This window comes from Erigeron canadensis, chromosome 4 (genome assembly GCF_010389155.1).
Source record: "Erigeron canadensis isolate Cc75 chromosome 4, C_canadensis_v1, whole genome shotgun sequence".
Lineage (NCBI taxonomy): Eukaryota > Viridiplantae > Streptophyta > Magnoliopsida > Asterales > Asteraceae > Erigeron > Erigeron canadensis.
In genome coordinates, this window is record NC_057764.1 from 43177909 (window position 1) to 43322087 (window position 144179).

Genomic DNA, 144179 nt, shown 5'->3' on the forward strand with positions numbered 1-144179 from the left:
TATTTTGGCTATTGAACCTCTGAATCTATGATATTTTAAATTGATGTACAAACATATGGGTCCATGTACAATTGCACATTTGGTTCGTGAGCTCAAGGGGTCACACTAATTTCTTATAACCAAAACAAACATATGAGTATACAACATCAACCAAAACGATAATATAGCAACAATGCTATGCTATTCCGCTCAAAACTTTAAGATTATTGAAGCAAATCAACACTGACCTAATTCGAAAATGTGTGCATATCAATCATAAATTCATACATAATCTCTTTGTCGTAATTAAGCCAATTTTTTATGTTAGTTGTCCATGAAGCTCGTAATCAAGTGCCATTGCCCTTATTATATGTTTCCAAACAGAATTATATGCAGAAATATCTCCATAGATGGTATGCAAGAATGCAACAATGACAATAAATTTATAAATTATAACCAACTTACACCTTATTGCAAATTAGCAATTTAACTTGTTGGGCTTTTAGGTGTTTGGTAAATGGTAATGTCTTAAAAGGTCATGGGTTATTTTAATCAGATAAAATATGGGCCGGCCCATATAAATAAATGAAAAGTTGGGTTAAACCTGAGCATCAACCACCAACCTCAGAAAGTAAGTAAAACCCACGCTTATGTTTGACTTCCAGGCTTCAAGCTTGATAGTATATTATCTTTTAATAAAGTTTGATAAGTCATATATATTAACAATACGAGTACCATTTTCCTTTATCGTTTTATTTGCACGTTCTTATCTCAATAAGTGTTAAGTCAATATCCCGGTAGTTAAAAAGAATTCAATATCTCAAAAAATCACACATAATGGCAAGCCTGATATGTTAGTAAATACTACTCTGTAGTAAAATTCTTGAGGGTGAAAAGAAAAAAAATTCAAAAATAATCATGAAGATATTCAAGATAAACCAGATACACAGGAGTAGTTCTACTTACCAAATTAGGGGGGCTTAACTTGGGTCCGTGTAAACATGTTAAGTCTAGACGGTTCTCACTTTTTAAAGATGATTCTAATTTTTTATTGGCCCATTGTAAATTTTATACATCTGCTTATGTTGAACCACACTATGATTCATTGCTGGCCAAACTATATCGTTGTTTGTTACTCGTATTATACTTTAGAATGCCAAAATATTTATTATTGGCATATGACAAGTTAAAACTTAAAGTTAAATGGAAACAATAAATCTATACTATATTATATATTATAAAGTAGATTTTTTCTAGATTTTCAATATTAAACTTAAAATTTTCAATATTGATTTTAATTACTTTTCCAAAATGTCCCTCCTATCTATTATATATTTATCTAAAATAACTATAATACTATTTCTCTCTCTTCAAATCTCAACCAATCATCTTTTTTCTCTCTCCTCCATAAATCATTTATTCCTCCAATTCATTCAAAATTTTTTATCTCAAAAACCGTACATCGATAAATTATAAAAATTGTATGGGTGTTCTTAAAATTTCATGCTTTTTCATTAGAGATGTCATTCGATATACTTTCGACAAATTTTTAAATCCGAAGGCGGAACCCGTACGGGTAAGGCATTTGACTATCATACTCTATGACATATCAACTCCTATAACCTATCATACTCTATGACCTAGGTATCACCCCACCATCTCACCGCCGCAACGCGCGGGTACTTACTCTCGTGTATCTAAAATCAAATTCCATGGTTTCAAGACTACCAAATTACCACTTGTGAGACACAAAGTCTAGAGGCAAGGTCGTATCCAAAATTTTGATGAATTGTCGATGGCTTTGTGTGACACAATTAAGTGCTCAAACTCAACGAGTCAAAATTTAAAAGTTGTTCATCGATCATCAGTATATAAAATTCAGAAGATAGCTTTAGATAATTACTCTAACACAATAAGACATGTTGGGGGAAGCTTCGAACCTAATATTTTCTCATCTCTAAAGAGTCCTTCAAATAAGTCTAAATATTTTGTAGATTAAAATAGTTATCTAATTATACTGTTATTTACAATCTCCGATACCACTCCAAAGTTACCTGATGTTTATACTTTGTACAAAAAAGGTCATATACAAAACTCATTAGGTATTATCTTAGGATTTGAAAACAGATTATATATATATTTTTAGTTATATTATATATACATCTTCATTAAAAAAATGTACACATAACCTATTCACCCCATTAGTTGACAAACATATACCAAGTAATTTCATATTTAAAAATAAATCATATGATTTTAAAACTAATACAATTTTATCGCAAAAACCTATAGATAATCGTTACCTTGAGCATCAATCAGAACAAAGGGATTGTGAACTTTTAATGATCCACATTTAGCATCACGAAAGTAGTAGCCTAGGTAAAGGTAAGGTCCACTTAGGTAGATATAATGTTCTTTTCAACAATTTAAATAGAATCTAAAGACAACTTCTTTATTTAGGTAGAGGTAATTTGGAATTTTGGATGTCAAAATCCAAAACCCGCAACATGAAAGTAGTCGAGGGACTATTTTCGTAATATACAAAAAGAAGCGTGGAAATACATATAGAAGAGCGTATATGTATAAAATCCGGACACACGAAACACGGATTCACTCTACCCAAAGCGCACACACACACACACAGTCGATCGAGATCTGGAAAAATGGAACGGAGCTCCACCGGATTGTTCCGGACTACAATCTTAATCTCGCTCATCTTCTTCATCTCTTCATCTGAATCCTTTTATCTCCCCGGCGTCGCTCCTCGTGATTTCACCAGAGTGAGTACCTTCCACCAGATCTATCACTTTTACCCTTTACGTTACGTGAATCTGCATTTATCTATATTAGGATTTCACTTTATAATATCATTTTTATAATTTGTTTTTAGTTTGTTAAAATTGGAAGTTATATATTGCTAAATCTAGGATACAGGTTTAAAAAATTTGAGCTGATCTGTAATGTAGATATATATTTATATACTAGTAGATCTAATTAGTTGAATAATGATTTAAGTTTTTTTACTGTTATTTTTATATGTTGTGCTAGCTAGATGCCAGATTTGTGCTGTATTTATGCTTTTGATATGATGCATTTCTAGCATTTAAAAGTGTAAAGCAGATTAGTCAAGTAGCAATTCATGATTAAATATCGAAATTGTCAAATCTATCTGACCGGGGCATCCGCTAACTATTGAATACGTTATGCCCAGATCTTATTAGTGTATTTGCTTTTTAAGTATCTTCGTAAATAATTTTACTCGACTGTAATTAAGTTTGTATTGTGTGATTTATATATGGTATAATGTTGGTATATTATTTGTGTTTCTTAATCTGGCTACTTGTTTTATTTGTAAATGTTATAGTGTGATCTCTGGTAGTTTTGTCGAATAGGAATGTTGATTAATACGATCTAACTTCGTAATGTTAGTACATGATTATTGTTTTTTGTTTTATATTGTTAGTTGCTTTATCTGTATATATTATAGTATTTCTCGTAGTTTTGTTGAATAGGAATGTCAATATTTGGTTAATTGAATGTGAATGTTGTTATCAGGGTGATCCGCTTCAAGTTAAAGTCAACAAGCTTTCATCTACAAAAACGCAGCTTCCTTACGAGTACTATTACTTGAATTATTGTAAGCCAAAGCATGTTACTAATAGTGCTGAAAACTTGGGTGAGGTGCTTAGAGGCGACCGCATTGAGAATTCAGTATACACGGTGAGGACCTTCTGATGCATTTTTTGGTACAACGTTTAAGTGACGTATGCTGTTTTAGTTAATGTCACTTTCTAACCGTTGTGAGTTATTGCCATTTCAGTTTTCTATGCGAGAGGAACAACCATGCAAAGTTGGCTGCCGGGTAAAACTTGATGCCGGTTCAGCAAAGAAATTCAAAGAAATGATTGATGATGAGTACCGAGTCAACATGTATGTGCCACTTTCAGCCTGCTTAAACTATTTTCATTAATTAAGACCTCTGTATTATATTCGTAATCGGTTGCATTAATTTCAGTCCTAAGACTTTTTCGAATAACTCAAGTGTCCTATTAATTGAAACTTTTTGACGTCATGAATCTTTAGCTCAACAGATTCATTACAGAAAAGTTGCAAGTTCCTTGTCTTTATTATGTTGGCTTCTTATTTTGCAATGCAGGATTTTAGATAACCTCCCAGTTGCTGTTCTTAGACAAAGACGTGACGGTAGTCAATCAACCACTTATGAACATGGTTTCCGTGTCGGTTTTAAGGGAAACTATGCTGGGGTAAGTTTGATAGGAAAACCAAAAGCACATATCTTTTCTCTTTCTTTTTTTAGTGACTGGGACATGCATTTAACTTTTGTTTATTTCTTCAGAGCAAAGAGGAGAAGTACTTTATCAATAATCACCTTAGCTTTAGAGTTATGTATCACAAGGATCTTGAGACTGATGCTGCTCGTATTGTTGGGTTTGAAGTTACTCCCAATAGGTATTTGCTTCTCTTTACTACTTAATGCAGTATTGTAAAAATCTGATGGCATTATTTTGCTTGTCTCCATGATTTGATTTTCTTTATACTGGACTGAATCTATTCCTAATTCATGTTAACAGTATCAATCATGAGTATAAAGATTGGGATGAGAAGAACCCTCAGCTAACAACATGCAACCAAAATACCAAAAATATAGTTCAAGGAAGCACCGTACCTCAGGAAGTTGACACCGATAAGGAGGTGGTATTTACATATGATGTTACTTTCAAGGTACTTTCCTTTGAACCCATAAGCTTTGTCTTACACTATCCAGATGAAAATACAAATACTCATGACCATATTTCTCTATTATTTTTATATATCCAGGAGAGTGATATCAAGTGGGCGTCACGATGGGACACCTACCTTCTTATGAACGATGATCAAATCCATTGGTTTTCAATCATAAACTCCTTGATGATTGTCCTCTTCCTTTCAGGAATGGTAGCTATGATCATGATGAGAACACTCTACAGAGATATTGCAAATTATAATCAGCTTGACACACAAGATGAAGCTCAAGAAGAAACCGGATGGAAACTTGTCCATGGAGATGTTTTTAGGGCTCCAGAATATTCTGGATTGCTATCCGTTTATGTGGGTACTGGCGTCCAGCTTTTTGGAATGACACTTGTGACCATGATATTTGCATCTCTTGGATTTTTATCTCCATCCAACCGTGGTGGCCTTATGACTGCTATGGTTCTCTTATGGGTATTCATGGGCTTATTCGGTGGTTATGCTTCAGCCCGCATATACAAAATGTTCAAGGGTACAGAATGGAAGAAAAACACATTGAAAACATCCTTCATGTTTCCTGGTATTTTATTTGCTGTTTTCTTCGTTCTGAATGCATTAATTTGGGGCGAAAAGTCATCTGGAGCTGTACCATTCGGAACCATGATTGCCCTTGTTTGCTTATGGTTTGGCATATCGGTTCCATTAGTCTTTGTGGGTAGTTATCTAGGTTTCAAGAAACCCGCCCTTGAAGATCCAGTGAAAACAAACAAAATCCCGAGACAAGTTCCCGAGCAAGCTTGGTACATGACACCCGTGTTCTCAATTCTCATTGGAGGAATCCTTCCTTTTGGGGCTGTTTTCATTGAGCTATTTTTTATCTTGACCTCCATATGGTTGAACCAGTTTTACTACATATTTGGGTTTCTGTTCATCGTGTTTGTGATCTTGATCATCACATGTGCAGAGATAACAGTTGTTCTCTGCTACTTCCAGTTATGCAGTGAAGACTACCACTGGTGGTGGAGGGCTTATTTGACAGCTGGATCATCTGCATTGTATCTGTTCCTATACTCGATCTTCTACTATTTCACCAAGTTGGAAATCACAAAGCTGGTTTCGGGTATTCTCTACTTTGGGTACATGTTCATTGCTTCATATGCGTTCTTTGTGTTAACGGGTACAATTGGTTTCTATGCTTGTCTCTGGTTTGTTCGCAAAATTTATGGTTCAGTGAAGATAGACTGATAAGATGAACAAGAAGTTAAAAGCTCAACAGAGGATGTAATGGGGATGGAAACATAAATAGAAATGAATATGAGAGATAGAAGGAAGGCAGTGTAGAGTTGAGTTGAGTCCAGTTCAGTAATTGTTGGTTATACATGACTGAAGAATCATGCATCTGTTGGGAAATTTTCAAGCCCGTAAATGGACTTGTATGATTGGCTAGTTTGTAGAATGTTTTGTTTTTATTATGGATTTTTGTATCTTATATATGAACTGCATTCATCTGATAGCATTATTGTTGTGTTGTTGGTCAATCAATTTCAATCCTTTCCATAGTCTACTGTAAAAGCCTTTGTGCATGTGGTATTGAAATTATTATTCTTGTTCTTACAGATGACAGTCAAGATGCTTGGGTCTAACTTTAGTTTGTTTTGAGATTATGGATCTATTTGGGCATCTTGGGACGCTGATGATCTGATCCAGTGTTTTTCTTTGCTTTAATATCATTTTCTTATAAATTTTCTTTTGGCAGATCTGGTCAGGTCTATTACCTTGACATTATCATCGTATCTAATGCTATTACCTTAGATGGCAAGTGTATTCATTTCTGTAGATCGCTTTTTATCCTCACACAACCTAACATTTCCTAAAACAAAGGCGCTGTCTTTGGTTTAGTCGACATCTAGAATCGCAGGAGACTTAGAAAACATTTCCACGGACTACTCTGTATTTTTTATCCAGTTTGGTTTATGTGTCTCTAGTTGATTGTACTATGCCACATCTCAAGCATCGACTGTTGTAAGTGAAATCATATATTGCAATCCGGTGGATCTAGTTATCATGTCAACTTCACTAGATAGCACCCTCAACGCACTATCAAATGTAAATACAGCCTCTTTACAAGTATCTTCCTGAGACAGTGTTCATTGAATTATATTTTGGTGTATTGGTTGCATGTTAGTTGTGTCTGTAAAATCACAACTCAGTATGTTGATACGAGTTTTAGATGATTTAACAAGAGAAGCAAAATTATAACTCGAATAATAGTTCTGTGCCTTTTGCGAATCCCTCCTAGTCACTTGAGCAAGACTTTGTGAGTGCCTCTTATAATAACATGCTTCTACAAATTGAACCATAACCAAGGTGGCCTGGTCAAGTGTTCTAATATCCTCATAAGAGGTGTCAAGTTTGAATCTTCCTTGGGTAAATATCTTTAAGGTTATAGAGAAAACCTAGTCCGTTTTATACTTTACCAAATTTCAGATACATTTTGATATTTGATTCTAAATCATACTCCATATCCAGCATCAAGAAGCAATAAAAGATTCAAACTAATCATATGGTAAAAAACAGCATAAATTTGATAAACTTAATATATTACCATCTTGAAGTGTTTTTACAATGGCAAAGCAATAACAAATTGCTTCTGTAGTGTAAACAAAGATACAAAAGCCAGAAGCTTTTTACATTTCAATTCAAATAATCAAAATGAAACATAAGCTCATGGACTCAATTACGAGTCTCAACGTGCTTTCCTAGTAATAACATCCGGGTGGATGCAACCTATATATACATCCCTTTGCAAAGTCTTAATATACGACAATACTTTTTGAACCAAAACGGTGTGCTGCATATCTGTACAACTTCACCTTTGGTAAAAAGCCTATCATATGGTTTCCGTGATCTTCGTGAGAACTATTCCGGGTAACAAAATAATATATGAAACTTTATATAAATTATATAAAAACTCAAAATGCTTTCAAACCAAATTGCCTTGAAGTTCTCGGAACTTTCATTCCATCTTTTAAAATAATCATCAGCTGCAAATGGCTTCAACCGAAAGTTTCTTCATTACTTTCGGGCAAGGATCTCCTCCAAATATCTCAGGAGTTACAGGTACTGTGCATGATTGTTGTCCAATGCATAACTGTAACAAAAGCAAAATATTAGCATTTTCATCATGTGTGTGAGCGGGTCCCCATTTGTACCGTTTTGAAACAAATAAAGATGTGATTGAGACTTATCTTTTCCCAGAATAACAAGAATACAAGATCACAATATCAACTAACAATTGGTATCTATTTTTGTATTGCTAACGAGTCATATGGATAAAATATTTATAAAAGTGGCTAAATATTGGGGCAAAAACATTTTAGTGGGTCAAAATCAGAAGACCGGGTAAAGAATTGGAGCAAAAAAGGCTAGCGGGTCAACCCCATTAGGTGTACCGGGTAAAGAATTGGAGCAAAAAAAGCTATGAATAAGAAAGTGGGTACCTTGTTAAATGCATCATAGGAATTATGAGCATGGCAGCTACCCTCACTATAAGAACCACAACCTCCTAACGGGGTGCCAAAGCTAGCAAATTTGATCGAAGATATCTTTTGACCCGGGCTGCACGAAAGGTGTGCTTTTGGCCTTAACGGTTTAGTGACTTTACCAGACGCTTGCATCTGATAATTCATTAATGATGGTTGCCACTCGTATATATCAGCACACACACTGTAAACTGATCTCTTTACCAATGATATACCATATGGGATTCCTCCCAATTCTTCAAAAACAACCAGCAAGTTCCCTCTTGGTTTTAGCCAAGACCGAGGTACGTGATACCTGAAACAAATAATGTCAGGATAGGCTAGGGATTTATGATCAAAAGAGTTTGGACGTCCTTCTGTTGTTTGCAGATGTAAAGTTTATATTATCAGTTTTGTGGCAGGTGGTATAAAGTTAAAGGCAGCATTTGTTTACTCAAACGTAAAATCGGATATTTAAATTAAATTCCAAAACACAAATCCAAAGACCTGCAAAAGATTGTAATTGTCTTAGAAAATTTTAATACTGGACAAAAAAGGAGCCTTCTTACCATTTTTGTGAAGCTTCACCGCATTTACTTAAGCATTTATTCTCATCAAAATAGCCAGCATAACTACAAGTGCTACAAGATCCACGTGCCTTGTAAGCAGGCCAATAACGTCCAATACTTTGCCCATTTATCCATATTTGACCTTTCCCCATACTGCTCATGTCTAAAGCCAAAGGTTCGTTCCCCGATGGAGCATTGAAAATAGTCTGAAAACATGACGAACATATATCAATACAGTTTACAGTTATATTTTATCATGTGAAAACCATAACACTTTTAGTATGCCATATAGGAATTACAAAATTACCATTTTGGGAAATACTCGTTTACATCAGTTCATTAAAGAGTATTATGGATAATTAACAAAAAGTTAAACAGCGCAACTGTCATGGAACATAATATAGGAAAATGATTCCAAGAAAAGATGGAATATGTCAATGGTATGAGACGATACCTTGTACCATGTTAGTGGTTGCCTTTGAGACACCAAAGAACCTTGAATCCATTCGACAGATGAACTACCCGTGAGTGAGTGAAGACTTAGAATTTCACCTTTAAGCCCGACCTGGTCAAACAGACGGTTTAACATTCAAAGTTTTGTTTTTGTTTTACATGGTACAACCTGTAACAAGGATGATGAAGTAGTAATATTTAATGAAGTAGAAGACAAACCTTATAAGACCATTTTTGCCAAGTCAAGTCTCGCTTCCCGTCATTGAGGCCATAGAGTGTGACTGGACCAAGAACGCCGGCATTCCATGTCTCAAAATGTGGACCAATATTCTAGCAAATTATGTTGGAGAACCATTAGTGACGAGCACCACATAGTCCACATATATTTATGTTTATAGGTTGTATAATCATAATATATAACAAACTGGGGTACAGGAGATAGTGTTTGGGTGCATTTTTGTAGGTTGTGGTTGTAATAATCAGAAAATGAGTTGTATGAGTATACCGGGAGACCAACTGCAATGCTTAGTAGTGAAATCTTGTTCACACCTGCTCTTAGATTCACCGCTTTATTGAAAGTTAATTTTGGATTCTTTTGACTTCCATAAACAGTTCCTGAAACATTATCACAGGATGAGCCCTGCATGTTATTAATAAAGAAAACTTTGAAGAAACCATAATACCATATTGTATAATACAGTATTAAAGGTTCACTTTGATAATCAAATGTAGTTGTTGCATGGAATGAAAGACACGGGTTGTATTTACGTGGTTCACTTATTTGTCTGGAGCTCATCGAGTAAATATATCAAGAGTTTTCAAAACAGGAATTTGGATCGGAAAAAATATGTGAATATAGCGATATGCAAAGGATATTGTTTCAAATCTGAAACTTCATACCTGATAGTTCACCGTTAATGAAAACATGCAAAGCATGACCCGCAGATAATACGGTAAGTGTAGGCCACTTGCCACTTCTCAAGAACCCCTCATTGGATCCAACCTTGACACTGAACATGATGAGAAGCAAAAGTTAGCCCATATGCAAATTCTTAAGGGTAGAAAATACAGAGTCTAGGTAATGGGTCAACACTTTGGTACGCTTCATGGGTCAGGTTGGCCCAAAACACTTTTTGCCCACAAATGTAAGCTTTGCTAGGATTACAAAATATTTAGTGCGTCGAAAATGATTGCAACATTTATATTGTTCCTATAGAATTATTGGATGATTTTATGAGTTAAAATACAATTTGGGCAACTTCTAGGCCATATTGACCCATTTATAAGTAAACGGGACGAAATTGCCAACTTTGGCCCATATGCTAGTTCTATATGTGTTAATCTATCATATTTATCAACATGAAGAATAAAAAAGGTGCACTTACTCTGTCGAGTACCACAAATAGTCGGAAGAATCTCTAGTGACATTAAGTTGTTCCAACAACCCAACTGTTGTATACGCATTGTCGTTATATGATTCCGTTTCATCATTAAATGACTGCCAAGCAAATCCTCCACCTGCTGAAGTCATCTGCATCAGTGAGGTCTGTGCACCTACCTATTGATCACATTCACAATTACACTTCATCAATAACTTTGTAAACCCTCCTCCCGAATTCCAAAATATATATAAGGATTTGATTCCATCCTTAAATCATGATAAGAATGTTAATAACACGAGACAATAATAATTAACATTAATGACATTTCTCACCCTTGCAGTATTATAAGCTGTGTTCCTGCAGTCCGGGAGGATGCTTATAGACCAAGGAGGAAGATTGTAACGCTGATTTCTGAAGTTTACAGTTGCATAAGCAGCTCTGTTATTATTTGAAAGGAAAGCAGCACAGCCTCCAGCCTTGTAATTGTAAACATATGCCTATAAAGAAAACAAAGGTAAGACGTAGGGTCCAACTGCTGAAGTGTAAGTGATCATTAATTATCAATACAGTAAAAACTCAACCTTTTGATAGTTTCCAAGATTGACAATAGTGGGATCCCCGTTCACTAAAGCGGGCTCACATAGTTTTATAGCTCTATGAAGATCTTTCAGATGCCCCCACTTAGCTTCCCGTTTTAGTCCTGTATATAGAACACTCCGGTTATATCCATATATATCCAAATCTAGAAACAAAGATCACGTACATCACAATATATAAATTTCTGGTCATGAAAACAATATAATCTTAAATAGGGTGCCATCAAAGTTGACATGTTTAGTGAATGTTTAACTGATTGTCAAAGAATAATTCCCTTGCTATCATTTCCCTTATCAAAAGATTTCCTTTTCTTAGGAGAGAATGTACTTATAAAGGGAAGGAATGTGTTTTACATGAACTTTTTCTTCATAGAAATTGTGGTCAGTTAGAACTTAGATAGTGATAGTTTTATAGCAGTCCTTAGTCAATTTTATTTATATAACGAATAATGAACAAATAGCAATTTTAACTTATTTTTATATGATGTTACCCAAACGACAGAAAAAATAGTCTTGCAAGTGAAAATCAATGCCTTTCGTGGACTTGACATGCTGATAGTTGACAAATAGGTGATTCAACCTTAAAACATTCCAAGAAACAAATTGTTGTCCCTTTCATGGGACTCATTAGTAGATATTCAAATTTTAAAATCTTAATACTTTGCATCATCAACTTGATCTTAAAAGTGAGACCAACAAATATCAAAGTTGATATAATACATATGTATAATGAAGTGGCATACGTATCCCTTCATCCATGATGTGACATAAATTTGACCAAAATACGCTTTTAAGGTTGACCCAAGTTAGTAGCCCGCCCAATTTTTACATTCAAAGTTAGATAGTTTAGATATCATACCATATGCATGCTAATATGCTATATACTTTAGTATGTAACATACCATATTCATCAAGAGGAGCATCATAGTCATAGCTTGTAGCAATAAATGGGCCACCCGCAGTACGTCCAAAGTTAGTTCCTCCATGATACTGTCAAAATACAATAAAGCTTATAATCAATATTATCGTTTAACAGACAATTATTGAAAATTGGAAATATGATTACAACAAAACACTTTCATACCATATAGTAATTGACAAAGGATCCACCAGTCTGAATAAACTTAGCAATTGAATATGCCAAGTCTTCAGCTGGTCTATAAGGAACCGCACCTCCAAACTCAGTGAACCTACATATTTCAGATTTTGTTAGAATAATCAATCACAACTATAAAGAAAAAACGGTATCATTGACAATGTAATTACCATCCTGTCCAAGCTTCAGTCCACATTTTCGGCTTGAAATTTTTGTTGGGAGAGAAATAGTCACAGTAAAAACCATTGCAAGTATTAATCTGTTAAAACAAAAAGAACATCTATGTTACTAGAGTTATAACTTACGAAATCCAAAAGTCAAAAGTCCGGTGGTTATGATAGTAAAGACGGAAAACAAAATGTCCATGTGCAAAGCATAAAGAATCACACTAGGGACACATATAGCATGAACAACTGTCATGGGGTCATGAAATTTGACAAGAAATAAGTCAAAAAAACAAAAAAACATGCATAACTAGATGGTGCGCTTACAACGGGGTCAGGAGCATCATCTTGCTTGCACATGACCCATGGGACACCAGTGCCTAGACCCACAGCCATTTGAGCAGCCCATTTCGTATAGGCTCGAGCAGGTGCACCAAGTTCATATTCCATCGGTCCATATTCGTTTTCAATCTGTCACATAAAAAGTTTGCTTCATTTATAGTGAGCATTATTATTATTATTATTATTATTATTATTATTATATATAAATCTAGTAACAAGGGGTGAAATGAGTAGCTTTAACTACCTGAGATAAAATAATTGGACCACCTTGAGTCTCATATAATCCATTTGCTTTCATCATATTCACTATGTGCCTTGTGAACTTTTCCATAGCAGCCTATAGTCATATACTCATATGAATATCATTACATGCCAATCTCAACAAACCCATAAATACAAACATAAAAATGTTATAAAAAAAATATATAAATATTAAAGTTTTTTTATTTTATTTTATAAACATATTAAAGATTTAGAGGCAGACCTTAAAAGGACCATTATCTGTTCTGAAACTAATTCCTGGAACATATTTTAGCCAAACAGGAAACCCCCTGAAATTGAAATAACAGAAGATGTATAACTAATTTCTAACCATGTGTATATATCTGAAAATTTTATTTATATAAATGTAAGTATAAATATATACCCAAAGTTCCATTCAGCACAAGCATAAGGACCAATTCTGAGATGGGCATAGAGTCCAGCTTGCTTAATTAGCTTAATGAACTTCACTAAATCATACCTATCTTCAAAATAATACTGCCAAACAAAATAATATCTTAAAACTCTTGAAACTTAAAAAATACAACTTATAGATATATACACAGTTATATAGAGTAGTAAAAAGACACTTACTTGACCGGGTTGAGGTTCATGCCCATTCCAAAAAACATAAGTTTGAATAACATCCAACCCTCCTTCTTTTGCCTTCTGAATAAGATCTGGCCACATCTGACAACATAAAAAAAAAATATATACATATAATTTATGTGAAAAAAGTTCATTTAAAAAGGCAACAAAATAAAGAAAATAACCCAAAATAATGAGAAAGGTTATTAAAGGTAAAGAAAACAAGTGCATTACCTCAGGGGTGCTTCTTGGATAATGAATGGATCCAGAAATAAGAATTTTTCTTTGGCCATTAATGGAAATAGCTTTATGGTCATATGAAACAGACCCATTACATAAATAAACACAAAAACACAATATAACCACCAACATTAAATTAGACCTCAACATTTTAACAAACCCCAGATTCTTGAACACAGTATCTATCTGAAAGAAAAAACAGAGCAATATCCTCAGCTTTTTGTGTTTTTCTTTACACTTATAAGTTCACTTTATTTGTGTATCTTCAGTAAAAGAAAGATGCCCAAGAAGAACACAAGCATTCACTACAGGATTTGTGTGTTTGTTTGTATGTATGTATGTATAGAGTGTAGTTAAATAAATGAAAGATTCTAGTTCTAGTGAACTTTTGGTTTTAATATTTGTATTACTGTACAAGTTTTTTGAGGTAAAAACATAGAAAATAAACAGAGAAAAAAGGGTATTGGTTTGTGTGTGTGAATGTGTGAATGTTTGAAATTTTTTGAGTGCTTTGTAGCTGCATTTAAACAAGGAGGATTGGCTTTGTCTGCAATAGTAAAAGGGTCCTACTTTTTGGTCTCATTACATATAAAATCATTTAAAATAGTGTATACACAAGAAAGTTATTTTAGGCTTTCCTAAAGATGATTTATTATTTAAAATAGTGTATACACAAGAAAGTTATTTTAGGCTTTCCTAAAGATGATTTATTGGGAAAGGGAATATTAGGCTGACATTTAAATTGGATAAAAAACTTTTTATATATATTTTTTTAAACCATAAAATCATGGGAACCAATCATTTATTCAAAATATTAAAATATTGGTATGTAAAAGGTTTTGCACCTAATTAGTGTGCATAACAACTCCATATTCACTTTTCTATATATATATATATATATGTATGAAAATGATTAATGTGACTAAATGATATGTCTAAACATAGACCTAAAAGAGAGATCATGTCATGTGGCAAGTTCAATGGTAGAGATAATGAAAGAGACCTAATGCAAAATATGTGTTATGTAGTGTATGGAGTAGGTCTTTCTTTAGTCATATGAATTATGTTACATATATCATTTCCCAATATATATATATATATGTGTGTGTGTGTGTGTGTGAGAAATGTTAGGTAAAGCATGCAGTATCTATCTTAGGTAAAGCAGATGGGGGATTATGTAACACCCCAATATTTTAAGGTAATAGAAAATTAACCTTTTTTGTAGTTTTGACATTTAATTAGTTTCCTGGTATTTTGTTTTGAGTTAAGAGGCTAATTTAGTTGGAACTTTAGTGGCTAGCGGGTATTAAACCCACTAAAAATTTTGTATGGGACGTGGCTTTCAAGTGATGAGCCAGGAAAACACTTTTGTGACTCATATTTTCCCACTTCAAGTTCACTTCTTTCCCAATTATCCCATTTGTCTCAAAATTCTTCCATTGTCCATGCAATTGAATCTTCATTCATAAATTAAAGAATTTCAATCCTACAACTATATCAACAATCATCTCCTATTGTGTTAGTATTTAAATTTGGGGCTTTCTTGGAGGTGGTGGTGACCGATTCTTTAAGGAAGAAAAAGGGGAAGAATTTCAATTTGAAAACCCTAATTCTTTGTTTCCCATTCTTGAGGTGTAGATTTCATAACCCTAGTTTGATTTGTTATTAAAATTAGGGTTCTTAGCCTTAGAGTTGGGGTTTTTGCTATTGGGGTATTCAAGTAAAACTCTAACTCAATGTGTATGATATATGGATTATTGATTGAAAGAATTTGTAGTTAGTGAGAATCCCCTATGGTAAGAATCTCATGGTGTTTGGCTAGTGTTTATAAAATAAAGCTTTATTTTGAGAAATTGAAGATTTGTTGGAAAGTGTTTAGTAGCCAAACACCATAATCTTAGAGTTGTTGAATGTAAGTAGTTGAGTCATGGAACTCATAGATGATATGTGATTACTCTTGTATAGGTGTTGAAGATTAAATTGTTGATCTTGTAGCCTTGTTGTGTCAACTAGCCAAGTTTAAGGTGAGTGTATATGCATATAATCATGTTCTTGTTACTAGAGGTCATAGGTGGGTAAATTCCTATGACCCATTTGATAGTTGTTTTGTTAGAACAAGTAGGTGGGTAAATTCCTACTAGTCAAGTTGTTTGTAAGAGCTAGTAGGTGGGTAAATTCCTACTAGCCAAACTTTCCATGGCCATGTTGAAAATGAATGTATGTTGTTTGAAATGTATGAAAAGGCTAGCTTGCTAGGCTTATATGGTGCTTGATGCACATAGTTGAAATGACATGATTATGATTATATGTGTATGCATTCACTAAGCGTTGCTTATGTTTTAGTTGTTTAACTCTCTTATAGGAGTTGGTAGTAACAAAGGTAAAGAAGTGATCGAGTGAAATTAGAATTTGGAAGCTCTTGCCTTTTGGAAGGTTGGCATTTTGGATAATTTGGGTAGATGATCCCTTTGGTACCCATTGGCTTTTGATATATGTTCTTTGGTCAAATCATTTTGGTAGAACTTCTGAAAAGTTGTAGTTGCATTGGAAACTTTAGTAAGGGTAGAATTTGTAACTAATTTGACAATTACCCAAGTAGGGTTATCGACCCGCTTGTGGAATTTTGTAGTCAAAAGTCTTGTAAAAAGGAATGATTTCAATGTATGGGTGATTTATATGCTCTAAAGGTCATGTTTTGGTATTCGAAAATGTTGAAGTTGAAATGGTGTTTTGGTTTAACAAAATGAGTCAAGTGCATGGAAAACCTGATTTTGAACAAAAGTTTGCTGCAGGTAGCTCAACTGCGCCGCAGTGGGAGCCTGTCCTAGCTCACTGCGCCGCAGTGAGCTTTTTGGGTAATTGTTGCCGAGGAAAACCACTGCGCCGCAGTGGGTGTGTGGTGCTCCACTACGTCGCAGTGGGAGGTTTTTCACTCGCAGATCAGAGATTTTCCACTGAGTCGCAGTGGAAGGTGTCCTAACCCCACTGAGTCGCAGTGGGAGTTTTTTCACTTGCAGATCAGAGATTTTCCACTTAGTCGTAGTGGGAGGTGTCCTAACCCCACTGAGTCGCAGTGGGAGGTTTTTCGCTTGCCGATCAGAGATTTCCCACTGAGTCGCAGTGGGAGGTGTCATAACCCCACTGAGTCTCAGTGGGTGTAAAAAATAAAAAAATTAAAAAAAAAAAAAATTATTCGATTTTGTTTAAAAAGGTTTGGGTTCTTACAGATTATGTAAAATTCAGGGAGACGATGTGTCGATGTATGTTTATCAAATACAAAAGTTTAATTTGTAACTTCTTTTAAATTGACAATACCTAAACTTATGTAAAGTCTTTTGTACAGATCATTTTTCCATATATATATATGAAAACTAAAGGGATTAGTATATTTTAGAATGTAAACAACTTTTCACGAATAGTTATAATGTGTATCAAACTTTAATCATGTGTATTGTATGTAATAAACTTTCGAATCTTGTGCATTCTATGTATCCGAGTATATGTGGCAACCATATAAGCTGTCACTTGTCAAGTTTTGATTGGTTAAATACATACAATGCACAGGATTTGAAAGTTCATTACATACAATACACAAAATTAAAGTTTGACACAAAATATAATAATTCGTGTAAAATTGTTTACATTATGGGATACTAATCCCAGAAGTAAAACTCAAATTTAAATATTACTGGTTGGAAATCTTTAGATGATTTGATTATTAAAATATATAGCTCTTCCAAAAATTAAAATATATGTAGGTATCTACTAAAATTAAATTATTTTCGAAGCGGTGTTTGAAAGTATAAAAAAACCCAAATTTAAATATAATTGTTAGATTAAAAGTTTATAAAACAATAACGATAAGTACCAGTTAGATTGCATAAATCAACTTAGTTTACACTGTGACCCCGTTTCGTTAATCTAGTAGTACCAAAAATGATTTTAGTGATGGCAATTTTGAAAAACAATATATTCAAATTAAATACCATGAGTTCGATATTATATTGACTATTTTTCTTTAACGTTACTTAATTTCAACATGTTTTTTTATATATCGAACTTCAATTTCAAAATAAACTTATTTTGAAAAAACTCAATCGATATTAGTACCAGTATTTTTCCCCATTGCAACGAATATTCTAAGTTTTAATGTTCATCAAATCATTAACTAATAGTCAAATGCCCAATTAACTAATTTAAATATATAATAAATGTCAATTTAATTGATACTCTACTCGTCAAAAACAACTCATAACGTTAAAGTATCATACAAATCTATAAAATATATCCAACCACTAAAAGAAAGCACCATATAATGTGGGCATTAGAAAAAATAATTAGTTTTTCATTCTTACATGAAAAAATAGACCCTATATCAGTTTTCGAATTTGAATTTGGATTTGGAATTTTGGATTTAGATTAAACAATTAAATTCTTTGTTAATTCTTAAAGATCCTAAATTTACGTAAATTCCAACACATATGATGATTACTTTATACCAATGTTTTTGCACGTAATGCATTCTAAAGTTGGTAAAACCGTAAAAGATTATCTCATTCTATTGAACTTTTTTAATGTACGATGTAAACTATGTATATTTTCATCAATTTTGACAGAAAACATATTGACACTTGGGTGATAGCATAACTATACTCTCGCAATTATAAAGTTATAGATCAATGCGCAAGTTATACTAGTTAAAATGTGAATTAAAATTTTAATTTACCTCCTTGGGAGAATGACGTCTCCTTCATATTGTTTATGGAATCGTAGAAGCAAACCACATGTTCGAAATGTTGACTATAAACTGAAACAACTTGAAATATGATAATAGTTACGGACTTTTGCGATCTACACTCATAACTAAGATTTGGTGGCCAATTCGCTATGCCCAAAAATCAACGATTTGCTGTCCAACTTTAAGTTTTCCTTAAAAGGTATGTTTGAGTAGCCTCTAAATGACTTACTCATTTACTCTTGAATTTCATTTGAGCAATGAAATTGGATATTGAAATTTTTAAGAGACGAACATTCAATTGTAACTATCTATCTTTAAAAAAAAATAATAATAAAAAAAACACATGTCCCATTCTTATCACACATATCCTCTTTTTATCGCCGTTTTGATGAGGACACCAAACCCATAACTTGCCCAAAACACAGGCCGTGTCAATGGTGTCCTCGAGAACGTGCCCAGAACACAATAAGAACACCACTATTGGGAGCTCCGTTAAGTGTTGTCTATCTATAAAACCTTATAAAAGGAGAACACACCCCCAAAAATCTCAATTAAACAATTGAACTATCTAAAATACCTCTCTATATTATTCATTAATTTAAAAATCTGCACTTAATATACTTATAATACCCTTAATTAAATAATTGCAACATAAATCTCTCAATCCTTAAAAAAACTACACTAACTCATTTAACATCAATTATTTTTACATTCAACACCCCCATAACCCGTCACCACCACCACTTGTCGCCAGTTGCCACCGCCACCTCGCACCATTACCACCATCGTCGCCTATTGCGCTGGTATATAAACATCTCCTGGGGTCCTATATAGCTAATCCTATAACTATAATAGTCTACTACAACCTCCTTGGTTTTCAAGCTAGCTCTAAATTTCGGTTCCGAATTTCACCAAAGGAATCCGTATCCTACTATAATACATAGATAGTACGTAAACCTACTTGAATTTGTAATTCCGACAGAAAGGAACCCCTCGATCTCTTTCGTGTCAAGATTGATATGCATGTTGACACTAATGTCTCATCAACAATGATCGTAGTGGAGTAAGATGCATGACATTCCTTACAAGAGGATGAGCTCAACGAATAGTTTAGTGAATATAACAATGTTTGTCTACGAAGCCAAGGTGTTGCGGCTAGAAGAAGATGCGGTGGAAAACAAAATGGGATATTCTAAATTAAGAACTAAAAAGCTAACTAACACAATTAGTTTAAAAAGGAAAAGAAAATGTGAACTACAACCTTAATAGTTGTCATTAACATGCATACAAAATTATACTTTTTATATAAAACGGCACAACTCAAACTTTATGATAAAAAAAATACAACTATATATATATTCACGTTAACGACAAGATATAGGGTTGTCATTAGCAAGACTCATAAAACAAATAAAGAAATAAGCGTCACGTTAACTCGAAAAGATTATTTTTACATGTTCAAGTATATATTACTTCACATACATTGTTATAAAATATTTGTAAGTGTACTAATTGTAAATTGTGGTGTGTATGAATAATTTTGTAGGCATAATATCATTTTCTTTAATAATGAGTGATTATCCGTATGCTATCTTTATTCATATATTACCAAACTGAAATTAAGATAATAATATCCAAAAGATGAGGGGTTTTAACAAAACAATGTCGTGAAACATGATTAAACGATTTCACATGATGAAACGCGTCGGTTCTTATTAAACTTCATCACTAGCTATGTCGAGGCAGTCGAGATATGATTTTAAGTGTATATAGTGGGCCGGGTTGGTTCATAGCTTCCTATTTCCTTAACTCTAATCATGATTAGTTATTTAATTATTCAATCATATCCGGTCGGGGGGTTAGTAATAGTATATACAAGTATTTAATTTTGCGCGTGAGACACTCACTATATCATATGTTATGATGTTGCTTTTGTTTTGTGCATTTACCAAATGCCAATTAACATCCTCATGTCACGGCTTAGGTTTTTGTGTCCATTTTTTTTTTTCCTTCTTCTTATTTGTGGGTTATTCTTTGATCAAGGAATAATAAAAGCTTCGATTTTACGGTATTTAAGTTATTTACAAAAGGTTTTGTAAGTAGATGAGGACATGAGAGGTGATTATAGAAATAGAGAATTTTAACTTACTGTATCTTAATCTTATCTTAATTTTAATATATATTATAAGACAATTGAACTAATGATTAATTAACCAATTACATCGTTCGATTTCATCAAATTGACTTTTGATGATGTCATCATTTAGATAAACTACAAATTAAAAATTATATAATCATTATCCAAATATGTTATTATATTGATATTTATATTAATTTGTAGAAAAAGTCTCATTAATTTATATTTTTTGTTTTCCATCAATAATTTACACTTTTTAGCCCTGAATACTTCATTTATATTTATTTTTAGCCATCAACTTGAGAGAATTTTTTAAAATTTACAATCATTTAATTAAACAAAAAAAATTTAACATATGAAATATTTTCTACAAAAAATAATTTGAAAACCTAATGACTTATTAACAAATATTAGAAGAGTCCTAATCGTTATCAAATAATATAAAAACAATCCTAATTGTTATCATATTATCATAGATCAAGTGATTGAAAATAAACATATGCGTGTTATGAACGTGCATCATGATTAAATACGTATACTTGAGTGTCAAGTACAATATCACAAATATGTTTATATTTTAATTCTTAATTATTTTTCTTATTAATATCACATCATGAGTATATCTGTTTCAAAATATTCTATAATAAATAAATTATTATATATAGCATGTGCTTTGTGGAATGAGTACGACAAACAATTCCATCAATATGTCTAGGCTAATAATGACAGTGAGAAACCTATGATTATTGTACTACAATTTATAAAATATAACACTTAAAACTGTGTTTTTTTTTTAAATTGTAAGTTTTTATGACTTAAATGTATGAATATCTAATACTGTTAATATCACAAATCTCGTGTCCAGTGTTGGACACGGGTCTAAAATCTAGTGATATAATTATTTGTTAATATTTATGGTGAAAAAAATTTAAATAAGAGGAAATTAATATTTAAAAACCTTATAATGGATTATTGATACTTGATAATAATAGTAATCGTATATGTTGTCGGATAGAATATCACCCTAGATGATAAAATTTGAAAAAAAAATGCAAATTGTTTTCAATTAATTAAATATTTTTGTATTAATTTGGCATTTTCCGTTAACGTTTACACAAAATACTCTCATGAATTTGGAGTACTCCTTATCACTTATCACATTTGACAAGGATTTTTTGTGTCTCTATCTATTAAATTTAAATAATATTCGTCTAGAAGTAATTAACTGATTAAAAAATAAATTAGATAACAAATGTTGATAAAATAAGAATCCGGTCATGCTGATTGATCGATGTCACTTCAAAGTATGATCATAATAAACTTAAACATGGATTATGTTCATATGACAACATATTTTCTTGATATTCCGTTGACATATAACTATGGTTTCAACTTTTTTAATTTTTTAATTTTTTGAACAGCAGAGACTATGGTTCAAAATGATGTTCGTTTTTCATTGAAAATATTATATATTTTTATAATATTTGGATTTTATTTTTTTATTTTTTTTATAAAATTAGTTTCGATTCAGACGTGCTAGATGTAATTTAACTAGCGATTTGTTGGACCTCCAATCCCCTCCTCATGGAAAATACTATGAGATGAGAAACCCAATACTTGAACCCGAGACCTTAGGTAAAACTCACTTCCGGGGACAACATAGTGGATTTAGAAGATACCCCTAGCCGATCCACTTAATTTGAATGCTAGTCTTGAAATCTAAACAATAAAATTACTACTCCTATATTATCTTTATAGCGTTACCATTTTTACATTTGTATTACCGATAAAATCTATATATGACTTATGAAATATTGTTATCTATAATACATAAAATAAAGTTTATCTTTTCTAAGCCATAAAACATGTTAAATTAATCATCTATCTACCAATCTCTATCTCTATCTCTATATATAATAAAGGAGAATTATCTTCTAAAGTTATTTTTAGAAAAAGTATTATGTGGCATGTCTATATTTATTTTCAAAATGTTTTTATTTTATTTATGATGTAATATTTAGTATTGAACATTTTTAAAGATAAATAACTCATTAAATACTTATTTTAAATTTCTAATTTTGATTGGAAATGTCTTATTATTTTTTATTAATGCAATAAGTATTTATAAATAAATATTATACGAGCATGGTACCCGCACAATGCGGCGACAGTAGTGGGAAAGACGATCTACTTAATTAGAGATTTTGGTTAGTTACGTAAAGAAAAATAAAAACAAAAAAGTCCAAGGGTGCAATTAAGGTATTTCAAAGATAGAAAATATTTAATGTGGAAGTGGGATTTGCTTTATTAGGGAGTAGAGATTAGTCAGTTTAATATCTCCAAACCAGGTTATAATGTATTAAATAACAAAAGTTACATATATTTTTCTTTACATTTTATTTCAATTTAAAATATTATTTAAAATGTCCGGGTTAAACCCGAGTTGATTAACTAGTAAACTAAAATAGGAGTGTAGCATCATTTAGTCGACATGTGGCATAATTCTTTAGGCGACACGTGTATTTTTTAAAAATATTTATTAATAAATCTTTTATTTGGAATTAGAAATGAAATTGGATTTGAATCGGAATATATATATATATATATATATATATATAAGGCAACAAATTAAATTAGCTACACATCATTAAGGTTTTTCAATATATCATTTTTGGGTTTTTTAATAGACATTGTTTATGACCAAATTGCCACATTCAAAGAGGTGATATACACTCTTAATTACATCTACATATTCGGTAACAATTTTTCTATATGCATGGTAAGTTATATGTATTTGTTATATCTTTCTTTATTGTTTCATTCTTATTCTTTATCTTATTTGTTATCTATCAATATACTAAAACAACATTACAATATTTTTGATACGATATATGGCGTTTTCTTTTGACGATACGTGTCTTTTATTAAATTATAAGTCAAGTTCATCATATTAAGTTCTTTTGAATTTTTAATCATATTATTACTTATACTTATCAACTAACCATATATAACTTTATGTAAAAATATAAGATTTTAATATTAATTGATACTAAAAAAGATAAAAATTGAATTTGGTTAGCATAAGAACTAAAGGCACGTTTGGTTCATGTAATGTTTTGGGAAGGAATGAAATTAAAAGAATTGGAATTTGAAGGAATGTAATTTGACGGAATGTTTTTGGTTTTTTAAAAATTCAAGTGATGAAATGAATGAAATTCCTTCCTCCATCCCCAAGGAATGGAGATTCCATCAAATGATGGAATGTTTACATTCCTATGGAACGAGATACCCTCTTCTTTGTGCAACCAAACGCACTAAGGAATGGAATTCAATTTCAATTCCATCAAATTATGTGAACCAAACGCGACCTAAGGGGGTGTTTGGTATGATGAAATGGAAAGGGGAGAAAGATAATGGGAAAAACTTCTCTTGTTTGTTTGCAATGGAAAAAGGGAATGAGAAAGGAGAAAGGGGAATCGATTCCATTATCTCCATTCTCTACAAATTGTAGAGAATGGAAAACATTTTTTTTAAAAGATGTTATATGTAATAAATATATTATTATTTAAAATTTTATTTTTTTTATATATCTATTCTCTGTGGGTACTAAACAACGAAATTCATTCTCTTTCCAAATACTCATTCTCTTTCTCATTATTTTCATTCTCTATTACATTTTCATTCTCTATGATTCCTTCCTACCAAACACCCCTTGAGGTTTAAGATATTTTAAAAAGATTTTTAGACATATAGATTAAGAGGATTAACCATTACCTTTTTGTCTAGAGATAATTTTATCAATATCGTATCATTATATTTTAATATTTATTTAATAAATTTACAATACAATAAAGTAAAAATCTCCATCCATCTATATATTTTCACATACAATCTATCTATATATATCTAGCTTTTATGATATTTTAATTATAAACTCATTGTTACAATGTATATATATATTAATGATACCGTATATTACTTATATTTCACGATCCATACATCGGGTATTAAAACTAGTATTTTTAATATATTAATTATTTATTAATCTACAAATATGCCGAAACGTGATTACAATTTGTAAAACGATACGCAACATGTTTTAGTATCAAAACTTTAGATTATGTGATATTATTACTAATATCAAAAATGATATTATATATTGATAAATATATTTACGATATATGTTTTTAACTATTAGGTTATTATTGCATATTGGTGTTCCCTTGGTGACTAAAAGGTCTCAGGTTTGAATCCATATACAGTCAACTTTAAGATATAAGTAGTTATTTTATCAGGGTTTGACTTGGATATACTCATGGTTAAGTCTAAAAGGGCAGAGTTTACCCTTATTAATCGTCGTGCTTTCGGACAGATTAGTAGAAGATTTTTCCTCATTGGGTATTTGAAATAGGCATTTTGACTTCGAGATTATTCTCTAACACGGACCCGGTTAAGACAACGTATGATAGACTTCTCGCTGTATAATCACGACACGGAGTTTCAAACAAAATTTACCCTTCAACAAAATAAAATAAAATAAAAAAATAGTAAAACTATAATACGTACATAGATGATGACCAAACCTATTACATCGTTTGGTTAAAAGTCATTGATGAAGACAAAAAGTGTACGTACGTAGTAAATTTATGAAAATATCAAAGTTGAGTGGAGATTGTGGGTCTACTTTGATTTTATTAACCTTTTACAGCTGCCACCATGACTTCCGTACAACTGTTCCGTTTATTTTAATGGAATCCATCATGTTAAATGCTATGAATTTGAAGTTTTACTTCTCCGCGGCTTATCATTATTGATTACTGTACCAGAAGAGTGTTAGGGGGTGTTTGTACAAAATGGAAAGGGAGGAAAGGGAAAAGGAAAAATAAACACATCATATGTTTGGTTGTAATGAAGAATTAAAAATAGAATTGAGAAGTGGAAATTGATTTCATTTCATCCATTCTCTATAAATTGTAGATAATGGATGAGAATATAATTTTTTTTAATGATTTTATATGTATTAAATTTAATTATTATTTAAATTTTTTATTTTTTATATATTAATTATCTATTTGTACCAAACGACGGAATCTATTATCTTTTCAAATACTCATTCTCGTTCACACTATATTTCTTCTCTATTACATTTTCAATCTCTTTAATTCACTCCTACCAAACACCCCCTTAGGATGTTGGAATCATCACCACCCATTACTCACTCACCACTCACTTCCAACCAATCACATTATGCCACCTCAAATCCATCAATCACTCACCACTCACTACAATTTTAATTTTTATTTTTAAACTAAAATTTCCATTAAACATAAAACTATTAAATGACATTAAAAAAAAACATAAAAAAACATTACACAATTACTAAATAAAACATCAGATAATACTAAATAAAACATAATAAAACATTACATAATAAAATACGTAAACCTAACACTCGGAATAGTCCGAATCCACAGTACTATCACCGTCGTTGCGGTGAATGTAGCGGTAGGGCTCAGGAGACCCGACAGCGTCGCCAGGTTGAGGAGATACGTACTCCTTCCCCGGGTCATAGTAGTAAGCTACATCCTGACCACCACTGACACTGCATTGCCAGAACAACCTGTGGTCTAGCGTGGATGTCAAAGTCGTAGAGGCGGTGGTAAGCTGGAAAATAACTTGATCCAACCAATCCATCTTCTACCGAAGATACACGACATACTCACTTTCGTTGGGGATACGAACCCGATTGGGACCTTCAAGTCAGTCGATCTCAGCTTGGTAAGCGGACTTGTTGTCAGACACGCTCTGAATGACGTTGTTGACTACAGATCGGGGTCTGTCGTCGTTATTCATGTTTGTTTGCATCGTCATTTTAACATCCCACATAGTCATATTTTGATTGTTGTTTGCCATGTTTGAAGTTAAAAGTATGGATGAATGAATGGGTAAATGTGTAAAGATATGAATGTGTGAATATGAATGTGTATGTATGAATGAATGGGTAAAAGAGTGTTTAATTTGAAAAATGGGGATTATAAAAAAAAAGGAAAAAAAAGTAAATTTGAAACGGTCAAAAAGGGCTCCAACGATCACCTACGACTCAAGCTCCACGTGAGTGGAAGTTCCACCCGATTTTGACCACCCACGTGTGGACACCCATTGGCGGCGGTGTTCCATGTGTGGTTTCACCAACCACTCGCCCTTAATCCGGGTGATGCCAACGCCCATATATATTTTATTTCAATGAATCGAGTTTAAACGTCAACTAGCAACTTAGAGGAATTTTTTATTTGCTTTTTTTATTTAACGAGAAAAAAAAAATCATTGCAGGATATATAAGTACAAGATTATAAAAACAAATGGGCATAACCATTAATAAATGCCCTTATTATTACTCTGCTCAACATCTTATAAAAGCATTTTAAACTATGGTTGTTAATTGAACTTAATAATATTAATTAACTTGTTTAGCTTGTAAAAGTTAAGGGTGTTTGAACGAGCGAAATACTAATCTCACAACTTCAATTTAGTGATACTAATCAAGTAGCACCGAATATCGTCCGAGATGATGCGAATCAACTAAAATCGAAATTTCGTCTACTTTTTTGGGATTTATAAATTGCTATTGCAATTTACAATATTGGATATTAACTTAATAAAAAAAATCAAATTTCTTTTTAAGATGATCCCAACTCGCAACAAATTCAAAAGGTAGCTTACAAGTTACATCTATACACGTCAATTTAGCAACATCATTATCTCTTATCTCATCCATTATCCTTCTATTATTGTTTTTAACCAACATAACTTCGTTACAACATAAAAAGCAAAAAACTAATGAAAGCATAGATATAGATACGATATATATAGGTGGGTTTTCCCCCTATGTTTATAAAGTTCCACGAACTATATATGGTATAAAACTAGATTTTAAACCCGTATAAATATAGGAGAGTATATAAAAATTCCTGGGTGAACAAAACTTAAATAAGTTCTTGAGAAAGTCAAGCTATTAAAATAAAATTAAAATTTTATTAAATTTCATTGTGTTTACATTAACTTTCGTTTAAATTTAATCGATCAATTTTGCTATTATGATATATTAGCTATTATTTTATTTTATTAGGTATATATTAAATTAATATATTAAAATTATTGGTAAAAGAGTCTTAATTGGCGATAAACAAAAGTCATTTAAGGAACTTGAGAGCTGTGATTGATCGATAAGTTATTAAAACAACTGTCTTTTAATATATGAAAACAAGTAAAAGTCAAAATTGAAAGCAAAAAAATCATGTTGTGAAAATCAACTGTCGTGATTAGTCGATAAGTTATTAGAATAACTGTCTTTTATTAGTATATAAAAAACTTAAACAAGTTGATGACAAAGTCGAACAATTAGAAATTTCATTAAACTTTATTGTATTTATATTAAATCCATTTATATTTAATTGATCAATTTTGCATTTATAAGATAAAACGTACTATTATGATATATATGAGTTATTATTTTATTCTATTGAGTATACATAATAACTTTATTATATTAGAATTATTGGTTAAAAAGTCTAAATTGGGAAAACAAAAAAGTGTAATTTAAAGTCAAAATTAAAATCAAAAGTCATTTTAAGGAACTTGATAACACTGATTGGTCGTTAAGTTATTAGAACAACTTTCTTTTAATATATAAATAGATAATAAAAGTTAAAATTAAAAGCAAAAGTAAATTTGTGAAAATCGAGAGTTGTGATTAGTCGATAAGTTATTAACTATTGTAAATTTAGTATATAAATTTTTTTTAGAGAAAAATTGTGAAATGTTAATAGTCAATAAATGGTTAGGTACGAATAAACACATCAGAAAAAATAGATCATGCATAACATACAGTTAGTTAACATAAATAATAAACAGATATATTTGATTAACTCTAACAATTGTGGATTGAATTCAAGAACACTGATAAACTAAAACCAAGTATGGATATCTTTATATAGTATGTACACAAATAACCTCAAAAGCCAAAAGTCGTAACTTTGCTTTTTATAATTACGTTCGAATGGAGAAAAAAGAAAAACCAAAGTATTATTTTGGTTCCATTGTTTAGTCGACCTAGAATTCCAAAGCCAATCAATTTTGATTTCTATTACTAGTCTTAATACCCGTACAATGTACGGATTGACTATAATTATATAAATCCGTCACTTATTAATTATGATGATTTTGGTTTGTGAATTTTGAATATAGGATTGAAAACCTTTAATTGTATTTTGTTCGAAAGGCTAATATGCCTAATAATTTAACTCATACATAAAAACACATTAAAAATTGAATTGATGAATATACGTGATATTAGAGACTGTTTTTGTGTGTACATCTATTAGTAATAATGAGTTTTATGATATAAATTAGAAACATAGTTTGAATAGGATTCTTAATATAGATAGAATTATTATTTTTAAATATTATATTATACATATATTCGTATTAGATAAAGATTATTATCACTTATTTAAAAACTAACTAAATTTTATTTAATAAATTAAATGACACGTGTCGAGCAAGGATTACGCCACGTGTCGTATAAAGAAGTTTCTAATCTTGTTTTAGTATATTGGTAGATATTTAGTCGGCCAGGTGGTTTTAAAAAACATCAAGAGTTTGTATAAATTTTAGATTATTTTCTTAAAAGATACTCGTATTTAATTATTTAGAATAAGGGTTTAAATTGAAAATATTAAGATCTATAAAGATGACATCATCATTATTTAATTTGAATGAATTGAGAGTTATAATTGGTTAATAAGTTATTAGGTCAGTTGTCTTTTATTATATATAAAAATAAAAATAAAGATTGGATGATTAGTATATTTTAAAATTAATTTATATATGTCTTCAGCATGTATTATACGTTAGGGAATTGCTAGTAGGTGCCTGGGCGTTAGATGATTTGCATTAATTAACTTATAATTTATATATATATACACTTATACTATTTAATGAATTCAATTTAATCACTTGTACCAATTTTGCCCTTTCCCTACTATCTTACACATTAATACCGATTTCATCCATACGAGCATGGTACTCGCGCAATGCGGCGACGGTGGTGAGAAAGACGGTCTAGTGGTGTCGGTAATTGGTGGTGGTGACGGTGTCATAGTGGTGTAGGTTTATGTTATTGTGATAGTAGAAATTTTTAGAAGATAAGGGTTTAAAGTGTTAATTAGTAAAATAAAAGTTGAGAGTGTAAGTAGAGAATAAAAAAGGAAATGTCCAAGGGCAATTTTAGTATTTCAAAGACAGAAATTACTAAAAATAAAAAGGGGTGTTTTGCTTTATAAGGGAATAGTAATATGAATCTTTAATTTATAGAGGCTCTAAAATACAATATATTGAAAAATATATAAAATATATGTAATCTTTTATAACAATATTATACTACAAAATATAGATACTTTAAAATACAGTATACTTTTCATTTTTTAACTTATATGATGGAATATCCTTTTAATTATATTGATTTGTGGTTATCTTTTAGCAAGAAACATTGTCATTTGCATTTTATTCATTAAAATTAGTATCTTCATATTTTATTTTATTTTAGAACAACGATATCCGGACTGGATATCGTGGACCTATCCATTCCCCTCCCCCTGCCAAGCCCCTAAGTAAATCCAACGCAACGCCTAGAATATAGGCTAGTTACAACGTCCGAAATGAGATATAGATATACAACAAATATCTATCATTTAATTTTGATGATTCCATACACTAAATGCATTTTTTGTTATCCCTCCCAAATTCATAGTTTTGTTCGGCTATAAAAATTGTGACATGTATTACTGGAGTTTCAAACACACCATTTTTTATGATTATTTGTCGGTTTTATTTTTGCAAAATATGAGTCAAAAAGTTAGTTTTGATTTAAATGAAATTCTTATAGAAGAAAATCTAGTTTTGATGAAATAACATTGTTTTTGATAAAGAGGAACAAAACTTGATAGAGATTTATAAACCTTTTGTTGGACAATGTTTTCCTAGTAAGGATGAGGCTTTCGCGTTCTATTCGATTTTGTAAAGGCGTTGGTCATAACTCCACTACATGTTCACAAAGAGGAGAAGTTGAAGGTAACAATGATGTCACTTTAAAGCGGGCAGCCAAGAAAAAAAATTATATTATAACGTGGTGATTTTATCCTATTTTCTCTATAAAATTGTAAGCAATTTAGTTTAAAAGTTAACGTCAAATAAAACTATTGCGTGTTTTTTTCTAGTGTTTCTTGTGCTAAATAGAAGATACGAATCATCATTTTATACATGTGCTCACTTAATGATTTTTTTCTTTTACTACTTATATTAATTTAAAATTTATTTAATCTGAAGAATTATTTAAAAATTACATACAAACGGACGAAATTGAGGCATGGTTATATAGGTGGATATCTTATATATTTTTCAATATATTGCATTTCACAGTCTCTCTAAATAAATTACAGATTCACACATGATGAAATCGGCTTAAATGTGTAATGTAATAAGGAAGGGCAAAATTGGTACAATCGATTACATTGAATTCATTAAATAGTAAAAGTCTATATAAATAGAAATTATAAGTTAATTAATATGAATAATCTAATGCCCCAAGGGCACCTACCAGCAATTTCATTTTTGTAATGGATCGATTGCTCCACCCTCTATCCATGGAAGGTAAAATAATTAGAGAATTGAATTTGTATTATATTGTACCATTTAGACGGCCGTCCAGCTACATTACTTTATCAAAGTAGGGTCGGGTCGAGGAGTTAAAGTCCATATATCAATGCTGTGGTCCAGCTGACCCGGTTGGTAACAACATACTGAAATAGCAAACACCACTTCCGTCAAACCAATCAGATAGTTTTGGTTTTGCGTTTAACAAATTCCTTAAATAAAAAGTTAAAAGAAGCACCCTATCTTTTATGAGTGTTGCCAAGACAAAGTTTGTATAGAGAATTTCGTAAAAAGTCACGGAGTAGAAAGCATTTTACTTGTTTTTAAAATTGAATATATAACTATTTAACTTAATATGAAGTATGAATTAAGAGATCACACTCCATTTTAAAATAAAACGTGGATTCGTACTCGTACAAATATATGTATGTCTTAAGGGTGAAGAAATAGATGCATCATGAGAGTTGATTAAAGACACATACTAACTTTTAATGTGGCTACAACGAGTTAGGTCATTGTTGACATGCCAAAATTCTCTTCACAAATCACAATCTTTTTTCCCCCCCTATATATATATATATATGAATATAAATATGAATATGAATAATAAAAGTATTGAACAAATATTTTTTTTCTTTTATAAAGAGAATAATACTAAGTCAGTTAAAAAGACCACCACTAGGCTTTTCTTACTAACATCGATTTGATTGGGTTAAATCCTAAATATGAAATGGGCTAAAACCCCAACCAACCATTATCTTCTTATTAATAGTCAACTGAACATTGATACGTGACGTGACACTATATATATTAGATGAAACCATATCAACACCGATAATTAAGGTCTCGTACTAAAACCTCACTAGTTTACGTTATTCTCAGTAAAAGAGGGGTGGGATTGCTACATATTAACAAACAATGGATTAGGATCACACATCATCAACAATGTGTCCATTGGACACATCACACATATGAGTACATTTACGACTATGACTACGACTAGGACTACGATAGGGATCATTGTAGTGTATGTAGTTTGTTTACTAGAAAACTTGTTAATCCTCACATTGATTATCATTATAATAATATATCACAATAAAATACAGAAGTTGCAAGAGAGTTGAGACAAGATTTAGAAAAATACTACTCGTATCTAGTTTGATTTGTTGTAGATGAGTTTGCCACTCGTTTGTAGAGTTTGGATAGGTATGGGTGTCCACATCCTTATTGTGTGATTCGCCGGGCCCTCTAAATTGGCCTCTAATTATCCAAGACAATAGTGTCTTGTAGTCTCGTGGGCCATATATTATAAACAAATTTACCATGAGGTATTGGGCCTTATTGCTTTATGGATGTTTTTGCATAAATTACACAAAAATACCTCTTTTGGAACCCAAAGGAAATGACAACTTGACATCTTATATAAATAATAATCACCTGGTTTTATGTAAAGCACAGGTACATAAATTGTTTGTATGACGAGAACATTTTCTTGTCTATGTTACTACTGCATGACCAATGTCTAGGAAATCGAGGCCTGACATGCCACATAAAAGCAGAGGTCATAATTTTGAATTTTATTTCAATATACCTTTAGCCATATTGTCACACGATTTGTCTATCTCAAGTTATACGTGTGACCGAACCCACAGGAACCGCCTTTTTTCTGTTTAAATAGTTGGGAAGAAAAATGCTATTAAGTGACATGATAACCGAAGGTTCTATAAATATACATGCTTCATAATCAATCTTTACTTATGATATATAGGAATAGGAATGTTGAACGTTGTTAATTAAGTTGGTTAAGGAGAGGGACCAAACCCATGTTCTTTAGGGTGTGCATGTCAAACAAGTCATAATCAATAATGCCACAATCAAGCTCAACCTACAAACCCCACCACACAAGAAATTTGGATCCTAACCTCTCCTACAAATCTGACATGTGAACCATTTTCTCTCTATGCATCTAAAAGTTCATATATACTAAACCAACTTATATGTATATTACATAACAATTATAAACTTTTCAAGCCTATTTCTTTTTGATAAGCCACGCCTGAATTTTGGTTATTGAAGTGAGCTCGTATTGAATCGACCAGAGCATACCTATCATCATCTTCATGTCTTACTGAATTTAATTCAGATTGAGAAAGTTAGTTGATGAGAAATACACGCTTTGATTAGTTGTTAGTTGTACTGATATATTAAAGCTGGAATCTTGATATTATGAATGATTAGGACAAAGCGTTAACTCATTGTTTTCCCCTTTGAAGTTTTTTTTTCTTGCTTACGTTTTCTTATACCTAATGCAATAATGCAAAAGAGGGAAATAAGATATTTTACATAAAGATTAAAAAAAAAGGAAAAATTCGATTTATAATTAAAAGAGAAGTGATATTCATACCACAAAAATTGACACTTTTAACACACAGTATAACTTTTAAAACACACTGGACAAGTCTTTGATGCTTATGTGTGGTTAATAAAGCAAGTTCATATATAATGTGTCATGTTTTAATTAACTTTACAACTAAATATAGTTTTTCAGTTCATTGTAACCATTATCCAAATTGTTTTGTGTCACGAGTATACGCAACTGTTTCTTTGTGATGGAAGATATCAAATGACCTAATTAGAAGGTAACTTCTTTATCTGTGTATCTTTTTTTTTTCTTAATAAAATCGCACTTTGCAGCTCAATTTTCTTTCTTTGATATTGCCATTTAAATTTTTTGTGACCCTCAGGAATTCGACTATAGGTCCGCCACCATAAGCCATGTATTTACAGTAATTTACAGTAATTTACCCTTAAGAGTATATTTACAGTAATTTACAGTAATTTACCCTTATGAGTATATTTTAAGACAGTCTCTATATTGAAGGAGCTTTACAGTGATTATATGGAAGATGCACTTTTGTTAAACTACATGGATTAGTTGATGATACATGTTGTTGGACATTTTATTAGAAAACCAATCGCTTTCATGCACGAGGTTGGAATGTAGGATTATACAGTCAGCGTATATAACAATGTATTAGTTATCCGGATGATAACCAAATTTAATAACATAAAGTGAACATTTTGGATTTTGTTTCGTTAAATAAGGCTGCTTTCATAAATGCATACAATATCCAAAATTGATACTTCAAATGCGTTGTTTTGATTGATGTTTATGTAAGACCAATAACTAAATTTTCTTTGCAAGTACGTGCACGTCTTGCCTATTAGCAGCCTGCATACGTGATCAACGCTTTAAACTGTTCAAATAATATTTTTTTTTGCGACAAACTATGTGTCCGTCTAATCCCAAAGTGACCACCCACTATGGGTCTGGAGTCGTCACAGGTGAACCTCCGTGGCGCCACAAGAAGATATATTACTCTTGGATTTGAAATTGGGATCTTCATGTATTTTCACCCATACAGACAAAGTTTTTACCACTAAACCACCACCATTGTGGTTAGTTTTTAAATAAATAAAAGAATTAATGTATACAATATAATGGGCATAACGTAAAGTATGTTGAGTGGCATAATTGGCCAATAAAAAATTTGTGTTCAATCGTTGGGTATGATATTACCCTGGGTCATGCTTGCTGATGGTTTCGAACTGAAGTGTATGCTTATACTCTTAAAGAATTTTAGATTGCCACTTCAAATACTATGTCAAGCATATTTTTGTTCAAATATTCTTTAGATAGATAAAAGGTTTAGCGTATACAACTTGGTCCCAATGTCCTAGTAATTACAATCATAAAACAAAACTGAACCACAGAGCTCCAGTAGCACCCAAAGTTTCTTAGCAAGCCTTTTGGGTTACAAAGCTTGTGCAATGTCGACAGCAATTGATATACGACTTATATTGTTATATGGTATATAAATTGTTTGGAAGTACACAAAACACCGTGCATATCATTAAATGGGATGCTTACCCATGGCTTAGAATGTATAGGACAATAGGGTGAGGGTGAAGATGAGATGAGGTCCTACTTCATCCATATAAGAACCTTAAATTTAATGTGGTGTTACTAAAATCAATTGCCTTATCTTCCTATCTTTATTCCATGCCTTTCTCTTTTTGCAACTAAAAGTTTTCAACATATTTATAAATTATCTGATACTTGGTGTTGCAACGAAACAGATATAAGATATAAGAGGATGGCACCTTTTCATGTTTCGTATTCTACATGTACTTTTGTCATATTCGTTTTATCCTTATCTTGTTTTCTCTCCTTCCTTCCAACCATAAACCAAAAAACAAAACAACATAACGAACCACAAATACATATGGTATGTATCATGTCGTATTTTGTGCATTAATGGTTTTGAAATCACACTAAACGCCGACAGAGAGTAAGTTTGCAAAATCTACAGGGTGCTTAACCATGGGTAAATCCAATTTGTACGAAACTCTTAGCCATTTTGTGGCATTCTACTATTAATCACAACAAATGTGATATAGCATACCTGAATATGTGCTAAAAAAACCCTGATTCGACTAGCTACATTAGTCTAGAGATGCCATAACATGATCATATCAGATGGAAGACAAGTAATAAAAGACTAGCCTAGAAATCCTAATGTTACAAGACATTAGACACTGCCATAGTCGAGGACATCAATAGAAACATTATTCTATCCATTCCTCTCTATGAAGGAATTAACTGTACCTACCATGGTTGGTTAGTCCTGTATTAGTAGTATAAGAATTCTTAACTTTTGGCTTAATGTACAAAAGTCATTTTAATCAATGATGTGACTTGTTCAATTATCAACTTGTCTAAAGAGAGAATGAGATTCAGTGTTCAATTTTGCAAGTTGCAGCCATCAAAGTTAAGAATCACATAACAATTAATATCTTATCACTTAAAAGATAAGTACAAAATTTGTAACTGATCAAATATTCTAATTCAAGATGTGAACAACATATTTCCCATTTCCGTAGCTAACACAAGACTATCTCATAATTCTATTACCAAATCCCAGTATACGATATTTTAATCCTTAATTATCAACACCAAAAGCTTATCCAATCTATAACAGAGTCTCCACATCAGCAGATTGATTCTAGCTTTTCTGTCCTCATCACATCAACTATTTTGATTAGCTACATGACACATCCAAGCATCAGTCTAACACAGTTAAGTGGCAACCAATCAGAATAACTAGAGGTAGCAAAATGGATGGGTAGGCCGCGCTGGGTAAAAGGTCAAATGGGTTTTTTTAGCAAGGGTTAGGTAAGGAAGGTTAATCCACTAAGACTTTATAACTCATCTTCTTTTAAGAGGTTTTATTCATTATAAGTATATTTTGGGGAAACTTTTGACCAACTTGACATTCTTTTCTAGCTAACTTTTATTTATTTAACCCATTTTGAAATAAAACATAGCACAAGTTAACCATAAGAAGATGACATAACACGGATCGACTATAATGAAGTATCCTAGACACATGGACAGGTAACATACTGAATTATAGTTAACTGAACTTACCGCTTGCTTCTTCAAATATCATTTGTGTGGAAACACCTGTTGAGAAGCCTAACTTTAGCATGATCTCCTCCAGACGTTTCACATTTGTAAGATATAAATAACCAACCTACATAACGGGTGGATAACAATTAGGTAATAGGTATAAATCGACGATACCAAATCTCTAGCACAAGGTCCAATAAGGTAACTCTTTATTACACAAATACGAATCTGGGCAACTGGGGTGAGATGATACTATAAATCCATGTGCAATAACTAACATTAAGTCTATTCGTTCAAAATATAATAATTATTAAAAATAAAAACAGAATACACGTTAATGTGAGATGGGTGATAATTTAGTTCAAGTGTCTGCACATTGAACTGCTGTTGATATTATGACACCCAACTCATGGATAGAGCATATATAAGAACTGACCAGCGTTTCCAAAGATGATGCTCTGTTGTAAACAGCTACACCAGCACGTTTTTTAGTCCGTGTTTTGGAGGAGGATAGATTTTTTCCCCACCGAAGAACATCCCTGTATAACATACTCTATCAAATACAAAAAAGAAAATTTGAACCTTTTCAATATAGAATGAATAATGACTCCAGATTGGATATCTGAAGTAGTCCAGAAGGCAATAATTACTCAAATTTTTAAGCAAAAACGATAAAGTGTTGAGGATAATTTCTCGTAATAGCTACTGGAAACAATATAACTCTTGATCACTGGATCAGTCACTCTGTTATGCAATGTGTACAACTTCACTTGATAAATGTTGTTTTCTCAATTCCTTATATTAAACCTACAGCGACAAAACATAGTGCGTCTGCATCATAAACCTAAGCATGACAAGACTAACCTTTCTTCGTCAGATAAAACTTTTTCGTTCATTAGCTTCTGGAGCATCGCATCCTGATATGCACAAATCAAAATTTTCAATTAATTTCATAAGATGAAAGCAACTATGTAATTTAGAAACCAATCTGCAAAGAGACGTGATCAATGTCGCTCAGAAAAGGGCCACTATAAGCCTTTGAGAGTCTTAAAAGATATTAAAAGATGTAAATGATTTCATATCATACTTGGGCTTCACATCGTACTACAGCCATCACACGATCATTATATTCTTCAATATTCAGCGGTGGAAACAGGAAATGTCTGCGGGCGTATAGCTGTGTTCATATACAAAAATAAATAAATAATAAGAAACCTTTAATTGGTTTATAGAGATATATCAAAGTAAACAACTACAAAAAAAATATTTTCAGCAATTGCAACTGACTATCCAAACTCCGAAGTAGTCCAAATGAGTATACAATATCAACTTAAAATTAGGAAAATTCTAATTAGGAGTTTTTCTCTCATTTTATTCTTGCTTACTCTTTTCTTACTTCTCTTATTTTACATGCATATTCAATTTTTTCATAATTACCTATTAGTTTAATTCCTATAAATAACCTTTCCTGAAAGACAATGAGAGTCAAGCCGCATACGTAATGCCAAACAGCAATTTGAATATTTGAAAAGGACACACAAAGCTCTATGGGCGGTATAAGGTTCTATGAAATATAACATCTTTAACTTTTGGGTGTTTTAAAGAAAAAAATGTAACAAAGTAATTTTTAACTTGTCCCAAATGAGATGACGTACTAATTTTTGTGCCACATGAACATTAAAATATGGCTTTGATAAAGTTTATGATCCAATCAAGATACAGAATAATGAAGAACGATGTTAATAATTATATAACTTAAATTATACGCCAATTATTTCATCTAGAGCCACAATCCAATAAAAATCAATTAATTCTTTATCCACTACTGCAGAGATTGGATTATCTTCTTCCTAGTAAGTATTTAATGAAAATTAACATGATATATTCTTTCTTTTTTTGAAGGCTAATATATTGAGCATAATATATTCTTCTGTGATGCAGATGCAGCAGATATGAATTTTCCTTTCAATAGAGGCCATGCAGTGATTTGTGTGATAAGTGTTTGCTTTCAAACGACTTGATTATTTGATTGGTGTATATGAACTCTACTTGGTATGCTACAGTTCAGCAGGATTTCATATAAAATAATAATATACAAACTTACAAAGCAAGCATCCAGAGAAAGCGTTAAGACCTGATGATCGTATGATAAAAGTCATCAATAGAATTATCCTAAATAAAATCCGAAATAAACTTCCTCAGTTGAGTCGGTTCTACAAAAAAAAAGTCACCAAGAATACATTGTCTCCAATAGATAGGATTTATATTTACCGCAAAATGTAAGCTGATAAGTTAGTGGTTGCAAACATTGAATCAGGTTACAAATTTATTCTAGTTCTGAAACAAGGTTACCACCTTACCTAGAAGAATATAAACTAAGGGATTTTCTGGGTGCGTACTTTAATTAATCAGCTTTATGATAGATACAAAAAACAAGTATCAAAAGACAGGAGCGAAACAATTAACATACTCTGCAATGATGATAGCTGACTGGTCAACACCCCCCACCTCAAAAACAGAATTGGATGCACTTTTTCACTTAACAGCCCACTAAGGAGAAGTCTGCCCAATTGGGAACAGTGACCAACTGACCATACTTGCAAAGTTCTCTCATTCAGAACACAACTGAGCTACACACCTGAGGCTGGCTGTTGGCCTCAATGTTGCAGCCTGCAGGAACTGAACATGGGTCCCCACTAGAGATTCCCATGTCCCAACCATGAGGCTGCCACATTTGGGGTTCATAGATTGTTTCCTTATATAGTACTCTAAAAGATGATTATTACGACTTCAAGCTGTTGGTGTGTAACAAGGGTTAAAAGATCAATGAACAGACACCTCTTGGAGTCGTGGTATCACTTTCAAAATACAATAATTCAACCCTATATGTCTGGTTTAAATGACATTTGCTTTGGGATAATACTTCAGAGTAATGTTCTTGATTTTGGCAGAACTCCAACACCATGTTTTATTCATTTTTTCACAGTTAATTATCTAATCCTGATTATTCAATTTTGCATAAATCATTTTATAATCATACATCCAATTTCCCCTAACCTCGTGCAAGATAAACAAAGCACAAAAATTCATCATATTGTAACGCAAGCATGCTTTCATTTTGCCACATGAATATAACAAACCTCATATATGCAATCTCCAATGTACGCCAACGAAGCAGCATTGTACAATGAGCGAGGTTTCTCTACTTTTGGTGCACTTGGCATCCACGTATCTAATCCCATATACTTTTCTTCCATAGCCACTGCTGCAATTCACAATTTCAATAAGAACATTTCTTTGACAAAATGCCACACTGCTAAATGTCTCAAAAATACACACATCTATATAACTCACAACTAAAGCTCTAAACTTTCATCAAAATAAACACATTTAGCAGACACCCAGATATATAAAAGGAGCTAATTAACACCATAAAAAAAAAACCTATGTTTTTTTTCTATGCACACAAGGTGTTTGACGAAATGTCGCACTGAAAAACAAATGGTAAAAACTGATACCTTGACTTGGGGTTGGAGAATTGCGTCTAAGAAGGTTGGAAACAGATAACAAACTGCGGTCTGGTGAATTAGATTTAAGGGTTTGTTCAGTGACTAAAGTGGGCTTTTTGGGATAAGTTCGGTGTGGGTTGTATGAAGGAGTAAGTTGTGTATCCCATGAAGCTCTAACCTTAACTGAGAATGCATGGAGTGCTGTGGTTGTAGCTGCCATGGGTTTAGCCTGCTAGGATTTTCGGATTGGGGGTTTTGGTTTGTAGATTTTGTGTTGTGTTTTTATATCATGTCCCTTTTGTTTATATTTTTGTTGAGGTTGATCATTCTACTCGATTTAATTGTAATAATTAGACAAACAAATTAGGTTGATTAATCATTTTTCATATAATAACAATGAAGGAGTTGGATCAATTCGCTGCCATTGCTCTATTTTATTTAGATTAATTAATTAAAAGTTAAAAGAAATTGTTTTATTTTAGTATGAATAAAGTTGTTCAAATCTTCAACTTTTCATAAACCGACATGATATTAAGAACAAAAACCCATAAAAGATGACTTATAAATTATAGTGTTTTGAAAAATAGTAGAAAAAAAAATTAGAAATAAGAACCTTTTCTTATTTATTATTTTAATAATAAGAGTCAATGATAAGTTGTTATTAAATATATAACTATTTAACCGGAATATTCTTGTAACCGTTATAATTATGGTTCAAATGTGTGACATGTGGTAATCTTTTCATTACAATGCTAGACATTTGTTTTTACAAAAATAAATAAATGTACATATATATATTGTGATACATATTGTGATGTACAAAAATAAATAAATAAATTATGGTTATATCATTTAACCTGAACAAAAATAAAATTTATATGATACATATTGTGATGTACTTTAAACCTGCTCAAAAGATAACTTTTACGCTACTACAAAAGAATAAAATCAGGAAAGAGTTTTGAGAAAAAAGATGACTTCTTCTTTTTAATTTATAAATAATTTTAAGAATACCAAAATAATAATCAACGTTCATCATAAGATGAATCATTAGATAAGCAAATATAAAAAAAAATCTCATCTTAAGGAATATGAAAAGATCACTACCAAATGATGGTAAACTAATAATAGAAAAAATCTTAAAATAATAATAAGAAATATTTTATTCCTTTAACACACCATATTGAGCATAAAATAGTTTTGATATTGACTTTGATTTTTTGCTTATTAGTGATCGTTATGTTATTCAACTTTGTTTTATCATTATATTTAAACAAGATAATTAATTGCACATATTTATACAGTTATATCATAGTTGAGATTGATATTTTTTACCATTGTAAACAACTTTACTAATAAAGTTAAGGATTTTAACTTTTGAATAAAAATCAATTATCAAAATCAATAAATCATTTTTGAATCGTGAGCCTTGATTTTGATGTAAAAATTCAAAACTTTTTAACTTTACTACTAAAATTAGTTTTAACGAGCATGGTACCCGCACAATGCGACGGCAGTGGTGGGGAAGACGGTCTAGTGGTGTCGGTGATGGTACTATTCGTGGTGATGACGGTGTCAAGTGGTGTAGGTTGATGTAATTGTGATAGTGAAAATTTTTAGAAGATAAGGGCTTCAAATGTTAATTATTAAAATAAAGGTCTAGAGTGTAAATCAATTTATTAAGAATTAAACATAAAAAGTCAAGAATAATTCTGGTAATTCAAAAATAAAATTACCTAAAATAGAAATAAGGCTTTTTCTTAATAAAGGAATATAGATTTTAGAGTCTCTTTGAGGACTAGTGATCAGCACTAGATCATTTGTAAAACTACATTCAAAGTATTCAAACAAAAATGAAATAGGCCCGCGATCAGCAAAGCCTGGCCCAATTCGTATGAAGCTCTAAAACACTTTAACTCACCATCTTCATCTTGCTTTACTTGAGCAAAGGGCAAAAAAAAAAAAAAAGGCTCACTCAAAATCAACAGTGACTCACTCATACGAGATCAATCAAAAAGTCAGAAATGAGTAACGAAGCTCCCAAACTCTACATTCACAAACCTAAAAAATGTATTATTATTATTATTATTATTATTATTATTATTATTATTATTATTATTATTATTATTATTATTATTATTATTATTATTATTATTATTATTATATTATTTTTCTGCATATTTTATTTACGTTTGTTACTTAGATTTTGATTTTACTTATTTCATTAGTAATCAATAACCTATATGTGTGAAAACAGCGAAACTGAAGAAACATCATCAAATGCAACCATCGCCGGCGACGGCGGGTTCTTCGGCTGCCGCTGCACCGCCGCGGCCACCAATCGTTCCTCCGGCGCCACCAATCGTTCCTCCGGCGCCACCAATCGTTCCTCCGGCGCCACCGACCATTTCTCCAGCGCCACCGAAAGAGTCGTTTGCACGCCGTTACAAGTTCATGTGGCCTCTTCTCCTTGCCGTTAATTTCTCTATTGGAGGTATGAAAAATTTATGTTTATATATATATATGTGTGTGTGTGTGTGTGTGTATGTATGTATATGTATACATTTTGCTCAAATGACTAGAAATATAAGGGCGCGTTTAGTTGTAGAAAATGTTTTCTAGTTTTCCATTTTTAGTTTTCTAGAAAATAAAAGGGGTTTTTGTTTTCTTAGAAACAAATAAAAATTTTGAAAATGCGTTCTAATTAGAAAACTAGAAAACATGTTGAGTTGTGAGGGGAAGGGGGTGAAATGAATTGGAAAATGAAAATGGAAAATAGAAAACAAGAAAAAGGTGTTTTCAAGTTTTCTATGGAAAAATAGAAAACCTTGTTTTTTGTTTTCTTAGAAAACTATGATTAGAACGCGTTTTCTGTTTTCCATGTTTTCTTGGAAAACAAAAATGGAAAACAAAGGGTGTTTTCAATAACCAAACGCCCCCTAAATTCTTAGAATCATTATTAATACGAATCAAGGCCTAGACTTTAGATCAAATTGAATATTTTTGTCATACTTAAGTACAAAATGTTGAGTTGTAGCTCGAGTGATAAATTTGGTTTTTTGTTTCGGACTTGAAATGAACTGAATCAACACGGTTCGTGTTCGTTCATTTGTATTTAGCTGATAGAAAGAAACACTATATACTCTTAAAAGAACGTATTCCTTGTGAAGAAAAAAACGAACAGGAATGAAGTTTTATTAGTTAAGAGAATAAGCGTGTTCATGCTCATTCATTTGAAAACTATAGAAATACCATGAAGGATATATAGAAGTATGGGTTGTAATCATTTGAAAACTAGAAAAATGGTGAAAACTAGACTACAACTCTCCACCATCCATTTCTAAGATCTAGATCCACTTTCTCTCCCCTCCATTCCCTTTTTAATCTTGTTTTTCATTTCCTCCGCCACCATCCTCCGTCTGCGGTTATCTTTTTCCGATAAGCCGCCGCCACCGCCGTCTCTTTTTCCGGTAGATACGGTACGGGCGTTGCCCTTATCCAATCTAAAGGGGTTGTCACCGGACGCATATGAGAATGGTATGGATTTGAATATTTGATGAGTGACGATTCAAGAGATGGTGGTGGTTGGATACGCTATGGGCACCGCCCTTGCCGTTGCCGGCGCTTGCGCCATCACTAGAAGAGAAGAGAGAGATAGACAGATCGAGCAATGGTAGTGTTTGTGTGTTACTGGCAATGGTCGGAGATTATGGTGGTGGTGGTGGTCATCGGAGGAGGAGGAGGAGGGAGAGAGCGACTGGTGGTAAGAGATAATGTTAGTGGTGGTGGTGGTGGTCGGAGAGGAGCAGTAGCAGGAGAGAGATAGAGGAGAGAAGTTTTATCTGGGCCGTAGATCAACACTTTTGGGTGGTCAGGATCTATTTTTTCAGTTTTCACAAAAAAAAAAACAGTTTCCAAATGAACTATTTACATAAAAGTATGCATAACATGATACACAAAATGAACTTTAAGAAATGTATGAAAGAACAGATGGAAAGTATTGTTTATGTTTGTTTGTTTATTAAACGAATGACCATGAATCAACTTTCTGCTGACAGGTAATGAACAATCACCCCTGTTTTTTTTTTTTTTTAATTTATTTAATTTTGTTTGTTAAGAAAGAGTGTTGACAAAATAACAACATGCTTACACAGTTACACATTTGTATTGTAAGAGGCATTTCTGGTTACCACTGAGGTACTGAACGAAATGTAAAGAACATGTATGTCAAACCATATATGGACAACATGGTCTGTACTTGTTTATTTCAGTTTGTGTGCTTACCTCAAAAAGCAGTTTATTACTTTTTTTTTACTTAATAAACAGCTAGTGCAGTACAAGCGATGATTGTGAATTTATCATTAGCTGTTACAAGCATGCCATATCAAACCCATAATTAATGAACTTAAATCAACTTGGAAGATGATGACTTTGATAAGAAATCTAGGATCAGTCATCAGGTCATATGTATATACATAATGAGGTCTTTGGCGTTTTTCATTATGATTGGTCCTTATGATGGCAAATTGAATTTCTGAGCACCTAATTTAATTCAATTAGATAGCGTAGAGTATGACAGAGAGCATATTGCCAAGTTATAATGTACATACACGCAGGTACACATATTGGCTAATATATAACTTTTCTGTATCACGGTATAAGAAGCCCATTCCAGTAGGTAGCTCTTTTTGTTCAAATGAGCTAATAGATGCGTACGAAATTATGTTAAGAGCTAAATAATACGTTGTCTGTCATTCGTTTCCCTTGGACTTGTCACTTACTAAGACGGTATAATCTGAGCCAACCACAGGTTCACAATTTCCATTTTACTCTCATGTGCTAACAAGCAAACACAGACTTTCTATATCGTTAAAGCAGGGCCAGAAAATGCCGACTTTGGTTATATATATGGTCACTTTGCTCTGTAAATGCCATAGGAATCTCATAGAATATCAAGTTTTGTATATGGTTCTGTGAATTTATTTAGGTCGACTTTGCTTGAGTCAAAATGTATAGGGCTTTTTGTTTGGTTAAAGGTTAGCAGTCTATGAGGTGTGTTCATCAATGAAGAAAGCTTTGCTTTGACTATGTACAAAATCTTTTTTATGTTATCAATTAAATGCCTCAACTTGATTAAAAAAAAAAGGTATGGCCAAAAATTCAATACATATGCTCGAAATGGATTAATAGATGTTATTTTGTCTCTGATGGGTCAAATGTAAATTCTTGGCTAGATATAACACCGGGCAATGGATAAAAACTCAGTTCAAGGTGTATCCCAATGCCTATTACCTCATAAATTGTTACTAGTATATCTTAAGGAGCTAGATTGCTATCTCCTAATGGTGCACTACTGAAAGACCTTTAGTTGTGAATCAATTGTTGAGGAAGAGGCTCAGATGTAAAAAAGGATCTAACCGATTTTGAGGATTTCAGATGTTAAAACTTTTGAGTTTTCAATTTTTTGATAAAAAATAAAGTATATGTCTGCAAACTTCCTACCGAACTAGAGATACGAGGATCTTCAGAGTTTTTTAAGAACAACAACCAGGGCCTTGCTAATAAAACCATCAAATAAAAAAAATCTGGACAACAAACAGCCTACACAGCCCACATCAGGATACTGCTTGTATTGACCCGTTACCACTTACCAACCCACATATTTTTCCACCTCTAAAAGAAAGTGCAAATATTTGGTTTATTGCAGATTTATGATCACATTTTCATAGCTCCAGATATGTCTGGTTTAACTCTATACAGTACTGTAGTCCGTACTCTGTAGCGTCTGCGGTTTCTGAATGAACTTTCTTACTGGAAGTCTTTAAATAATTTAAGTTGGCATAATGATAATTGATGTGACGTGGTGCTTGTTTTGATCCATCCATAGTGCCTATTCTTTCTGAATGAACTTTCTTACTAGAATTATTGTTTGTGCCGGTAGAATTTGTAAGTCCCAAATTGTTAAACATATTAACTTTTAATTCGAATCGCTTCAATTAGCATTTCTGTTTCTGCGTTGATGCATACGCACTTCCTTTCTTGATTATTCTCTATATTGTAGCTTACCTTTTCATGAGAACAAAGAATAAGGAGAATATGGAAGAAGTGGCAGCTGTTGCTTCTACTCCCACTTCTGCCATTTCAGCTGCTTCAGTTGCTGTTGTGGGACCTGTGAAACAACGTGCACCGATACCATTAGATCAACAACTTGAGCTTTTTAAGTGGATATTGGAAGAGAAAAGGAAAATTAAGCCAAAGGACCCCGGGGAGAAAAAGAAAATCGATGAAGAAAAAGCCATTTTGAAACAATTCATCCGAGCGAAACCAGTCTCATCTTTGTAATCATGGGTAGGTTCTGGCTCGTTTATGGTTAGTTGTACATTTAGTTTACCTTTTGATTTATGATGGGATGTTGGTATACTTGCATTGCTAGATTACCGGTTGGTTTTACTTGCCATGGGTTTTACACTTGTAGGGCATGCGATCTATGACCCTTCACAAGTAAATAATGATAACGACAAACAGATAGGGTCAATTTTGAACATGTATGCTTTAAGTTTGTATCAACATCATGGTTACAAGCAAGTCGAGCTTTTGTTGAGTTATTTGAGCTTGATTGATCTTAATTTATTTGTTCAATCTAGACGGCCCTGTATGGATACATATATTCAATTGCAGAAATGGAATTACTACTACACTTTGAGTCTTTCAGAAACCAACAAAGATTCATCTTGAAAGAAGATTAACAAACTTTGTAATTAACCCATAAAGTTGCATCTTTTTCTTCGAAATTTTTTGGATAACCGTTTGTATTGAAACACATGATAAATTGCAATTTGGATCCTGAAATTTAATTCTTCCATTTCACTTGTCATTTCTTAGTTCTATCCCTTCTTTTATTGCCCAAATGCTGAGAAACCAAATCATATCTTATCAGATTGTTGTCCATAAGAAAGATTATTTGTTCAAGTCAAACTGTATCAACCTCTTAAACTGAGCTTGAGTTAAGCTTGCTCAGAATATTATTGTTTCCTATTACTATGTTTTTAGATATATAAGCTCTAGAATTGATCTTGAATATGTCTTGAGCCGAGGTTGAACTTGCATCTGTTCTTGATAGTTTAAGCTGGTCATGTTGTGTAGAAACGCGACTTGTATACGAGACATCGTGGAAAGAACCATTCATGTATTGCATATGTGTGCAAGTGTCAGATAATTTGTATCGATTGTGTTTTTGCCTTTAAAAACTATCGTGTTTGAAACAGACCCTTGATTTATGCAAGATGGCCATACATATGTAATTATAATTATTCAAAATACATAACAACCATCTTCCAGCTACAACAATATTAAACTAAACTCTTGATAAAGTATAAAGTTACTTCCATTAAGCAAATCGGTAGCAAAATGGGATCTGGGTATCTCATATAGAGTGGTTACAAATAATATCAATCTCCAGTTAAGAAAAACAATAATATATAGGGGTTCTAGCCAAAAGTTAGTCAAACCTAAAAAGTACTCGTATAATACATCAAAAAAGTTAACATGAACATCATTCATTGCCAAGGATACTGATAGTTTAACAAGTTAAAGGTGTCCTTTGATTTGTCATATAGATTTGTCACCCCATTTTCATATAATCACTATTGCGCCAATTTGTCAACCTTATTTAATGACCACCTTTATATTTAAATTCCTATTAAGATGGGCACTTTGATCATTTTTAACACAGAAAATATAATCAACTCCAGTTGAGGCTAATCCCACATCTTCTTCGACAAGCTACAAAATCGATGCTTGATTGTTTATGACATGTGAAAAGTGCGCTAAGTTTTGCGGCTTAATTATTATATATATATATAGGGGACAATCAAATAGGAACAGTTTTAAAATAAGAATGGTGAAAACAATTTAAAATCATCATTTTGATGCATTAAAAGTCCATAAAACTGACATAGTGCATAACTAATTATCATTATTTAAGTGTTTAACAACACATTGATTCATTAAAATCGAAAAAATCACGTTTTTTGTTGGATGCATCATTTTGATGAATATGCATCCAAGATGGATGCACAAAACAAAAAACATGATTATTTCGATTTTGACGAATAAATGTATTTTTAAACATTTAAATAATGATAATTAGTTATGCAATATGTTAGTTTTATGGACTTTTAATGCATTAAAATGATGTTTTTAAGGTGTTCTCACCGTTCTGAGTGTTACCCTATATATATGCCATGGGTCACTACTACAAAACTGAAATTTTGGAACGTTTATTTGGAACGGTATAAATGAAAAATCGTTCCAATGTAAAAAGAAAATTTATTTGGAACGATGTTTAAACAAACCGTTACAAAATTTTACTTTAGGAACGAGTTTTATGTAAACCGTTACAAATAGAGTTACTTTGGTACGCGAAACTCCCTACAACCGTTCCAAAAGGATTTACAACTTTCTAGAATTCTAGCAACTAATTGAAATTTACGTCGTTTATCTTTTATTTTTAAAAACTTGATATTCATTAATATATTTTAAACACATAATCCACATAATTCAAAATTTTGTAGAAAGTTGTTTTCAATGTAATGAAAATCTTACCGGTAAGAAGTAAGATGCTCTAAGAAAATTTTATCTATAACATGTGGAACTTAAGACTTGTTTTCAATGTAACGAAAACATATTTCATTATTTCCGTGTAGTATTTGTACATATATCTTTTAGAATATGTTCTTTAATTAGGACTAAGATTGTGGACTCTAAATCTCATGATTATAATAGACTAAAAGACGTTCCAGATATACTTGTTAGTATCTACTATCCAGCTTTTGAGCTTTTGTGTGGTCTATAAAACAATGTATATATTATTATTTATCATCAATAAACATTGTCTTTGATATATTTGTGACAAGAAAAAAAGCAGTAAAAGGTCCGCCGAATGGCTGAAATATGCGTTGATGATAAATGATTAAATTACGTGGGTGATGATGAATAAAATGTGTTGCCATTTAACTTTCTATAAATTATTCATTCTTTTAGTTATTTTATATGATTTGATGAAGGAAAAATTATAATGAGACGGTCACATGATAGATTATAAAACCCCACCACCCATCATGTCTACGCGGGGACTTCTTCAACCTCTAAAAAAAAATTTATTTTACTTTTATATAATTTTTTGCTTAACTATTTATATCACTTTAATTGTGTTTTTTCGTAAAAGTATAATCTCTATTATATTATAAAGCATTTGCTTCTGTTAAATTTTTCAACTTCCAACTTTTCAACTTTTTAATCACTCATTTTCTCTCATTAAATTTTAACCACTTATTTTTTCTCCTCCTCCATAAATCATTTTATTTCTCTAATTCATTCAAAATCTTTTATCTCAAAAACCGTATATTGATAAATTATAAAAATTATATAGGTGTTCTTAAAATCTCATGCTCTTTTATTAGAGAGGTCATTCGATATACTTTCAACGAATTTTTAAATCCGAAGGCGTAACCTGTACGGCTAAGGCATTTGACTATCACACTCTATGACCTATCACCTCCTATGACTTATCACACTCTATGACCTATCATCTCCACAATCTCACCGCCGCAACGCCTGAATACTTTTTCTCGTAATAACATCAAATAAATAATAACAGGTTCAAGTGTCACTTCATAGAAAGTAATGAGTTTGAACATTACGACACATATGCCCTAACTATCTCATTATATTATCTTTCGTCGAAAGTGTCTCAATTTAACACAACGGTTCAAGAAAATAAAAATAGGTGTACGGTGTTTTTAGATTTTATGTTTGTAGAAGGTCAGAATTAGTACTGGTGGAGGTATGTAGTGATATAGGGTTGTCATGACATCTCCACGATATCTATAAAACTCCATATGTACTACTTTTTATATATACTTATCTAGTTTAAAAGGAGCTAGTAATCCAAACTGACGTAATTCATTATTGTAGTTTAATTTTACGCTTTATTAATATAATGAAAAATCCTAGTTATTAGCTTGACTTGAGGATTAATGGGTACCAAATAGTACATGAGATCATGAGGTTTCCGTCTAATTACTTTTTTTGAAAAATTCTATTGGAACAAGCACATTATAAGTGTTATTTTGAAACTTAAAAGAAATTTGAAATTGATTTTAATTTAACATTAATACGTGTTGGAGTTGAGTCAACAAATATTGTGTGGGAAAAAACATAACAATCGAATGAGTCATATTAAAATGGGTAGTACACATGCTCTCGATCGATCATAGGCTCATATTGATTAGAGCATGCTCTCGATCGATCGATCATATATAGGCCCATATTTCGGCATGCTCGCATAGAAGGACCATACTATTTTAGTCTATTTATTTGAAAAAATGTAGTATTCTAAAGACATGAATTCAAGCGTTTGACTTCCTCTTTTTGTTTGTTCTGTTGATTTGCACTTAAAAATCCTAAAGCTTCAAGCAATAATGTTTTAGATACCGGTAAATATAAGCACGATATTTTTATGGTATTTTCACTATTCAATACCACTAGTACTCTGGTATTCATGGTATTTTCCGGTATTACCGTTCTGGTACTTCTGACATTTTATTTTATTTTTTAAAATTTTTTTGAATTTACTTTTATGATACTATAATGTTATTTTTTGTTATTTGTAAACTTTAAAACTTATATTTTGTCATGAAATATCTATTTGGCTTTATTTTTTAGTGGATTATAATTGTACTTTAACTATTTTTGTTAACTTGTAACAAGTTTGTAGGACTTTTATTATAAAAAATAAATTAAATTAAAATAGTCGTACTGGCAGGTATTTACGATAATACTGATAATACCGGAAAAAAAATTATGACTAAAATACCGGTTTTAAAAACAATTGCTTAAAGAGTCGTTTGTGGATGGAACATAGCTAGCCATAAGTCCATGACCCTAATTCATACATACGAGTTTTAGGCTCTCCCTAAGTTTTTCCTTTCCTTTTCTTCTCACTCGTACTAGTACGTAGTTGATTAAATGATTGATTGTTGCTTGTAGCAAGTATGCTAACATGGCTAGAGTACTGGATCGAATAAATTGCTACTTCATTGTATATATGCATATCGGGCCTAGCTACACGATTGGGTGTACATGTTGAGAGAGATATACAAGGGAAAACAACTTTTGCAATGTACAAAGATTGATGTGGGTTTTTAAGTCGATCTGGAGAAACAATGTACATCTGAATGTACGTTCATAACAAAAAACAAAATTAAGTTAGATATAATCACATGTAACTGAAATTATGACATCTTTATGAACATTATCGATCATAGGTGTACTGGCCTAGCGTGTAGGTCTTAGAAATTTTTTTTTCTTTCGAGTTCCTTTTATAGTTAAACTAATTAAATTCATAATCTATCATGGCGACGTGGGTTTCTTCAGACCCTTTCAATGTAATATATATATAAAACCTTTCCTTATTTTATGACAAACAAGTTTTTATTTAAAATGTTAATTAAACACGATCAAGTAGTGTAATAATTGAACTGTACATCATTAATTGACATTGCTGAAAAGTTTGTTTAGTAAGTCAATAATTCGTTCATTAGAAAACATTGAATCTGTAGAAATATATAGATCAATTTGTGAAGTCAATTTTCCGCATATAATATATTTGTTAGATTTTACTCGCATGTACGTAATACATATATAAGGGGAAAAGTAGTGCAAAGAGGTGATCGAGTGATCTAGAGCATGCTATATTCACTGCTTGCGTGTAGTGACAAAGTTAGAATTTTAGATATTTGGGTGGCCGAATAGTTTACAAGATTTTCTTTTTTTGAACATTGAATATATAGTTTACAAGATAGTACAGGTGCATAGAATAGACCAATAACTTTAAATGAGTTATAGGTGACCATATAAGATCCCAAATATATGTTTAGTTGAGTGACCAAAATATGACCAATAAATTCTAAATTACACTAATTTATAAAAATAACAATATAGATATAGAGTTCAGGCAGTCAGGCTTTGCTCGTGTGTACAATCGAGTCTACGTATGTAAATTAACTTAAGATTAAGCAGTGTGGTGGCCGGACGGTGAATTAATTAATTAATATTCGATCTGGTGTTTAATCTTAGGTATTTAGGATAGTTTAAAAATAAGTTTAACATACTATACGTTATAAAAAAAAACATACTAGTAGTATTAATTTATCATTATCATTAATGATTGATAAATAAAAATATCTAAGTTGAAATCAAGGTATTATGTGAGGAGTCAGCAATTGTGTAGTACGCGTGCACACGTACGTGCATAAATTTTCATGCCACTTCCAATAATATTTAAACACCAACCATACATACATAACCATATTACTCTATTATTCAACCGGCCGGCCAAAAGAAAGAAACAAAATTACACAAAACCATTTCATTAATTAATTCATATATTTATATTATGGACTTCATTTTCAACTCCTCCTTCCTCCTATCAACCACCACCACCACGACGACAGTCTTCCTAATTATTTCTGGCCTGATACTCATCTTTTTGACCTTCATTTTCATCAACAACTGCCTGTTGTTATGGAAATCGTCGACGTCAACGATGACGGTAGTGGCTAAAAATGTAATTCACGGAACTATGGGATGGCCTTTCATTGGCGAAACCCTAGATTTCATATCATGTGGTTACACTGACCGTCCTCAATCGTTCATGGAAAAACGTCGTCTTTTGTAAGTCGATCATGCTACTTACATTTGGTTAAAATTCTTGAAGATCGATGTTCATATCTATTTATGTTTCATGCTTAATTTAATTATATATGTGTTATGAACTCTATAAGATCTTATCTTGAATCTCTTCAAACAATTTGTAACATTAATTTCTTCATAATTCATTAAAGATAATTACTAATTTGATAAGTTCAAAATTAAGGTTTATATATATGATGATTTGGCAATTGGCCGGCATGACATGCAATACAAAAACTATTATTAATACGGGAAGTGATATATAAATGTACTAACATTATTAGCCATCTATAACAAATGTACATGTTTTACATCACAATTTACAACTGCGTAAAACATTATATATGGACAACAAATAATTGTTGTAGCTATATCATTTCCCTATTAATATAGGGTAATGACGTCTTAATTTTGATTCATGCACGTTATTATGAAATTTTTTTTTTTTTTTTTTATGTTAATTAGGTATGGGAAGGTGTTCAAGTCTCATTTGTTTGGTAGCCCAACAATAGTATCAACCGATGCAGAAGTGAGTAGAATCGTCTTACAAAGCGATGCCAACAGTTTCGTCCCATCGTATCCGAAATCGTTAACAGAGTTGATGGGAGAATCGTCGATTTTGCTAATAAACGGAAGCTTTCACCGGAGAATTCATGGGCTTATCGGTGCCTTTTTCAAGTCTCCATATCTTAAAGCTCAAGTTACTTGTAATATGAGAAAGTTGCTACTTGAATCCATGGCTACTTGGAAAGAAGACTCTCCTATTTACATTCAAGATGAAACTAAACATGTATGTTTTCAATTGATCCCTTTAATTTCATTATTTCTTAATTAAATTTTGATTTCGTTATTAAAGACCTAGCTAATTAAGATAACACAATTTTTTTCCCACAAAAATCTTGCTTTTGTTTTCTTTTTCATATAAACAAGAGTTTGAAAGAATATATATGTACTCCTATATATACATACAGTAGTTGATGAATTTTAAGGATCGAGGAATATTTTGCCCACCTTTTATATATATATATATATTTCTTTTGTATATATATATATGGTCAACTGTACTGTATTTCTCCAGGAATACTAAATTAATTTACTGTAATAGATTAATATATATATATATATTGCTTGACAATTAAATAAACGTATAGTATCATCTTTAATTTCTTATCAACATTTTATAGTAGCTAGTAGCATATGATCATGATTCATGATGGCAATATTAACATACGTTACTTTATGAATCATCATTTTTTATAATAAATATATCTTTAATTAGTTTACTAGATGGTGTATATTTTGTATTATTCACCCGCCATTTACGTCTTTATGCATACATACAATTATATAACCACCTAACAAAAGTTTTTGCCAAACTTCTTCCATTTCTGTTTTATTTTATACATTAACTTTTTGCTTAATTAACAAATCATCCTGAAACACGTTATTTGACCATGTTTAATTACGTACTGTCATGATTAATGATCTTAATTTTTTCAAATAGTAAATTATGATATTATCATTGATGCTACCTTTTATTCAAAATTTTCACACTAGCTTGTTTGGATTCTAATTTGTCAATAGATATTTATCCAAACTTGCTTAAGTGAAAGTAGATAGATGCATCTACAAACTATGTTGCTTCTTAATTAAAGTTTTTCTATTTTTAACAATTTTATTTTCATTAATAATCTAACAAGTACGTTGCTAGAAAATAATAAGTACAAGTTACAATTACATATATAATCAAAATCAAATCAAACTTTAAGCTAGTATAGTTAACACTTCAATGATTCAAAGTAATTAGTAAAAGAAAATCTGTATTGTTCTAGCTAGATTTAATTTAAGTTTTCCTCGCATACAAACAAACAGTTCCCCTAGCTAGTTTCTATGTATTGTAAACAAAAATTGATTGCTGTCAACTATTTTGGACATTTGTGAGAAGAAAAGACCAAATTGCAAAACCAAAAAGTAGTTTGTTTGGGAAAAGGTATTTAAGCTAGCTAGCTAGTAGCAAAAGAACAAGTTACAAAAGTAAATGTAACTTTTGATTTTTCTCAACACTTTACATAGTATAAAGCGATAACAACCCTATATAGCTTGTTATTGGTTACATAATTATTAAGTTGAATTATTTTGTCTGTAAATATCACCACCATATGGTCCATGTTATTAATCATATGCTCCCTAGCTCTTTTAGATGTCACTATATCCAATTACTACAGTTAACTTTTTATGATATAATATCATGTGTTAGTTCATATTTGAATAGTTATGCTCATTAATTACAAATGGCCGGAGTAACTTAATTAATTATATGGCTGATTTGATGTTCTTAATGACTTTTGATATATAAAATTTAGATTGCCTTTCAAGTACTTACCAAAGCTTTGATCGGTTTGGATCCGGGAGAGGCTGAGATGGAGTTTTTGATGATTCAGTTTCAAAAATTCATCGCGGGTCTTATGTCATTACCCATAAATCTACCAGGAACTCAACTTCATCGATCGTTACAAGCCAAGAAAGAAATGGTTAAACTAGTCCTAAAAGTTATAAGTGAAAGAAGGGTAAATAATGGTGATGACATTTCACATGATGAGGAAAATTCAAAGGATGTGGTTGATGTGTTGCTCAAGGATAAGAGTGAAAAGCTAACAGATGAGCTAATATCCGATAATATGATTGATTTGATGATTCCCGGAGAGGATTCTGTGCCGGTACTTATAACGTTAGCCATAAAATACTTATCGGATTGTCCCAAAGCTCTCAATCAACTTAAGGTATACATATATTTCCACATTTGCATCTTTAGTGTTATATCATGTCATGTTGTTGATAAATGTATATGATAAATGATACAAATTAATTAATTAAATTCATTGAGACAATGCTATGATCAATGATTAGAGCTTGTATTTGGTATCTAAGTAGTCCACTTTTAGGAGCTGTGATATGATGATTATTATTTATGGCCATATAGTTAGTTCTCTCTAATCATGATATACATCCCACTTTGATAACTTAATGATGATCATTAGGAGGAGAATTTGGAATTGAAAAGACGTAAAGAAGACCTCGGAGATCCATTGTGTTGGGATGATTACCTATCGTTGTTGCCATTTACACAAAGTGTAAGTTTTGCTCGATCGAGCTCCATAGCTAGCGTACTAATTAACAACTAATAATTAATGACAATTACTTGAATATTATTCAGGTGATTACAGAAACCCTAAGATTGGGTAACATAATAATGGGGGTGATTAGAAAGGCTATGAAGGATGTGGAGATCAAAGGGTACCACATACCAAAAGGATGGTGTGTGTTAACTCATTTTAGATCAGTCCACCTTGATGAAAATTACCACGAGTCGCCACACCAGTTCGACCCTTGGAGATGGCAGGTAATTAATTAGGCATTCCGTAATTAGTTTATTGATGATCAACGCCGTTAATAAGATATTATCACATGCATAAATCAAATTATTAGCGATAAGATCACACACCATTGACAAATTAAATTAAAGCCATTCTTTATATATAATATATCTTGTGTGGTATACTTGAACAGGATAGGGACATGAGCAATGGTAGTAGCGCTGGGTTCACACCTTTTGGGGGAGGGCTCAGGCTGTGTCCTGGCCTTGATCTGGCCAGGCTAGAAGCTTCCATATTCCTCCACCATTTTGTTACCAATTTCCGGTATATATATTATATTAGTTATCAAAATTTATATTTTTTCCCCCCAATAATATAATTAATAGATAGACCATAATGTAATATATATTGTTGGTGTCAAGTGACAATATATATTTTGCCTATATATGTGTATGTATTAACTACATAGTAACATATGCATGCATATATAAGAATTTATATTGAAATGTGTCATGTAGATATCATTGATATGAGGTGAGTATGAATTGGAAATATATGCAGGTGGGTAGCTGAGGAGGACACCATAATCAATTTCCCAACAGTTAGAATGAAAAACAGAATGCCAATCTGGGTCAAAAAAGAGATTTAAGAGGTGGGCCGGGTTATGTTTATGATTCAAGAATATACATTTATGGACCCCTTTTTGTCTAAAGCAAAAAGAAAAGATGGATGCTAGCTATGATGAACAACTTAACCACACGTGTGGGTACGTGGCCAAGATGATGCTGAAATTTTTGTCCCACATTCCACAAGTTGCACACATGCATAAGTTAAAAAGGACACAATTAATGGAAACAGGAACACCCTTTTATGTAAACTTGATGAGTGTTTACTAGTAATAATTTTGCATAGCTAGCTAGTTTTTCATTTCAAAGTTAATTAGGGATCAAAGCTAGCTATCTAGTAGTGCAAACTGTTCATTAATATCATATGTATATATATATGTATAAAGAAACGTAGTTAATTACTTTGGTATAAAGATTCATGTAGTCACATTGTGAGATGATTGACATCATTCGATATATGTGAGTGATATATGTCTATCTATATAACTAATAGAAGATACGATTGATCCTGTGTTACCCTTCTTTGCTCGTCACGTTTGATTTATCTAGTGTGTCAAATTTTATAAAACTTTGTATCTAGAAATATCTTAGGTTGTTATGACAAATGGAATAATAGATAAACAATCTAGCCATTTGGGCTAAAACATGTTTGATTTTTTTTCTTTCTTTATCTAATATTAGTATAAATGGTTGGTTTAAGAACACCAACGACCAACTTTTAGAGAAACCGCCAAGTCTATTTAGTTTAGCATAAAACAAAATATTTATTCAATATATGATTTTATTTTGGGTAATAAGTTCTATACAAAACCTTTTTTGTCATGCATACAAAATAATATATGCATTACAACAAATGTGTAATGTATATTTAGTAAAAAAAAATTGTGCAAGTATCTTGTATCTTTTATTTTATTTTGCTTGGTTATTCATGATTAGATAAGTATGTAGGTAAGCATACATAATCATCCGGTAGAACAATTTTAGGGCCCATTTAAAGGTGACTTATGTAATGGAATATTTCTTTTAATAACTGTTAAGATTAATGCATGATGAAGACTTTGATTTGGATTGATGGGGTTATGTGTCATGAACCTAAGATGTGCCCCTCCCCCTCCTTCCTTTCTAGTCGTTCCATCAACAAAACAAATGATGTTTTTCATGTGATAAAAGGAGAGTTTGTTACATGATAATAACGAGTAAAAAACAAGGTAAAAACGTTAATGGTTAAACATAAAAGTTTTAATAGAATGAACAAAATGAAAGTCTAACTAAAAATGTTACCACAAGTTATGATGTTTTTTTACCACCGGTATTTGTTAAGAACTATTGAATACATAAATGATTTGTTTATTAATTAATATAATATTAATACGTTTCGATTGGATTGAGTAGCATGATTGGATTAAGTAGTTAACATGTTTGTCTCTAAGAGTATAATTAATAACCAACTGGGTTGGATCAGTGGTTGAAGCTCATGCTTCTAGAAACAGAGGTCCTGGGTTCGATCCTCATGCCCAGCAAGGCTGGAGGTCCTTTTCTACCTATGGTAGAACCTGGAAGCAGCCTCTCTACCTTTGGTAGGGGTAAGACTGTCTACATATCAACCTCCCCCATACACCGTCGAAGACGGTATTGGGACCCAAAACCCGTGGAAGACGGCATTGGGGGTTACTTATTTTTTTTTCTCTAAGAGTATAATTAATTTTCAACCCATGCAAAGGCATGAGGTCTTTTTTTTATTATTTTTTTTTATCATTTCGATAGATGATATTGGGTGTGTTACATTTATCAATTGATATCAATATTTTAATGTTAATATATTAGACATTCAAAAAATAAGAAATAATGCAAATTATTTGTAAAAGAATATAGTTAATGAGGAATACGCGAGTTACTAAACTAGTTATTTGTAAAAGAATATAGTTGACGGGGAATATAAGCCCATACACTTTGTTAATGGGAAGTGGCAAAATAAAGTTTGGTTTTTCAGTCCATCTATACTCGTTTATAAAAATTATCACCCCCAATTTTAGAAAGTGTTACACAATAGTTACACACGAAAGTACGAAATTACTCTTTATAAACTCTCACTATGGAAATAGTTTTTATAAAATACCAAATTTTTCCTTAATGAATTAATTTATACTCTAAACTCTTATTTTAATAATCAACACTCCAAGTCCCTCTTATAAAATATTCCATTATCACCTTTACATCAAGTTATACCACTTAACACTGCCACCACCACCACCAATAGTACCGTCACGTCACCATTAGACCACCGTCTCCACCACCGCCGCTGCATTGCACGGGCATTATGCTCGTATTATTCAAAGAGATCCAACTCTTTAGCTCGGCATAAATGGGCAATTCGCGTGAACATTTTCTAATTTTTTCTTTAGCTACTTCCAAAATATTACCTAAAAAAATATACTCTAAGGATACCATTTTGTTTGATCCTTAAGCCATTCTTGGCAGTAGAAATACGTGACTTTCAAATTACATATTGAACTATATCATCAACACATTACTATTAGAGTTTACAATTTCTGACACGGATCTGTTAGCACGATACGACACGACCTGGTTTTTTCGTGTTTCGTGTCTTAATAGGTCCGAACCTGTTAAGACACGAATAGTTATCGTGTCTTAATAGGTCCGGACCCAGTGGCGAAGCTATAAATTTTTGAGTGGGGGGTTGGGATTTAAATTTTTTTTTCCTAACGCTATTTTTCAGGTAATATGTTTGGGACAGTGATTCGATTCGGGTCGGGTAAAAAATTAGATACTATTATTATAAAAAAAGTTTCAATCACGACAAAACTAATTATTTGTCCAAGACAAGTAAACATTAAAAAGGAGACAAACGGTTGGTATCTAGTTCGATTCACTGAAGAAATTAGAGTTCAGTCTTTCGACCTTTAAGAACCTTGAATTCAGTGGGCTAAGTTTTTAATTAAGCAATGAGTTTTAGTTTTGGCTAAGTAATTTTGTTAGCTTATGTAAAATGTAATGGATTAATTTTATTGCTTAGTATATATAAAAAAATTCACATTTAAGATGGGGGGTCGAAACCAAATATATCAAAATTTTTCTACACGAAAACAATATACCCCCTACATCGCAAAAAAAAAATCGATATGTAGCTATGCCCTTGTCCGGACCTGTTAAGACACGATATGACACAATAAGACACGATAAGACAAGTAGTATATATATATGGACATATTAAAGACATGTTAAAGACCTGTTAAAGACACGTTAAAGACCTGTTAAAGACACGTTAAGAACACATTAAGACACGATAAGATACATTATCAGGTCCCTTAACAGGTCCCTTATCGTGTAACTTTTAACAAGTCTTTTAACAGGTCCTTTATCGTGTAACCTGTTAAAAATCGTGTCATGTTCGTATTTGGAAAAATTGACACGATTAGCTATCGTGTCGTGTTTGCGTTTAACCCTATCGTATTCGTGTTTTATCGTATCGTGTCGGACACAATATGCCAGCTCTAATTACCATCCACAATATCTATATTCGGTCGACAGACGATTAATAACCCAAGGTATAAAACAATATGCTATTTAGACAAGATAACATTAACACACGATTCGAGCCTAATTGTTAAAAGAAGAAGTATAGCACTATAGTATGTAAGAGAATTATAAATGGAGTTAAAATTTATCTTGTTAAAATAGTAAACATAATTATTTATCCATTTAAAGAATTAATTAAACTGAATTGTGAATTTTTATTATTAGTAAAGTCTTTGACCTTGGGAGAATTTATCTGGGCTTGAGTCTCACTTTTTACATTTGTAAGGATGAATTAATAGGGTTTTTTTGAAAGTCTTAGTTTTCAGGCATAAGTGTAAATTAGAAATAAAATTAAATAAAATGGCGTTAAAAAAGATATTTTTATTGAAGGTCATTAACATTTTCATTTTTGTTATCGTGATCATCAGTTTAGATTTCATTCTTCAATCCATACCGCACTTTTGATATTGATAAACACCAAGCTTTTGTTTATCCTGTTTATGACACTAAGCTTCTCACTAATTATCAACTTTAGTCCTACAAGTCACTACACCACGATAAGTACAAGACATTACATGTTCCATAAGATTGATCTATTTAACATCAACCCCAATCTAATTTTGGTTAAGTTTGTTTCAAAATGATTAATGTTGAACAATTAAGTAAATGATTGATTTTGCTATTGTATAGTTACAAATCCAGCTTAATCTAATCAAAAATTAATTTATTAAATCATCTCAATATGTCTCAGCTAATAATGACAATGACGAATCTATAATTATTGTACTACAACTTGCAAAGTATAACAATTATAACGTATATCTTCAAAAATATTAACTTATATGACTTAAATGTATAAAGATCTAATATTGATAATATCATAAACCCGTGTCAGTGTTGGACACGGATATAAAATCTAGTATGAACATATACCAAAATTTCTTCTATACTAGTTTTGAAAATATCAATTTAAGTTGGTAGTTACAAATTATTTTAAAACCATGTAAAAAATATGTATGATTAATTAAAAAGGTCCGGATATAGCCCAAACATGTAAACCCAAACTTCTCACTAACATGATCCTCAGCAGCCCAATAACCAAACGACCTCATACAAAATTACAAATTTAATTCAACAAATAAATATATACAAAAACTCCCTTTTTTTTCATCCAACAAATTTGATTGAGCCAGATTATTATAATTATAATTATAATTGTAATATCTTATAATTATAACGACGTATAACAATTTTACAAAGTTAATTCAGTTTTTCTCCATATAATTAAGGTTTGTGCTACATTATTTATTGATTTATATATTCTGTATTTACAATTTAATTTCGTTTATTTAATGTTTCTGTTAATTCTAGGGTTTTATAATTATTATTGTTGTTAGTTTTTGCATAGTAAACTTATTTCGTGTTGGTTTTCGGAACGGTTGGGTATTCGGTTAGCTTATTATTATCTGTTTATTATTAGTGGCATAAGATATTAATGTAATTATCATTCTTATGATATAATAATGCATGTATAGTTCTAATTAATGGCATGTTTTTAGGGTAATATTAGATAGATGTCGAGGAACCGTTATCCCCGTGATGTACACGAAACAAGGCATGGTTATCCGCCGGTAGGGCCGCCACACGAAACACGGCATGGTTATCCGCCGGTAGGTCCACCTTCTCGTGGCCTGATAGCTCGTCCTATGCCACCTCATCCTGCTATATTAGAGGAAGAACTAGAAATGCAGCATCATGAAATCCGGAGGCTGTTGAGTGAAAATAGGAAGTTAGTTGAAGACCGAGTTGCTCTGCAACGAGAATTAGGTGCTGCAAGGGAAGAACTAAGACGGATGAATAATGCGGTAGGTGATATTCAAGTGGAAACTGAAAGGAGTTCGAGGCAGCTTATTGAAAAGGGTTTGAAACTAGAAGCTGATCTTCGTGCTAGCGAGCCTTTGAAAAAGGAGGCTGCGCAACTTCATTCAGAAGTCAAGAGATTAAGCTCCATAAGGCACGATCTTACTGGGAAGGTCCAAATGCTGAAAAAAGAACTTGCAAAATTGCAAATAGATAACGACCAACTTCCCGGTTTGAGAGTAGAGCACGAGAAAGTACTTCAGGAGCTTATGCATGCCAGGTGTTTATATCCTTGGTATCTTGAAATTTAAATGCCAAATTTATGAAATATTTACTAACGGAATTCTTTTAACTAACGTTATCTTGTATCTTGCAGAGATGCTATTGATTATGAGAAGAAAGGAGGTATAGAACTGATGGAACAAAGACAAGCAATGGAGAAGAACTTGGTTTCTATGGCCCGAGAAGTGGAGAAGCTCCGTGCAGAACTTACAAATACGGATGTTGGACCTTGGATTGCTGGTATGTATCGTTACGTTGTTGTAGTTTTTTTTTTTTTTTTTTTTTGTTGGTTAAAGCTACTTGCTTTGTTTGCTTACCTATGTCAGGCCACCTTAAACTGTAATTAATGCATGTATATTTTTCATACCCAATTGTTCTTTTCTCTTTATTTTGTATTTTTAGAAATAATTGCAACAAATCACTCCCTTTCTACTGGCTTAGAATGTAAGTCTTTGATTTGTTTGATGTTAAGGGCTTCCAGCTTTATTATGAGCAAACCCTGTCCTTATCTTTGTATGTAATAGGAAATCTCTATATAATCCTATATATCGGCAGTGTTTTCCTTAAATAAAGTGATTCCTTGGCACACCGTGGTTTGTGCTACGGCATGTACATGTATCTGCAATCACTATTGCCAGTGCCTATTGGGTTTGAGATGTTATATGTATCAGAATGCTCACCCTAAGGAACAGCAATATTGGAGGCTGTAAGCATTAAAGTACACATTGGGCGACTTTCAACCTGCTTGAACCATTTCCTATTTAGCATCTTTTTTATTTGATTCGCTAGGGATAAATCACAACTCAATCGACCCATTGCTTAAGTAAGAGGGTCAAAATTTCTAGTTCCCATCTTAATTGCTTCTTAGATGTTTCGAGAACATTGCTCACCTGTGTTAACACCGTTTCAGCCGGGTTTTTTCTTCTATCCAGTTATGAGTTTATGGTCAGGCTCCTATCTTGAATGAGACCAGAAAATGATTACAACCAACTGTGGAACTGTGTGCGCTATTTTTTAGCACATGTGCTGATATTTCCATAACTCTCTGAAGCTCATTGACTTCTAATCTGAAATCATTTTTTGTTTCCACTTGTTTTGTGTCTAAAATTACCAGCTATGAAGTCGCTAAAATTTGAAATTGATGTTATATGTAGTATTTGGGCTTTTTCTCACTAACCTTTGTTGCCTTGTAATCTAGGTGGTTCATATGGGATGCAATTTGGCAGTTCAGATGGTCGTTTTTCTTCTTATCGCGATGGATATGACACTCATCTGGTATTACTTGCTATTATCGCTTAAACTTATCCATTGCTTTGCTTGTAGTTTTTACTTGAATTTGTTAAATTGAAGTGTTTCCAGTTCTCCATTGTGCCCAACTTGCATTATGTACTGTTACTTGCAGGTAGTGAATTTCATTATTAGATAAGGTAGCTATACTATATATATATATATATATATATTGGTAACTATTTGATTGGGATTGTAAGATATGATTTAGTATGTTTTATTATTGTTTCGTTTTTTATTTTTTTCTAAATATAGGCAAGTATCCACACGCATTTACATATATTTACAATCTGCACATGAGCTAGAAAGCACAACCTTTTAGTATACCTGATTTGTTATCTGAAATTAGGGTTACATAGAGCATCATTTGGAGGTATGGCTGCCTTGAGACTAAAGTGCAGGCCAGTTTTGTATTTCGTTTGTATATTCATATCTATGGATAAAGTATCATTTGTGTCATGTGACATTGCTCCTCAGGGTGCTGCTGACACGGGTTCATTTTATGGTTCAAGTTCTGCATCAAGGTCTGGGCTTGAGAAATCTCGCATCACTCGCCGTTGACATGTGGACGGCCTGTGTTCCGATCCGCAGAAAAGCATATCTTGTTCTACGTTATGTCGGAAATCCAGATTGAGTGGTAGAAGTGTATGGTTCTCCTATGTTTGCATTTAAATAAGTAATCCCTAAAATTTGAACTGTTAACTCTTTAAGCTAATGCCTTCGCAAGATTGAGTTGCTTTTCTACAACTTATGGAGATGATGATCCTCTCGTATGCCATGATTATGATGTAGTGTTTAATTACAATGAGTTGGATTATTTTATGGCTTTTTTTTTTAATGTTTACCGCATATTGTATTGTTTCCTCTGCTGTTTATTAGGCCATTACTGCTCATGCTCTAACTTGAATGGACATGCTCACATAGTTTACTGGAGCAATGATAGTAGTATACTTTATCACTACATATCTTATCTAATATGTCTGTCCTCTTGGATGAGCTGGATCGTAGAGACTCAAAACATACATTGATGGAGTGAAGTTGGTCTATAGAAAACCTATTCCAGGTATATAGATATAAGGCCTGTATTGACCTTGGATAAACCTGGATATATATTAGTACAAAGTTCTTAATATTCTAAGCTCTAAAGGAAGTGTATGAAAGTTGGAGGATAGCATCGTAGGTTGTACATTCTAGACGGACTGAAATTAAGAAACTAGCGGTTCATCAAATGATTGTGAATTCATATAACTTTCTCTACAGAAGATATATCCCTATAGAAACTTTCGTTCTATATAATCTGTTTGAGGTACTGGTCTAGTGGGAAGATGGAACATAATTACAGAGAAGTATTTGGCCTGCATGGCTTAAGGACTTTGCTGGCTTGGAGATTTATAAGTTTTAGAAAATTAGGATTTGACAAGTTTAGTCTTATCTAGAAATAGCTAGTGCGCATGTTGATAGCGGATTTATAGTCTGGTAGGCATATCACTTCTAAAACTAGGTATAGATCTCCATTATATTAGTAGACTAGGTTCTTTTGTTGACATATGAGTGGGAGACTCATGAGAATTGCCGACAACACAACATGATCGACACAGATGCTCGCAAGTCCATTTCTCACTTGAGATATCAAAGTTTATAACTAACAGTCATCCTGTATTCCTGTTGTTTTTCACACAAGGTCATCTTTACTGGGATGCAAGCTCTCCTTTCTCTGTATTGTTGTGGATTACTATTTTCTGCTGCGGTGGATCACTATTGGGGTTTTCCCTTTTTATTGATGTATTATGAGTGTTGACGACTTTAGAGGGTGATTGAGACGTATCTAATAAATTCTATATTTGCTTTGTTGAGCTTTGTTGCTTTCTTTTGCGAATTGCTTTTGTTGCATACTACTTGTGCTGCAAACTTCTTGTGTTTGTGTTTTACCACACTATTCACCAGTTAGTAAGGAGAAACTATAATCAAGTTCATATGAATAGCTTTTCGAAGAGGAAAAGTTGAAGGGTTCATATTGTCAAGATTGTTACTGAAGAGTTTGACATATCCTATTGATCTCCCTGCAGCAGTTCAGACAACAATTGTACGGTCTCGCGCTTCTTATTTTTAATAATGTTGTAATATAGGTCGGTAGTCGGACATCCTCGCCACCATCTGATCCAAGACGTGCTGCTCATTTAGCATGGCTAGCTTGAAGGAAGGCTGAAATGCTGTTTGACATGGGGGTGAGTTCTTGTATGTACCTTATGATAGGGCAAGTAGTCTGTCTCAGATTTCTGGGTAATATTGGTCATTGATTATATGTAAATATATCTTGACTCTGAGCTATAGATCCATATAATGCCTAGGTCAAATTTATGCCTGAGTTTTTGCTCATTTAAAAACCCAGACTACTAAATATGAAATCTTTTTAGATGGTTAGTACCTTTTAGGGTAGATTTCTAGGTTTGGTCAGTTACATATATTTTCTTGTGTTGCATATTATTAATAAAATAGTGTTGTTTACTTCAATGATATTCACCACTCTACGTTATGTCCTTTGAGGTTTGATCTGCTTTTTTAAAAACCAAATACATTCTCGAAGCCATGGAAGCTGAAGCTAGCAAAGAGAGAAATGGTGTAGATGTCAGTTTGTAGTTAGATTATCAAAGAAATTACACCTTACAGTTGGTTATAGGTCTCCTGTTTGATGTCTTGCTAGCCGATGCTGCATCTGGACAAATTTATCAAAAGAGTAGTTACCATAAGATTAGGCATAATAGACCCACCCAATAGCCCAATAGGTCTTAGAAACTGAAAATCCTGTATGGATATGGATTCATGCACGTAGAGCGAACATGGAAATGGAGTAAATACATACGAAACACAAGAACGCAAGATATATGTGGTTCAGGTTAACACTGATCTTCTTCCACTGCCAGACTAGTGAGCCTCTTACTAAGTTCACTCAGGGTTCTACAATTACACAGGGTTTCTTTATTTGTGACAACTGGGCTGAAATATCTATACGGCAGAGCATAATTTGAAGTTTCCTTTGAGACCTCCAGTGACGTACGATCGCCTTCAGGCTCCCACAAGCATATTGGTTTATAGGTTGGATGGCAATCAGACTTCACAAGACACAACTCCTCAGCAAGCTCTGGTATGCATCAGTGACCAATGTTTATCTTGCTGAGACTCAACTGGTCATCATTTATGCTAGAAATTGCTTGTACGATATGAGAAGGAGGTTATTTTTTACTACACTTTCTAATACCTTCCAATGCCTTTGAGCAGTTTACATTAGGGTAGGCATAGTGGACCCAGTAATTTCCTGCCTATGACTGGGGTTCATAGTGAGAAGACTTACTGACTTAATCATTTTAGCGTGAAATGGCACATATACGAGACAACAAGGAAATGTAAGAAGATTACATGTAAGTCAACCTTCTGATACTGGTGGCACCAAATCTGCAACCATGGCCAGATGTGGTAGGTTTATGGCCATGGATTAGACTGAAATTGTTATCTTGTTCCCTCCTTTCCTGTGGATGAAGATAATATACCTTACATCTTGGTATCCATGTGATTTATAACAAGTTGTGGAGACCAATCGAAGAGTATATCTTGGCTGAGAAGCACAAGACCTCTGTAGGTTCTTGTATGTTATGTTTTTTATTGAAAGAAGGAAATATGTCAAATTTGACTAGGCATAGGTTTTATTTTGATTGTCATATTCGGCTAGACATGCGGATTGTTGCCTATGGCCATAGATAGTTTGTGGAGTTTAAGTCGCTTTGTGGTTCAGTATCGATGAAATCTACCTTTTTTACCCCGAATTGTACACTGGATCTCTTTTTGACTTTTTCATGTCATGTGTATGTGTACTTTGGTCAGACTTTGGAGAGTATTGAACCATTTAATTTGTTATGCTAACAATTTTCTTAAAACTTAACTTGTAATACCTTCTCTGTTAATATTGTGTTGCAGGTGAACATGGTTCTGGGTGCTGAAAATACATTTATATCGGTTTTGGGAGTGGTAGCATGATTTATGCATGAAGTACAAATAGGTAAGATTTTAAATCCTGGCTATCACGGTTACGAAAAGAACCTTTAGGAGAAGATTGAAAGAATTGAACGCATTTCAAGGGTCTTAGTATGGTTATATTTTATCAAAGATTAAAATTATCCTTGAAAACTGACACTCAAATATAATTTGGGGTCAAACTGAACAACTTCCAAGTTCTCTCATTTTTGAATTCCTTGAAAATTAAATATAAGGGGAAATGATAGAGAATAGTACAATGCGGAGTATCTAACTTTGTTTAGAAGCGTTTTTCCTTTATATTTGATTTTCAAATATAAATTGTGGTCAAACTGAACCAAATAGCAGTTTGTTTGAAGTAAAGTAATTGCTTGGTTTTGGATGCACTACGTTGTCATATTAATTCAAAGGTGTTGTTTTCCTGCAAGTATACTTTGAGAATCCACGATTGACTGTGCATAAATAGTTTTGCGAAAGTACTTCTAAATCAATGCTCCACTCTTTGTGATCAAGTGCTAAAACTCATAATGACTAATTCTAGTTCAAGAGGCTACATAGTGATAATTTTTCACTATCCTTAGAAAACAAGGGACTACTTAATATATATATATATATATATATATGTATATGCACAAAAGCATTGAATTTAGGGACCATTAAGAAATACCCTAGGACCATGTGGTAAAGCCGTAAAGGACAGACTGGTAGGACACTTTTATATTTTATCTCAAGCCTCAAGGATTGGCTATAAACAGAAGTGAGCATTGATGAATTGCATGTATACCTTCCCTGTGTGATGTTTTTGTTTTTTTTATGTGTCATTCTTTGGTTAGAGAGCTTCCTGAAAATTGTTAATAGCTTGTTCTAGTTTTGTACAGTAACATGTAATTAGCAAAGCAAATGAATTGTCTACTTGTATGATGATTCTATTCGTTTTCATATTTAAACAAAAAAAAGACTAATTGTCTGCTTGTACTTTGTATAGTAAATCATTTTATTCAAATTACTTAGCAAAGTTCTCGATAATAATTGTTAGAATGTTCTAATTGTCATGTAGATAAAATTGTAAGAGGCATACTAGATGGAACAGGATGCAAGTTGATCAGCTAGACGCTAATACGAAGTTTGTTTAATAGAAGTTGAGGTTATAATATGTGCAACAATCGTCATTGTTGTCCCTTTTCTCACCCAAAGATCTCTTTACTTGAGGTATGTCTTACTTTTTCGTCGCTGCTTTGTCAATCAATTATTATGATGATGATTAGGTTAAAATTAAATAAAGTAATTGCTGCTATGTACAGAATTTATTCAAGTGTGACTAGTATCGATTGGATTATCTTATACTCTATGTAGTAAATATTGGTGGTAGAACTTTAGATCGTTTCCCTTTTACTTGTGCTTTTGTGTCGGGAAAGAGGCCACCAGCATCCACATAGTCCTCAATGTTACCATCCTGTGTTACACTCACTGGGTAACTGACTAAATGGACGCCTTCCATGTCTTTGAGCTCATCACCTGAATAAATCTTCCACATCAGCTCCCCGAGTTGACGCATCATCACTACACATTCCAAACTTTCGGGATCTTGAAAAAGTTGTTCAGCTCGTCCAGTATGTTCATACCACAATGACATACGATATGCATGTATGTCTCTTCTATGCGTTTCTTTACTCTCTTCTCTTGGTTGGTAGCATCCGATTGCTATTTCAGTGTCTCGTTGCCCATCCATGGATCTCTGGTTTATGTTTGCAGATCCTATTAATACATATGTGTCGTCGACTGAGAAAAAGATAGCAAGACACCAGAAAAAGATTTAGTAACTTAATTATGAACATAGGATTCCTTTGAGATTTCAGTTGTTTATTTTGTTGAAATCTAGAAACACCTTAATATTGGAAAACCGTCATTATCAGGTGTTACCCTTTCCAACATAAGCAGCCTCTTTACACCATTGTGGTAGAGGTAAGGTTGTCTACATCTTAACCTCCACCACACACCGTCGAGGTATTGGGACCCAAAATCCGTGGAAGACGGCATTGGGTGCTTACTTACCCATTCCGACATAAGATATTTATGACACAAATTGGGGTAAAACATCTCATATAAAACACAAGTGACTAAGACAGAGGTGGCAAAGTGGCCCGTTTGGTAATGTATCTGGTCTGCATTCAATTGGGTAACATATAAGCGCAAGTCAATTGGTCAAATCAGCTCAGTTCAGGTTTGGCTGATCTAGCACTTGCACATATTCTGGTAAATTGTAAATAGTTAATGTATCAATTGATTACAAATACTATATATATATATATATATATATATTTGAACGGCTACAAATACTATATTAATAATCTATAAGATAATTTATTTCAAAAAAATGAATTAGGACATTGATTTGCATTTTGGACCCATTTCATTTCAAGCAAATTTCCACATTTGATCTGCTTGACCTATCTGTACGACCTGAATGGATACATTTCCATATAATTGGGTTTAATTTGCAACGTCTAAAGGTTTTCTATCATGCATATGAACATATGATTTATCTGTCTTTCATTCATGAAATACTTGTTTTGGATATGCATCTAAATAGTGTTACGAATGATAAAATCCATAAAGTTATGGAGTTAAAAAGGTTACCTATCATGAGTTTCGAATGTACATAAACCATGAATCGCCTATGTTTTTGAGCATTCCAGTATTGTGTTGCATGCTGAGGTGAATAGGGGGGGACATACTCTCCTTCCCTTTCTTCTTCCCTATTAGCAAGGCAGAAGAAGTTCAAGTAATCTTTTGGATGCCAGTTTTCACCACTATCTCGTATTGCATCTCCAATCAAACCATACATCATCTTCATTGTTTCCCGTGTCCAATGCAGTATATCCTGTACTGATTCACTTTCTGGAGCGCCTTCTGGCCACATAGGTATCAAAATATACACCGCAAATCGCTCTTTTGCTTTGATTTTATTTGCTACCTTAAGTGCAATCTCGATTGGTATCAAATTGCTGCATCCTGAGTGTTGATCTTTTTCCCATAAATGGCAACCCCCAATGAAGTATTGATTCTCGATGTATATAAATTTCTCAGCATGCCTAATTGCTTCTACATACGCTTCATGTATGCTTCGTTCTACAAAATTACTTTGCATGTGGTTCACTGACACATTGTCTATTGACCTAAACACTTGAACATTCCAATCTCGTTCCGTTGGAGTGCTTGTATTTTTAAGATCAGTTATACTGTTAACTGGAACTAGGAGAGAAGGATCAAATTGCTTTAGCCACCGCTGCTCAAAATTGTGCATTATATCCCGAGCGGCTTCTCCTGTTACACTCGCATGTGCATCATGCCATGGCTCTCTTGGCCCGCCTTTTGGGAGGCTTGCTCCAGGTATACTTGTTTGGTAGAAGTCTTGTGCTTGTGTTTCTGTGTTTAGTGTTCTAAAGAGCGAGTGTTCTTCTGTATCGTATCGTCCATCACATAAGTCTATGCCACCAATGAAACTTATTATTTCCCGTTTGCTTGAAGATGAGCATCCTCGGGTGTCTGCCGTGACAGTTTTCTGATGGTGGGTGAATATTGAAGGGAAGCTGTGGTTTAATCTCGGGCATAGTCGGCAAACCACTTTTGTGTGTTTGAAGTAGGCAAAGGTGTTCTCATCATTCGTTCCCATCACTCCTCTGTTTCTTATAATTGGCAATGAAGTCTCATCATCCCAGATCATGATCCTTACTGGTACCCCTTCTTCTGCTTTCCTTTTCAAAAGTTCACCTAGCTTTACTCCCTTTGCGTGTGGAATTTCTGTTTCAGAATCCCGAACCTGCATAGTAAATAGTTTGTCAGTTCATTACTACTGTTTCAATTTACTAAAAGTGGCGATTTGACCCATTTCTCATCAACGGGTGACTGCGTATTAGCTAATAAGGAGGTGGGTTGAAAGTCAGCCATAGTCTCTCTCTCTTTTTTTTTTTTTTTGTGTAATGTATATAGCTTCCCAAGTGGCCAAGTCTATTTATTCAAATATATGTATTATTCTATAATAATATCTGTGTTGTCATAGTTAACACACGAATAATCTATAGAAAAACTGAATTATCTGAGATAAGAGTTGTTTGCAGCTCAACCCAGGGTGACTTGGCCTATTTCATGCCATACGAAAAAGAATCCTTTTCAAATGGAATTTATTTTGGCCTGTTACAGTGTTACTTAATCCACCCACCTCACTTTTTTAAGGGAAAAAACTTAACCCACCCAGCCCACTTTTCGATAAGAAAAAACTTAACCCAGCCCGTACAATGTTTTCTTTTGCTTACCAGAATCATTTTTGGGTTGAAAGACCATCCTGCAATATAAATAAAATGTTTGGCACCTTCGATGGCTACAAAAATGTCTTCCCAAAGTTTTCTTGGTGAGGCACAAATATCAAATGGTGGCTGAAATGCTAGATGGTGATGGGAGTCTTGATACAATGTAACCCTGCAGTTATTCCTTTGTTGAAATGTGGCCTCTCTTAACCCGTTGAATTCATTGTTGTCGATTATCTTTCTCCAACTTGGTTCAATATCTGCAGGTTTGAACCATAACATGAATCTAATCTTAATTTCTGGATGTGGTTTTCCGTTTTCCATGCAGACTGGAAACAATCCGTCAATCAGGCTTGCCTTTTCTAACAGCTGTTGGGCGTGAATGTTGATTTTCCCAAGTACGGAGCATGTTGTCTTCATGGTGATTGTTATTGTTGAGTTGATTGAATGAGCACAAAGAACGCGTAAGGTTTGGTTCCAAACTCTGCTACTTTCTTGACTAGTTGATGCAACCTTTTTATCATCTATCTTGATGGTAACATATGCAGGTTTTCCAGTTGGATTTATGCACTGCAAAGGTTAAACAATCAGCAAGTTATCATACACTCATCCATGGACAAAAAGCTTGTTGGGTCAACCTAACCCAGCCCATATAGACAATTCTCATATGAACCAACACAAAATCATAACAAATTCACAAACTATCATTAATACGAGATTTAGTTAGCAAGATGATACATACATTAAGTAGAAATGGCGGGGAATAAGGCGTAGCATGGAAGATGGTAACTTCAAGTGTTCCATGAAGAATGTTTGTATTTCCGTCCATTGTTTGATATGAACTAATTGCTTACCATACAATCACACTATATAGAAATTTGTGTGTACATATGTTATCGTGGTGCTGCAAGAAACTTCGAAAGCAAAACATACATTTTTGAGTAGTGCTGCGGCTATAGGAAACTTGTAGCAGCATAGAGTTTAAATCTTAAAGGCAACCTTCAAGTCTAGTACGTTAGCTTTTTCTTCAAGTATTGATTCTTGTGTTTCATTCAAATTGACACCAACAGGAAGCCACGTCCACTTTTATAACGTGGCTAAGTTATTGTTGCTTCTTAACATATTAGATAGTTGATGCATATCAATTTGCATCTAATTTGGAGGCACAAGGTCTGAATAAATATAGTACTTATTGATAATTATTATTGTTTTGTGTTGAACACTTGAGCATGCTGTTTCTAGAAAAAATAATAAAAATTGTTAACAGTGGCTAATCAGAACATTTGTGACTTTGTGACTTTTTTGTATTCTAACTAGTTTAATACTCCCGAGCGTTGTCCCGGGAGACGTAACAATGCGTAAAATTTAAAACGTATATAGGATGGACGATCGATATACATTACAAAAGCGTATTCTAAAAGTAAAAAAAAATAACGTTTTTGTTGTAGCATAAGATATTAAGCGTGCGTGAGTTTTCTCCTCCAGATATCTAGATAATGAGGGTCTTATGAAGGGGATTTAGACTGGGATTTATTCGGCAGTGAGCTCTCTAGCGCGAATCCGATTAAAACAGTTTATGCTAGACATCCCGATAATCATATAAAATTCAAACCTTTAAAAAATAAATGTGAAAGTTTAAAAGAAAAGGAGTTGTGCCCACATCCAAAAACAAAAAGTTTGGTGGCCAAAGTTTAAGAAGCCAAAAAATATACTATTCTTAGAATTAAAATTCAAGGAGTAAAAATGTAAAAAAAAAAAAAAACAAAAGTTGGTGGCAAAAACATAAAAGGTTAAATTAGGTTGATGGCAAATGTTGATAAAACAAAAATATTGTGGTTAATATTAAAAATGCTAAAACTTTACTATAGTTAAGCTCTTAGTTAAATGTAATATATAATAATGGTAATTTTTACTGTTTTTTCGAATAAATGTTTAGAATAAAATCCAAAGGATTCAAAAATGAAATCAAGAAAGGCATAAATGCATAATTATATTGTATCGCATTAAACCCAAATTAGATGTAATTTCGTGAATGATAAAAAAAAAAAAAAAGATGTGATTTCGTGAATCGTGATTCGTGACTATTATGTTGTTCGGTTGTCCCTATCATCAATCTTCAATCATCAATTAATAATATAAGTTAGAACATTCCTCATTTCTTGTCCCTTAAGTCCTTGATTCTCATAACAAAGCCACATCGGATGTTTGCTAATATATCAAGACCATATGAGTCCCATCATGTAAAGTCAACTTATTTATCGGAAAGATTGAACTGAACATTGATTAAAAAGTTTGAATTTGCATATTGTTTCATTCGATGGTTCATTTATATTGTTTTTTTCTCCTTTTCATCGACCGATTAAAATATAAAGAAAATTGCTAGCAGGGAAAATAGACTAAAAAGTGTTAACAATATTTAAATTAAATATTTTAAATTAAATATTAATATAATTAGTAATTAAATTTTTTTGTGGGCATATCTTTTTATAGTTTATAATTATGATAACAAAAGTCAAAATTGAAAGCAAAGTCAATTTAAAGAATTTGATATCTGTAATTGAAACACGATATTTTAGTATATTAAAAGGTCTTTATGTTTAGCCGTTTTGGGAATAGATTATATTTTTCATTCCGTAATGTTTTCAGTGTGGATTGTTTTAAAGACGTTTTTAGGTTTCCAGATCTCCTCATATGTGATCAAAGAAATATCATCCCAGTCTACTTCTATTAGTTTCTTACATTCTTGCTACTAACAAAAAAGTTGTTATGTGTATTTGAAGTTTATTCTCATTCATCGTAGGATTATTTCAATATGTTTCTTTCTTTTTTGGTGTCATGTTTGAAGTTGAGGGTAAAGAGCTTGTTTGTTCTACGAGATCCGACGCATCCAGCAGAACGAAAGAGCCTTCCATTTTTTTCGTCGTCATCCCTCCGCATTGGCGGCGAGTGGAGTGCCACAATCGCAACATAAACAAAGATGAATTTGTGAATGAGAAATACAAGTTTTCTATCTTTAAAATTGCTCAAGTGGACCGATGATCGTCGGAATTGTCTCCCTGCAATGTTGTTGACTTGTTAACGTATTTTGATGTTTCTTAACAGGACATCCGAAAGAAATCGCTCATTCTGCAACAACCATAAAGTAGAAGAAGCAAATTCATTGTTCAATTTAATGGAAGCTAAACTCTAATATTGGAAGCAGATACCACCAAACCATTATATTTTTTATTTTTTATTTTTTTTTTTTAAGATTCATCAAATACCACTAGCTAAATAGGGGGAAAAAAAAAGAACAAAACACATCCATGGCACTTAATTACCATGATGATGACAAGTAAAATACTTGTTTTGGTTAGGCATCAGCACCATCATGAACAACTTGATGATTAGAAATTTAATTAAACAGATCTTTTTCATCTTCATCCATTTCATGATAATATTCTTCTTTGAATGCGTTCGTACTACAAATTAACAGAAAAATAAGAGTAAGTATGATCGGATATATATCTATATATAAAGAAAATTAGAACGACACATAATAAGATAGAAAGACAGAAAGAGTACTCACAATTCTCTTAATAGGAAATGTGCTATTATCCATTTCCGTCTACATTTAAATATATGATATCGTAAGAATAACACAATGGATGGTTTGTATGTAATAATGTAACTAAATTGAAGTAAAGAGTAGAGTAATAGTTTTAAAAAAAAACTCACCTTTGTTCATACGGAAGTTGTTTGAAATCATCGGCTGAAGTTTTTAATAATTCAGGATCCCAATTATACTTATCTCTTGCTATAAACAAACAATCATTCAAAGTTTTGTTAATAACGGGGAGGGATTGATTCATAGAGATGAAAAGTGTAAGAATGGGAGGGACGGCCTCTTTGCAAGCATTTTATAAAGGCTGGTTTATATGGATAATCATAATCAGTCAGTGCTGCTACAATGATATAATAGAAAATTTTAAAATTCTTAAACCCCTCATCTTCAATCAATCAATTAATTGGGATTCATTTATTAATTGAAGATGAAAACATAGAATAATAATAAATAATAATAATAAATCAATTGGGGTTGATTTATTAATTGATGGCACCTTTTCTAGAGATTTTGTTGTGGGGTTGAATGGTCATCATGAGAAATTCGTTTATCCTTTGCTGCTCCACCCGACATCTTTTTCTGCAATTTTTTACTCGTAATTTTTAATTTTTTCTCCAACCGAATCAGGGTTATTCTTCCCCCAAGTGAGAAGGTAGAGTTTGTGTGAACTCTTAGTTAATTAACAATTTGCATTGAAATCATCACGTGATTATTAAAGCATCTGAAGAACATTCTCTACTTTATGCAATTAATGGAATTTATGTATTGGGGCATAAACCAAGTTTGAATGACCTCTTTCTTAGTTGACAATTTCCATCGATTAAAATATCTGAACATTCTCTCCTTTCTGGGTCATATATACGAGTAGTAATTAATTCGTCATTTTTTGTACCATGTTACATAGTAGTATTGTCTTTCTTCATTGTTTCAATGACGATGATACTTTATCTAATAAAGATTTATCATATGACAGCACCCCAACTTCTCACATTAGGCTTAAGATCTTTTTCTGACTTGAACAAAAAAAATACTCAGAGTAAGCCTCGTGTCACACAGACCAACTTGAGCATACGAGTATACAAAGAAATCAAACCATTCCAAGCCATCAAACTCTACATTTTAATCTTGCAAACAAACTTTTCAGCAGGTTCAAAAACTCCCATACACACACAAAAGCGAGTTTTTGACAAAAAGAAACCAGCCGTTACAAAATACTCATATGTAATTAACTCACTCCTCTTATTTTAAATGATCAAAACGGCAAAAATGCCTGACAGAATTGGCGAGTTAAAGCGAGTCACTAAAGTTACTATAGTAATAGATTACCACTTTTGTAACTTGTAATTTATTTAACACAATGTAACTTGCTATGCCCCTACACCCAAACTTGAATAATGAGAAACACATAAGACCATCGAAATTATTTATTCAAATTCCTCGGGGTAACCATTGAGGAGATGTACCATGATTTCAAATTTTTAATAATTATAGTCTTTCAAATTGACATGGAAGATGCCGTAAATCTCATCGGTAGTCATCTTGGTGAGCATGCCATCAACTTCTTTCATCAGCACCTCCTTGAGGCTTTTTATGTCCAAATAGAAAGCAGCCTGAAATGAAATTAAAACACAAAATTAAATGAGAGAAAACAAATTTTCTTTTCTTTTTGATAAATGATAATAAGGTTTTAGGTAAAATAAAACAAGTATTAATGTAAAACAAATAAAACAATAGGTTTTTCTATAGTGATAATCACCGTGCATCATAAAAATCATCATACATCAATTGCTTTGTGAATCTTCGTGCATCAGTTTAACCATGATCTAAGGGTCAAGATCTTATCTTATTTGTTTTACTTTAATACTTGTTTTGCAATATCCAACCCCATGATAATAATAATAGAATTAAAAAGAAAAAGATATACTACAAAAGAAGCGTACAATCATAAGATTAATAGCATCGGTATTAATAATTAACTTTTTTTTGTGGGCACATATTTTTATTTTATATAAGTATAACAGTAAAAGTAAAAATTGAAAAGAAACAAAATTCAATTTAAAGAAATTGATATCTTTAATTGGTCGAGTCATTAGAAAAAATGTGTTTTAGATTATATTTTTCATATTTTAATTTTTTTCGTTGTGGATGTATGAGAAGATGTTGGTAGGTGTCCACTGTCCAGATCTCATATTTGATCAATGAAATATGTTAGCTATGTTTGTTCAAAGTTTATTCTCATTCATCGTACAGTGAAACCTTTATAAAGGGACTGAAAATTTTTATTAATTTAACGAGTTATTAATTTATCGAGTGTTGATTTCTACTAGTTTTTTAAGTTAGGTCCGGACAAATTAATAATTTTATCGTGGTATTAATTTATCGAGTATTAATATATAGAGGTTTGATTGTATTAAATTTCAATATGTTTTTTCATTTTGGTGTTGAACGTATTTTGTTGTATCTTATGAGGACATCCCAAGGAAACCATGAACCATCAATCACTCATTCTGCACGGCACAAATCCACGTATGCTAACTTTCCAAAATCTTTGAATAGTTGATCTTGATAATGGCTGTGAATTGGTTTAATTTTTTTAACCTGGCCCGTCTGAACCCCATGAAATCTACTAGACACATCAAGATATACAGCCCCGATTGATATATATATATATATATTAGCAACCCATAATGGGTTGTCGGGTTGATGCAGCAGTGAGAAACTAAAAGCATACACCTCTTTCAGTTTTGGCTGAGATGATGATGAATCAGTCAAGTTAGACTCCTGTTAGTGGTGTACTTTCTACAAATTACAAAAAGGCAACATGTTTCTGTTTCTCTCCATCTTTTTAAGGAAATGTGTTCATTTGGTGTTTCTGCTAATAATTACTCATGACATTGTCATCAAATGTCGTCACTTACATAGCAGCATGGCACCAATGACGGTTTTGCACTCTACGGGTAAGAAATGTATTATACGTGGAGTGTACACATTAGATGGACTCAATTTGCAAGATAGTATTCTTGAGGGAAAAAGATTCTCCAAAAAGCTCCTCAAACTGAAACTTTGTGAACCTGATGTAGTTGTGTCTAACAGGCATTTGCAAATTTGGTCATAACGTTACTGCCATTTCTTTGCTAAGCCTAACAGATCTAAAAAGCTGTAAACCTCATGTTGTATATGACTTTATCACATATACATCACACATAATGCAATGCATGAGGGGGTTATCACAGCCGAGGGAACTATAACGAATCTGAGTATTTGGATTAGGTCCTTGGGAAGAGGCCATTGACTCCAGAAGCGCAAACTTACACGTTATGAGTTGATGCCTATGGCAAAAAAGCTAAGGAGATGCAGAAACTGTTCTTAGCATCATGGTTGGCGTGACTCCTAACATGGAAACTTAAAATTACAATTCACTTATAGATGGTTACTGTTTGCAATGAAAATGACCAAAGCGGAAACAGCTTTTAATTCAATCTCACTGGGTAACATTGTTACTTGTAACAATGTTATAAATGGCTATTGCAATAATTCAAATACAGAAGAGGCCATGCATATGTTTCATAAAATGACCAAAAAACTGATACAGTAACTTACAGCACCCTGATAGAGGGATTGGCTGCCCGCCACATCTAACCATCACCTTGATGAAATGATGATTTAAAGATCTTTATAGAAGAAATGATAGAAAAAGGTTACTCAAGCAAACGTAGGCGTGTATAGATATAAGAGACATCACAAAACGATTTTACATTAAACATTGATCAAATACCACCAAATCATAATTTTTTTTGAAGATTCATCAAATACCACTAGCTAAATAGGAAAGAAAAGAGCTAAAAACATCCATGGCACTTAATTATCATAATGATATAAGTAAAATACCAGAAACAAGTTCTTTTGGTTAGGCATCACCCATCACATCAACTTGATGATTAGAACTTTAATTAAACAAATCTTTTTCATCTTCATCCATTTCATGATAATATTCTTCTTTGAATGCATTGTTACTACAATATAACAGAAAAATAAAAGTATGATCGGAAATATATATATATATATTATATATATATATATAAAGAAAATTATAATGAGACATATGTAAGTAACAAGAGTGATAGAAAGAAAGAAAGAATACTCACAATTCTCTTAATAGGAAATGTGCTATTATCCATTTCCGTCTACAATCAAATATATGAAATCGTAAGGATAACACAATATATGGTTTGTATGTAATGTAACTAAACTAGAGTAAAGGGGTAACCATAACAATTAGCAAAAGAGTAGAGTAATAGTAAAAAAAGAAGAAAAAAAACTAACCTTTGTTCATACGGAAGTCGTTTGAAATCATCCGCTGACACTTTTAATAATTCAGGATCCCACTTATACTTATCTCTTGCTACAAACAATCAATCAATCAATCAATTATTTAATAATTGGAAGGGATTCACTGAAGAAGAAGAAAAAGAAGAAGAGATCAAAAGTAAGTATAGACTTTTTTGCAACCATTCTATGAAGGTTGGTTTATATGGAAAATCAATATCAGTCGGTGCTGCAGCTGCTTGTTTATCTGCTACAAAGAGATAATAGAAAAAATTAATTACACTTAACCCCCCATCTTCAATCAATCAAGTGGGATTCATTTATTAATTGAAGAAGAAAACATAGAATAATACTCGTAATAAGATTCATAGGGTAGGTTTTTTTAGGCAGGCGATTTCAAACGCCTTCCATTAAGGTTGCCCGCCTAACTGTATGAAGCGTCTGTCAACACTTTCCCATATATATATAAACCCCTTTTCCACATAAAACATCACATATGTTATAGGGATATCACAATTAAAACTTTGTTCCAAAATTTACTTGGTATATATCACTATCATCAATATCATCATTCATCATACTATTCTTCATTTAACTTTGATGTAAGTTTTCTTCTATTTTTATATTATTAAGACACTTCTGCTATTTTGTATACCTTCTTAGCTCAATTTTTCTTCATTATCGTTTGTTAAAGACACCGAAATTTTATATACTCTTCTACGCTTTTTTTTATTCAGGCCCATGCTTTTTTTGCACCTCTCGCCTATGCCCCATTTGGGGTCATTGCGCTTTGAGTTCGCTTTCGCCTTTGACAACTATGAAGTAAACTAAGAATCTTTTTTTAGTTGTAGCATATGGACCCTCAATCTCAAACTCAAACTCAAACTCAAACTCAAACTCAAACTCAACCTAATTCTTCAGTTTAGTCGAATATAAGAACTAAGAACAACAACGGATAAAGCTTGGGAATTTTTGTCATAAAAGCTGTGTGTCTGGTGGTGGTATAACTATAATGAAAAGACATCTTGCCGGCATTAAAGCTGACATAGAACCTTGTAAAAAGGTGCCGGCACATGTCAGATTTACTATGGAAGGTATTTTAAAAGAACAAGAAGTGTCAAAAGACTCAAAAACAAAGATTAGTGAAGTTGAATCTGAAGTTGAAATGTTGGATGAAGATGAAGCCTGATAAAAGACAAGTGCAAATAAAGAAGCAATCACGAAAGGGAAAAGGGCAAGCTACATCTAATTTGCATCCTTTCTTTACAAAAGATATAAATGATCCTTCTCAACCATCAATTAATAAAGCTATGGAAACTAAGGAAAGATTGCATGATGTTGACTTGGCTATTGCAATGTGGTTCTATGATGCATGTATACTTATGAATGCATGTAACTCTCCATATTATCAAATTGCAATAGATAAAATATCTACCATTGGTCATGGCTACAAAGCCCCTAATTATCATGATTTGAGGGTCAACTTGTTGAAAGATGCAAAAACTCATGTTTCATTATTAGGAGATTCGCTTAGAAGTAATTGGATTGAAAGTGGGTGCACGATTATGAGTGATGGTTGGAGGGATATTAGGCAACGACATTTGATTAATTTTATGGTTTATTGTGAGAAAGGGATTTCATTTCTTAAATCTGTTGATGCATTTGATATAGAGTTTAGTTCTTTGAACTTGTGTGATAAGCACAAACACTTGATCACAGTAAAGAAACACGAATTGAACAACTAGAAACACAAAAGTCGGTTGTTTATTCAAATATTCCACAACCAAAGAAGTCGGCTGTGAAAAAGGATATCTGAAAGTTCGAGCCCTCAGTCGCTCCTAAGACAGAATAATAAAAACAAGAAAAGAAATAACAATAATCTTCCACACCCTAATGGGGACATAGCCCCTTATTTAAATAGACTAATGATAACCTAACTTGGCTGGCAAGAAGTTACCATATAATTAAAATAGCTTTTAATTATTTAACACTTAACCGCCCTGATCTTTCTTTCTGTTGTAAACGCGTCCCCATCTCCCAGCAGCCAGATTCGTATCAATACCCCCGTCGCGAAAACTCACCTTGTCCTGAAGGTGAAACTCCGGAAACTGGTTTGCAAACTCTTGATACTTTTCCCAAGTAGCCTCCTCCACTCGTAATCCTTTCCAAGCTATCAAAACCTCTGCATTTCCCTCCACTTTTCGGACAACTAACACCTCTTCTGGTAGCATGAGTACAACTTGCTCCATATCCTTAGGCAAGACTTCTTCCACTGATTGAGACCCAATAACTTTCAACTATCCTTAGGCAAGACTTCTTCCACTGATTGAGACCCAATAACTTTCTTCAACTGAGAAACATGAAAGACATTGTGGATTGATGTTTCTGGTGGCAATTTCAATCTATAAGCAACTTGCCCAATTCTTTCTATTACTTCAAAAGGACCATAAAATCGAGGAGCTAGTTTCTGATTTAACCTCGTTGCCACACTTGTTTGCCTATAAGAGCATAACTTTAAGAAAACCATATCACCAATATCAAACTCCACTTCCCTTCTGTTGCCATCTGCTTGAGATTTCATTAGTTGTTGTGCTCTATTAAAATGGACCCTCAACTCTTGTAAAACACGATCTCTTTGGAGCAAATACTGATCAATATCAAAAGTTAAAGCAACGCCTCGATCATAATACACTAAACTAGGGGGATCGCGCCCATACAATACCTTGAAGGGAGTCATACCAATAGTCGAATGGAAAGACGTGTTATACCAATACTCAGCTCAAGGTAACCATTTAACCCATTCCTTCGGCTTCTCAGATGCAAAACACCTTAAATACATCTCTAAGCTTCCATTGACTACCTCAGTTTGTCCATCCATTTGAGGATGGTAAGCCGTACTCCTTTTAAGATCAGTCCCCATACATTTAAACAACTCCTTCCAAAACTTACTAATAAATATAGGATCTCGATCAGAAATTATGGACCCTGGTATCCCATGCAACCTAACAATCTCTCGAATAAATACCTCAGCAACTAAAGCAGCGGTATAGGGATGTTTAAGAGCAACAAAATGCGCCGACTTACTCAGGCGATCAACCACCACCAAAATCACACTATACCCCAATGATTTAGGTAACCCATCAATGAAATCCATGGTTAAATCCTCCCATGCCCTTGTTGGCAACTCGAGAGGCTGTAAAAGACATGCCGATGATAACGTGGAATACTTATTTCGTTGACACACCGTGCATTCAGACACCATCCTTGCTATCCTTCCGCATTCCCATCCAAAAAAAAATCTCTTGACAGTCTTTGATAGGATTTTCACGCTCCCTCGTGTCCTCCTATTACACCACCATGAACCATACCAAAAACTTTAGAAGCCACATCCGACGCCCTTGGTAAGACGAGTCGTCCTTGATACAACAATTCATCATTCCGAATTGAATAACCTGCCATATCTTTATCCCAGTCCTTAATCCTTTCTTTTAATGCAATCAGCTCTCTGGGTGTTCTTTTATTGTTCTGACCACATATTCAGCTAATCTCAACCTAGTGATAGATAATTCAATCATCTCAAAACTTTCCCCACGCCGTGATAATGCGTCTGCCACCCCGTTCTCTTTACCCGGGCGATAAGCAAAATCGAAGTCATACCCTGATAGTATCGCAATTCACTTCTGATGCTCGCCCGGTACTGCCCGCTGCTCCAATAAATACTTTAAACTGCGTTGATCAGTTAATAATGTAAACCTACGCCCCAAGAGATATGGTCTCCACTTTTGTACAGCCATCACAATAGCCAATAACTCTCGTTGATAGACAGATTTTAATTGTGCTCGTTGGCCCAAAACCTGACTGAAATAAGCAATTGGACGTCCCTCCAACATCAACACCGCCCCCACCCCATGACCAGAATCATCTGTCTCCACGGTAAAACTCTTAGAAAAATCCGGCAAAGCTAAAACTGGTACCTGAGTCATAACTGTTTTTAACTCTGTAAATGCCCTGGTTGCCTCATCTGACCAGCAAAAACCATCCTTCTTAAGCAAATCAGTAAGTACACGTGCTATCTTTCCATACCCTTTGACAAATTTCCTATAATACCCTGAAAAATTTCCAACACCACCACATATCGCCCTAGCACCATTCCCCGAACCTTCATCGTATTCGGTGAAGTAATCCCAACCACTGAGTGGACCGATACCTCATGAACATGATCCTTATTGTCATCTTGATCTGAATCAGAGTTAGAAGAGTCATCACCCGGCTCAAGAATGACCCGTAAACATCTCAACTCTTTATCAGGACAAAGGTGCCCTGGACCAAACTTTCCGTCACATGGATAACACAACCCCTTCGCCTTTTTATCAGCAAACTCAACATCAGATAACTTCTTAAAAGGTATTTTTGATTCACCACCGACTTGTGTTTTTCCGGTGCCCGATACAGCAGTAACACCCAATAGCTTACTACTACCCCCAATGCGACTTGAAGTAAGCTTATACCCGCCCTGAGCCTAATCTTCTTCCACCATTATAGCTAGCTTAATGGCCTGGACCAAACCCCGTGGTTACAACAATCAAACAGCAGTACGAATTTCAGCTTTTAAACCTTTAATAAAAGTACCCATCATAACTGGTTCCGCCATGCCTTCCAGCTGAGCCGCCATACATTCAAAAAGACTGACATACTCGCATACCGTACCCTCCTGCTTAATTGCCAGAAATTGCTCATACAAATCCCCGGCCTGAGATGGCTGAAATCGATCCAACACACAAGCCTTAAGCACATCCCAATGACGAAAAGGTTCCCGCTTTTCCCGCCAACGAAACCATGACAATGCTTGATCTTCTAAGCACAATACTGCCGCCCTTAATCGCTCCCCAGGCTGAGTGAAGCCTTGCACATCAAAAAATCTTTCCATCTAACAATGAATTATCCACCCCACCCAAATTACCAGCCCCAGAAAACCGGTTTGTATCAAACCCCTCTAACCTAGAAAACCTGTTTGTATCATAACCAAAAGATCGAAAAGCGTCATACCCTTCAGATCTAGAAACCTCTGGTCGACGCCCATCACTGAACATACCCATTGTTGCATTCTTCCAAGCAGAATCAAGACCCACTGTTTGAGATTTTTCCAGTGAAAACGCAGGCAAAACAGTTAGGGAAGACGCCGGCATAGACAGTGCAGAGGGTGCACCCTTAGGTGACTCTGAGTGATGTCCAGCCGTTAACTTAGCAAACATGGCCATAATCTCAGCATGATGGGCTCCATAATTTAACCCCTGCTGATCCAGCTTAGCTTGCTACTGTGCACCCTGATTTTGTAAAGTCAACAGGACTGCTTCTATAGTATCCAATCTTGATTCCGTCGTTGTCTGGAACTGTTCATTGGCGGTCTGAACTTGCTTAAAAATTGAACGTAAGTTCTGCACTTCCCCTTCCAAATCGGGTGCCTCTGCTCATGTTCCTTTTTTTTTAAGCCCATCTCACAGGTTACAGGATGATGTGTCTCTGATACCAATTGATAAGCACAAACACTTGATCACAGTAAAGAAACACGAATTGAACAACTAAAAACACAAAAGTCGGTTGTTTATTCAAATGTTCCACAACCAAAGAAGTCGGCTGTGAAAAAGGATATCTGAAAGTTCGAGCCCTCAGTCGCTCCTAAGACAGAATAATAAAAATAAGAAAAGAAATAACAATAATCTTCCACACCCTAACGGGGACGTAGCCCCTTATTTAAATAGACTAATGATAACCTAACTTGGCTGGCAAGAAGTTACCATATAATTAAAATAGCTTTTAATTATTTAACACTTAACCACCCTGATCTTTCTTTCTGTTGTAAATGTGTCCCCATCTCCCAGCAGCCAGATTCGTATCATTGTGTTACTTGTTTGTTGAAATAGTTCAGATGGTTGGGTCAAATAATGTAGTCCAAATCATAACTTGATAATGCTGCTAACTACAAAAGGGCCGGTGAATTGTTATGTGAGAAATATCCTTCTATGACTTGGTCGCCATGTGCAGCCCATTGTGTCAATCTCATAATGAAAGATGTTTCAAAATTAGAAAATGTGAACAGTTTGATAACCCTTGCATCAAGGGTTACTAAATTTATCTATAATCATAAGTGGTCGTTGAATTGGTTAAGGCAAAGACTTGGCTGGACAGAAATAATTAGAGCAGGTAGTACTCGTTTTGGCACATCTTTTATTGCATTAAAGAGTTTATATGATCACAAAGAGGATTTGCAAGCAATGGTGATTTCTGGTGAGTTTAAAAAGATAGTTGAAAGTTGGAAATGCAGCCGAGTGTAAGTCCATTGTAATGAAAGAGGAATTATGGACCAACTGTTTCATCACAATGAAGGTCATGACCCCTTTGTTATTGCGTATGTGTGATACGGATGAAAAACCTTCTATGGGGTATGTTTATGATTGAATTTATCGAGCAAGGAAAGGGATTGAGGCACTGTTTAAGGGAAAGGAATCATTAAACAAACCATATACAGATATACTGGATCGTAGTTGGAAAAACATGTTGAGTACGAGTATTCATCGAGCTGCATATTGGTTAAATCCCGCTTTAAAATATGATCCAAAAAGTCGCTGCAATAAAGAGATTAGGGTGATTCGTGGTGTTCATGATATGGCTGAGAAGTTCTTTTCCCCCATTGAAGTGTTAGATATAGGCAAGTTTCGTGATGCTGAGGGTACTTTTGGTAGGACTATGGCGGTGGTTTCTCGTAATGCTACTCAACCTGGTAAGAATTTTTGTATTATATGTTATTATTGAATAATATATCATTATGTTATAACTTATAAGGGCTCTAATCGTTTCTTTTGTAGTTGAATGGTGGAGGTTATTTGGTGGAAAATATCCGTTGTTGCAAAAGCTTGCGGTTCGAGTATTAAGTCATACCGCGTCTTCCTAGGGTCGTGAACGTAATTGGAGTGTTTTTGAAAGGATCCACACGGAAAGGAGGAATAGGTTGGAGCATCAACGACTAAATGATCTTGTATTTATTCATTATAACTTGCGTTTGCAAAATAGGTAAGATATATATACATTTTAGTTAGCTGTAATTTGTGTAGCTTCTTGATAATTGCACAACATAGTACTGTATGCTATTGTTGATTAAGTGACTTACTTTTAGTATAGTAATTATTAGTAATCATTGCACTCATTGTTAATTTGGTATTTGTTAATTTTGCTCTGGTTGATGAGGATGGACATGAATATGATAGCGAGTTCCTTACATTAAGTGATCGCACACTTGATACATGCAACACGCCCATGTCTCAATGATTGTCTTATTTTCTTGTTGGATTTGTGCTTTCTTTTTTGTTGTTGGATTTGTACTTTCTTGTTTCGCTCTATGGATTTGTATTTCTATGGAACTTAAACGTTTGTGTGTTTGTATTTGGTGGTTTGCATTTGTTAATTTGTTTGCTAGTGAAGCAGGAGGTTTTTTAGCAGCCCAAAAGTAGCCTATATGTATGTATTTCATGTTAAGAACAACATGTTTGTTAGAGTAATTATGTTAAATTTCAAGGAAACTATATTATTTCCAGGTTCAAAATACCGGCCGGTATTTTAACAATACCGGGTAATACCGGTACACCGGCCTTCGAGGACAACTCCGGTATGATTAAAATTTCAGTAGTACTAACTACTACTCGCTGTTAACTCTGGTATGATTAATATATTTCTTGTAAATCCTATTGATTTCTAATGAAAGTGATGATCTGATAATAATAATAATAATAATAATAAGGCACCTTTTCTGGGGAAATTATCATCAGGCGTTGCTTCTGCTGCTGCTATTTGTTTATCTGCCATGTTTTCTGCTACAAATCAATCAATCAAGTTGTTAATAATAGAAGATTGGTCAATTTTTTTCTTCCTTCAATCAATTGGGGTTGATTTATTAATAAATAAAGAAGAGATAATAATAATAATAATAATAATAATAATAATAATAATAATAATAATAATAATAATAATAATAATAATAATAATGGTGATGCACCTGCCTTTTCTAGGGATTTTGTTCGGCTTTAAACCATCATCATGAGTCGCTTCTGCATTTCATTTATCCTGCATTTTTTCGGCTTCAAGCAAATCGTTATTAAAAAAAAAAACTAATCGAATTCTTTAACCTCCTTGGGATATTAATTGATTCAGCTAAAATATATGTATGTGTCTGATCGGTTTGAGTGTGTATGTACATATATGTATGTTTGTATATATTTTGATTGGATATGGTATAAAGATATAGAGATAGATCGCTGGAGTTGATATACAAATTTATGTGAAGAATGGATAGATTTGGTATATAATTGAAGATTAGATATATTAGGTTTTAATTTTACTTTTAATTTAGGTTTAGGGTGTGAAGAAAATGAGAAGACCTAGGATGTAGAAGATGGATCTTGAGATCTGAAGCATCATCTACTTTTATTTCACTTGTGTGAAAGGGGAGGAAAAGAGAGAAAGGATAATTGAATAAAAATAATCATTGATGGTCCTTTATTTAAGAAAAAGACTGAAATGCCCTACGCGTGAGAGACACGTGAGATGTTAACAGAACTGAGATGACGGTCAATAAGTCAAAGGACTAAACATGAACCTTATCCTCCTATAAAGGACTGTCAATGAAGTTTTCAATTAGTAAGGATGAAATGTGACTATTTGGGTAAACCACATGGACGATTTGTGTCGTTTACTCTAAAATTTATTTGAAAAAATAACTAAAACTGGGATTAATGCACCTTTGGTTGGTGTAGGAGAGAAAGCAAACGATGTCTATATTGGGTGGGTGCTTCGATTGTGTTTCTTCTATCTTTCTACTTAATCGCACGAAGTGTCCATGTGGTTTACACTTGACATCACTTTTAGTCCCTGTTGTCTCCGGCCCATCGCTGCACAAAAATGCTCCAGACATATATATTATTATTATATTATATCATCATATATATATGTGTGGACATATTGTGTATATAAGAGGACTAGCGTTGTACCCGCGCGATGCAGCGGGGAATAAGAAAAAAATGTCGGTGGTTTGATGGTGGTTTGTGGGGCGGCGGCGATGAAAAAGAAAAAAAAACAAGCCGGCGGCGGTGGATGGTGGTTTGATGGTGGTTTTTGGGGCGGTGGTGGATGGTGTTTATGGGGGGATAAGTACATAGAAGGTGGATTGCGGCGATGGATGGTGGTATTTGGGGCGGTGGTGGATGGTGTTTATGGGGGGAGAAAATCAGAGAAGGGGGGAGAGAAAGAAAATCGAAAATCGGACGAACGTATGTGTGTGTAATGAGCGTGATGGAGAAAAAATAGGGTAGTAAATTAGGAGGGCATAAAAGACATTTTAAAAGTAGAGGTGTTAAAAGGGGGGTGGGGTAGTTTGTTTATTAAGGGAGTATAGATAAGATTCATAATCAACTAGTGTTATACCTGACCGTTAAATTGGTCGGGTATAACAACCACACATACAATTGAATCTGGGTCTTTAATTTTAGTATGCCAACCGCATCGTTAAACAATACAATGTAGATCTTAGAACAAAAAACTTTAGTTGCGAAATAAAAAATTGCAAACTTTCTTGGAAGGTATAAATAAGAAGTTAAAAACTTTGACGGTGAAAGTAAAAAGACTAACACTGCATCACCGTGAATTTTTAAAGGTAAAAAGTTTTAAAATATTTAATGGTTAAAGTACGAAACATTAAAACGTTATCACCTTAAAAATAATGATATAAGTCAATATAAATAAAAATTATTATGTTAAATAAAACGAAAAATATAAAACCCAAAAAGTTAAGCTAACAACTACACAACACGTTAACTTAAACATTAAAATTAAAATAAAAAAAAAACTAAGCAAGCAGGCAAGCTGCTAAGCCAGCAGCCAGCCAACTTGGTTCACTGTTCACGCGAAATTACTTTATATAGGTTATAATTTATATCATATTTATATTATTATTATTATTATTATTATTATTATATATAAGTTGTATAATAATATTTCATTAAATTGGAAAATGCAAGAATTTAATAAGACCCATCCTTATAAGGAACCATGTCTAACCCACGTCTAACAATATTCATCAGTTTCTCTCTCCTCTAGACACACCAAGACACACCCCTACTTATAACCTCCACTTCTAACCCGTTCTAACACTATTCATCCATTATTATATAATTTCATTTTCATTTTTCACAAAACTAAACAAACACATTTTATTAAAATTAAAACACATTACATTACTTAAAAATAAAAGATACAATACTAAAAAAGACAGTACTGGAAAAAAAACATGAAAACCTAAAGAACAATACGATTACTCTTCGTCGTCTTTGATTGACATTTTTCCTATTCCACAGTGAGCCGTTTCATTAGCCCACCACTTGTCGTGCTCTGGGCATTTCACTTCCCACGTTGATTTGCCTTTTCCGCAGTTGTCGTGAAACGATTCCGCCCAAGTGCATTGGTCGGTCAACGTGTGACCGGCCTTAAACACATGATTGATCGCCCTCTTCACCCTTTTGCTCTCATCTTGCAGATAATAAGAATATGTCTCTTCGTGTTTCGAGATTGTGCGACCTGGTGCTTCTATTTCCTGAACTTGTTGGTCGCATAGGTGTCTCTTCTTCCGTAGATAAAGCAGTTCCCCAGAGAGTTCATTTTGGAGGAGGGTGTCCTCTTTGACATGTTCCAGGATTTGTGCTTTCATCTCATCTTCAGTGAAACGAGGTCGGTGAACGTTCTTATTTGATGATGATGATGAAGCCATTTGGTTAGTGATTTTTAGTAGATGAAACACAAATAGAATGGTGATGAGACTGGTTAAGGATCTGGGTAGCTATTTATATATTGAAAATGTAGGTAGCCGTTTCAGAGACTGTAAATGTAAATATTTTGAATTTTTGGCCGTTTCAGGGACTGTAAATGTAAATTTTTTAAGTGAACGTTGGAGGGACTGTAAATGTAAATATTTTGAATTTTGAACGTTGGAGGAGCGTCTTTGACTTTACAACTATAAATACAGTCTCCTTACCTGATATTTCATTTCAAAACTCACACTTTACTTCTTCTGCAATGGCTTCTTCATCAAGTGTCCCTAACCGAAGACCACCAATGACTGTCGATCAAGTGAATGACAGTATCATGGCTGATATCCTCGACCACCAAATGTGCAAAGACAATCTTGTTGAAATTGGTCTAAAACTTCAAGCGAAAAAGAAATGGTGTGCAGAACAAATCAAGTATATACAAACAAGGCATTGCACTGAGCTTAAGTGTCAATACTTTACTTATTTGCAGGGGAAGTTTGACAAGATTAAAGAAACTGTGGAAAAAATTACTTGTGCGGTCATCACTTTGGATGAGTTCATTAACCAAGCCAAAGCAATATGCCCAGAAGAAATAAGTTGTCTGTTTTAATGTTATGTTGTATGCTTTTCTTTATTTCTGTTTGTAATGTTTTTAAAAGTATGAATAAACTTATGTTCTTAATGTAGACTTATTTTATTAAAATACTTAAAAACATTACAATAGTAGTAGACAGAAAACACACAATTCAAACTGCTAAAACACACTTAATCAAACTACAAAGTCTACTTCAAAATCCAGAACAACTTAAAACACAACAAAGATAAGCTGCCTGAAGACATGCTCGTATCTGAATCCTCTCCCATGCTTCTCTCGATACATCCGATGCGCCGTTGCATAATGTTCCTCATCGTCTTCGTACCTCACTTGTGCAATCAACTGCATCCAAATTGCCTCAAACTCTTTGCATTCCCTCCCCATCTTGCTCCAGTGACCTTGCAGTTAAGCCTTGCTTCGTGGTCCTCCATTGGTCTCCTCGTTGAACATTTCAGTAACGTCAGCCCAAAAGGAAACGCCGGGATTATTCATTTCAATCCTGCCCGTAACAGGGTCAGGTCTCCTCGTTACCCAACATCTCGACAAACAAAGATCTTCTTCTTGAGTCCACACAATTCTACACATTCTGAATGGTTTATGAAAAATGGGATATGAAATGGTTTGAAGTTGAAAAGAAGTAGAAAGAAATAAGTTGTGATATGAAATGTTAGTGTGAAGTTCAGAATAAATAAGGGTTTTGAAAAAAAAAAAAATTTAAAAATTGTTTTTTTTTTCAAACTAGCCGTTTGAATTCAAAAATAAAGACTAAAAAATTGTTTTTTTTTTAATTCGGGCCCCACGTTTCCTCCTCTATCCGCGTCTAAATTCGAACGCAGTAGCACCAGACGCGGCTAAACGCCGCCGGTGCTACTAGCGTCTCTCTTATTCATCGCGTCCGACGCCCGGTAGACGGGCTATAAGGACCGGTCTAAAAGGTGATTTTGTCATTTGTAGTTGTTTAAATTTAAATTCCATTAACTGAATTCCATTGAATTCTGTCAACCAAACAAAAGATAGATTTTAAAACTTTCCTATTGCAATTCATTCAAATTCCAATTCCATTGACATATTCCAATTCCATCAAAAACATTCTGTGAACTAAACAGCCCGTAAGACTCAATATGCCCTTCTATGTTTTATCATATAATATATTACTAATGCCCTTCTATATTAATCTCTCTCTAAAAATTAATCTAAAAAAACCAATATCTTAAAAGAAAAAACCCAAATCTTCGAAGTAACAAACATATACATGGATCATGTAAAAAAAAAAATCCAAGAACCTTATCTGATGAAATTAGTTTACCACTAATATACTAGTCTTACACACAACCCCTAATCCTATATGCATATAAGACCATTTATAAGGCCTAGGTGATTGAATGGTGGAATGATATGATGTAGCAAGTGAAACAATGTTAAAGCCTTAAGTAAGCTAGGTGAAGTGTACCGGTAAAGAGGTGTCGGTTATTCATTTCACCGACTGAAATTTTGTTGATTTTTTTGTTTTTATGTGATTGAGTTATCATGGGTCAAACACATATACACTCTATTTCTAGTTTGTGGGCCACACAGGAGGAATCTTTTCAAACTTAACCCATATATACTTTGCATTTACTTCTGGGTAGTATGATATGATATACTGTATATTTTAAAATAAAAAGTATTGTGTTTCTGATTAAATAAAAGTGGGGACCAAATGATTGATGAATAAGTAGGGGGAAAAATAAAAGGTGAAAAAAATGAAAAGGTGATGCTAATATGAGAGGAAAAAATATAGATGAAATGGTGAACGGCTACGAATGATCTAACATTGACACTCATTCATATCTCTCTAAGAGCATCTCCAATGAGATAGTTTTTTTCTAAAAGCTTTTTATAAAAAGCTTTTCATCAAGTAATAACTCCAATGGTTAAAACTCAAAAAAAGTCTTTTAATTAGTTTTTAATTATGAAATAGTGAAGAGAGAGGATGTCACATTCTTGCAAAGACTTGAAATTTCTCAAGTCATTGATAAAAAACTTTTTACTCCAATGGTAAAAAGCCTTTACAAAAGCTTTTTCAAATAGTAAAAAGTTTTATAAAAAGCTTTAGATAAAGCTCCATTGGAGGTGCCAGGGATGAGCGAAAAGTCCCAAGTCCCGGTCCCATCCCGATCCCGGTACCGGGAAGTGGTCCCGAGTCCCAATCGGGATCGGTACCGGTACTCATTTTTATAAGTTCGCGGGATCGGTACTAATCGGGATCGGTACCGGGAAATACCGAGGAAATCTCGTTAGTCCCATCTAGTCCCGAAAAACAAAATATTGTGATGTTATATCTGTATCTTTTATGTAAATCAGTAGCTATATCCATCCATCAGTTCTATTTATATGTTTTATTGTTAACTTAATAACTTCTTGTACAAACGTTACAGTATATAGGAACAAATGTAATCTTATCTACATGAAATAAGCTGATTATATATAAATGCACACATGTATGTGTCTGTATGTAATCCTTAATTCTTATTCATGTATTTCGACCAACTTGTTATTCATTAATTAATTATCATCTAAGTTCTGTCCTAATCTCTCCATTTCATCCGATTCAACCTTTATGTTTAAATGACAAATGACCATATGCTAATAAATACACATATATATCACTTGATCAAAGAAGATATAGTATCTGTATTAGTATAGATCAGTATATCTAATTAATCAAGACAGTAATGCTAAATTAATCTTTTATATCTGCTGGTACTGATCAAATTTGACCAGTCTTATATTATACTCAAATATGCAAAACATCACTTATGATTCGCACGTTCAAGAAATCAGCTTAGCGAGATTTTAAAAAATTCGGTATTAGGTGGGATTTGGTACCCAAGTCCCGGTCCCGTACCGAGTCGGTACTAGTCCCGTACCGATTTATATGGGATCGGGATCGGTACTCATATTTGAGAAAATTCGGGATCGGTACCGTCGGTACCGGGACCGGTACGAGATGGTACCAGTCCCATGCCCATCCCTAGGAGGTGCCCTGATATCTCTGCCTCTCTCTCACACACACACACATGGAAACAAAAAACAAAATTTCCAAATCATTATTTAATGGTATTTACACTAAAATAGGTTAGGCATAACAAACACTAACACATATGCACACTTCTCTGATGTTGATGGGTGGAAAAAAAAGCATCAGATCGGAAAATATGGGGTGGGTTGGAAAGGATCGGTGGTGGTGAGCGGTTGCTATGTTAAAATACCCACCAACGATGAACCTTATCTATCTTTTTCTTCAAAGAGCGCTTGTCCTCTAGCTTTTTGTTGTCTCCCCCATAAACGATGGTAACGTTAAGTGTTACAGTGGTGGTCGCTACAGTGGTCTGTGGTGGTGGTTGACGCAAACGATAGTGCTTGCGGGAGGGAGGACAAAGTGGGGAGAGTTTGTGGTGGTCATCGATTTTATTGATTTTCGGTTCATATAAACCCGAGTCAAAATTTCAGTTATTGATAGATTTAGGTCTTGTTTTGATTTGGGGGAAAATTTTTGGAAAGAAAAAAAACTTTGGTTTTTATTGTACAAACTATCAAATCTGACTATTATTAGTGTGAGATTAATAGTAGATCCCATCAAAATGGGTGTAAATTAGTTTATGTGATTTTGATTTTGATAGTAGTGTGATGGTGATGATGATTTCAAATAGATATGTATGTAATTATATAAGGTTTTGCAGACAACGAAAGAAATACGTGAACTAATATACTCGTATATTTTTTTCTTTTGAAGATCTTGGTTTTCTGGGTTAATTTTTAGAGTAGCAGATTTGAAGAAATATAAATGAGAGATAAGCATGGATGAAGATAATGGTGCCGTAAGAAAAAAAAGAGTTTATGTGTAAAACTTATAGATAAAAAAGTATAATGGGCAACCGTGTACAAATGAAAAAATACGTTAGTCTTCTCGTGATTAATCCATAATAATAATAATAATGGTAATGGAGGGATTCCTTACCCCGGTACCACAACAACGACATTATCGGATGGCTCAGCGAACGGTGACAAATATGTAATTACTTCTCGAGATCAAAAATTGCTAACGGTGGCACTAGTGATGGTGATTTCTAAATTCTGATCGGAAAGTTGTATGTTTGTAGTGGTTACTCCACTAAATGCTTGAACAATTTGTTACTTAATGTTTGTTTCTTGCCTTTCTTCAGCCACACAGTGATTTTATTACCAAGGTTGAATAGGTAAATTGGTTTTAAGGTTTCACAAATCAACCAAAAAGGGTTGAATGCTTTGACTTAAATTGACATGTTTGTATTTTGTAGGACTACCTGTGTTAAGATTATCAAGTCTAATAGTAGAATAGAAAAGAAAAGACCTCGAGAGCAAATATAATTATTTTCACGAATACAAAAATGAGGGTAGACTCCATATAAATACCATGGAACATTATTAATTAGATGCCACAATAATAGGAGTTTTAGTTGATTTATATCTTGTTTTTTTCTTTTTTTTACATGGAGTTTTAGCAATAACTAACAATGAGATAAAGTTCACTTAAAAAAGATGATTTTAAATGGTGGCGATTAAAATAAAATGTAATCGAATGGTCCTGCTTTTGTTTTAACTTTGATTACCGGGAACAATTCCTACATTATATAAATCCCACTAAAAAAAAGTTAGTTACTGCCTATGTGGCATGTTTTAGAATGCAAGAAAGTTTAAAAATCCTTACATTATATCTCCATAGCAATTCTAAGGATTAGTTATCTTTAAACGAGCAATTATGAAATTATATTTAAACCGCCTCCCCTCTCATTCTTTCTAAGGCTGGACGGAGTGGGTAGGGGAGGGAACCGGTATCGGGTCGGTACCGGTTGGGTGGGCAGCGTTTTGGGAGGGCTGTGCCGGTTTTGCTGCCGATATTGTAACCGTTGCTATGCTTTTTTTTTTTTATATATACTGAGCTGCCATTTACGAGTATATATACATATTTATATATATAAGTTGCAAGTGTGGTTGGAAAAGAAGACACATGCACTATCTATATATAATATTAAGTAAATTTATATTTACAATTTATACCCTGAAATTTAAATTATTTATAATTTGGTTCAATGTTTTTTTTTTTCTTTTTTGTTTTCTATACATTATATTATTATTTTATTACACATTATTACTATTTATCATTATAATAATTATTATTATTAAATAAAATGTTTTAGTTTTAAAAATGAAATTAAATAAAAAAGGTAGAGAAGGGAGGGAAGGGGTGGCAAAGTGCTCCAGCGTAAGGGAGGGGAGGAGGAAGAAAAGCAGGGGAGGAATGGGGAAGCTCTCCCCCACCCTAATATAAATTACCCTTCTCTCACAGTTGCGCTTCCCCCTCTCATTCTCTCTAACATAATCATCTCTCCGAATTATTTTGTTCTTCGTCATCAAGGAAATCACTAAAACAATCACATTGATAAAATATAGATTTTTTGTTATCCTCTTTCATTCGTGTCATCTCCATCTGATTTCATATAGCATAAGGATATGGCCCAATAATTAAACTGCAATAGTATTTTCGGTGAGTTTCATTATAATTCTGTTGATTTGATAAACATATATTTTTGAATTTGCTTTACTTTTTTCAAAATATATGGATGTAATTTCGTTTGATGTTATTTTTGGTTGTTAAAATAAGGGTAGAAAAATTCACGCTGATGTGAAGAAATTTTTGCTATCCAAGTTTCCTACAATTTGGAGCAATGGGCTTCTTATACACGAAGAAAAAGAAGAGGTGAAGGAGATCATTCCACAGCTAATGCATTGGACATCTAAAAAAATTGATTCTCTATGCTCATTGACCAAGGTACATTATTACCTTGAGATTTTTTAGTTCATGTACATAAATCTCTACTTTTGTTTTTTTTATTGCCATGTTAAGTTATACTCTTAAAAATTAATTATGACTAATCATGTCTTAACTATCTACTAAATGTTAGATATTATCTTGAAAAATTCACCGAATATGCGTATTAGTAATTATTCAACGAAATAATTTGTAGTTTTTGTGTGCACACCAACTATCCAATAAAATGCCCAACTGAAAACCCATTATTTGTTATCTTATATATATATATATATATATTCTAAAGTTGTAAGATTGAAATCAATGCTAAGGATTAAGAATTAATTAGGGATTTTATGATTTTACTTCGAATTTATGTTTTACTGATTTGTTAGGGTCAATTGGAGTGTGATGCAGTTAATTGAATTGTTATTATGTGTATCAGTGTATATATGTATATATGTATGTATTAGATGTAAATTGGATGAATAAATCTATTGATTGACAGTTATAAAGATGGTAATAGTGGGAAGTGGAAGGTGAAGAGAAAATTGATGAAGCATATTACTATTACTAAATTACTCAATAATGATAATAACTTCCTGCCCTTTCTCACCATATTCCATCACCAAAACCTCTAATCAAATCCATACTAGCTCTTACTTTTCACCAGAAACACAATTCAATCTCTAATGATAAATATGTTCGTTTTATTGTTATAACTTAGTAACGTATAGATTTTTGTTGCTAATTTCTTTTTTGCTTACGTGTTTTATTATAGATTCTAGCCATATTTACCCTCTTTTTCTATATCTATTGTCATGATATCGGATTAAACTTTACAGGTTCTTTTATTCTTTTTGTAATGACCTTTTTTTATAGAAGGTATAATTTGTTTGTATGTTGTGTTCTTATTGTGAATACGTTATTGATAAAAAAAACACAGGTGTTTTATGAAATGCCTTGAAGAGTAGTTATTGAATTTTTAGTACTATATTTGAATATTTGATGCATGGGGCTATATTTCAAAAGTTGGATTTCTAGCAAGGTTTAGATGGACTCCAAACCGTCTTTGAATTGCACTTTTAACTAGAATGTGGTTTGAACAGGGCTTTGACTGAAGCTGGGTTGGGATTGGTCTTTATAGGTTGAGTTTTGTTTGTTTTGTCCATCCTACACAGGGGGGAGGGGTTGGGGTTGGAGTCGTGCTGGTTTTGGTCAACATGATTTAAGAAGTGTGATACATAAATGACCCTGTTTGGTATGAATCATTACACATGTCAACCATTTTGGTATGGCAACCAATTGATTGTGATGCCATATTTTCAAGTTTCTTATGTTTTTGTAATTGGAAGATGTAGAGACAAAGAGTTTTTTTCATAATTCTGTCAATTTTAGTTTAATAATAGTTCAGGCAATTTGTAACGATATGAAAGACATAGGTTTGTGTGATTGTGTCCAACTTATTGCTTCTTGCAGTGAGTATTTCATCGAGTTCAATTCTTCTCGGATCAAAGTTCTTCAAGCTTAGGAGGACCTGGTTTGTTCCATAAGGAAGACTACCTCAGAGGATTACGAGTCTCGCCACCTCCACCATTATGAAGGGCTCATGAAAGCTCTCATTTTGTCTAGGTACAAGTAAAACTTGATATTTGACCTTTTTTAAATTCCGTCATTGTAGAAAAATCACTTGAAAGTTCACCGTTGAGAGGATTACCACTTTGAAATATTTTATCTTCACATAGTTTTGCTCAGGCTATAGGAACCATAGGTGTTACTGCATTGTCAAAAAGAAGACATAAATATGGTGGAATCAATTTTGGATTCAGCAAAGGAGAAATATGCAAAAAAAGGACATGTCCACAAACCCGAGATTGTTAATGATCATGATTCTCATGTTCTTTCTCGGTATATCCATTAATAGAGTCTAAAAAATACATATGCTGATATAATATGTTGTTTTTAACTTATCTGGACTACATGGATATTGCTTCTACTTATGATTTCTACTATGTAGATGTGTAGCAAAGTCATTCAACCAAGTTCACCAGTAGTGGTTTTTTTGAAAGATTATTATTGTCTGCTGCAACATTTGTGGAAGATGAAAATTTCATGGGAAGCCCGTGCTGATTCCCGCATAGCTTGCATTCTTTTCTGTCTTCCAAGGGGTGGATCTGAACTTGGGCAAGGTACATATTCTAAATTTTGCCTACGACCATCACTTGATGAAAATGCCAAAAATTATGTAAAAAACTCGTGATGCTGGAAAATAGTGCATGCTGCCTTAGTTTACGAACTACTCTACTCATCCCGTATTATCTTTTGGGTATTTGACACTTAAGTTTAGGAAGAAGAACTTTTGGTAGTTCTTCATTATGCTTTTTTTTTATTAGTATCTACATATAATATATATGTCACTTAAAAAAAAGTTAGTTATTGCCTATGTGGCATTCTTTAGAATGCAAGAAAGCCCAAAAATTTTCACATGACAAGTAGATAGGAAGTCTACGGATTGGTTACTTTCTAATTGCTCAATTCTAATTCATAACTGCTTAAGGAAAGAACGTGTGTTTGTTGGCCGTTACCGAACCATGCACTTATGGAAGTTTATTTATCCCACATGTTTAAAATAAATGTGATTTACATCTACGCACAATTAATACTTTTTTGGAAGGATAAAAACAGGTTCTGAGCAGTCATAGTTTGTCTTTCGAGCTCCTGCAACTTCATTGGATTGTTACTGCTTTATTAATAATTTCTGTATTGGTTTTGTGACATGTGTAGGTAACTAGGTAGTCATTTGGTTAAATCGAACGGTCTGCAAAAATTCGTGTTCCAGCCTCAACAGTGAAAGGTTCGAAGAAATCTTTTATCATACACTAAATGGTGGCATGGGGATGTGTAAAGTTGTTGTCTTTTGTTTGTCAGCAACTAGCAGGTTAATGTCACACTATGGGGGTCTGTCAAATATTTTGCAACAAGGTAGAGCCGTAGAGATTATGGATGTCCGGACAAAAAATGGGTGGTTCAAATTTATGTGCACAGATGGCAAGAGTAGAAAGGGTCTTAAGTAGGAGAACGGGAAGTTTCAGTGCAATAGCAGTAAGATCGACCAGTTAACAAGGTTACGTATTTCCTTTTTTATATGAGCATATCAATATTAAAATGCTGCTGGAGGTCCAATATTGTAGGTTGAATTTATGTTATATTTGTTTCCAACATGGCTTTTCCATTGGTCGGTTTGCAAAAGAACAGTCTTCGTTTACTTCCATCGTCCATCCCCTTCTTAACATGATTATTTGGGTTTTGTCGTTTTCGTCTAATATTTTTATCGTTTCATTTGTTCATGTGCTGGAAAATGGCTATCTAAGTGTTGATCAACATGTAGATAATGAAGACCTGCATGAGAGCTTGGTAATTAACCTTATAATATACGTATCTTCGGTTATTAAGCCCTTTTGATATATGTTTTATATATAGGTCCGGCCAACAATATCTACAAACAGATTAGAGGTGTGCAACAATCAAGATCATAACCTACAGAGGGTGGGAGTACCACATTTAAGTTGAAGACGTTCAACGCAACATGATCAGGTTGTATGTAGTATGGACCCAAATGGACGTCATTCACACAGCCATTTGTAGAGAAATAACAACACTTTGTTATTCAGGCCGGAAGTCTAACCAGTTCTGGAATAAAATTTGTTCATGCTTGCCTAATAGAAGCAATCGATCAAACCTACCATCAACAGGTCCACACCTTCAATTCTGTCTCCCTGTACAAACATTCAAATTAAATTACATTGTCTGTTTTTTATAGAACGTTAACCTTTGTATTGTATTACATCGTAGGAGTTCCCCGAGCGCTTTCTAAAAGTATTGATTGGCCGTCCGTTCAACTCCCATTACTTAACTCTACAACTACACGTAGCAAACCAAAATGCAGAGGTCGATGTATTTTATGAGCCACGTCCTTGCAAAAGGAGTGGTAGTTACTTTTAAAGGCAAGACAAGGCAGCATCACTCTCCATACCTTTAACTATCGTGTCCAAGTTTTCAACACGGACGAGATTGCTCTGCATCTTGCTCTTACCGATCATTGCAGCCCCTATATACACTCCCACAACAATAGCCGAACCTTACTATGAGAAGCATCTCGAGTACCATACTCTGAACACGCATATGCTGGTATCTTACCCTTTCATTCACCATATAATGTATATCGTGGTATCTTTATTAATTTCAAGCACTCTATCAGTGACACATTATATATTTTGTTTACTAATTTTATTATACTTCGTTTACTTATGTTAAATATTTTATATTTTCTTTATTGGTTCATAGCTTACTCAATTACAACCATTCAGATCACTTTTTCTTTATAATCATTACTCACTAATGATGATAATAACATATGGAGAAAAAATTGTTCAGACACTACCTTCACTCATATCACTGATTTGCTAACACAGCCACAAATTTTTATGCAGGCTATACCAAGGAGGTTCGTTTGCAGCCACCAACATACCAAAAAGTCATCCTACACTTAGGCCATCTAGAGTTTCACGTGAAAGGGAGCGCCAAGTGATGCACTGGACCATCATCCTTACTTCCATGACTGCCAAATACTACCTCGGTACCACTATATTTCAGTGCCACGTTTTTTTCTGATGTTAGAAACCAAACTCCTGGTAGTAAGTAGTAACTACCTTACAGGGTCAGCTTTGCCTCTGAAGCTCCTTATTATTGATGATGATGACGACATACTGGCTTTGAAAGAATCCAATGTGCACTCAGGTTATAAGAAATCACTTTCTTTTTTTCCAATATAGGTTATTGATAAGAAATCAATGTCTCTTATTCTGTCGCGTGTCTCCTGTTTTCTTCTCCAAAATGATGTTTTCTCATAATTATAGATTTAGTTGTGAAATTATAAAGGAATAAAAAGCGAATTAGTTTTTGCAGAATGATGATTCCAAGGTACCTTTCTTTTCTTCTTATTATTTTTGATAATTATCAAAAACAAATTTGGTTGATTTGATATTAATAAATATAGTTTTTAAAATTTGCTTTTTTCTCAAAAATATATCATCAGCATTCAAATTGTGAGACAAGGGAACAAATTTTTACCCCAACTGCCTGATTCCGTCCGAAAATTTTTGTATACTACACTCGCAAGAATGGATGATTTTATGACATTAACTGGGCAACTTGGTAGATTTCTTAATTTTTTTTGATTTTGATTATTGCTTTGACATATATTTAGGCCTGATATTGTTATTGTATGTTGATCTCTCTTGGGTTATAAGAATTTTTCGTTTTTTCTTTTTAGATTTATCGATTACTGACAATAAAATGTGGCTCATGAACTGTGACTTAACCACCTTCGAAGTTTGAACAAATTCTGATTTTAGAAGGTTTATAACAGTAGAACAGTAGGAATGTGCATAGGCAGATACTTTGTCTTACTGTATTACTCTAACCTAACGGTGGCAAAACAGGTTTTGGTTTGTGATGATAGTTTTTATATCAAGCAAACAGGTTTGAATTGCACTTTTGTAGGTGGTAAGGTCGGCTGGTTGAGGGGGTGATAAATGTGTCAAACCATGTATGGATAACTTAGCTTGATTTTTGAGGATATGACATCGAATATCAATCTATGATGATGTCAATACATGTTAGGTATCAAGTCAAAGCGGGTCGAGGATTTCTATAGTATAACTTTATTGGTAGTAAATGTTTGAAAACCCATTTGAGCATGCTATAGTGACTTTTATACCGCTCCACCTGTTAGAAACATATAACAACTCGTATTGACCCTTTTAACATAAATGGGTGAAATTCATTTTGAATGGAGTACAGACAAGAGTAATGTTCCAAATGCAATTTTAGATAAAACTAAATTTAAGCAATTGTAGGATTTAACTTCTGTTATCTTGCTTTTGTAGGAGATGAATAAAGAAGAAGCTATAGAACTGAAGGTTGTCATAAAATCCGAAAGGGAAGCAAAATTTTGAGTCGAAAGTTTTGGCATTGTAAGATCATCTATTGTCTCTCTGAACACTCATCGTACACCAGACTATGCAAAAGACAGACATCAAACTGTTAAATGTTTTCATTTTTTAACCTCTTGTGGCACTCATTCGTTTTTTTATTGGTTCAAGCGAAAGGTGATAGGCTGGTTGAGGGGTGAGAAAGGTGTCAAACCATGTAACTTGGCACATGGTGAAACGGGTAAGGTTATGGATCCCTTTTGTCCACTGGTACATACTAAAATAGGTTTGATGTTATTTTCATTTGTCCACTTCTCGGAATCAAAATCTAACCCAAATCACCCGTACACAAGTTTGATGGAATCCGAAACCTTCCACAGAAAAAAAGAGTTTATTTACACATAAACTTTCATGTAGCTCATGGTGATCGTAAGGTTATGCTTTTAAATACTTATTTATTCTTTGACACCCACACACTCATACAGTCATACAGTCATACTTGATATTTTTATCATCTTTCTTCAGGTATACCAGATTTCTCCAAAGTATAAACTTTGAAACAGTGAGTCATTTTGATGATATACTCATTTAATATGAATAAATCCTCAAACTTTTCTTATTTTGGATATGCAGGTCATATTTTTGATGTGAAATCTTAGTCAGCTTGTGAAAGCTTGAGTTTGAGCCAATGTTTGTGATATCTTTTCATGGGCCTGTATCCACTTTTAATAACTGGTAGGAACTCATACCATAGTTGTAACGGGATTGTGTTTGATTCTCCGTGGAAATTCCTTACAAGTTACCTGCGAATATAGCACGAAGTTGGCCCATAGACATCATAGATAGTACAAAAATAGCTTGGACACAGAGTTTTGTTTGTAGATAAATCTTGCTGTTAAGTGCCATGCTATTTAGGACCAGAGTATACAAAAAGTTACCCTTAGTTATTTTAGTTTGTTATTGTGATCAATATACGAGGCTTAAACACCATATTTGACTGCCAAAATACCTACAAACCTCAAACTTCAAGTATGTATTGTTTTAGACTATCTTAACTTTCTTTTCTAGGTGATGAAGAATCTGCAGAAGTTGACCAAGTTACAAGACCTATGGTTAGGTCGCAATCATATAAAGTCCATCAACTATTGTGGATTAAAATGTATTAAGAAGCTCAGTTTGCAAAACAATCTGCTAACTTCTATGAAAGGCCTAGAGGTAGCTCTTTTGTTATTTTATAGTAAGGGGGTGGTTGGGATGAATGAAGTTTAATCAGACCTTTTGGAAAAGCTTATTACACAAAAGATTGACCTCAGGTACCCAACCATCTTCATCCATGTTTCTACTCTCACTAGGAGTGTACCGCCTTAGAAGAACTATACTTGAGCAAATGGTATAGCGAAAATGGAAGGCCTATGGAGTGGTGAACCTGGGGGTTTTGGATGTTTTCCTTAAAAGTGTTGTTTCTTTGTGTCTATTTTGTTACTTATTTATCATACACGAGTCACTAATTTATTTATCTTGAAAAACATAGGTTAGATTTTAGCTCATGATATGGTAACTTGGTTAATAGTAGGAGGTGAGAATAAAGTTGTTTGCCATCTGTGTTTAGATCATATTACATGGTCATCACTGTTTGTTTATGTTCCAGCACTGCTCCATAGTCTTACAGTGTGCACACGCATTCTCTGTCATGCACCATCACCCTCTATTACATCCCTGTTATGGAACTACCTTTGTCTATGTTGATTCAACATCAGATTCAGTATTATTTCATGTATTGTAACTTATTTTAGTTGATCATTGTTAATTTTCTATTGTAACAACTCACGTTCTGATATCAATCTTTTTCCAATAGGGTAATGCCAATTTGGTTAAATATATACCTGAGGTCAAACATGGATGAAGATGGTTGGGTACCTGTCTCTTAGATTGCCTTCGTCGAGTAAGTAAATTTTTTCGGTTTTTCAATGGAGCAAAAGGGAACTCATTACTTAATTTATGCTTGACTTTTTCTTTAGTTGTCCTTGCCTAATAGTTTTGAAGCAAGGGGTAGATCTTTTTCAGTTCATGCTTTGCATTCGTAAATTGGGATTGATATATATATATATATGGAAAATGATACATGATGTTAACATGATGTAACTTAGATGATGTTCTCTCACATAGTCACATCAATTTTTATACATGTCAAAAAGCCCCCATAAATTTTATGATTTGTGAGAGCAACATCATCTAACTTGATGTTAACATCATCTAAGTTATCTCCATTTATTTAACAGTGCGCAAATTAAGTAGCTTGGGTATGTAATGTATTGAATGCTATTCAATCTTATTAAAAACATTTACTTCAATCTTACTAAAAAAAGTTGTTTATGGTTGTAAGCGCATCACACGGTACAAGCACTAAGTGATCATTGTAAATTTTAGGTGGCTTTGATATCATGTGCAATGAAAGGGACAAGATAGAGAGACATATTCTGAGTAGAATGACACTTGAAAAATCTAAGTTTATCTTTAACTACATTTAAACCAATTATAAAACTTTAGCTAATATATATCCAAGTAATAAAATGTCACTCTAACTAAAATCATTGTGAGTAAAAGGCATATACCTATGAAATTAATTTATTAAAAGAATTAAACGAATACAAAATACTATGCACATTCCTAAAGGTACGGTAAACCTTCGCACTTCAATACCATTTAACTTCCACCATAACTATCAAATACCTAACAATTTTTTTGTTGAACATAAAACTACTACAAATTACGTACTCCGTAATTTAGACCACAGTCCCCTTTGAATCCCATAGCTATGACATCTTCATCAGCCAATGAAAAATATATAAGAAAAGAAGATTAAACCTATAGACATGTAAAAAGTAGAAACAATAGAAATTTGAAATATAAAGTGATATGTGCAAGAAGAAAACTTACTGTCAATTTACTCATGAATCTGTAATTCTATGCTATTGTAATTTATCTTTCCTATTTACGATATTGGCTTACACAATTATGTTCCTAATTGCTTATGTGTATAATTGCTTAAAGAATAAAATAAATTTAAAAAATTGCTTACGACTGCAAGCGCATCGCGTGGGTCTAAGCACTAGTATATATATATATACAATAATAATAATAATAAAAACAATAAGAGTATGAAATGTACCTTTACAAAACATTTTTAACGGGTCTCTTAAAGTCATAATCGACATTTCCAAGTTCTCGTCAAATGAGTCAAGACTTGAACCGTATGCTAAGTGCGAATGTTGACTTTTGAATGGGGCGAAAACCAATCTTCCCATCACAATCATGTTTTTATTGAAAAAAAGAAAACTTCGCTTCCATATCATTTGTTATCTTCATATACAGTTGCTTAGTCATACAATAACGTATCCTAATTAAATTCCCTCGGTGGGAAAACCGGATCTTTAACAAAGTAAAACCGAATCAAACGCTCATGTGACTCGACAAGACGGCGTACTAGAACTGACTTTCGGTGACGCGGTCGTTCTACCACTTGAGTGTTTTCACCTTGCGCAACTTGCATCATTAGATTAACGGTCATTTGTACCGTGTTATCAATAGCCTCGTCTAAATATCCACTGTTCATAAAAAGAAAAAAGACCTTGTCTAAATCGGTTGAACCATCCGAATCATCGCTAGGTGTTAGACCCTCCGATTCATGTGGATCCATAAGTCTAGTAGAATATGTGATAGTATGTGTTTTTATAAAATGAAAGAAGAAAGAAAGAAAGAAGATAGTCGAATGTTGTTTGTTGAAAATGTGTAGTATATATACAGGATACGTAAGATTAATAAAGTTAAAAATTTATTTTACTTTGGGTCAAACTATCCGTTGGGAACGGATATATTTTCGTATTCATCACCCAAGGCGCCCGTCTTGCCCATTCCACCAACCCCCCTTTCCGCCTAGCCGGGCCGGTGTTCACGGCGGCATGTGGCGACGTTGCCAAGCATGCCGCTCCATACCGCTTAGCCTAAGGCACTGCACCATGTCCATGCATCCCATATTACTGTATGCCCGCCCTTAAGGTAACCACATTTAGCATACATATGACATGTATAACAATCTATTGCAGACAAAAAATTATCAAATCATGACTGACAAAAAATAACTGATAAATCTACACTTCTACACTTCTGATAAGAGAGTAAGAGACTATATATACTTGCACCATTTGGGCTCACTTTTGCAAGCGGCATTTTCTTGAAAAGCTTCAAAGAAACATTTAAGCTACCTGTTGAAGCAAAACCACTGATAACAGCACTCCAACTTATTACATTAGGCTTAAGATCTTTTTCTGACTTGACAAAAAAAAAAAAAAAAACGCATAGAAAGCCGCGTGTCACACAGACCAACTTGAGCATACAAGTACACAATGAAATCAAACTATGTCAAGTCATCAAACTCTACATTGTAATCTTGGAAACAAGCTTTTCAGCAGGTTCAGAAACTCCATGTTTCCAATACACGCACAAAAGCGAGTTTTTAGCAAACAAAATAGCATCAAAACCAGCCGTTACCAAATACCCATATGTACCTCCCTCCTCATATCCTAACTGACCCAAAGGCCAAAAATGCATGACAAAATGGGCGAGTTCAAGTGAGGCACTATAAAGTTCATGAACCATTAACAAACATATTAAAGGTAGCATATTCAGCCGATGTATGGTTACAATGTCCATTTGGGTAATGTCAATCTAGAACGGATCATATATAAACTAAAAGTCAAAGATTACAACTTTTGTAACTTGTAATTTATTTAACACTCTGTTACTATCTGCCCGTACACCCAAACTTGAATAATGAGGAACACAAAGATTGAATAAAAACTGAAGTGACAAAGACTAGAACACAAAATGGAAGCAGCTAGTCACAAGACAAACAACATTTACCATAAGGACAACAAGAAGAAGCCGTAGCTACTAGATGATATTTATTCAAATTCTTCGGGGAAATTATTGAGGAGATGTACCATGATTTCAAATTTATAATAATTATAGTCTTTCAAATTGTTATGGAAGATGCCGTAAATCTCATCGGCAGTCATCTTGGTGAGCATGTCATCAACTTCTTTCATCAGCAGCTCCTTTAGGCTTTTTATGTCCAAATAGAAAGCAGCCTGAAAATAAAAACACAAAAATAAAGACCAATCATCATCCAAATAACATATACCCATTTGGTATTTGCAAAATAATAATTCCCTGCATATGTGAGAGAAAACAAATTTTCTTTTTGATAATAATAAATTTATTAGAATATAAAAGAAAAAGAAATACTACTACAAGAGAAAAGAAGCGTACAATCATAAGATTAATAGCATCGCTGTGGTAGCGTTGGAGAAATTGGGAATCGAAAGCATTCAAATCGGCAGGATTATTATTGTTGATCTTGGCACGTCCCTCACAAAATTCAGCAACCTTGTAAAGGATGTCGCTTTGGCCTTCGAATTTGAACTTTTCAAAAAATCGACACTCGTAATCGTTACGTATAAGCATACACTCCTTGGCAAAGGGTTTCGCGTCGACGCACACCCCGTCCGAACAACGAATCGTGATCTTAAACTCCTCCTCCTCCTTCATCATGCTCGTAGTATTTTTATTTATTTTTTTGCTTTTGTTTTTGTTTCTACTTTTTTTTTTACTAGGGGAAAAAAACAAACAAACTTATGATCAAACTAGTCCTTACTAAATCTATATTTAACACTTTTACCCCCCGCTCCCCTAACTATTTATTTACTTTTCTCTTAGAATAAACACAAAAAACACCAATCCGTTGTATCAGAATACATATAATTTATTGTACACAATGATATGTAAAATTAAAACGTGTTTTTGAAAAGTGATAATTTGGGAAGTCAAATTATTTTGGTTTGTTTTTTGAAACCTTACTTGGGAAGTCAAAAAACTGTTGCAATAATACTGTATTTGCTTAAATCTTAAACAATGTTCATAGATAGAAAAAAAAAAAAAAAAAAAAAAGAAACATTTTGCGTACCTTTTTAGATATCACTTGATCCACAAAATGTGGAGAGTAGAGCGGCGGCTCATTGTTTGACTTCAATTAAAAGTACAACATCATTACTCTATGTTTAGTTAAATGTCATTCCAAGGACTGTACTATATCACATTGACAATTATATATGTTTAACTAGATGGTAACGTTTTATAAATCATATCCTTAAATGGTTAAGTTCTCATTTGACTCATCCATAAGGAGGTATCAAGGATTTAGTTAAAATCTCGTGGGTTGATATCTTCTGTTTGTTCTAAAAAACGATTGTTATTTTTATAGGCAAGTTTTTGTTTAATTAATTATGTGTTAATTAACCCTTTACTACACTTACCAGCAAAATCCATTTGTTTATAGGCCGTCCTGCCAATGGGGTATAAAATAAGAAAACAAGCATATATATACACAAAGTGATAGATCCGCCTAAAAAAGTTAAATCACATGCCAAACCTCTCTTTTCCATCGTCCCTATTTCATACTCTAGAATGACAACTTACGGCACGATCCCAGCTTCATCGTCCGGTGTCGGTACAACAAATCTCGAGTACCTTTCCCGTGCAAAAGACCGGATCAAAACAGGTCTAAGGACACGCCGGCCATGGAAAGAAATGTTCAATATCACTTCACTAAACTTCCCTCACAGCATTATATCGGAAGCGTTCCCACGTATGAAAACAAACACGAGTTACTTCCTCATGAACTATGTGATCATTATGTTGTTGGTTTTGTTCTTAAGTTTATTATGGCACCCCATTTCGTTGATCATGTTTGTTGTGTTGATGTGTGCATGGTTATTTTTGTATTTTTTACACGAGAGCCCTTGGTGGTCTTTCAACGTGTGGTTGATGACCGTGTTGTGTTGATTGTTTTGTGTGTTGTGACTATTGGTTTGTTGATGTTGACTGGTGTTACGGCTAATGTTTTGGTTGCGGTCTTGGTTGGGTTTTTGGTTGTGTTGGTTCATGGTGTGGTAAGGAAGACGGATGATTTGTGTTTAGATGAGGATGGTGTTGAAGCCGGTGGTTATGTGATTGCGGGATCTTCGTCATAGAAGGTAGTTTCAAAGTTGTTTTGTTTGTTTTTGTTTCGGTTTGTGCCTATTTATGTTTGTTAATTTATGCTTTAACTCATGATTGTTTTCGGATCAGTGTGATCGACTAAATCCGGAGGTATCTCATTATATAGTTTTATTGTTACTACACACATCTAAGTTATTTGAGTCATACTAAGCCAACATATAGATGAAAAAGTCAAAGACTTGTCCATTTACCCGTTTATTTAAGTCAAATTAGGTAAGGTCTTGTGTTGGTTGGACTTAATTCTAAATTTCTAAGTTTCAATAATTTGCTTTACAGTGACGTTTTTGCTGAAGCCAGACCCTCGGATCTGCACGGTTAAAACATAATGATATCATTCTTCACAGCTCAACATAGCTTACGCTGGATGTGAGATTTTAGGATCTTGAATAGGCATCAACTTGAGGCAAGTTATGTGTAGACTTGAGTTGACTGCGGCCCCCAACATTCAACTAACTCTTGATCCATGTTATGTCATGGTTCACTAATAATGTAAAGAATCCTATATATTGTAACTCAATCCACATGGTACTACTAAATTCTCTAATAAACATCTATTTTGAGATTTGGTAATGCGTATCCTTAATGACACGGATGAATAGTGTTAAGACGCCTATATATCCGTCAAGTTAGGTGTCTGGGTTTCCCTTGATCACTCACTAGCCCAAATACATATGGTGTGAGATCTGTTATAACCCGTGTACGTTGTTGCTTCTCCAGAAATGTCGATTAACACAGCTGGATGTGTATAAAATAGCAATACGTTTGGCTCAATTAATCTGAAACTAATGGTGAGAATTGTTTTGTCGATTCATTCATTTCATTCAAAAGAATATACTCACTAAACATTTAACCAACACTTTGTGCATGTGCGGGGTGAATTACAATATCTAACTAATCATGGTTCTGTACAAGGACAAAAGCATAGAAGATGAACAAAAATATGTTACACGTTTATCGTGTTGGGCATTTGGGTTTGCATTACCTTCGATCTTCACATGAAGTTCTTCTTGCCTTTTCCCTTTGCCAATAAGAAGGGCGCACTGAGTCGAGAAAAAGTTTGCTACTGAACCCTCCTTCAAATGTCTCCTTCATTGGACTTTGTTATGGTCCATATAGATCCTACCACTCCGATTACCAACGTCTTGACTTGAGTCCATGATCATGTCTCCTTCTAGTACCCTTAGCACCTTATTCACAAACCAATTAGATAAATACTTGTCAGCTAGCTCTAGGATTTGTAAGGATCAATTCACATATGATGAACACAGAATTGCATGAAAAGGGACTAGGGACTTTGTTTTACGCTCTCTCAGGCCTAAAGTTTGTCCATTCCGCGTAAAAGTGACAGTCTTGCATCCACCCATGATATAATTGGGCTAGAAATCTCAAAAGCATGGATTAAAACTAGAATGGGCAAAATTATTGAAGTTTTCTTTGTATAACCTTATTGGCCTTCTTTAACATGGATGTTGCTTTTACTGGTCAATGCCTAAATAAAACAAGTAAAATGGGCCAACAGAATCTTGAAGCTTAAAAGTTTTAGCAGTTGCAACCTGCTTAAAAACTGCTTTTTGACAGGAGAAAATAGAGGATAAATACACTACTATTAAACCAGGGAGTACCTGTGACATGCGAGAACGTAAATGTGGATCTCGTTGAATGTAGAGAGAAGCAGCTTGCAACATACAATAAACCATTTCTTCTGAGTAAGAGCTCCCTAAACGCGGGCTCATCAATGGCATCCTCTTCCAACAACGGATGTGCCAAACACATGTTAAAGACACAAATATCAGGAATAAGATTCTTTTGTGACTGCTGAAACGTATTAGTTATGCCTCTAAATCAGCACTTGAACCAATGGAGTGACGGACAGTGACCTGGCACTATCCATCTGAGATGATCTATCTACATTTCAGCCTAATATTTTTTCTGCTAGGTTCATACATTCTATAGGTAGCAAAATAGGCATGTCGAGTAACTAATGGAAACGGATTGTGCCAAAACCAGTTACGGTTAAGTGTGGGCTTGGTTAAGTTGACCCACCACACACTGTTTTGTCCACTTCTTTGGCATAAATAATCAGAAATAATCATAATTCAGTATATACATAGTGACATAGTGTTACTCACCTGCAAATTATCTTGTGTAGCCTTGCAACTTAGATAATGACATCCGAACCCTGAAGGTATTATATATAAACACAGCTAAGATCAATCCTGTTGTATATATAGAGTTAAAACGTCACATATTCTTTAAAAACCTCATCTTTGAAAACCCTCATCTTGAAACATTAATTTTGGCTTTGTTCGGAAAAAAATATCACAGAATAAGCAGAAGAGGCAGACTGGGATAGTATAACCAAAAGACAAAAATAAAGTATAACCGATCTTCTACTTGAATATACTGATTATGGAGGATGTTACCTTCACAAAACAAGGGATCTTCTACACGATCTCTTAAGGTCCAACAAAAGACGATAACTGGCATTCCATTCAATTGTTTTCCCAGTAAAACCCAAGAGACACATATGCCCCAATCAAGTTCCAATTGAAATCAATTGTCCAATAAAAAAAGTTACACGCCGTGCAATCGGGAAAAAATGGAGGGTATACTGATAAAATATAGGCCTCTTACATTTCCTCCTTTATTGAATATAGAAATAGTATAGAGATTATAAGGATAGCTACATTAAAAAGTAACCAACCTTTTTTAGGTCAACCAAATAACATCAAGTCAAGTGTTGATGAAGAGAGGGGAGTTGGATACTGCTCCCTTATCAGTTAATAAGTTAATACCAATAACAATGATAATTTAAATAAAATATACTCGTATATAACAATAAGAGGTAACCTAAAAATAACAGTGTCATACACCCATTTGTTCATCTTTAGATTTAATCAAGTGATATGCAACATACATATTGAGCATCCGAAACAAGGAGACATCCGCAATCTAAACTACTGCAATAAAAAACACTCAGCAGATCATTCGTTCATGATGCCAAGCCTCAAGAGAAGGGGTCATTCTTGAGGGCTTTTCCCACGCTTCATGAGTGAAATCAGGCAGGTTCATGGTCTTGAGAATCTCTTCGGCAGACTTTCCACGGAGCATGTCAACAATACGATTACGCGTCAGGTTCAAAAGGCTTCCGATCCTCAGTTTGTAAGCAGCCTTGAAATAAAATAAAACAAAAGGAAGCAAAGTGAAAACAATGAACACATTCAATAGGATTGACTGAGTTACATATACAAATAATCACTTTTAAAATTATATGTAATAGAAGATTAGAAACATGCAAAATTAAACAAAAACATAATATTACAAAGTTCAAAATCAAGTCTTTAAAAAATAAAGATATTACTTAATTGGAAAGAATTTTAACCAAAAAATTTATATACAGTAAATAAAAATAATTGACCATCTAGGAACTGAGTTTGACCCACATTGACGTTGTTTGACCTGTTGACCGATTTTCTAGTGCAATCAGGAAGTTTTTGTACGGATAGGACTATATTTTCTGCCATTGGTGTAACTAGGAACTTCTCCTAATATATTTGTAAAACTAGGAAGTCCAGTGTTGTAGGCACCGAACTTGTCCACGTACATTGAAGTCCGGTGTTGTAGACACCGAAATTGCCCACGTGGACAAAAGCTACCTCAATTGGCATCAAACCGCACATGCTTTCTGAGTGCCACCTAGACCAAGTTCGGTGTCTACAACGCCGGACTTCAATGTACGTGGACAAGTTCGGTGTACTTCCTAGTTTAACAAATATATTGAGTCTTGTTCTTAGTTACACCAATTGAGGTAGTTTTTGTCCCATTCGTACAAATTTTTCTGGAATCAGGCCAACTCAAATCATAATCGGCCAAGAGTACCAGCTTAAGGCTTAATGGTATGGTATTTTTCTAATTTAGAAACACATGTCTTGGATTGGACTTTGCAATTAGTTTCGACTAAGTATATTTTTAATAATAGTTTAAGCTATGTTATTTGCGGAGGAACTAAATAATTACAAAGGATATATAGAGAAGGAGAGGGAGGGAGACGTACATCCATGAGTAGAACAAGAAGCACTAGTGGCTTTTTATGGACAAATTTGACAGAGAAATCCAACAACTTGTCTAAAAGGAGATGACGATCACCATGAGCATGGGCGTTGAAAATATTGAAGCGTGAAACACAAAAGTCTTTAACCATTGAAAGGATGTTGCTTCGGACATCGATGATTGTAAAAACTCGCCCTATATGTCCCTCCTCTATTTCGAACGGCCCCTCTCTTTCACTTATCTCTGTTTCCGCTAGCTTCCTTTGGATATACTCGGATTCAAAGCAACATGCGGGATCGAAACGGACAATCTTCTTATCGTACGAACTCATAAGCCTTATCATCGCCCCCTCGACGACCTTGCTCGAACAAGCTTTTTTACTCTTTCTTGGCATCGTCGAAAACCCAAGAAAAAAGAAAACACGATCTATTCATTCAATTACTTATTCGCCATTCTATCCCTTATTTATAATAGAGTGAGTTACCTTTTTCGTTTGATACGATCCAGCCCAATCAAGCAACCCACAAATAGCTTGGTACTCTCTTGACTTTCCTTAATTTCAATAGAATTAATATTATAGTAATAATACTAGATTTTAGACCCGTGTCCAATACTGGACACGGGACTTACGATATTATAAATATTAGATATTCATAAATTTAAATAATAAAAGCTTATAAATCTGAATATATCACAAGTTCGTCATTGTCATTATTAGATGAGATGTATTAATGGAACCTTTTGCCGTAGTCATTCCATAAGGCACATGCTACTATAATTCCTCTATTATAAAATTTTTTGAAACCAGTTGTATTGATATTATGAAAGATAATTAAGAATTAAAATATAAACATACTTATGATCCTGTACTTGACATTCAAGTATATGTCTTTGATTATGATGTGAGCCAATAATACTAATAAATTTATTTTTAATCACATGTCTTATGATAATTAGATAACATTTAGGATTGTTTTCATATTCTTTGATAACAATTAGGACTCTTGATTTGAGTGACAATTGTAACTTTAAACATTAATACGCAAAACTAAAATATAAAAAGGGAGAAAGTTTTGTATCTTTTATTCAAGTAACCCTCTGTTATATATCGTGCTTTGTTTTGTGATCGGCCCATGTTCTGTTTGACATAATTTTTGTAGACAATATTTTATATGTTGAAATTATTTTAATTGATCAAATGGTTGTAAAATTTAAAAAATTCTTTAAAGTTGATGGCTAAAAATAGTATATATCAAGTATTTAGAGCTAAAAAGTGTAAATTATTGATTGAAAATAAAAACGTGTAAATTAATGAAACTTTTTCTACAAAATAATATAAATGCTAATATAATAATATATTTAGATAATGATTATTAGGATTTTTAATTTAAGTTAATCTAAATGATGACATAAGCAAAAGTTAATTCGATGAAATTGAGCGATTTGATTGGTTAATAAGTCATTAGTTCAACTGTATTAATATTAGTAGTCGATGGTTTTAATATATAATAATTTGCTTATGTATTAATTTTTTTATATATATATAAAATAGTATCTATCTTATTCTAATATATAGATATAGGTGGTCGAGATTTTTAATATAATCCATGGTAATATATGGTAATATCTTATTCTAACATTTAATCTTATTATTTATATAATAAAAAGTGATATAGGTAGTCGAGATTTTTATTCCATGGTAAATACTTAATCTTTTTATTTATATAATAAAAAGTCAAAAAAAGTCAAAATTGAAAATTTGATAAAATCGAGAGATTTGATTGGTCAATAAGTTATTAGAGCAACTATGTTTTAGTATAATAAAAGATGGAAAAGAGTTAATTGCAAGATTGGTGTAACACCCCAAAAATCTTAAGGTAAAAGAAATTAACCCTTTTTTATAGTTTTGACATTAAATTAATTTCCTAGTATTTTATTTTTGGAAATGGAGTTAATTTAGTTGGAACTTTAACGGATAGCGGGTAAAATACCCACAAAAGTAGAAGTGGGTCGTGGCACCCATAGAGTGTGCCAACCACATACATTTTCCTTACTCACTTTTCCACTAACTTCTTCTTCTTCACTCCCTCATGCAAATCCAACTCTTTCTTTCAAAATCAAAAGCTTAATCCTCTCTAATTCAAAAAGGGAAATCATTATACTAATCATCACCATCAAGTAACCTTCAATTAAGAATTCAAAAGCTAGGGTTTGTGGTTTGGAGGTGGTGGCCGAAAATTGAGAGAAAAAGGGGAAGAAATTGTGGCTTGAAAACCTTAACCTATTTTCTTACATTGTTGAGGTATTGATTTCCCCTCAATTTAGTTTCTTTTTTCTTTTGAATTTAGGGTTCATGGAGGAACCCATTTGGGGGTTTTGCTAGAAAGTGAATTATGGTTAATTTTTCCCCAATTCCTTAGTTAACCTAGTTGTCATTGAGTTATATGTTGAGTTTGTTTATGAAATTAATAAGTGCATGTGATAATTTTTAAGTTATGAGAAAAGATGAATGTGTTTGCTAGTTATTGAAATAATGATGAAAATGGTAGAATGAGCTACCTAGGGTTATTGTAAGAATGAAAGTAACTCAATGACAAGTGGGTTGGGTTTTGGGTGTAGAAAGGCTAGTGTTTGAGTAAGACTAGGTTGAGCTAGTCAAGTTGTGAATGTAAGCTTATGCATTTTTATGATATGATCATAGGTTGAGCTTGTTGAGCATTTTCGTTTTAGCGTTGTTATCCTTGTTGCGGAGGAGGTGAGTATATTTGCATACCTTTACGTATACGTTGGGCCAATTACCATGAGATGTGAATGTTCCAAGCATGGTAATTGGTTCGGCGTTAAGCCCATGTGGGGCATTGTGAATATGAGGCCTAAGAACCTCCGGGGCCTAAGAATCCCGATAGTTGATATGATATGAGGCCTAAGAATCCAGATAGATGTGATTGATATGATTGTTAGCTTATATGGATCCATATATGTGTTGTTAGTGTGAAAGGTGAACATGTGAATGTGTCATGACGATGCCATAGGTTACATGTAATAGTCCTTGTACTTGCCCTCCTTCGTATTCGTAAATGTATGCAAGTATATTCACTAAGCCTTTGCTTTATATTTTTAGATGTTTATCCTTTTATAGGTAGTTCCAGAAGAAGGAACTAGTGTTGAATTAGAGCTTGAAGCATTGAAGTGAAGTTTTTGGCAAGACTTGAAGGTACTAGGTCATTCTTGGTTGAATGACACACTTTTGGTTAGAGACTTAGAAATCCCTCTCCTCAAGGCTCCTGGTACATTTTGATTTGTTGGTCATGCTTTAGTTAAAATTGTGTAAATGGTCAAGTGCAAGTACTTTTGGAAAGTTGTGTAATTGAGCTTTGGGCGAAAATTGTGTCAAAGTGGGTAAACGACCCATTTGGATAAGTAAATGACGTATGACCAAATGGATCTTTGAATTATGTTTGTAATGATGTTAAAAACTTGTTTGAATCCTCAAATGTTATGGTTTGAAGTTGTGTTTGAGTTTGAAAATTTTGCAAGTCAAGAAAAGTGTCAAAATTGAGTTTATTTCTGTCAGGTATAAAAATGCGGCGCATATTTTAGTTCATGCGGCGCATTTTTGAAAATCTTAAATCCGGGTACCGCCTATTCAAAAAATGCGGCGCATGTATAAAAACATGCGGCACATCTTTAAAAAAAAAAAAAATTCTTGTATTTTCGGGTTATCGAGTCGGGTCCTTTCAATTGGTCCATGTGGTTTGTACATTTTAGCAAAGAGGATCCCTTTCCGAGAATCGTTGCAACGGGGTCCCTTTTATTTTGCAAAATTGGTCCAATTTAGACGGATCCGTTAAAAGTGGCCGTCAAGTGTGCACGTGTGCCGCACATGCGGGTTTTTACGTACTTTCCACCCCACAGGGACCCCCGTTGCTAGAATGGAAAAACCACAAGGACCAAGCTTGCAACTTTTTAAAAAATCTATCACTAAAAAAATACCTTTTAACTTTTTCATAAAAAAATAAAATTTATTAAATAATTAACTTAAATATAATTTTTAACACTTTTTAACTTTTCATAATTATTTGTTGTTAATAAACTAAAAACATATTACCACTAAAAATTTAAAAAATTATTTAGTGATGGAATTTTAACAATTGTAAGTTTATAAAAAGTTAAAAAGTAATATTTAATGATGGATTTTTAAAAATTGTAAATTTATAAAACTTTTTAACAAGTTAAAATGTATTATTTAGTGATGGATTTTTAAAAATTGTCAAACTATAAAACTTTTTAAAAAGTTAAAATGTATTATTTAATGATGGATTTTTAAAAATTATAAGTTTATAAAACTCTTTAAAAAGTTAAAAGATATTATTTAGTAAATTTTAAAAATTAATGTATAAATGTTCAGCATCCTAATTGGTGAATCAACTGATAAATTAATGTTAGAATTAATGATACATTAATTGAAGAGGAATTGTATCTATAAATAGAATGGTAAACCATTGTCTTAGGGGCAATATTTAGAAAAACCCTATATATAAAAAAACAATGTCTTAAATTCTTCTATGGCGAAACAAAGAACGTTAGATGATATTTAACTTTTAATTACAACCTTTAGATTAAAATAATAATGTTATTTCCAATTTTAGTATTCAGAAAACATGACATTAGTCCCTCTATTTTAATAAAAACACTATTTAATGATAACTTATAACCGACTTTAATTTAATTATTTGATAAAATAAACATTCCTAATGGAGCTAATTCTCATTTTATTAGTTAAGGAAACAATGAAAAAAATAAATAAGCTGTTTCTTTTCTTCTCCTTACCATCAATCACAAAAAGAAAAAAGACAAACCAATTTTGGTAGAAATCTAAACTTTTAACTAAAACATTTTTTAGATAGATACTACTTTTTATATTTGTATAAAAGAAATTTCAGAAACATGGATCCATAAACCTTTTACGATTTTTCTTACGTACTGATATGATGTAGATTTTTCTAATTTAAGTCATTTTATTATTTCTATTACTTTTAAACTAATAATGGCCGCTTAGAATCAAATTTTAAATCATTATATCTTTTTATTAGCCTTAATACCTGTATAATGTACGGTATCTATATATATTGTATCATAAAGATATTTAAATATGCCTCATATATGTTTCGTGAGTTGAAATAAATTGTGGTTAGAGTTTTCGATTTACCTTAAATTTTTTACAATTACATCAAAATCGGAACTTGTAAGCATAATGGTGGACAGCAAATAGACTTGTGATTTCGGATCGTAAACTAAAATATTTTTTAATAACTTAATATAAGTAATATAAGTTATGAGTTGAAATATTTAAAAAAAATAGAGACAATTTTATTGCGAAAAAAATCAATCAAATAAGGTTATAATGTATTTTGTATTTATAAGTCAATAGTTAGAGTTTAATTCTAAATCTAATAAGGAAATTGAATCGATATACAATTAAAGATATAATTTAATTAATTAAATAAATTAAAAGGACATGTGTTAGTCAAAGATTACGACACGTGTCCTTTAAAAAACATCTCAATTCTGTTTTAGTTTATTGGTAGATGATATTAAATTAATAAATAGATTATATTAAAATTCGCATAAGTTAATGAACAGATATAACGGGACTTTAAATATAAAGATTATAATAATTTAATTGAATAAAATATGAGTACATGTTTAAATAATACATATCTAAAAACAAAATACACTATAGACTTTAATCCCATACATTATATGTAAAAAATTAAATTTTATTATAAAACATCACTAATACAAACATAATATTGTTTCATGAAAAAAATACATTTAATCTTTAATTTAGTTTGTTTTAACTATTATTTACTTTTGAAAATAACATGTTAAATTAATTATAATATCACATGCATTATACTTTTTTTAAACAATATACCTCTAATGATTATATAATTTTGTGATTATGTGCATTTATATTATGCTTATTCTGAGACATTTGGATTGACATCAAAAGTTTTAAATATAATATCACTTCTCACATTTGTGGGCGTGATGAATAAGGGTTCTTTTTAAGGGTGGTGGTTCATCTAAAATATACATGTAATTTAACAATAGGAGTATATTAATATATAGTTAAAGTAAAGTAAATGTATTTGAAATTCACATAAGTTATGCACATATATCATGAACTTTAGAATTAAGTATATAATAACTCCAATGAGTACATAAAAGCACACAATTGTATATCAAATTTCAACGAGCGTTATTTTTTATTAATTTACATCATCTTTATATAAAAATACTAGTATTAATACCCGTGTACGATGCACGGTTGACTCATAATTACTTATTTTATATTTTAAACATTCATAAATAATACCTGCATTAATTTTTTGTTCATAATAATAACACAACATAGAATATGTAGTAATAAACTTTTAAACATTAACTATTAGATTATTCAAGATATGTAATACAAACTTGTTGATCAAGAAAGATAATCTCAAGTGTTTGGGGCAATAATGGATTGCAAAAAGAAGGTGTCTCCCACGTTCGAATTATGTGTAAACAAATAGAAAGATCAATTGCTTCCGAAATGATATCTTCTACCAAAAGGTCGGTAATAAACACGGTTTATTCAGTAGTAGACATTATTTCTAACCAATGGTAACAAAAATTAATACGAAAAACATAGCACCCTATCTAAATCAATAACCCTAAATCTAATCATACGATTTAAGCTAAATTAAACAGAAGATAACAGAAAATTGCATAAATGTCTTTAACGAAAAAATATTAACTATTTTTAATTAAAACACAGGCACATTCTTCGTTATATTACATCAACGGTTAGTGCTCCATGTCAAATTAAATTTGCATCCAAAATTAGTCGGTCGAATTGATTTCTTTGTGGTCAGTCGAAATTAATTCCTTGGTGACTTAATTCTTGCTGTCATCTTTTGCGAAATCTCATAATATACCAATTAGATATATGGTCAAATACTAATTACGTATATCTATGAATTAATTGATATATTTTAAATTTATTTGATTTAAAAGACACTTGTCGTTATAAAACAGCGCCACATGTCGTTAAATAAGGGCCACAATCCTGTTTTAGTTTATTGGTAGATAAATGTTACTATTTAACCACCTTCAACATAATAGTTTTGCATAATAATATTATATATCATATTGTAACATCTTATTAAAAACTATTAATACATTATTATAAAAAATTAATATGTCAATAAAAAAAAATGTCATTTAGTGGCACACAAAAAATGTCACTAAATATCACATAAGTGTCACTAAAGTGCAGATGGGTAACGGGTGGCAGAAAAAAAAAGTGTCACTAAGAACGCTGCCACTAAAAGGTATTAGTGGCACTTTTCGGTCTATCACTAAAGTTTTTTGGGTTTTAATGACACTTCTTTGTTTGTCACTATAGGTTTATGAGTTTTAGTGGTACTTTTTATGTGTCACTACATCTGCTTATAAAAAAAAAATTAAATATATTTTCAATTATATATAAAATTATTTTATGCTTTTTATTATAATATCATTATAATAAATGTATTTTAAATATATTGTATTTATTTTCTAAAACAAAAGGAATAGATCAAATTAACAAAAAAACAACAAACAATATACATCATAAATTACGATCAATATATATACACTGCATACACAAATTTTAAGTGTCACTAATACATCAATTCTTTAATAACGCAATTTTTAAGTGTCAATAATACATTCATTCTTTAGTAACACAATTTTTAAATGCCAATAATACATCCATTATTTAGTAACACAGTTATTAAGTCCCACTAATACATACATTCTTTAGTAACATAATTTTTAAGTGTCACTAATTCATCCATTCTTTAGTAACACATTTTTTAAGTGCCACTATATATCCATTCTTTAGTAACACAATTATTAAGTGTCACTAATATATCAATTCTTTAGTAACACATGTACAAATGTCACTAAAAGTGTGTGTCACTAAAAGACATTTTTTTGTAGTGTGTTACCTCGTTGGAAAATAATCTAGTTTAAAAATAAATTAGATAAACATAAAAACTTCTTTTCTGAAAGAACTACAATTCCGTTCGCTTTTCTACGCAATTAGTTTTTAATAATTAACATTATTACATAATATATATAGTAAGTAAATAAATAACAATAATAATAGTTTGATAAGTATAAGGAAGCTTCGAATTAAAATATAGATTAAAAAAACACATGTCGTGAGATAGATAGATAGATTATACACTAAGTTGTTATTCTACTAGCTAGATTTATATTACCATTAATTTGTTATTTGTTAAATAAGTTAATTTCCATAAATAAGGAACTTAATTGTGTATATATATGCGTTTCGACAACTAACCCTTTTTTCATCCGCATATAAAGATACCGGTCGAATAGGTTTTCTCTCTAACCCTATTATTCGTCATTTGAGGGATTATTATTCGTACGTGGGGATATTAGTTTCGAGAATAGGAGACAATTGGCAGAAGGTTTTTCGGGAGAAACTTAAGCACAGATCAAAATTATAAAGTTTGTGATGTTTTGGCCTGTTGAAAGCAAGAATATTGCTAAAGTAAAAACAGCAGCAGCTGATTTTTCATCTTTAACTGTTGAACAAAAGTAAGCTCTTTTGGATACTATTAATATTATCATCATCATCATTTATTATTATTATTATTATTATTATTATTATTATTATTATTATTATTATTATTATTAAGCCTAATTGTTGTGGGGTTAATGATTGTAGACATGATTGGGTAACAGCGGCGCTTTGCATGAGTCACCCGTAAGTCTATTCATTACTATATTCATTTTTTCTTTCAATTATATCACTATATAAAATAGGGGAGGCGATATTGAATATAGGCATCTAACTTTAGGTGCATAAAAACCTTGAATTGAGATAATTTCAGTCCAACTAAAAACATTAAAAAAAAGTTCATTGATTTTGATAACTTACACATCACCATCACCATTTAGTATAATATACAAGACTTTTTTGTGAAAACACTAAGATTTTCTGGTGATGGGCCCACCGGATAAACTAAATTTATATGTGGTTTCACGTTAAACTTTTTTATTCATGTAATATCTGTTTTAATGGTCAACCACATATGAACCATATGAAGTTAATTTAACGAAGGAAAATATTTGTCGGGAATTAATACACTATCAATAAAAAACTTTAACATGTAACCCATGTATTAAAAGAGAAGATTACCCAAGTGATCTGGTGATTACCCTAATAATAATGTTCCTATATTATCTATTTTCTACCATTCTAATTAATTAAATTTCTTATATTGTTTTGTTGGATAATTTTTCGATTACATATAACGCACTGCAGGTATCACAAAAACAATGCATTTTATAGAGCTTTAGAATTACAAAGAGAAGAAGAAGAAGGTCGGCAGAGGCGGCCTCCATATCTAACCATTCAAGAAATGTGAGTATCTATGATCTATAAATCAATCTAAAATTAGCAGTAGTAGTCGTTATTGATTATGTTAACATTTTTACTTCGTATCTGATATTAATAAATAATTGGATAAATTGATTATTGTTTTTGAAGAATGATGCTGAGGGATATGGACTTTAAAGAGGCCAGCAAGGATATATTCATAAAAGCTAACTGCAAGCAAAGAAAACAGAAGAAAAAAACTGGGACGATTCCTTATAAACTTTCAATCTATTATCAAGTTAGTGACAGTGATATGCGGAAGAAACAATATATAAAATGGACCCGAAAGAAAGAAAAAATATGCTGGCGAACGTTGAAAGTTATCGACAAAAGATGAAGCAGGCGACAAGGGAATGTATGATGATGATGAAGAAAACAGAATCTTCTACTGGAGGAGGAGGTTAATTGTGATCTGAAACAAAATTTAATCAATCTGAAACAAAATTCAAGTAATCTTATAAACGAGAATGAGAAAAACACTTGCAGATGCTGAAAAATCAGAACTAATTAAGAAGAATGACAGCGAAGATGTTTAGTCTTTTCATTAGTTAAAAGTTAAAACCTACTGAAACATAATGTTTACATTACTTATGACTAATCATCATGTACTGTTATAACACTTGCATCAATTATGATAATTAATCCTCAACCGTACATATAACTTGCTTTCATCTCGATCCATATATTAAACTTTTAAATGGATATGGATATGGATTATAAGAAAATTAAATGGATATGGATTCGGATAATAAGATATCCAATCCATTGTTATCCCAGTTTTGATACTTGTGGTTGTCAGCTTTATAAATAAAGTTGGCGTAACACTATTTCCGTTCTCTTTTTCTTAATAATTAAAAACGTAATACATTTAGTTAAATTTATGTTTCTTTTGTTATTTAACAAATAAAAATAATTCTCAATTACTTATTTTTATTTTAATACATATACATATATTTGGCCACTTTATACACTCAATATTTATTTAATGAGTTAAAAAAAACGAGGCTTGTTGTTTTGCATAAAGACAGTATTGCATTTATTATATAAACTAACGCTTAAAAACTTATTACAAACTAGATTACACCCCGTGCATTGCACGTTTATATTTTATTTTTGTTTTGAAAAGTAAAATTTCATTCACACTCACCCCGGCAAATAACCGGCGGTGTATAACTGTACAATATTTACATCAAAGCTAAAACCTTTAAATTTACACCAATTCTCCCAAGATATAGCTTTGTGCTTCGATCTATTCTTAAACCAAAGATACCCTATCGATTTAATACTTTGAATTATGAAATTCGTGTTGAGTGATCCGTTGTCAAATTTGATTCCGTTCCTTGCTTTCCAAATACTCCAACATCCAATGATGATGATACCCCTAAGCGCTTCTTTCTCCTCCTTACTTTTCCCCGAGTGCTCGCTGATGTCCAGAAGGTCGTTCAGATCGAACACAAATAAAGGTGCAGTATTACACCACGTCTGGATTGAATGCCAAACTCTAGCAGCTACGATACATTCACAAAACAAGTGATTAACTGTTTCGGTGCCCTCATTACAGAGAACGCAATTCATCTCCATATTTCTCTCCAACAGGGCTTGCATCGTGGGGATTCGGTTTAAAACCACTCTCCACATAAACAAATTGCACTTACCTGGAACCCATTTCATACTAAATTATCGTTAATTGTATGCCTTAAGAATAGTTGTAGAAGTTAAGGTGAATGATTACAAATGCAAAAACCTAGTTAAACTCATTAAAAGGGTAAATATCCATGAACCCCTTAGTCATGTAGAATAACTTTTCCTATCAAGCTAGCGACCCTGAACGTAGATAAAACTTGAATTAAAACAATGTTTTTCCGGATGAAACGTTATGTAATAAAAACAAATAAAAGCCATATTAGTGGCCAAAAGGGAATACATTATAAATTACATGTTTTGTATACATTTATAAATAATTTTAAACATCTCACTCTTTTATATATTAAAGGTGTTTGAGAGGTTACACACTTTCTATGTGTTTACATACACTATAATATCTTTTTTCTAGATAATCAATCTCATTTAATGTAACATGTAATAACTTGAATCATACGGTAACAAAGACGATAACTATATAAAGAACAATAAAAAGACCACCAACAGCTATCATCTTGATTATTTACACTTAATAACATGTTTTGCTTGAAAAAATTGTGGAATGGAAGTGGCAGGATGTAACTGGAAATTGCGAGTGGGCTCTTTCGCCGGACTCCGTTAAAACACTATTCATCGAATTTGCTCACTCATTATTAAAAAATTTGATGATAATTATAATAATATTAAAATTTTTTTATAGACAACCCTTATTGATAAATAGTTTGACACTTTTAATTAGCATGAATAAATTATAAAAATTAGTCATGCAAGTGTGTATTGTGGAGAAAAGTGATGTGTCAATAAGATATGAAAGTCCATCCCTAAATTGTAAATTTTTATAAATTCACCCTTTTTAGTGTGAATATAGTTAGTGTGACAAACTTTTATAAATTGCTCACGCTAACTAAAAGTATGGATAATTACAATATTATTTGTACTGTTATATATATGTTTTGAGCTTTATATAGATATTTAAGGAAAATGATAAATCCTCCTAATCAAACACGGGTTCGAGCCCCATCTAATGCTTTTTATTTATTCTTAACAATAACAATAAAGAGTTGTTATAAATAAATATAATATCCATAGGTGTTTGCTTATGTGTCAACCTTTAGATACCAACAACGTATGAATGCCACGTAGGAAAAAGATGATGTGGCAAACAAAGAGGTAGCCACATATGCGATTTGAGATAGAGAATTATATAGAGATATATAATAATACGAGCATAGTGCCTGCGCGTTGCAGCGGCTAAAAGGTGACGACAATATAAAAGGAAGGCGGTGGTGGTGATCGAGGGAGGCGGTGGAGAAGGAGGGCGGCAGCGGAAGTGATAAAAGGTCGATGAGAGCGTGTAATGATTAGAGACAATGTGGGAAATGATGATATATAAAGGTTTTATGTATAAGTAGAGGTATTTTGAGAAGAAAAAAATGCTTAATTTTAAGAAATCTAATAATCTTTATAAGGGAGTATAGATATATATAATGTCTATATATATTAAATAAGAATAGGTAATTGATGGTTATTTTGTTTACTAAGTTAAAAAAGAAACATAAAATTTGGCGGGATATATTAAGTTTTAAGTTCTTCATTATTAAGTCGATTAAGTAAAAACGAAACGGAGCCTAAATTTAATATCCATTGATTTAGTTAACGTAAATTTGAAAAATGAAAATTGAAGATTTAGCTTGATTGTGGACTATGGATATAACAAATGAATAGATACGTGGTGTTATATCATGCTACGGAATTATAAGTAATGTGGGCCGTCAATATTTAAACAAACACTTTCCTAGATCGAATGGTTTTGCCAAATTTATATTTCATAGCAAATTCGGGTTTAACTCTCGCGTATAACAATTTTTACACCTTTTAACTTGAAAGCTTTTAATATTATATGGCGTATGAGGTGGCATGTGTCGAGTTCATAGCCAAAATAATATGAAGACGACACGTAGGACAAAAGCTGATGTGGCGAGTTTTGAGATATGCCACATAGGTGAAAGCTTTTAATATTATATGGCGTATGAGGTGGCATGTGTCGAGTTCATAGCCAAAATAATATGAAGACGACACGTAGGACAAAAGCTGATGTGGCGAATTTTAAGATATGCCACATAGGTGATTGAAAGATAGAGATATATAAACTTTGGGTTCAGTCAACCCATCTAACACACACATATATATAATTCATACTTTATTAGTTTGTACAGGAGACCAAAATTTTCCACTTTTCCAAGTATATTGGTTAATAAGACTACTTGCAAATTTTCTAGCATGTTTAGAACTTATGTGCAAAGTTATTATACATAGCCGTTGTGACAAACAAATTAAAGTCTACCATCTAACGACGTGAGGCCTAGCTAAGCTAAGTTTGAATCATGAAGTGTTGGTCTAATTCACTTTTGAGTTTCCTGTGTATTCATCTTGTCATGTCATAAAACATTTACGATAAAATTTAAGAGCTGGGTCTGTTTGTTTTTTTAACCATCAAGTGACTGAATTGATAAGTAATGTCTGTATGAATTAAGTCAATACAGTTGTATTTTGTTTATTAAGTCATAATAAAAACAAACACGTTTAATGACTTAATAGATTAAGTATTTTTGATTAAGTCGTGACTTAATTTATTAAGTCCTAAACAAACGCTACCCAAGATCAGTAGCACAAGAAGTACCTCCACATATGGGTTAAATAGTTGTCTAGTTTCAATATTTTTCATTTTTTTATTTTTGGTAATCCATTAACTTGGTAGAGTACTTAGTTTATATATGAAGACTCTGTTCTATTTATCTAGCTTAATCATCTAGCCATTTGGGTATCACATTGTATTATTGACGAATGAGTAAATAAGCTCATTATCAGCTTAAGGAATTTAGCAAATGGAACGTTTCTTAAATGGCTAAGCAATTTATTAGGCTAAGCACATCTTTATTAGCAAATGATAAGCAGGCTAAGTGATGTTCAATTTGAGGATGTCCAGAAATGTAAAGAAGATTATATGTGTATAAATAAATAGCAATACGTTTGGCTCAATTAATCTGAAACTAAAGGTTAGTGTTGCTTTGTTGCTTCATCCATTTCACTCGAAAGAATATACTCACTAAGCATTTAGCCAGCACTTTGTGCACGTGCGGGGGAATTACAACTAATTATGTCCTGTACAAGGACAAAAGCATACAAGATGAACAAAAAAGAATGTTACAGGTTCATCGTGTTGAGCATTTGGGTTTGCATTACCTTCGATCTTCACATGAAGTTCTTCTGGCCTTTTCCCTTTGCCAATAAGAAGGACGCACTGAGTCGAGAAAAAGTTTGCTACTGAACCCTCCTTCAAATGTCTCCTTCATTGGACTTTGTTGATGGTCCATATAAATCCTACCACTCCGATTCCCAACGTCTTGACTTGAGTCCATGATCATGTCTCCTTCTAGTATCCTTAGCACCTTATTCACAAACCAATCAGATAAATACCTGTCAACTCTAGAAATTGCAAGGAAACGTTCACATTTGATGAACACAGAATTGCACTAAACGGGACTGGGGACTTTGTTTTACGCTCTCTCGGGCCTAAAGTTTGACCCCGGGATATAATTGGGCTAAGAATCTCAAAAGCATAAATGTATAATTAAAATGGGAAAAATTACTGAAATTTTCTTCGTATAACCTTATTGGCCTTCTTTGACATGGATTTTGCCTTTACTGGTCAATGCCTAAAAAAAACTGGTAAAATGGGCAAACAGAATCTTGAAGCTTAAAAGTTTTCGGAGTTGCAACTGCTTAAAACTGGTTTATAACAGGGGAATAACAAAAGATATATACACGAGTATTTAACCATGGAGTACCTGTGACATGCGAGGACGTAATTGTGGATCTCGTTTAATGCAGAGAGAAGCAGCTTGCAACATACAATAAACCTCTTCTTCTGAGTAAGAGTTCCCTAAACAAGGGTCTATTAGCTCATCAATGGCATCCTCTTCCAACAATGGACGTGCCTAACACATATTAAAGAAACAAATGTCAGGAATAAGATCCTTTTGTGACTGCTAAAACGTATTAGTTATGCCTTTAAATCAGCACTTGAACCAATGGACCTCACCCTATTCATCTGAGATCATGTAGCTACAGTTCAGTCTAATATTTAAGACTTTTAGGTAGCAAAATTGGCAGGTTTAGTAACTAATGGAAATGGATCTGTGCCAAAACCGGTGACTTTTAATTGTGGGTTGGGATAGGTTAACCCAACAAACACTTCTTTGTCCACTTCTTAAATTGTGTTCGTTAATAATTGACGTGTTAAACGAGATAATAGAAGCTTTTTACAAGTTATAACATGTTCCTATTTTAAACATCAGGTCATCCCGTATGGCCATACATCAGTAATGGGTTGAATCTGCCACCTTTAATATGTTTGTTAACGAAGTTTCTGGCTAGAACTCACCCATTCTGTGAGACATTGTTGGCCTTTGGGGCGGCTAAGATCCACTGCCTTTCGTCCTGTAACAAGCTCCACTAGTACAACTCCGAAGGAATATACATCAGCTTTCTCGGTGATCTGGCCACTTTGTGCATACTCAGGAGCCAGGTATCTAAAATCAAAACACAGCTTACTGTTCAGAATATCATGAAGATAATGCAACTAAAAGAACAAGAATGGCGTCAAAGACTAACCCAAATGTGCCAATTACTCTTGTTTCTTCTCCAGTATCACCATCAGGCTGCCACCTTGCTAGGCCAAAATCCCCTACCTTGCAAAAAATAAAAAGGTCGTATCTCATCTGTTAGGTTCTTTTTAAAGCTTTTCAGTGTGCCAAGGTTTTAATACCAAGTCAAACTGTTAGAAGCCCATATTTCAAGTTTTGAAAGGTGAGCAAACCAAGTTCCACACCTAGAAGTCATGAATACTGAACGCACAATGGGTGGATCAGGTAGTTCAGTAACAAGTCAAGATGGGTTTTGGTCAAAACAGGGAATATCTGTGGGAAACTAAATGAATTGGCACAGGCTGACCCAAAAACGCTTTCGTCCCAATGTATATTTTATAAATAATTAGTGTCAAATATATAGATCAAACTTATATTATATCATAATAATAGGAAAAAATACAACTATTTAAAAGGTTTACATGAGCTGAATATACACTTTTACCATTTGGTTTTAGATCCATCATAAGGAAAATTCATCTAGTGGTTCTCAACGTAACCCAACAACCAAGAGGTTGTGGATTTGAGACCCATAGTAGACAAATGTCTGAATACGTGGTGGTTTAGTGAAATAACTGCTCGTTGAACAATAAAAAGAGTCAACCAACTCATAAGAAAACAGGTCGTAAGTGCCACCTCTTTAAATTTATAAGGTTGGAAATGGTTTTCTTCAAAAACCAAGTTGTTCTGCCTTACGCAATCTTGTTGGGATTACAATTAACTTGAAGAGGCAGTATATAATTGTGAATCAAGATTACAGTTTCCCTCAAACGGATTACGGATGAACATTAGAATGCACCTATTAGAAATGTACCAGAGGTTCGAAATCATGGGTGATGAGGATGTTGTTTGGACGCATGTCACGATGTACAATGCAGCCTACTCTGCATTCTTCGTGAAGATATCGTAACCCTCGCGCAGCTCCAACGGCAATTTTTTGTCGTGCTGCCCATTCTAAAGGATTTTGATGACGTCCTGCATTTATTAAGAATTTCTGACAATTATTAAGGTTATCGAAAACGAAGTAATAATGCAGCCTTTGTCTTAAATTTTCTACTATATTATCTACCTTTAGTCTATCCTTAAAATAGGAAGGGTGGCTCATAATTCCATGCTACTCTAAATCTTATGGTTCGAGACTTTGACAAGTTGAACTGTAAATTTTCATTTAAGGGACACGGGACGTCAATGAAAACTATTCAATAATTCACGCAAGAATCCTAACACCAGAAATATCAAGCTTTAAAGAACAAAACTAGAGGGAAGTATAAACAGGGTGAAAAGTTGAAATAAATATGATTGAGTTGGCTTTTCGGTTCAATGGACTCCTACTAGAGCATATATAACTGAAGTTTGTGTTTAAGAATTTACCATAAAGATGTGAATCCAGAGATCCGTTGCATATATATTCATAGACAAGCAGCCTCCTTCCGTCCTCGATACAAAATCCAATCAACATAACAACGTTCCGATGCTGAGCACAGCTCAAAACTTCAACTTCTGAGCAGAATTCTTGATCCCCTTGAGAACTTGCTAGTTTGTGTTGTTTGACAGCAACTGCCTGCCCATCTGGAAGTACCCCTCTGTGTACTGACCCAAATCCTCCTTCAGCTAAGAAATTTGCTTGTGAAAATCCTCCGGTTGCATGCTCCAGCTCCGCATAAGTGAACCACTTAGGTGGTTTTCCAAATATGGGTGCCTTGTGTTGACATATTGAGCACAAGGGAGGTGGGCCAGAAGGTGTATTTCGAGATAAAGATATAGCTTCCCTAACGTTTCCATTAAACTCTACATCACTTCTATGGCTTCCATGCTCGCTATCTCGATCAAGCTTAGAGAACCTCCTGAACATGTCTTGGGACGTCGAAGTTTGAGCTAATGAACTATATCTTTGTGAACTCTCTTCCCTGTTTTGAGATGATTGACAGCTTGATGTGATTAGGTCCACCATCCATGGTTGAAACCTTAAGCTAGATGACGATGATGATAGATGCTCACTTTCAGAGTCTGAACTTGACTCTAGGTGATCTTGGTTCTGCTTTCCGGCTAACAATTTCTCCTTATTTAAGGAATTACTTCTTACCGGGATAATGAATGGTGATGTTCCCGGGTCAGAACTTGAAACTGATGAGGTTCCAGCTTCGGTTGCAGTAAAGACCTCAGGGCTACTTGTTGGAGTAACAACAGGTCCTCGAATTGAATCAAGAGACGAGCTTTTGTTTTTGGCTTGTTTTTCAGAAGATGGATTTGTTGAAGGCAATGGACAATCAGCTTCATCTTTCTTTTTAGGTGATCCAACTAAATTCAGACGAAGAACTTTTGGCTGCGATTTCTTCATTATCACAATGTTGCATTGTAAGTCTTCCATACATCTTTTCTGTTCATGTTTCAGCTTTCTGAAAGATTCGTATACCATCAAAAAGTAAGCGAAAGAAAAACTCTAAAAAATCATAGGAATTTAAGTTAAGCATACTTGTCTAACACAACCCAGCTAGCATGAATTTTCTTGGCCTCTGCAGCTACTGCTCCACATGGTGATCCCGGAACAATTTTTATTTTAACGTTTATCTACAACATTATTAGCACAAGAAGGATTTACATTCTTTATCAAAACGATAATTAAACATCAGGCAGTGAGTACTTTCTTGTGAGACGAGCAAACCTTATTTGGATCATAAACGTCATGAAGCTGAAGTATCATTTGAGAACAGGAATCCGTAATATCGATTTTTTGGTCTGAACTTGTTCCAACGTAAGACTTCCGGTGGCCACTAGCGCAGTCTCCGCTAAATCTTGGAAAACCCCATAGTTTTCTACCTACATTGGAATTTGGAGTGTATTACAAGGATGCTAAATACCATCTAATAACATGATTAACGTAACGATATAAACTAACCCATCAACACTTGTATCCATACCAGGATTCTACATCATAGAGCTTAATGTATTTAGGCGAACAAGTGAACTATGGTTATAAAATCATACCGAGAAAGCGACAATGTATCACAAAAATGTAGCATACCATTAGTTTGTGCAGGCAAGACCACAAGCAATGTAATGCAGTGCCCTGGTTGAACCACATGAGTCAAAGCCCAAACCAAAGCAGTCTTTGGAATTTCTTTAGATGCCTTAACAGCAACGACAACCTTCTCGGCCGCATCCAACCCCTTTCCCGGTTTACCCATATTGTCTTCTTTACTCATTGAACCCATTATATATAAATACTTTCAAAGATTCCTTTTCATCACTCCAACTCTTATCATTTCTTCAAAGGACAGGATCAGTAGGACATACAATTCACAAGGTGTAAAAAAAAGATCCCAAATTGTATTATTGTGTGCTTCTGTTACTTAGCCCCCACCACAAGCCCCCTTCTGATTCCTGGTAGTAATAAATATATAAATATTATATATATGATATTTAGATATGTGAATGTGATTATTAATACTTACAAAATCAGGTAAAAAATAATATCATACATATATAGATATATACAAATATAGATATCTTTTTTACACATAGTATATTTGAGTAAACCTTGCAAAGGAATCAAACATGAGTCACAGTTAACATTTACCAAATTTGCTAAAATTATATTCCTGAGAAATGCAAACTTGTAACCAAATAAATCCAAAAGTCTAGGATCTATGGAAATTTTGATCTGACAACAAATTTCAATGTACTGATTATTACCACATGATATATTATGACATACACACATATACATACATAATCCGTGCATTTCTTCAAAAGTTTGACTATAAAGATCTACTATATGTATATATCTATATATTCCAAAACTGTTATGTATTAAATTTAAAATATATATATTGAAGGACACTAATAATCAAATCAAATGACGTGACAACATATATATATATATATATATAAGAGTTGAAAGTTGAATTCAATTGATTTTGATACTGAGTTGGTACATAAAAACAAAATAAAACAGCAAAATATGAACAGATATGTATGTATGTAACAACAATTAACGTAACAAACGTACAACACATGCAATAATGGAATTCACTGTCACGCACATAATAGTGATGTAGATAAATATTTCCATTTATATCGATTTACTTATTTGACAAAAGTAGCGGAATATCACTTTTTTGCTCAATTCGAAATACATACGAGTATAATATAATAAAATATAGTCTTTTTATGCATAAAATAAAATAGGAATATATAATGAACATATGATTGATTATATTACCTTTTGTAATGTAATGCAATGGATTTAGCAATCTGGAAAATGGAAGATATTATAATAATAATATGAAACTATGTTGTGAAAGTGTGATGAGGAGGTATGAGTGACTGTGTGTGTGTGTTGCTTCTGTGTTTTTTATTTAAGTTTCATTCACGGTTTTGTTGAGGGAAATTGGGAGGACGAAAATGCCCTTGGGGTTTGGATAAATTTACGGAGATAGTTTTTCTGGATTTCAGGTAAGACCTGCGGATATCAAGAAACATTAAAAAGATTTTTGATTAGTTTAATATTATGCACACCTCATTCTCGCTTACGACAAGTTCTTATCGAGAAATCTGAGCACTGATTATTTTTCTTTAAACCCCCTGAAGTGTTGAATTGTGGTTGTTTGGGATGTTCACTATACAATGAACAACTCTATAAAAATCGCCATGATAAAAAGGAATAACGGTGAACATATAAACATTTTATAAAATTACTAATCACCCTGGTGTTAAGTTGTCTTGATATTATTACAAGATGTCTTAGGATTAATAAGATAATCTCAAATCATTAAAAGAGGTTTTAAGTTTAAACATTTCAAAAGTGACCAGAAAAGTTATTTGATACTAGTCGAATGTTTTGATTGTAACATATAGTCGGGTCAAAAGACTTGCTATCCTCAACTAACCTAAACAGAGAATACATTCGTTATTTACTTGTGTGAATGCTTTAGAATTCGTTTTTGAGTTGTCTATTTGTCTATTAAACACAACTATACATCTTTTTCATATATATAGAGAGACGAGAGTCAACTAATATTTTTTATAAATCTTCTTGCAATCATATATAAAACAAATTTTAGTTAGTTGATTCTTTTTAAACATGACTACTAACTCATTACAAGTAGATTAATACATGCTACAGGTAAAATATTATGATGCATATAAAAGATTGAGAAACACATTCTATATCAAATATTGAATAAATTCTTAATTACAAAGTGTTTTTACAAAATAAATATGATTTTGAAACTTATATTGTATATCATTAGCCCTTCTTAATTAACATGACAAAAGAATATTTCATAGCTAACATATATAACTAGTAGCCTAAGATCTCGACTAAAACACATTTGCATTTTTGTATTTCTGATATTCATTTGTCAAATTTTGTGTATTTTATAGGAATTTTTATTTATCACGATTTTAAAGAAAACTATGAAATAAAATTTGAAATGATAACAAATAAGGGGGTAAAAGTGAAATAATTGAACTTTTAAATGAGATGACAACGGGCAGCATGAACAATGGAAGGAAAAGGTTAAACTTCAGCCTTTGTGCCATTTTCTTTATTTTATCAATCCGAGATAGAGAAATAATATGCATTGATATACAAAATACTATATATAATTTAGAAATTCAAACATGTTAATTTTAATCCCAATAACAACAAAAGAAGGCATTAAATATCATGCAACAACTATTTAAACTTAAAACATATGTTAAAGTATATTTTATGGATTATTACATGTGAATGTAATTAATTATGACAAAATGTCTATGTTAAGTAAAGATCTTATAAAATATCTATGTAATGTAATATACTTTCAAATCATGGTTATTGGATGTACTCGGATATATATGGCAACCATATAAGCTGTCACGTGTAAGTTTTTGATTGGTCAGATACATCCAATAAACGGAATTTGAAAGTTCATTACATGACATAGACATTTTATAAGATCTTTACATAACATAAACATTTTATCATAGTTAGTTACGGTAAAAATCCCTATATTATCCATATATTTTATCCCTTCGATATATTCTCTTAGGATAAGTATCTTTGAATGTAATAAACTTTGAACGAATGTGTATAGTAGGAAATAACTAAAGTTGTGTGTATTGTATGTAAACAACTCGAAAATAATGTTTATTGTATGTAAGAATATGTATTCAACCAATTAAAATCAGACAAGTGGCACCTCTGTATGGTTGCCACGTATGTTTTTTTACATACAATAAACATTTTTTAAAGTTGTTTACATACAATACACACAATTTTAGTTATTTCCTACTATAGATATTCGTCTAAAATTTGTTACATTCCAGGATACGTATCCCTATTCTCTTGTCATTGTCATTATATTATATGAGACCCACTCAAATGTGGCCAAAATCTATCATTTGAAATAAAACTTTTTTTTTTATAACTAATTTTATGCTAAGAAGTTCGACTACTTATCAATTTTCAAAGCAACAATTTGATTACTTTTTACAAAGAAAAAAAACACTTATATATTTTATTGAAATTGAGTTGTTTAACTTCTACTTCTTGTAACGAATGATACTATCTTAGTATAAAGATCCCCTTTTGGTTCTTTAATGTGAGTGTCTTAATGCGGCAGTTTTTTGATAACCAGTAACTCAAACCGGGTCACAATCAATTTTTTTAACTATAATATATGAGAAATGTCTAATTATGTTAACAGTTGCGGCTATAATTGTATTACGGTATAAAATATAGTTTTCCTTCTTTTTATTTTAAAGCAGCATGGTTGAATCAGTGGTAAACATCTTTGCCTCTGAAGACAGAAGTCATGGGTTCGATTATCATCCTATGCAAAGGTTGGAGGGCATTTTCTACGATTTAGGTAGAAACTGGAAGCAGCCTCTCTATTTAGGTAGAGGTAAGGTCTGCCTATATCTTAACCTCCCCCATAAACCGTCGAAGTATTGAGACTCAAAACCCGCAGAAGGCGACACTGAACAGTTAGTTAGTTACTTTTCTTCTTTTAATTTTGGGATATCCTGAATGTTTTTAACGTGTTTGGTGGATTGTTGTAGTAAGTAGTAACAAACAAATGAATTATAACTTTAGCATAACAATTTATGTATAACGTTAATGTATCAACTTTTTCACATTATTCTATTTTTAAAATTTTGAGTTAATAAAAGAATACATAAATGTGAAGAATAGTCTAATATATTTAGAACATTAGATATTTAGATGTATTAAATTTTGAAATTTTTGAAGATATATAGTATATTCAAATCAAATTCTTATCTTTACGTTCTGTATAAGTTTGAAATCAATCACGGTAAAGGAACAAACACGATGGCACTTTGCGTTCTTTCACAAAATGATGCGACTTCTTCACAAAATGATGCATCATTGCATCTATATATTAACAATATGGACCCACATGAGTTGCTCCATGACGTATATTGTCCTTTTTCTTTCCTTTTTGTCCATTTTCGTATGAAATTTCAAATCAGGTATACCTTATTTTCTTTGTTTAATAGTTGACCCAATGAGGCATATACACTTAAAATTGACGTGGTACAGTGGCGGATCTAGGAATTATATTTATAGATGGCAACATTTTTTCATAGCGGTCAAATGACAAATATACACAGACATGATATCTAATGAGAAAAAAAAGCGATAAGCTGCCACATTAAAATAGATACAACAAATATAACAGAAAATAGCTTAGTATTTTGTTATTAATGGAAAACATATCAAGTAGAATTAAAACCACAATTCAATAATTCAAAATTTATAAACTATGACTAATATAGTTCATCTTTAACGAATTAATAACGCACCTATGACAACAAAAGTTATATACTCGGAAGCGAATTTAGTTGTTGCTCATAAAAGTAAACATGGAATAGAATAAATTAAAAATTATTCTTATGATGGTAGTTGAAAAAAAAAAACAAAGTTCATCAAGACTTAATGATATAAAAAGAAGCTTACCAAGACTTCAAAGGAGCAGCTTGTAGTTTTATTTAGTTTTATTGCATCCCACATCGATGCATAAGAGAAGCTCACCATGATTAAAATATTATAAGAATTTAAAGCATTAAATTGTTAACCTTTCACCCAAAAGTTTAAAAGAAGTCGAGGGCCATAAGAATTTAAGCGGGGGCATAATAATAATTTGGGCTTAAAAGGTGAAACAAACCATTAGAGAATCAGTCATATATGGTTAGTTCATGAGAAGTTATTGGGGGCATTACCCCCCATAGATTACAAGGTACATCCGCTCCTGACGTGGTATTACTTTATCTTTCATAACAAATTTTCTATTCTGAGAAACAGCTCGCTTTTATCTGTTTAAATTAATCGTAAAGGATAACTTTTGACTTGTCTAGCCAATTTATTTTTATGACAGCTTAAAACCTTACTAGCAACCCGAAGACATTTACTATTAAGATTTGAACCTGACGTCTGATCATTAATTTGTCAATGTGTGTATTTTTTCTTTCTAACTTTTCGCCTAATTTTTGCACCGATATTTAACCTCCCAAACATATTAGTCTAATAGGTAATATGTGTATAAAATAATAGTTCATTAATTTATATAAATGTACATTTTAATAGCATATTATAAAAAGATCCACCTCGTTACTCGGCCTCCACACTTGTAAGTATTTATTCATGGCCATGCCAATGACACACATTCAATTATTTTCTATTGGACCCACTCACCGTTACCTATCTCCGTCAATCAACCTAACGGAAGGTAACATTTATGACACTTCAAACGTGAAATCTCCATTAAAACGTGACGTTCACCTGTCACACCGTATAAACTATAAGAGACACGGTAAATAGTAATAGTAATAAATATATAAACGGCGGTTGTTGGCGGTGGTCTGACCGTTGTCAGTTGGTAGTGGTTACTGCGTGCGGCTTCAGTCCACTTTTGACGGATCATGTCCCATACATCTTTCGAACCTCCTAAACATTTTTTAATTTTCTAAATTATTTAACAAAGAGTTTGTTAATCAGGAAAGACTATTATAAGTTAATCATATATATTTTCTAGTAATCCAAATCATGCTCAAATTAATATTCCTAGCTTATTAATTAATTTACATGATGTTTGACTTGATTTTTACTCTTAATAAAAATATATTGACTTTACCTGTTAAGTTGAATATCATTTGATAAATTTATTATATATTCACGCAATGTAACGGGAAGTCGGGAACCATGCTTTACTTTGTAGTCAAAAATAAATAACAATAGTCGTGGATTGGAAATTGAAGTTCCAATTGAAAATGGAGAGTCTTCTACCTCACCGATGTAAATTTTATGGTTATCATATGATAGTCCTCAATTTGAAACTCGTACCTTCACTTAGGCTTAGAGCCGAATAACCCAACCTTGATAGAACTTAGCTATGCTATCGAGACGACATCTGTTTTAGTTGCAGTTAATTTAATTAACATGTGATAATATCGTGCATGCACAATATTTTCCTTTTTTAAGGAAATTATTATGTATTCTAACATGTCTATAACTCTATATATACATCCAAAATAGCCAAATGTTTAATTGGACCCACGTAGCCGCCTTTACGGAATTGCGGATCAGTTGCTTATCCCTTGATTTACTAATTAACTAATCGTTATGATTTTAATTAAGGGACCATAAGTCCATAACCACGCACGTCTCAATATATATTTTGTCTTGTATGTATGCTACCTGTCTCTTTTTTAGTGCCAAAGCCTAAAGACAAAGGTATATATTCGTTATTAAGATAAGATATAGAAAAGGTTTTGTTAACGTGTAATTAATAAATTTATTGCTTTCCAAAATAACTATGCCAATCTTTGATATATAGCCACTACAAATAATATTATAACTTATTTACAATAAAATATAATTAATCTGGAGAAAAACAATATGACAAATTACATATGTAAGTCAGTATCTAAATTATGACGTTTTAAAACTTTAGACCTTTTAATGTGAATAAATTTAGACACACTTTTTGCTCAATATAGTTTACACATCTAAAGCATAACAAATTTTTATAATTTGTTCATGCTATCAGATTAAACGTATGAACAATTATAGTATTTATACTTAATACTCCTTTATAATAATTATCACCCCCTTTATTTTTGAAAAATGTTAGAAAATGGTGATACAAAGTACTAAATTACCCTTAATAAACACCCACTATGGAAAAGAGTTATTCGAGATTAACAAATTTGCCCTTAATTAATTAATTTACACTTTATAACCTTATCTTTTTAATTTATTATCTAAGTCCTTATCTTTTGAAATATTTTCACTATTACCATTACATCAACTTACACAGTTACATTACTCGATACCAATTGTCAACGTCATCACCACCTGTCACCGACCCCACTAAACCGTTGTGCTGTCACTGTCACCGCATTGTGCGGGTACCATGCTAGTTTATGTAATGAGTATTAACAACCAATCAAGTGAAAAAGTATTCTGGTTAGAAGTTAAAGTTTTGCTTTAAGAAAAAAAAAAGTAAATAGATGAGAATTAAGATTTTCACTCTTGAGTCATATAAAGGTAACTTAACGAAAGTATATATTTTCGTGATTTAGTTTCAAGAAGCTGATCTTATATAATCACAAATAGGAGACAATAGGTTTGGTTTGTAACTTGTAAGATCACTTTGTATTTTGGTTTTTGTAAACCTTATTATTCAAAAGAAATACCCTTTTTTTAAAAGTAATTTCTATTCACAAACACCCGTACCCACAAATTGTTGCCGGCAACAAGTAATTAGATGACTGTATTATTTACAATTCCAAAATGGTTTCAATTTTCCTAACTAGTCAGTACAACATCTTGATCGATTCTTAAACTAAAAGAAGCTAGTTGTCTTTATCACTTGAAATGCCTTGTCGCCATTCATTTCCTCATAATTGAATCTTTTATTATTTCTTGCATGCCATAAGCACCAACAAGTCACAAAAACAATGCCTTTGAAGATCGTCTTTATAATTTCTCCACGACCCAAATGTTTTTCAATCAATAGAAATACTTAGTTTTAAGAATCAGACTTTATGAGAGTGGATTATTAGGGGTTTTTTTCGAGAATCCTGAGTTTCATACCAGACATGCGTGGTTCAAGCACGACAGACTGTCCAATTGGATATAATTGTGGTGTTTCGAGTGCTAACTGCTAACTACTAATTCGCTGTTAAAAAAAAATTATTTTATATAATAATAATCACATAAATTATACAAGAATAATTGAATATAATAATAATAATAATAATAATAATAATAAACCCGGAAACAACGGGCCATGACAGGTGGTCCGAGATGTCTTAATACATGATACGCATGGAATTTAATGAAATTAAATTACACACTCACCAAAACGTTCATCAACATTGTCCTAATTCCTATGTGCCAACTCCCTTTCCCTGTTTTCACTTTTATGGCCCTCAAATATAAAAAAATGAAGTAATATCCATTTTTTATTATTATTTTTAAAGGATAAAAAAATGCATTATTATTGACTGAATGACTGCTCTCAAGTAATATATGTATCATTTTTTCTTTTGTTTTGAAAGATTTATGATGATCGTTCATTATTAGTTTATATAATTAGCTGTAAAAATTATACATTGTGGTACATTAATCAAAAATCTAATTACGAATATTACCTACCATAAAAAAGGGTAAAGGAGAATACTCTGTTTCCGAGATCATATTGGATCTCCATTATCTCATCTCGTAAAAATTATCGTGTTGGTAAATTACTTTTACTTAATAGTCAGATGATTTGGGCATCCTCAAGTTAGGATTAAACTCGCATCTCTCAACTTCACACGTGAATCCAAACTGCATTGGTAAGATGTACTACTCCATTTATTGATGAATTTATACGGTAATCTTTTGCCTTTAATGGCTAAATTAGATCACTAGTAGATTACTAGAGTATTATCGTTTGTTATCAGTAGTATAGAGCAAGGGTTATTTAAGAACTCACAAATAAAAAAAACTCAAGAACAAATGTGAGCCACATATTTCTTCTACCTTTCTCTCTCTTTAATAAAATAAAAAAATTCATCCAAATTATTCAAAATGTTTTATCTTACAAACCGTAAATCGTTAGATGAAATAAAAACTATGAGTAGTCTTAAAATTTCGTCCTCTTTCATTAGAGATGCAATTCAATATACCTTTGACGACTTTTTAATTTTCGTTTTTTTGTCCCTTCTATTTGTGTACTTACACGTGTAAGATCTTTGTTTTCACATTTAAATTAGTAAATAACGATATGCACACAACAATGAAGGTTAAAGGCGGAGTCTGTCAATCAATGGTGGAGCCATGGTGGCCAAGGGCGAAGCCCGTCAGTCCATGGCAGAGCCATAGCGGCTATGGGAGGAGTCCGTTAGGTAAATTACCCATCACCGATCTCTCACTATGACCTATCACCTTATATGACCTATCACATGCACTATGACTTATCACCCTCAATGACCTATCACCCCCACCAGCTACCCTTTATGAATATCCTTAAAAGCGAAGCACGTTTTGAATCACATTTTTCATTCAACTTACACATGTGCAGGTTATGTGTAAGTATCAAAAATAAAATGAAAATTAAAAAGTCGTCAAAAGTATATCGAACAACATCCCTAATGAAAGAGGACGAAATTTTAAGACTACATATACTTTTTATTTCATCTAACGATTTACAGTTTATGAGATAAAATATTTTAAATAATTTGGATGAATTTTTTTATTTAATTGAATAGAGAAAGGTATAAAAAATATGTGACTCACATTTGTTTATGAATTCCTTTTTATTTGTGAGTTATCACCCCAGTAATATAAGCGTATCATAAAATAAAAAGAATCTCATTGCTAGCCCAACATAAAATATCTTATTTCTATTGTATCTTGAGACTTGAAACCATAATCAATCTATCTAATATCTAACTCAAAATAGTTTAGTTTAAACTTTCAGGTTTTCGTAATTTGTGTACATGGAACACAAACTAGGACACAATCAGCTAAAATTTCTTTTAACTAGATATAAAAAGTGCATATTTATTATTTATATAAAATTGATTAATTTCGTATGTGAAAAATACACAATTATTATTCATCTATCTTAATATAACTAAAAGAGGGGTTGGGGGTACACTTAACACCCTTAATTTTTTTTCTTTAGCCTAATTCTCAATCCTTATTAATTCTCTAATTTTTTTAATATTAATCTAATTTAATTTACACTTTTTGGTTTTCCATCATCAATTTATACTTTAACCCAATCTAAAACAATTAATTTACACTTTTAACACAATTTATAAATAATTAACTTACAATTTTGATTTTCAATCACCAATTTACACTTTAACCCAATTTAAAAATAATTAATTATACTTTTTGGGTTT

General features: G+C 32.8%; 11 protein-coding genes, 2 long non-coding RNA genes and 1 pseudogene across 25 annotated transcripts; 7 read left to right on the forward strand and 7 right to left on the reverse strand.

Moving 5' to 3' along the window:
- Positions 1–2570: 2570 nt before the first annotated feature.
- LOC122595205 (transmembrane 9 superfamily member 7-like) lies at positions 2571–6347 on the forward strand. Its single transcript, XM_043767538.1, has 7 exons — positions 2571–2759; positions 3535–3699; positions 3800–3909; positions 4136–4244; positions 4337–4449; positions 4572–4722; positions 4819–6347. Exons 1-7 carry the CDS (start codon positions 2643–2645, stop codon positions 5974–5976), a joined length of 1923 nt encoding a protein of 640 aa, XP_043623473.1. The 5' UTR covers positions 2571–2642; the 3' UTR covers positions 5977–6347.
- Positions 6348–7314: 967 nt separating this feature from the next.
- On the reverse strand, positions 7315–14417 carry LOC122595456 (beta-galactosidase 1-like). Its single transcript, XM_043767819.1, has 19 exons — positions 13938–14417; positions 13710–13805; positions 13501–13613; positions 13339–13405; positions 13099–13191; positions 12840–12983; positions 12519–12607; positions 12337–12442; positions 12155–12242; positions 11238–11356; positions 10989–11153; positions 10660–10832; positions 10175–10284; positions 9780–9889; positions 9494–9604; positions 9276–9386; positions 8822–9027; positions 8232–8568; positions 7315–7882 (listed from the first exon to the last, which is right to left on the reverse strand). Exons 1-19 carry the CDS (start codon positions 14091–14093, stop codon positions 7772–7774), a joined length of 2505 nt encoding a protein of 834 aa, XP_043623754.1. The 5' UTR covers positions 14094–14417; the 3' UTR covers positions 7315–7771.
- Positions 14418–36360: 21943 nt separating this feature from the next.
- Positions 36361–40826, reverse strand: LOC122595939 (mini-ribonuclease 3). 4 transcript variants are annotated; one of them, XM_043768418.1, is made up of 8 exons: positions 40520–40826; positions 40142–40263; positions 39106–39135; positions 38089–38178; positions 37866–37918; positions 37438–37540; positions 37020–37125; positions 36361–36634 (listed from the first exon to the last, which is right to left on the reverse strand). In XM_043768418.1, the coding sequence occupies exons 1-8, from the start codon at positions 40728–40730 to the stop codon at positions 36618–36620; spliced, it is 732 nt and encodes a 243-aa protein (XP_043624353.1). In that variant the 5' UTR covers positions 40731–40826; the 3' UTR covers positions 36361–36617. The 4 variants fall into 4 exon arrangements, with proteins under 4 accessions (XP_043624353.1, XP_043624352.1, XP_043624355.1 ...); XM_043768417.1 differs by having other exon boundaries at positions 40142–40266; XM_043768420.1 differs by lacking the exon at positions 39106–39135 and having other exon boundaries at positions 40520–40824.
- Positions 40827–42423: 1597 nt separating this feature from the next.
- Positions 42424–47136, forward strand: LOC122596697 (spastin). Its single transcript, XM_043769317.1, has 3 exons — positions 42424–42580; positions 42768–43004; positions 46572–47136. Exons 1-3 carry the CDS (start codon positions 42535–42537, stop codon positions 46850–46852), a joined length of 564 nt encoding a protein of 187 aa, XP_043625252.1. The 5' UTR covers positions 42424–42534; the 3' UTR covers positions 46853–47136.
- A 5762-nt stretch (positions 47137–52898) lies between these two features.
- LOC122596266 (3-epi-6-deoxocathasterone 23-monooxygenase CYP90D1) lies at positions 52899–57719 on the forward strand. Its single transcript, XM_043768818.1, has 7 exons — positions 52899–53245; positions 53729–54053; positions 55627–56043; positions 56302–56394; positions 56478–56663; positions 56831–56961; positions 57199–57719. Exons 1-7 carry the CDS (start codon positions 52968–52970, stop codon positions 57284–57286), a joined length of 1518 nt encoding a protein of 505 aa, XP_043624753.1. The 5' UTR covers positions 52899–52967; the 3' UTR covers positions 57287–57719.
- A 4256-nt stretch (positions 57720–61975) lies between these two features.
- Positions 61976–73616, forward strand: LOC122595900 (protein FLX-like 3). Of its 5 annotated transcripts, none has more exons than XR_006323263.1 (8): positions 61976–62089; positions 62360–62940; positions 63037–63182; positions 64141–64217; positions 68199–68280; positions 69313–69464; positions 72888–73028; positions 73108–73616. XR_006323263.1 is itself a non-coding variant. In XM_043768376.1 (5 exons), exons 2-5 carry the CDS (start codon positions 62375–62377, stop codon positions 64788–64790), a joined length of 873 nt encoding a protein of 290 aa, XP_043624311.1. In that variant the 5' UTR covers positions 61976–62089; positions 62360–62374; the 3' UTR covers positions 64791–64976. The 5 variants fall into 5 exon arrangements, 3 of the variants coding, with proteins under 3 accessions (XP_043624311.1, XP_043624313.1, XP_043624312.1); XR_006323264.1 differs by having other exon boundaries at positions 72888–73023; XM_043768376.1 differs by lacking the exons at positions 68199–68280; positions 69313–69464; positions 72888–73028; positions 73108–73616 and adding an exon at positions 64707–64976.
- Positions 69522–73400, reverse strand: LOC122595901 (phospholipase D alpha 4). Its single transcript, XM_043768379.1, has 4 exons — positions 73302–73400; positions 72569–73129; positions 70893–72075; positions 69522–70034 (listed from the first exon to the last, which is right to left on the reverse strand). Exons 1-4 carry the CDS (start codon positions 73386–73388, stop codon positions 69601–69603), a joined length of 2265 nt encoding a protein of 754 aa, XP_043624314.1. The 5' UTR covers positions 73389–73400; the 3' UTR covers positions 69522–69600.
- A 6281-nt stretch (positions 73617–79897) lies between the features above and the next one.
- LOC122597856 lies at positions 79898–88978 on the reverse strand. 6 transcript variants are annotated; one of them, XM_043770435.1, is made up of 7 exons: positions 88919–88978; positions 88541–88604; positions 88286–88351; positions 80662–80739; positions 80487–80565; positions 80309–80347; positions 79898–80176 (listed from the first exon to the last, which is right to left on the reverse strand). In XM_043770435.1, exons 3-7 carry the CDS (start codon positions 88344–88346, stop codon positions 80110–80112), a joined length of 324 nt encoding a protein of 107 aa, XP_043626370.1. In that variant the 5' UTR covers positions 88347–88351; positions 88541–88604; positions 88919–88978; the 3' UTR covers positions 79898–80109. The 6 variants fall into 6 exon arrangements, 5 of the variants coding, with proteins under 5 accessions (XP_043626370.1, XP_043626371.1, XP_043626369.1 ...); XR_006323477.1 differs by lacking the exon at positions 88919–88978 and having other exon boundaries at positions 80673–80736; positions 88537–88837; XM_043770436.1 differs by lacking the exon at positions 88919–88978 and having other exon boundaries at positions 88537–88837.
- Positions 88979–97342: 8364 nt separating this feature from the next.
- On the forward strand, positions 97343–99279 carry LOC122598679. The gene is made up of 3 exons (XR_006323690.1): positions 97343–97500; positions 97618–97785; positions 99244–99279. It is a non-coding gene; the product is annotated as an uncharacterized LOC122598679 (long non-coding RNA).
- Positions 99278–105842, forward strand: LOC122598678. The gene is made up of 14 exons (XR_006323689.1): positions 99278–99672; positions 99782–99953; positions 100549–100618; positions 100693–100888; positions 101153–101178; positions 101245–101516; positions 101617–101952; positions 102255–102400; positions 102481–102561; positions 103713–103799; positions 103929–104319; positions 104391–104492; positions 104826–105531; positions 105613–105842. It is a non-coding gene; the product is annotated as an uncharacterized LOC122598678 (long non-coding RNA).
- Positions 105843–108603: 2761 nt separating this feature from the next.
- On the reverse strand, positions 108604–109552 carry LOC122598677 (SKP1-like protein 11). Its single transcript, XM_043771259.1, has 2 exons — positions 109086–109552; positions 108604–108904 (listed from the first exon to the last, which is right to left on the reverse strand). Exons 1-2 carry the CDS (start codon positions 109365–109367, stop codon positions 108719–108721), a joined length of 468 nt encoding a protein of 155 aa, XP_043627194.1. The 5' UTR covers positions 109368–109552; the 3' UTR covers positions 108604–108718.
- Positions 109553–110074: 522 nt separating this feature from the next.
- On the forward strand, positions 110075–111344 carry LOC122598676 (annotated as a pseudogene).
- Positions 111345–113683: 2339 nt separating this feature from the next.
- On the reverse strand, positions 113684–115434 carry LOC122598248 (suppressor of kinetochore protein 1-like). The gene is made up of 2 exons (XM_043770851.1): positions 114928–115434; positions 113684–114044 (listed from the first exon to the last, which is right to left on the reverse strand). The coding sequence occupies exons 1-2, from the start codon at positions 115315–115317 to the stop codon at positions 113850–113852; spliced, it is 585 nt and encodes a 194-aa protein (XP_043626786.1). The 5' UTR covers positions 115318–115434; the 3' UTR covers positions 113684–113849.
- Positions 115435–129073: 13639 nt separating this feature from the next.
- On the reverse strand, positions 129074–135136 carry LOC122596704 (inactive protein kinase SELMODRAFT_444075-like). Its single transcript, XM_043769323.1, has 10 exons — positions 134995–135136; positions 133795–134153; positions 133435–133589; positions 133246–133340; positions 132144–133168; positions 131587–131747; positions 130741–130817; positions 130511–130658; positions 129915–130064; positions 129074–129515 (listed from the first exon to the last, which is right to left on the reverse strand). Exons 2-10 carry the CDS (start codon positions 133982–133984, stop codon positions 129306–129308), a joined length of 2211 nt encoding a protein of 736 aa, XP_043625258.1. The 5' UTR covers positions 133985–134153; positions 134995–135136; the 3' UTR covers positions 129074–129305.
- Positions 135137–144179: the final 9043 nt, after the last annotated feature.

What these genes read in the sequence shown, in the direction of transcription:
- LOC122596704 (XM_043769323.1), bottom strand. Translation starts at nt 133,984, where the DNA reads ATGGGTTCAATGAGTAAAGAAGACAATATGGGTAAACCGGGAAAGGGG. An exon ending in TCTGGATTCACATCTTTATG is followed by an intron (nt 131,748 to 132,143) that starts GTAAATTCTTAA and finishes TAATAAATGCAG; the next exon opens with GACGTCATCAAAATCCTTTA. An exon ending in AGAGTAATTGGCACATTTGG is followed by an intron (nt 130,659 to 130,740) that starts GTTAGTCTTTGA and finishes TTTTGATTTTAG; the next exon opens with ATACCTGGCTCCTGAGTATG.
- LOC122595456 (XM_043767819.1), bottom strand. Translation starts at nt 14,093, where the DNA reads ATGTTGAGGTCTAATTTAATGTTGGTGGTTATATTGTGTTTTTGTGTT. An exon ending in CCTTTGTCAATTACTATATG is followed by an intron (nt 12,243 to 12,336) that starts GTATGAAAGTGT and finishes GTATTTTGACAG; the next exon opens with TATCATGGAGGAACTAACTT. An exon ending in CAGCTTATAATACTGCAAGG is followed by an intron (nt 10,833 to 10,988) that starts GTGAGAAATGTC and finishes TGTGATCAATAG; the next exon opens with GTAGGTGCACAGACCTCACT.
- LOC122595900 (XM_043768376.1), top strand. Translation starts at nt 62,375, where the DNA reads ATGTCGAGGAACCGTTATCCCCGTGATGTACACGAAACAAGGCATGGT. An exon ending in CAGGAGCTTATGCATGCCAG is followed by an intron (nt 62,941 to 63,036) that starts GTGTTTATATCC and finishes TGTATCTTGCAG; the next exon opens with AGATGCTATTGATTATGAGA. An exon ending in ATGGATATGACACTCATCTG is followed by an intron (nt 64,218 to 64,706) that starts GTATTACTTGCT and finishes ATTGCTCCTCAG; the next exon opens with GGTGCTGCTGACACGGGTTC.
- LOC122598248 (XM_043770851.1), bottom strand. Translation starts at nt 115,317, where the DNA reads ATGCCAAGAAAGAGTAAAAAAGCTTGTTCGAGCAAGGTCGTCGAGGGG. An exon ending in TTCTTGTTCTACTCATGGAT is followed by an intron (nt 114,045 to 114,927) that starts GTACGTCTCCCT and finishes TTTTATTTCAAG; the next exon opens with GCTGCTTACAAACTGAGGAT.
- LOC122595205 (XM_043767538.1), top strand. Translation starts at nt 2,643, where the DNA reads ATGGAACGGAGCTCCACCGGATTGTTCCGGACTACAATCTTAATCTCG. An exon ending in CTCCTCGTGATTTCACCAGA is followed by an intron (nt 2,760 to 3,534) that starts GTGAGTACCTTC and finishes TGTTGTTATCAG; the next exon opens with GGTGATCCGCTTCAAGTTAA. An exon ending in TTTGAAGTTACTCCCAATAG is followed by an intron (nt 4,450 to 4,571) that starts GTATTTGCTTCT and finishes TCATGTTAACAG; the next exon opens with TATCAATCATGAGTATAAAG.
- LOC122597856 (XM_043770435.1), bottom strand. Translation starts at nt 88,346, where the DNA reads ATGGCAGATAAACAAATAGCAGCAGCAGAAGCAACGCCTGATGATAAT. An exon ending in TGATAATTTCCCCAGAAAAG is followed by an intron (nt 80,740 to 88,285) that starts GTGCCTTATTAT and finishes ATCTCTTTGTAG; the next exon opens with CAGATAAACAAGCAGCTGCA. An exon ending in CGACTTCCGTATGAACAAAG is followed by an intron (nt 80,348 to 80,486) that starts GTTAGTTTTTTT and finishes ATTTGATTGTAG; the next exon opens with ACGGAAATGGATAATAGCAC.
- LOC122595901 (XM_043768379.1), bottom strand. Translation starts at nt 73,388, where the DNA reads ATGGACGGAAATACAAACATTCTTCATGGAACACTTGAAGTTACCATC. An exon ending in CCCCGCCATTTCTACTTAAT is followed by an intron (nt 73,130 to 73,301) that starts GTATGTATCATC and finishes TAACCTTTGCAG; the next exon opens with TGCATAAATCCAACTGGAAA. An exon ending in TCAACCCAAAAATGATTCTG is followed by an intron (nt 72,076 to 72,568) that starts GTAAGCAAAAGA and finishes TTTACTATGCAG; the next exon opens with GTTCGGGATTCTGAAACAGA.
- LOC122596266 (XM_043768818.1), top strand. Translation starts at nt 52,968, where the DNA reads ATGGACTTCATTTTCAACTCCTCCTTCCTCCTATCAACCACCACCACC. An exon ending in TTCAAGATGAAACTAAACAT is followed by an intron (nt 54,054 to 55,626) that starts GTATGTTTTCAA and finishes TATAAAATTTAG; the next exon opens with ATTGCCTTTCAAGTACTTAC. An exon ending in TGTTGCCATTTACACAAAGT is followed by an intron (nt 56,395 to 56,477) that starts GTAAGTTTTGCT and finishes AATATTATTCAG; the next exon opens with GTGATTACAGAAACCCTAAG.
- LOC122596697 (XM_043769317.1), top strand. Translation starts at nt 42,535, where the DNA reads ATGAGTAACGAAGCTCCCAAACTCTACATTCACAAACCTAAAAAAT. An exon ending in CATTCACAAACCTAAAAAAT is followed by an intron (nt 42,581 to 42,767) that starts GTATTATTATTA and finishes GTGTGAAAACAG; the next exon opens with CGAAACTGAAGAAACATCAT. An exon ending in CGTTAATTTCTCTATTGGAG is followed by an intron (nt 43,005 to 46,571) that starts GTATGAAAAATT and finishes TCTATATTGTAG; the next exon opens with CTTACCTTTTCATGAGAACA.
- LOC122598677 (XM_043771259.1), bottom strand. Translation starts at nt 109,367, where the DNA reads ATGATGAAGGAGGAGGAGGAGTTTAAGATCACGATTCGTTGTTCGGAC. An exon ending in ATGCTATTAATCTTATGATT is followed by an intron (nt 108,905 to 109,085) that starts GTACGCTTCTTT and finishes TTTTATTTTCAG; the next exon opens with GCTGCTTTCTATTTGGACAT.
- LOC122595939 (XM_043768417.1), bottom strand. Translation starts at nt 40,730, where the DNA reads ATGGCAGCTACAACCACAGCACTCCATGCATTCTCAGTTAAGGTTAGA. An exon ending in TTTCTCTGGATGCTTGCTTT is followed by an intron (nt 38,179 to 39,105) that starts GTAAGTTTGTAT and finishes ATATGAACACAG; the next exon opens with CTATACGCCCGCAGACATTT. An exon ending in TAGTACGATGTGAAGCCCAA is followed by an intron (nt 37,919 to 38,088) that starts GTATGATATGAA and finishes TGTGCATATCAG; the next exon opens with GATGCGATGCTCCAGAAGCT.